The sequence below is a fragment of the Macaca mulatta genome, chromosome 14 (assembly GCF_049350105.2).
Source record: "Macaca mulatta isolate MMU2019108-1 chromosome 14, T2T-MMU8v2.0, whole genome shotgun sequence".
Classification (NCBI taxonomy): domain Eukaryota; kingdom Metazoa; phylum Chordata; class Mammalia; order Primates; family Cercopithecidae; genus Macaca; species Macaca mulatta.
Genome location: NC_133419.1, coordinates 103,706,546 through 103,850,724, shown reverse-complemented (window position 1 = coordinate 103,850,724; position 144,179 = coordinate 103,706,546). Strand labels below are relative to the sequence as shown.

At 39.1% G+C, this 144,179-nt stretch overlaps 3 protein-coding genes, 1 long non-coding RNA gene and 1 pseudogene across 4 annotated transcripts; 4 read left to right on the top strand and 1 right to left on the bottom strand.

The window, feature by feature from the left end:
- Positions 1-28,624: 28,624 nt before the first annotated feature.
- Positions 28,625-41,049, top strand: MMP13 (matrix metallopeptidase 13). The gene is made up of 10 exons (XM_001098996.5): positions 28,625-28,926; positions 29,019-29,260; positions 29,903-30,051; positions 30,232-30,357; positions 32,356-32,517; positions 34,305-34,422; positions 35,382-35,515; positions 36,490-36,649; positions 38,797-38,900; positions 40,537-41,049. The coding sequence occupies exons 1-10, from the start codon at positions 28,807-28,809 to the stop codon at positions 40,635-40,637; spliced, it is 1,416 nt and encodes a 471-aa protein (XP_001098996.1). The 5' UTR covers positions 28,625-28,806; the 3' UTR covers positions 40,638-41,049.
- An 18,799-nt stretch (positions 41,050-59,848) lies between these two features.
- Positions 59,849-100,491, top strand: LOC144334452 (uncharacterized). The gene is made up of 3 exons (XR_013404269.1): positions 59,849-59,958; positions 98,247-99,062; positions 99,480-100,491. It is a non-coding gene; the product is annotated as an uncharacterized LOC144334452 (long non-coding RNA).
- On the bottom strand, positions 96,427-96,778 carry LOC100425832 (bolA-like protein 3; annotated as a pseudogene).
- A 1,782-nt stretch (positions 100,492-102,273) lies between the features above and the next one.
- On the top strand, positions 102,274-114,537 carry MMP12 (matrix metallopeptidase 12). Its single transcript, XM_001098589.5, has 10 exons — positions 102,274-102,439; positions 104,163-104,410; positions 105,332-105,480; positions 105,565-105,690; positions 109,218-109,379; positions 109,888-110,011; positions 110,831-110,964; positions 111,341-111,500; positions 113,026-113,132; positions 114,073-114,537. The coding sequence occupies exons 1-10, from the start codon at positions 102,338-102,340 to the stop codon at positions 114,171-114,173; spliced, it is 1,413 nt and encodes a 470-aa protein (XP_001098589.2). The 5' UTR covers positions 102,274-102,337; the 3' UTR covers positions 114,174-114,537.
- An 18,807-nt stretch (positions 114,538-133,344) lies between these two features.
- MMP3 (matrix metallopeptidase 3) lies at positions 133,345-141,468 on the top strand. Its single transcript, XM_001098400.5, has 10 exons — positions 133,345-133,554; positions 134,081-134,325; positions 134,418-134,566; positions 134,726-134,851; positions 136,704-136,868; positions 137,031-137,175; positions 138,040-138,173; positions 138,576-138,735; positions 139,882-139,985; positions 141,046-141,468. The coding sequence occupies exons 1-10, from the start codon at positions 133,450-133,452 to the stop codon at positions 141,144-141,146; spliced, it is 1,434 nt and encodes a 477-aa protein (XP_001098400.2). The 5' UTR covers positions 133,345-133,449; the 3' UTR covers positions 141,147-141,468.
- The last annotated feature ends 2,711 nt before the right edge of the window (positions 141,469-144,179 follow it).

The following is a 144,179-nucleotide window of genomic DNA, read 5'->3' as shown; positions in this document are numbered from 1 at the left end:
ACATAACAGTAATAAACAGGGACCCTGAAATTATGTCATAGTTCCTGGTTACAAGGTGGTCATCCAGACAATTTAGGTTATACGTATGTTGTTTACCTTTAGCTGATCATTAAAATGAAAATGTAAAATAAAAAATTATCATGGGAACACTGCAGACCCCTAAGAATACATGCACAAATTACCAAGCATTCAGAAACCTGGATTTGGGAAAAGTACAATCCTAAGAGATCCTTTTATTTGGTGAGGTTTACCCTGGGAACACTCTCTCTACTCTTCTTTTCAATAATCAACTGGATTATTGGGGCAGAGAGATTTCCTGCATGTTCTCACCCTGGTTTGCTTTTCTATGTTATGGTTGATGACTTGAAGTCCCACCTCCCTCTCAGAGAATTCTGAAGATGCTGTCATTGCTTCCTCAAAGCCAGCTTTTTTGCCACCACAAGGCAGTAAACACCTAAGCTGTGAATAGGGTTCAATACAGTGTTCTCATGACCTAATGCAAAGGCCTATTTAAAAATAAATAAATAAATATATTAACTTCAGGTCAGCCAAGAATGTGAGCTGAAAACAAACCAGTCAAAGACCAACAGGAAAAGATGAATTCATATAAGCATTTACTGAAAAAAAATTAAAATCCCGACAATGTAAATCTAGACTGCTGTGGTCTCACTTCCCAAAACACCCAGGGTAGGAACCGGAAAGCCAGCAAACCACTTCTCATGCTCTGTAATTTGGAAGAGGAGAGAACTAGATTTCACAGCATTTGGACACCTTTGCTCAACTGTACTATAAGCACTTTTTTTCCTCTTCAAATTTCTGGGAAAACTAGCATTTCTCTAAAATAAATGCCAGATTTTACCCAAACCTGGGCCAAAAGAAATAATAATAATAAAAAAAAACTTGAAGAATTTATTCAAGGCTTCTTGTAGAAATAAGCATCACAATCATTAAAACATTCTAAGTTAATTTCACCAATGCTGGCTAATGGGATCAGTAGACATGGGATGTGCTGACTTATTCCTTTGCGCGGTGCCACATCCTGGGGCAGGATGAGAGAAGTGATATCTTTAAGCTTGAGAACATTTAGCTGATTGCTTCCCAAGGCAGCTTTGAAGTTGACATGATTCAGCCAATCAAATAGTTTGCATCATGGGGAGACTAGAGAGAGTATGTGGCATGGAAAGGAAATCTAAATTTGAATCCTGGAGGACTTCAGATAGATAAGTTCTTATATTTTCTTAGCTCTTGCTTTTACATGTGTAACTTGAAGAAATTGACCTCCTTTATAGGATATTATAAACATTAATTGAAGTAAAATATGTAAACTACTTTGGTCTCACATACACACATTATATACATGATATACTCAAACACAAATATTAGGTAGAACCATTAGAAATGGATATTAGTCATTGTTGACCTACAAAAATGGCAATTTCATGTGGTTTGACTTAATATGTATGTAAAGAATTATAGGCAATAGCAAAAAAGTAAGGAACATCACCTCTTTGAGTTACACAAGATGTTTAAAATATGAAGCACCCATACTTTAAGACAAAATGGATAGTGCAATAAGACATATAGGTGCTGCAGTGGGAGAAGAGAAAACAAAAGGGCAGAACAGTAGCCATGTGTCCATTCCTAGTGCATGTCGAAGAAAGGGCATAGCAAGAGAACTGAACTAGGCCCTAGGCCCATTTTAGCATATATACGCTGTGCTAACATCAACTCTTCAAAAAAAAGTAATTTATGAGCTGAAAAAATAGAATATGCCGAATACACAAGGCAAATTAAAAATACACTTTGATTTGTCTTGATACTTATTTTTTAATTCAATTAACCCTGCGGCGTTGTTTAATGTTGATGCATGTTGATGCCAGGATGTGAGTCATAATATTTTGCTCATTAGCCCTTATTTGCTATCCTAATGGAATGAGCTAGCCCTGAGACATGCAAGATTACAGTTGTTTTTCAACTTTTCAGACTAGTAATGAACAATGTTCTACCAATTTGCCACCCCCACATTTGGTCTCCTGGAAATAACTTGCCCCTTTCAAGTTTTGTCTCCAGATTAGTGGTTTAGATCTTGACTTTTCAATTAGGTGACTTTCCTACCTGGTGGCCGGATGAACCCTGTGGCTTTTTCCAGTTAGGAGACAGGGTGACCACTAACAGGAACTGGGTCAAAATGGTGAGAGAGAGTATGTGGCATGGAAAGGAAATCTTATTTATGGCAGACAGCAAAACTAAAATGAGGTCAGAAGGTCAGATTAGTAGCTGACTTGGAGTCTTACCTTTGGGGCTTAAGAAAAGTTCAAAAAAATGTAGCTTCATGGGAGCTGGAATAGGGGATGACCTAATAGAGCGAAGAACTCAAGAGTGGTTTACATCCCTATATTCATTAAATTCATGAGTTCTTCTGGAATTATGAGTTCAGGGAAACCCTCCAACAGTTTAGCAAATACAGAGATTTCATCACGTTTCCCACCAGACAAGTACAGACCGATGCATTGCTCAATGTCTGTATGGTAAAATTATATGGTGTGGTGTATGTAAAAGAGGAAAAGCCGTAAGTGGAGGACATCTTATTCCCCATAGAGCGGTGCCAATTTTGGTTGGTAGCACCACTGTGGCTTCCAGGAATCTAAATAAAAATAAAAATATTATTTTAAATGGTTTCCCTAATGTGACACATTTACTTCAGAACAGAAACAGTAAAATGTTTGACTCAATAATGATATTCTAGACCTTATAATGGAATCTTGATGAACCTTTAATTATTATAAAATTATTCTCTAATTATTTTTGCTTATTTTCTCTTCTTTTCTCCTGATTGGCTTATTGTGGGTTTTTGTTTTTTGTTTTTTCAAGACAGAGTCTCACTCTGTTGCCCAGACTGGAGTGCAGTGGCAACCTCTGCCTCCCAGGTTCAAACAATTCTCCTGCCTCAGCCTTTGGAGTAGTTGGGACTATAGGCATGAACCACCACACCCAGCTAATTTTTCGTTTTGCTAGAGACAGGGTTTCACCATGTTGGCAGGCTGGTCTTGAACTCCTGACCTCAGGTGATCTGCCCACCTTGGCCTCCCAAAGTGCTGGGATTACAGGCCTGAGCCACTGCGCCAGCCTTATTGCAAGTTATTTTATGAGAATGAGGTCTGGGTAACAAGCCATCTTTATTTTGACTTGGAATTTTTTTCTGCCCAAGATTTGAGAAACTCTGCCCCAGTAATTATTTAGGATATGTTTAACCAGAGGTTGATTAGAAGTGTTGTGTGGAGATAACATGCCAAATATAAATGAGTATCCACTTTGGTATGTTATTTATTTATTTTATTGATTTTGAGACAGAGACTCATGCTGTTGCCCATGCTGGAATGCAGTGGTGCAATCTCAGTTCACTGCAACCTTTGCCTCCTGGGTTCAAGTGATTGTCCTGCCTCAGCCTCCCGAGTAGCTGGTACTACAGATGCCTGCCACCACGCCTGGCTGATTTTTGTATTTTTAGTAGAGATGAGGTTTCACCATGTTGGGCAGGCTGTTCTTGAACTCCTGACCTCAAATAATCTGCCCACCTCAGCCTCCCAAAATGCTGGGATTACAGGCGTTAGCCACTGCAACTGGCCTGGGATGTTACTTTTTATCTAAACAAATTGGCTACTCCATAAGACAAAATCTGTAGTAGTAGTAGAAGTAGTAGTAGTAGTAGTAGAAGTAGTAGTAGTTAGTAGTAGTAAAGACATGGTCAATTTCAGAAATATGTAATACAATTAAATGCACACTTTATTTTCAAGATGCCTATTGGTGATTATTGTAAAATGTTTTAGTGTGTATCAGTAGGTGAAAAGCATTGGAGTAACACCTTACTTAGGAAGTTGCCTGAGCCCGGGACAACTTCCTTTTTCTTCTAGCTTGGTCCTTGAGATCATTTGTTATTTGCTGGTGAAGGGAAGCAAGGTATGCCACACCGAAATATGCCACTTTGACATAAATATTATTTTTAGCTAAAGGCAATTGGGAAGAAGCAGACACAAGAAAGGTCTCTGCCTTCCTCCTATCTGCTTAAAAGTGGGATATAAATTTGTCAAGGTTTTCCCCATACCTCTCTACCAGGAAAGACAGAAGTTTATCACCAGAGACCACTCTAGACCTTTATCATCCTGAAGACTGCACCCAGAGTAGTCTACATAGCAAACCTTACTAACCAGCCTTTATCTATAATTAATTTCCCTATATATTTGCTCTCCCACAATTTGCCACCCCAGAAACTCAAAGTACTTTTCCTTTGTTTTGTCACTTCTCTACAAATTGTTCTTTTGTTAAGATGTGATCTAACCCCAAGTTGTAATCACCTCTTTGAATTACTCATCACTGACTGCTCCTTTGTGTATACACAATGCACATGCTAGCAAACTTCTGCTTGTTTTTCTCTTGCTAATCCGTCAATTGCTAGTCTAACTTACAGGGCCCCATTCTCCCCTTCATTGGTCTGGGACTCTCTAAGCAAACAACTCCATTGAGTTATCTGTATGAATTGTTAACAACAAGCAGAAAGTGATTTGGCTGACTTTTGTCCCCAGATGGGTTAAGGGCACCAACCAAATGTTATATACAGATCTGAATCTTTCAGTCTTGAGTGTTTACTTCTTGATATTTTCCCCCTTTTGACCTTTAGTTTCACGTTCTTTCTGTGGGATATGCCTCTCTCTCTCTCTTTTTCTCCTCAAACTCTGAATTTCAGTTTCCTTATCTGTAAGAAGGAAATAATAATAAATAATCACACCCATTAAGTATTATTACATAACTAAATGAGGTTATTCAAGTTACAAAATAAGCATTAGCTATTATAACCATTTGTGTATAACCATTCTTCTTATTTAATTTCTATGTCAGTGTGTATAATGCAGAATAGTGGTAGAGGGACAAATTAGCCAAAAAGAAACTTTCTTAAAATAAAAGTGATTGATTTAAGGACTATTCTTCTGGTCAATTTCAGCAAATATGTAATACAATGCACACTTTGTTTTCAAGATGGCTACTGGTGATTATTGTAAAATATTTTAGTGTGGATCAGCAAGTGAAAAGTGTTGGAGTAACACCTTACTTAGGAAATCAACCTAAGTGATTTGGGAATTGTTAACTTTGACTTTCTCCCTCTTTGTTCATCCTGCATTATCTCTTATATTCTTTTTTAATATATTTTAAGTCCTGGGATACATGTGCAGAACGTGCAGGTTTGTTATGTAGGTATACATGGGCCACGGTGGTTTGCTGCACCCATCAACCCATCATCTACATTAGGTATTTCTCCTAATGCTATGCCTCTCATTGCCCCCCCTCCCCCACCAGGCCTCAGTGTGTGATGTTCCCCTCCCTGTATCCATGTGTTCTCATTGTTCAACTCCCACTTACGAGTGAGAACATGTGGTGTTTGGTTTTCTCTTCCTGTGTTAGTTTGCTGAGAATGATGGTTTCCAGCTTCATCCATATCCCCGCAAAGGACATGAACTCATTCTTTTATATGGTTGCATAGTATTCCATGGTATATGTGTGTCACATTTTCCTTATCCAGTCTATCATTGATGGACATTTGGGTTGGTTCCATGTCTTTGCTATTGTGAATAGTGCTGCAATAAACATATGTGTGCATGTGTCTTTACAGTAGAATGATTTATACTCTTTTGGGTATATACCCAGTAATGGGATTGCGGGGTCAAATGGTATTTCTGGTTCTAGATCCTTGAGGAATTGCCACACTGTCTTCCACAATGGATGAACTAATTTACACTCCCATCAACAGTGTAAAAGCGTTCCTATTTCTCCACATCCTCTCCAGCATCTGTTGTTTCCTGATGTTTTAATAATCACCATTCTGACTGGCATGAGATGGTATCTCATTGTGGTTTTGATTTTGCATCTCTAATGACCAGAGATGATGAGCTTTTTTTCATATGTTTGTTGGCCACATAAATGTCTTCTTTTGAGAACTGTCTGTACATGTCCTTTGCCCACTTTTTGATGGGGTTGTTTGTTTTTTTCTTGTAAATTTGTTTAAGTTCCTTGTAGATTCTGGATATTAACCCTTCGTGAGATGGGTAGATGGCAAAAATTTTCTCCCATTCTGTAGGTTGCCTGTTCACTCTAATGATAGTTTCTTTTGCTGTGCAGAAGCTGTTTAGTTTAATTAGATCCCATTTGCCAATTTTAGCTTTTGTTGCAATTGCTGTTGGTGTTTTAGTCATGAAGTTTTTGTCCATGCCTATGTCCTGAATGGCATTGCCTAGGTTTTCTTCTAGGGTTTTTATAATTTTAAGTCTTACATTTAAGTTTTTAATCCATCTTGAATAAATTTTTGTATAAGGTATAAGGAAGGGGTCCAGTTTCAATTTTCTGCATATGGCTAGCCAGTTTTCCCAACACCATTTATTAAATAAGTAATCCTTTCCCCATTGCTTGTTTTTGTTAGGTTTGTCAAAGATCAGACGGTTGTGAGGGAAGAGAGAGACCCTCCCATATTGTTTTATATTGTTTTATACTCAGAAAAGGAAAGAGAAGCGAAACTAAAGGCAGGTAGCCTGGCTTCTAGGAACCAGACCAGAAACGAGTCCTCGGCCTGCCTGACCTAAGCCTGATAGTTAAAATTCCACCCCTGACCTAGCAACTGATGTTATCTATAGATTCCAGACACTGTATGGAAGGACATTGTGAAACCTCCTGTTCTGTTCTGCTTCACTCTGACCACCAGTGCTCGGTGATCGCAGCCCCTGTCACATACCCCCGCCTGGCTTGCTCAATCAATCATGACCCTCTCACGCGGACCCCCTTAAGAGTTGTGAGCCCTTAAAAGGGACAGAAATTGAGCACCTGAAGAGCTCGGCTCTTGAGACAAGAGTCTTGCCCGATGCCCTCGGCCAAATAAACCACTTCCTTCTTTAACTTGGTGTCTGAGGAGTTTTGTCTGCAGCTCGTCCTGCTACATTTCTTGGTTCCCTGACTGGGAAGCAAGGTGATTAATGGACAGTCAAAGCAGCTCCTTAGGCAGCTTTAGCCTGCCCTGTGAAACAACCCTGCGGGAGATTTCAACCAGCGGGAGCGTCGCAGATCCTGACAGCGCTCCCGGGTAGACATTTGCCCCATGGGAAGCCTCGCCAGAGCAGTGTGTGGCAGGCCCCCGTGGAGGATCAACGCAGTGGCTGAACACCGGGAAGGAACTGGCACTTGGAGTCCCGACATCTGAAACTTACTAAGACTAGTCTTTGGAACCTGCCCACTCCATCTGAGTGGAAGCGTGGCCTGATCACCCGTGGTGTGCCTGTACCCGCACTTTGGTTTTTGTTTTTGACTTGACTTGGATTGCTTGATACTTTGGTTTTGGTTTTGACCTGGCTTGGATTTCTTGATACTCTGATTTTGGTTCTGATTCTGGTTTGGCGTAAACTGTAAAAGTGTGTGTGTGCCCTTTTTACGTGTTCTTTCTTTTGTAGTGTGCGTGTGGCGTGAGCGTGGTGTTTTGTCTCGAGGAGACGTGGGTCAAGCACAAAGTAAGCCCATCCCACTAGGAACTATGTTGAAAAATTTCAAGAAAGGATTTAAGGGAGATTATGGTGTTACTATGACACCAGGAAAACTTAGAACTTTGTGTGAAATAGACTGGCCAGCATTAGAGGCAGGTCGGCCACAGGAGGAAGCCTAGACAGGTCCCTTGTTTCAAAGGTATGGCACAAGATAACCTGTAAGCCAAGGCACCCAGACCAGTTTCAGTACATAGACAGTTACAGCTGGTTTTAGACCCCTTCCCCCACCACAGTAGTTAAGAGAGACAGAGAGGAAGCGACAGAGAAACAAAGAAGGAGTCAAGAAAAGAGAGAGAGAGAGAGAGAAAGAGAGAGGCAGAAAGAGAGGAAGAGACAGAGGCAAAAGGAAAGTCAAAGAGAGAGAGACAGAACGTCAAAGAGAGAAAGAAAAAGAGAAGAGAGAATTACAAGTAGTTAAGAAAAAAACAGTATATACCCTATTCCTTTAAAAGCCAAGGTAAATTTAAAACCTGTAATTGATAATTAAAGGTATTCTCAGTAACCCTGTAACACTTTAATACCACTTTGTTGTCATTGTAAACAAGGGCATATGCCGAAAGCACTGAGGCCTTCCTATAAAAAATCCTTAACCCAGTAACCCACGGATGGCCCAGATGCATTCAATCTACAGTGGCAGCTGCTTTGCTAACAGAAAAAAAGAAAAAAAAAAGAAAAAAAAAACAGGGGAGGCAGAATTTATGTAAAAAGAATATTATATGGTAAATTCTTGTCCTGAAATAAATTAACTGGTTGTTTAAGGAAAGAAATGTTTGTAATAATTCAGAAAGTTCAGACATGTCAAAGAATTGTCTGTGAAAGTCGTGAAACAAAAAATGTTACAAAAAAAATTTTATGCCAAAAATGTTGCATAATTTAAAAGTAATAAGGCCTCCTGAGTACTATTGAAGGAACAGTTTATGTGCAAGGTGTATAAGGAAAGTAAAATACACCTTTGGTAAAATAATTATAAGGAGGCATAAGAATGTGGATTTTTACCTACATGAAAATGTTTTTAAAAAGTATTGCTTTGAAAGTTTAAGCAAGTTTTAAAACGTTAATGGTAAAGAAAATTCTGTGTTAGCTAAAGTTAAAAAGGTATGATCCATTTTTTCTGTGAACTGGACATTAAAGTAGAAACGCAACAGGTTTTTCTTAAAGCACTAACCTGCTCTTTAACAAAGATTAAGGGAGCCACAGTGGCTCAGGCCGGTTGTCCTGGCACTCGGGGAGGCGAGGCTACATGTTCACGGCCAACCTGGTCAACACTGATTAAAAAAAAAAAAAAGATTAAAAAAGGTTAGAAAGAGTCTATGAATATCTTACCTTATAGTCCAACATTAAAAATTGAATAAATGTGTATACAAAGTTTTATTAAAACTAACATTAACCTTAATAGCACACTAATATAAAGGTGAAATTTAGTTTATCTGGTATAAAAATCATACAAGAAGCATTATTAAATATAAAATGGTGTTTAGCTTTCTTTGGTCTAAAAATTAATAAAAATAGGTGGTAAAGGAAATATTCATTTTACTAGAGGATCATAGAAGTTAAAGACTTGAAACAAACTTTGGCAATTAAGACAGCATACCAAGATGCAAATGCCTGGTTGGATTGTATCAAATATTCCATCTGCACGTTAAATAAAAGCAATTATTATGCCCATGCACATGGCAGGCCAGAGGCCCAGATTGTCCCCTTTCCACTAAGGTGGTCCTCCAGTCGACCAAGCGTGGGCTCCATGGTAACTCTTTTCCAGGATTCTACAGCCTGGTGTAATAAGTCATGCCAAGCTCTCTCTGCTATATCCCAAAGTCTGGCACCCTGCGGGTCAGCCCCCAAAGGCCATCCAGCCCATTCCATCTCCCAACACTAAGTTCACTTTGTGTCCCTCATGACAGGGAGGAAACTTAGCATTACTTGGAGACCTGAAGGAATGCAATGAGCTTAAGAATTTTCAAGAGTTTATCAATCAGTCAGCCCTTGTTCATCTCTGAGTGGATGTGGTGGTATTGTGGTAGACCTTTACTGGGCACTCTGCTGAATAACTAGAGTGGCACTTGTGCTTTAGTCCATTTAGCTATCCCTTTCACCCTGGCATTTCATCAACCAGAGGGAGAAAAAATAGGACATCGTAGAGCGAGAGAAGCCCCTTATGGGTCTTTCAACTTTCACATCTATTTAGATGCAATTAGAGCCCCGCAAGGAATACCAGATCAAGTTAAAGCTTGAAATCAAATAGTTACAGGATTTAAGTCATTATTTTAGTAGGTGACAGTTAATAAAAATGTAGATTAAATAAACTACATCTATTACAACCAACAGCAACAAACTTACATGAGTTAAAAGAAAAACTCATGTTGGCTCCAGCCCTGGAGCCCACTAATAAAAAGTGACAGTCTCAAAGAGGGGAAATGAAGGAAGAGAGAGACCCTCTCATATTGTTTTATATTGTTTTATACTCAGAAAAGGAAAGAGAAGCGAAACTAAAGGCAGGTAGCCCGGCGCCTAGGAACCAGACCCAAAACCAGGCCTGGGCCTGCCTGACCTAAGTCTGGTAGTTAAAATTCCACGCCTGACCTAGCAACCGATGTTATCTATAGATTCTAGACATTGTATGGAAGGACACTGTGAAACCTCCCGTTCTGTTCTGTTTCACTCTGACCACCAGTGCTTGCAGCCCCTGTCACGTACCCCCTGGCTTGCTCAATCGATCATGACCCTCTCACATGGACCCCCTTAGAGTCATGAGCCCTTAAAAGGGACAGAAGTTGAGCACCTGAAGAGCTCGGCTCTTGAGACCGGAGTCTTGCCTGATGCCCTCGGCTGAATAAACCACTTCCTTCTTTAACTCGGTGTCTGAGGAGTTTTGTCTGTGGCTTGTCCTGCTATAGTTGTAGATGTTTGGTGTTATTTCTGAGGCCTCTGTTTTGTTCCATTGGTCTACATATCTGTTTTGGTACCAGTAACATACTGTTTTTATTACTGTAGACTTGTAGTATAGTTTGAAGTCAGGTAGTGTGATGCCTCCCGCTTTGTTCTTTTTGCTTAGGATTTTCTTGGCTATACGGTCTATTTTTTGGTTCCATATGAAATTTAAAGTAGTTTTTTCTAATTCTGTGAAGAAAGTCAATGGTAGCTTGATGGGAATAGAATTGAATCTATAAATTACTTTCAGCAGTATGGCCATTTTCACGATATTGATTCTTCCTAACCATCAGCATGGAATGTTTTTCCATTGGATTGTGCTCTCTGTTATTTCCTTGAGCTGTGGTTTGTAGTTTTCCTTGAGGTCCTTCACACTCCTTGCAAGTTAATCCAGGAGCTGATATTTTGAAAAGATTAACAAAATACATAGACCGCTAGCCAGACTAATAATGAAAAGAGAGAAGAATCAAATAGACACAACAAAAAATGATAAATGGGAGATCACCACTGATCCCATAGAAATACAAACTACCATCAGAAAATTCTATAAACACCTCTAAGCAAATAAACTAGAAAATCTAGAAGAAATGGATAAATTCCTAGACACATACACCCTCCCAAGTCTAAACCAGGAAGAAGTTGAATCCCTGAATAGACGAATAATAAGTTCTGAAGTTGAGGCTATAATTAATAGCCTACCAACCATAGAAAGCCCAGGACCAGACAGATTCACAGCTGAATTCTACCAGAGGTACAAAGAGGAGTTGGTACCATTCCTTCTGAAACTATTCCAAACAATAGAAAAAGAGGGACTTCTCCCAAACTCATTTTATGAGGCCAGCATCATCCTGATCCCAAAACCTGGCAGAGACACAACAAAAAAAGAAACTTTCAGGTCAATATCCTTGATGAACATCAATGCGAAAATCCTCAGTAAAATACTGGCAAACTGAATCCAGCAGCACATCAAAAAGCTTATCCACCATGATCAAGTTGGCTTCTTCCCTGGGATGCAAGGCTGATTCAACGTTTGCAAATCAATAAACGTAATCCATCACATAAACAGAGCCAATGACAAAAATCACATGATTATCTCAATAGATGCAGAAAAGGGAAAAGGCCTTTGATAAAATGTAGACAACCCCTTCATGCTAAAATCACTCAATAAACTAGGTATTGATATTTCAAAATAATAAGAGTTATTTATGACAAACCCACAGCCAATGTCATACTAAATGGGCAAAAGTTGGAAGCATTCCCTTTGAAAACCGGCATAAGACAAGGATGTCCTCTCACCCCTCCTATTCAATATAGTATTGGAAGTTCTGGCCAGGGCAATTAGGCAAGAGAAAGAAACAAAGTGTATTCAGATAGGAAGAGAGGAAGTCAAATTGTCTCTGTTTACAGATGACATGATTATATATTTAGAAAATCCCATCGTCTCAGCCCAAAATCTCCTCAAGCTGATAAGCAACTTCAGCAAAGTCTCAGGATACAAAATTAATGTGCAAAAATCACAAGCATTCCTATACACCAACAACAGACAAACAGAGAGCCAAATCACGAGTGAACTCCCATTCATAGGTGCTAGAAAGAGAATAAAATACCTAGGAATATCTTTTATATTCTAATTAGCCAACCCTAGTGGAGGCTGTGAAGCAGCTGAGTATTTTGGGGAAGTTAATGATTTGCTCAGCACATACCATGCCTGCAGCCCCCTTTCCAGGAGTGACTCCTTAAACGCTGGTTTTACATGTCTATTGACCACTGTAACGTCATCCTGGCCACCTAATTTAACCAGTACCCCTGACCCAAAGGTAACCATTATAGGCTTGCCAGAAAGCTTTATGCAGGAAGAACAATTCTGTATTGGAGAGCATCTAAATTGAATTAATCAGATTCTTTGTGTTAGAGCACATCTCACACACACATACACACACACACACACACACACACACACGCACCAGAATAGGTAGAAATAGAAAGGCTGAAAAGCATATATCTAAAAAGGTTTTACAAGCAGACACTTTGAAGCAATAGAAAGCATAAATAAACAGAAACCAAGAATGAAGGAAAACTAGGACAGTCAGGGGTCAATTCAGGCAGTAGAGTTAAGCAGGAGCAAAGAAACAGAAGCAAAGAGGCATGAGTGCAGCAGTGACCCTAGGCTAGTCTTGGGCTTTGGTGGGAATATCAACCAGAGCTGATTGGACAATGAGAATTGCCAGGGCATTGGGAAAGAACTTTTAATTCTCCATGAGCACTACCTAGATGGTGTAAATATTTTAAAGGTAATGAGGCCTTCATAACTCCTTTCAAGTATTCCCAGATAGCAGCCACTTGGTCAATCTTTGGGATAAGCTGGCCCTTACAGGCGACCCTACACCTCACATTCTGACTTCTTTCTCTCTCTTTTCTTCCTTTCTTTTCAGCTAGCAGATAACCTGCCAACACTTAGTGGTGTCTGTACCTGAGCATCCCAGCAGCACTCATAGCTTAAACATGTGTCACATCTTCAGGCACCTTTCAGGTTGGCCTTTACCATAAAACCTCAATGCACTGTGTACTCAAAGGTAAAGCCTGGTGAGGAGAAAGGTCAAAGAGAGGACCTATGTCAAAACAAGGAAGAATACGATTTATCAACTGGAAAACAACTTGTTTATCTCTGTATATTTACCATATATGCCATTTTCTCTACTCAGATGTTATTCATCCTTTTTCTGCTAGTCAAAGTCCCTCACCGTTGTTAGTGGCACAATGTCAGATGTAATCAAGTTCATGCACGTTTGTGTGTTTTTACAGGGTCAAGTTTTTATCGATGCTGTTTTCATCATTAAAGTCATGAGCTGCATGAAATTCCCAAGGAGGCAATTTTCCTTAGAGCTGCAGGCACTCAAGCCGATCCACCAAGTCAGTCAATATTGTAAACCATACATAGTAGTGTATTTAATCTATATATAAATATTATGCATTAAATAGTTCACATTAAACAAAGTGATATTTAACATAAAGAGAAAAGGGGAAAGGAAAAAGCGTTTAATGAACCAACCCAAGGAGAGTAACATGAACAAGAAGAGTGTCTTGGACTGATCCGAATGGTCCTTAGCATCTTGCAAGGAAGAGTCTCTGATTTGGTGACAGCCTTTGGCGGCACAGGCCGGGTTTTGATCATGAGTGACAGCAAAACAGTGTCTGTTAACATGGCCATCTTGAGTTGGTGAAGTCTTGTTTTTTTCTAAATAGCCCTGGAGTCCTCTGGTGAGGACTAATAGTAAAGAATGTGTGTAGTTATATCCTTCTCTGGTTGGGTGCGGTCTCTATTCATTAGGTGAACATTTGCTCCCTGTTGGCATAATGTCTTTTGAAATGTAAAACTGAGTCTTTTTCTAAGATAGAGTTACTTATATCAAGGGTGCTCTATACACTCGTGAAATCCCTGCAGTAGTAATTAAAATTCACTACCTCCAGGAAGTGTTTCCCAGTTCACTGATTTCTACCTCATCTGCCCTTAGCTCTTGATTATTTCTGTTGCCTTATATTAGAATGTGTAAGAGAAACGCTGCTTGGTAAAAAGGATTCTGATCATTTATTTTCCCTTGTTTTGTGTCTGAAAGATTATGTCTCCTATTTCTTGCATGTCTCCTAAAACTTTAAGTACTCTGTGCATAGTTAATGCTCAGTAAATATTAACTCATCTTCAGTAATAAACAACAGCAGCAAGTACTGACACCAATGAAAATTATTGAGAACCTATTTTGTGTCAGGTGAGGTATTTTTGCTTGATTTATATTATCTCTATTCCTCATATTGATATTAAAGGTAAATATTTTTCATTCCTAGTTTACAGATGAGAAAAACGAAACTCAGAAAAAGGTTAAACAATTTGCCAAAGTCACATAGGTTTTAAGTCATGCCATCAAGATTAAACTCAGTGTTTCTTTCCATTACACCACTGGTTAACATTTTCAGGTATTCTCTTCTACTTAAGGGGACTCAGTGTCTCAAGGACTAGTATTGCCTATAGCCTAAAACATGAGTTTTCACATTAGTCTACTTTATTTTGAAAATATTTTGTATATCTGAATTTTTTCTTCCTTAAATGACTTTTGAGGAAACAAGTCACTTATTTATTTGTTATCTATAGTTTTTTTTCTTTCTTTCTTTTGTGGTTGTGGAAAATCCAGTGGTGATTCATGAACACAAAATAAATTTCAAAGGTTTTATTAAAGGTATGCAGCACCCTTCGCCCTGCCTCGAGGGCATGACTCACAAACTCTCCTTATCATTTATATTTTAATTTAATGTAGGCCACAAATATTGTCTAGAGTCGAAGCCAGAGAACATGACTCACATTATTCGGTGACTCTTTGTACCTTAAAATCTTTTCAATGTAAAAAATATTGTAAACAGCTCCTTGAAATTGTATGTGTTAACATTAATGGTATAATAATATTTAGCTTACTAATATTTTAATTGAATGAGGTTTCTTACTGTTTAAACTGGATTTGGGTCTAGGTGACTTTTCTGTTTAATCCATCCACCAATCAAGTAATCTTTGAGCATTGACTTCATAAATTCAAGAGTTAAAAAAATAATTGTAAGTAACACGTGGCTCACAGTAAAAACAGTTATGAGGAGGTTAGGTTCACAGAGAACTCTCTTCAGACAGACAATTAAAAATAAATCTTTAGAGCCTCCTCTATATATGTTCTCCTCTCTATATATTCTGATTAGAGAGTTGCTTGTGCCATACTGCTGTACTTGTTTCCCTGGGACTGAAATATGTGTGTACTAAAAAAGGTAATTACATTTATATTATGAGGCAAAGAGCAGATAAAAGCATGTTGTAACAGGTAATCAGGGTTAGTCTGGTCTAGGATGGCAGAGAAGTTACATAGCTGAACTAGGTTAGCACCATTTGTCCTCTTATATCTCTACCACTCTAATATCCTTTACCCTAAATATCATCTTTAGATCATGGCAATTCAATATAGACCAGAGCTATTTATAAGAAACTGACAAATCAGTGTTCCAATGGTCATTTGGATTGAAAAACACACTGCTAGGCAAAAATATGATTATTAAAGAATCATATCCAATAATATATCTATTCTTTGCCATTGAAAGAAATGTATTAAATATATGATAATCAAGAGCAGGACTTCTCTTAGTTTATTTGAAGGCAGAATGAAGTGCTATGGGTGATTTTAAAGGATGGTTCTCTTAGGCCTGCTGTGTTACTCTTTCCTCCCTTACAGGTCAGATATTCCAGGGAGAGCATGCTAGATATTGCTGCAGACAAATCTGTCTGTATGTCAATCCTTAGTCTGCTTAAATTATAGAAAACAAATAAAAATTGTAAAACCCTGCAAAAAACAAGAGAATGAGAGAGTTCATTATTACTTGAGAGATTCCAATACTTTTCTGAAACAAAATGATAATATTGATGTTTCAGAGTTGATTTCATAAAAATCTGTGTTTAGTACTGATTTTATTTATTTATTTATTTATTTATTTATTTATTTATTTATTAAGACAGAGTCTCGCTCTGTCGCTCAGGCTGGAGGGCAGTGGCATGATCTCGGCTTATTGAAACCTCCACCTACCGGGTTCAAGTGATTCTCCTGCCTCCATCTCCCAAGTAGCTGGGACTACAGGCATCCTCTACATCCTTCAAAAAAAACACCCAGCTAATTTTTGAAGTTTTACTAGAGATGGGATTTCTCGATGTGGAAAGGCTGGTCTTGAATGCCTGGCCTCAAGTGATCTGCCCACCTCGGCCTCCCAAAGTGCTAGGATTACAGGCATGAGCCACCGCGCCCGGCCCTGGTCTTTTATTTTTAAAAACACTTTCAGGGTTTATAACATTAAAAAAAAATCATTGAAATTCAGTAGTTAATACATTGCAAATAAAGAATATGAATGCATTATAGAATATCAAATTTATGAACATTTGTTAAATATGTATTATCTTTCTCAATAATTTGTTAAATGTGTATCATCTCTTCTACATTTGTTAAATATGTATATTTTTCTTAAAATTAGTCATTAAAAGGTATTATTAAAATAAGAAAAATATAACATGAAGAAAATGGAATTAATTATAAAAAATTAAAATAAAATAATATTGTTAGATTATTTTTAAAGGCTATTTAAAAAAATCAATTCAAAGGTTTTATGCCTGAGTCATGAAAACTGATAAACTTTCCAGTGCTGAAATAGCTCTTTCAGATTCTACACCAGTTTGGGAACAATTGAGGCGATAGCTATAAGCTGACTCCAGATATTTTCCTCTGATACTCTGAGCTTAAAAAAACACCACTATTTATTTCATAACTTTGAAGATATCTCTATTTATTTTAGTTGAGACTGGGTCTTGCTATGTTGCTGAAGCTGGTCTCAAATTGCTATCTGTGATTACAGGCATAAACCACCATGCCTGGCACAGGTATCTTTTAAATTAACCTACCCCAGCTGAGATTGCAATTTTTTCACTGTAGTTTTGCTTTCAAAGAAAGTACTTTATGTTCACTTTCATAGTCTTTGATTCATCTACAGATGAAGATTTAGTATATCAAGTTTTCTGTATTAATTTCAATACTACCATGTTCATGCTTTACATTTTTGGAAAATTTTCTACTTTGCTATCATAATTCAATAAAGTATCTCCACTAATTGTGTAAGATCAGTTATGAGGAATAATAATAAAGTGCTGACTTTATCTTAGTAATTTACATTTTAACATTTATTTCAAATTCTAGTTTTTTGTTTTTTGTTTTTTTTTTAAATAAAGTCAGTCTCACTCCTTTCTAGTATGTTTTCTTAGAGAGAAAGAGGTAGAATGACAGCTGGTGCCCTGTGCAGTTCAAAGACGTGCACACATGTCCCACCACCTGGGACAGCAGAAAATAGGTTGAAAATGAATGAGCTTACTTAGATCTCATTGGAAAACTATCTTTGGTCACCAGCGGTTTCTGGGACCCATTTCTTGAGTTAATGCTTAAGTTTTGAGGGGCTTCATTTTAGTTTTTGGATTGTGATGTGCCTCAAACCCCATCAAGTGACTGGATTTTCTAGAAAATGAGTAATGGTAGAGCAAACAGATTCAAAGTCATTAATTCAATTTGGATATGACAAAATACCCTGAGAGCAAATGAAAATTAACATAAATGTCTCAATTTCTAACAGTTATGCAATATTCTTACATCTTCAAGCTGAAAGCACTCTGAAGTCAGCACAAACTGACAGGTGTAGGACTTTCCAAAATGTGTAAAGCATTTCCTCCTGGGGGAAGAATGGATCAAATTCTACCCCTTGCTTGATCAGATTCATCAATTTGCATATTTGTACAAGAGGGGATCCAATCTGCCTAATCATTTCTGTTTGCCGATGTTTTGGAAAGTTGGGAAATAATTTTGGTTTTGAAAAAATGTAACACAAATCCTCAGTGATGATTTACCAGGCAATGACTGAATTCCTACATCTGGATTATATTATCCCACTTGGGATTAGACTAATGATTAAAATCATCCTGGCAGCAAGGTAAATAGACGAGTTCCCACACTGAGGCAAACTCATAGCAAAGGCCCTTGGGTCATGACTTTTTTGGGGAAAATTCTTCCTAGTCTTATAGCCCTGTCTAGTTCTGTACATATTCACATCTAGGTGTCTGGGACAGACTCACTGTAGTAAATAAGAGCGAAAACACAAGGACAGTGTCTGGCCCATCAGTGACTTGATAATAAATGCCACTTCCCTTCTAAACCATCTCCCTTCCTCCCTTCCTCCCTTCCTTTCCTTCCTCTTTCTTTTTCTATTCTTTCCTCCCCTCCCTCCTTTGCTCTCTCCCTCCCTCCTTTGCTCTCTCCCTCCCTCCTTTGCTCTCTCCCTTCCTCCTTTCCTCTCTCCCTCCCTCCTCCCTTCTCTTTCTCTCTGTCTTTCTTCCTTCCATGTCAAGGGACAAATTACAAGCTGCCTACTGCTAGCTAGTTTTAGAGATGAAATCCTCAAAAAGGCAAAACTTACATTCTACATTTAAGGACATTAACCAAGGAATGAAGCCTTTGTTTTTAACCTATAAAAACTTTTACTTTGGACAAAAAAGTGTGCTGCACATGCTCTGTACTTGAACAAAAATTAGTGCAAATAAAGTAAGGATAAGAAATGAATCTTGTGCCAACCCCTTTGACCCTATAAAAGCATCTCAGTGAGGCAGATGCCCATGTTATCACCCTTCAAGCACTCACCTCCAAATGAAGGTATCTGCTGACCACTAAGTGGCAGAGAAAATTGCCTCTGTGCTCTGGAATCTCATTGTCTGCTGGCTGCTACCAGTTCCCTTATGTACTTCTAGAGAATGAGATATCCTAACCCATGTGGAGTGGAATTGCATCTTGCAGAGGTAACAGGTCCTTCCTATTGGTGTTTCCCTAATTGAGCATGTAGTTTTTTCATTTAATGGCCATGATCGTGTGCTTTCTTTCTAGCATTATTTGAAAGCCTTTTATCAACTTCCTTTGAGATCAACACACAGGCAGAGGAGAAACTCCAAGCTCCTGCAGAACAGACCCCAGCCTATGGCAGGCCTTCTTTGGTCTAGAATCAAATGGCCAACTGGATGATGAAACTTTAGCCCTGGTGATGAAGCCAAAGTGTGAAACTCCTGATGCAGTGGAGTATAATTTTTTTTCCCTCAGAAAATGAAGCAGCTAACTGGTATCTTGACCTACAGGTGAACGTGTTACTCATAATTTTTTCTCTATACAATGTGTCATGTTGCTATAGCTGCCAGGGTTCGCTTTTGCAGATCGCATCTTCATGTGTTAAGAAGTAGTTTGGGGTAATACAGAGCATTCTGGGCTATCCTAGCCAAGTGTCTGTGATTTTAATTCCTGCACCAAGTTTATCACTTTGTGTAATTTTAAGGAAGTTTCTCAATGTCTTTTAACTGTTTTTCAATGTAATATAAAGGAATTAAGCTAGATGATCTCTGGGGGTATTTTGAGGATCTACAAGTCTATATCATCCACTAATCACTTCTGTGTATTCCATATCAGGCTATATCTCTGCTACTTGAATCCTGAGTTACTAAGTCATTTCTAGGTGGCTTAAAATACCTTTAAAATAAAAATTTTAAATTACAAAATATGACAGAGTACTAATGGTTTTATTTTTTTTCTTGTGTAATAATTATCAATGAGAATTGAACCTTAGGAAAAAGCTAAAATTAGTTGTCTCTTTACTGTAGTAGCTAGGTACAACAAATCATCTTCCAAATTTAGAAAGTTCAGAATCAACAAATATTAGCCCATATCATTGAGTGGAGCTGATGCTTTCTCAAGTGAGATTCTATAACAACTCAAATGAAGTGAAGGATTAAGACATGAGCTAATTCTAGCAAAAAAAAAAAAAATCTGTAGATAATCTTCTTGAGCCTTTCCTTTGTCTCCATTTATTTTTTCATTTGTTCATCCATTCAGCACATTTTAATATAGTGCCTAATATGCAATAGGCCTAGGGCTAATCTCTAGGGATATAAAGATGAACAAGAAACATTTTTGCACTCAACTTCAAGTACATCTGAAAGATATTTCTCTACTAGTGAATGTCTTTTAAAGAAAAATCTCATTGATTTAAAGGCTGCTAATAGAGTTGAATATTTTATATACTATGCATAAAACTCATTTAGCAAAATGTTGGAGAAAGGAAACACTTTAAAGTCTTTCTGTGTTGATGCTTAATTTTACTCAAAAAGCAAATCAAAGAGAGTGAAAGCTAATTCTTTCTAAGGGTTTATGAACTTAATGATTCTTTTACCTTTTTTACAACAATTTTTTTTAATGTTGTGTCTAAGAACTCGGAATACCAATTCAACCTTTTAGTATATCACTAGTTGGTCTGTAGTACAGACTGAATGTTAATTTATTAGTTGTACTCAATTATTTCTTGCCTTGTACTTCAATATAAAATACATTCAAACATTTTATAATAAATGGAATTGTACAACCTTTTTTAAAATTACTAATGACTTATTAAGTTTTTCAACCTTGGGTGATTATAGAACAGTTTAGATTTTCTTAAGCCAAGGACAATCTTGAACACATAAAAAATAAGGCTGTCTCTTAAGAAACTTTAATATATCATGGTGTACCTTAGATTTCTGATTCCCTAAGGAACAAAAATAATCACCAAAGAATTTATTTTTAAAAATGCAACAATATTTAAAATGTCATATTTGAGGCTTACTGAAATGCCTCTCATGTGTATGTATGTCAGTCAGAATAGGGAATTACATGCCAGATTTACCCTCTGAAACTGTGGACCACACCGTCCAAGCAGCATTCAAGGTTTGGAGTGATGAGACCTTACTTTCAATAGACTTTTCTGGGACACTGCTGACATCATGATCTTCTTCGGAAGCAGAGATAAAAATGAAGAAACGATTTTCTTTATTGAAGATATCCCGAATACCCTCTATGTGAAGTGATAGGCTTTGTTATTGTCTTGATGATTTTCCCACAGTTATTTTCTGAGTTCTTTCCCTTTTAGAACATGGTGATCTCTCCCCATTTGATGGACCATTTTAGACAGCCAGCTCATGCCTTTTCTCCTGGTAAGGGTCTGAAGGTGATGTTTACTTAGATAATGATGAAATCTGGACAAATGATTCCAAAGGTAAAGATGAATATTCTTCAGTTGGGATTTAATGTGGTCATTGAACTTGAAGAGTGGTTAAAGTTACAGAAATCTCCCTTTTCAGAGAAAACTGCTTTGTCCATTTTATGTACATAAGTGGTCAAAATATTGGGATTTCTAGCTCCTATCCCTAAATGGCAATTAAGGCAACAAAACAGAGTCAAACAAAATGCTTTTTGAGGTCTTGGAGGGTTAAGCTAACACCACGGGAATTGTGTGGTAACACTATAAGGTTTGACTTGACCCGGTTTTTTCCCTCAGTGGTTGAAGAAAGTGTAACAGAGTTTACCAATTGTCAATCATTTAAATTGCAGTGTGGTGAAACTATTTACAGTGATTCACAAACAAAACATATTGTCATACATTCAGATATAAGACAATAGTCTTTATTTCATGCTTGACTGTTTTATTTTATATTCCTATTCTTAACTGACATTTTGACTAAGTGTTATATGAAGAGGTAGGCAACACAGACATTAAATATCTATCTACAATGTCTCTACTTTTTTATTAGGGACAAAAGTGTCATTCTGATTATGAGCTGGCATACAAAATGTTTCTCATAGTAACCTAATGAGCAGTAGAAAAGCTTTCTGTAAAAATTCCCCAAAGTTGGGCAAATGTGAAATTAAGAAGGTGTGTGTGTGTGTATGTGTGTGTGTGTGTCTGTATCAATTACATACAATACTTATGTTTGCCAAGTACTTTCTGCCTGATGGCTTGCTGACTCAATAAGAATTATTGTAATTGACATTTTTATTGTCTTTATGTGAATATTGCTAAATACTTTGAAACAACCTAAAGCCTCAGATTTGAATTTCTCTTGTATGTCTATCTATTATTGCTGGAGAATCAGCAACTGTTTTCACAGTGCCAAAATAAACATCGAATAAACTCCATTATCATTAATTCAGAATTTAATCTTTTTAGCTACCACACATTGAGCATTTCCCATTTTCCAGGTGCTTTGATATGAACAATGTAAACAACAACAAAAGCTCATTACCACTGCAGTTATTGAGCTCTTATCATGTGCCAAGTGCTTTACACTAACCCTGTAAGACTAGTTTTATTATCCTCACTTCACCTTGCGAAAGGAGGGCTCCTGTCAGGATGTATGCAGGCTTTTCCACATCTATCGGGGCATACTGGTCCTGCTAGTCTCAGTTTGCTGGATACATGGAAGCCGGACAGCCCCAATTATGTTCCCCATCACAGTTAGGGTGCCTTTCATCATGTCTGGAATTCCATTATTAGACATTTGATTCTTTGAAGCTTGGAGGCTTGTTATCCTTTCAACAATTACAAATACAGCAGGTGCAGTGGCTCATGTCTGTAATCCCAGCACTTTGGGAGGTCAAGGCAGGCAGATTGCTTCAGCTCAGGAGTTTGAGGCCAGCCTCAGCAACATGGAGAAACTCCATCTCTACAAGATGTAAAAAAAAAATTAGCTGGGTGTAGTGGCATGCACCTGTGGTCCCAGATCCTCAGGGGGCTGAGGTGGGAGGATCGCTTAAACCCAGGAGGCAAAGGTTCTAGGGAGCCAAGATCGTGCCACTGCACTCCAGCCTGGGTGAAAGAGTGAGACCTTGTCTCATAATAATAATAATAATAACTACAAATATTTGCAAGAAGAACAAGGCCTATTTTAAAGTTTCCATCATTGGTTGGTGGTAGTGTAGGGAGGTTAAGACAGCTAAGGCTAATGTTCTGAGACAACAGAGGGCAGGACAGGAGATAGTGACGATGTAGAGATGAATTACTGAGGTGAGGGGAGAAATGAAAATTGATTGAAAGATACTGAAGAAGAATATGTCATCCCTTGCACTAGAATGTCGGCTTTGCAAGAGCAGGAATTTTTGTCTGTTTTGGTTACAAACACTTATCTCTAGAACCAAGAACAGTTTCTGACAGTGAATGAGTGAGCTAATGAATGAACAAATAAATGAATGAATATAATAACCCTCTTCACAGGAGCCATGTAGTGAGTTTAGTTCTTTACCTGTATCATCTCATGAGAGCCTTCATGTGACCCTTCCTTGACAGAGGAGGAAGGGAAGGTTTGTGAAAATGAAATGAACTGGCCAAAGTGAGGGAGCTCATAAAGGGCAGAGTTGGAATTTTGGCTGGTGCATCTGACTGCAAGGCCTGGCCTGTGCTCTTAATCCCTACATGGCTCCATTGGTTTAGTTGAGGGCTGGATCACTGGAGAGGTAAAAGAAACGAGCATCCATCCACACTTCAAAATATTTCTTTTAATTTAGAGTTAGTTTATGATGTTTCTTGCCTTACATATGTTAAGATAGACTATAGGCTAAATATATCAATAAATCAACTTTAAGGAGAGAGGTGTGTGTATGTGTGTATGTGTGTGTGTGTGAGAGAGAGAGAGAGAGAGAAAGACGGTCCTGACATATTATAGATGAGTACTCCATTTTTAAGAGAAAAAATGAATTTGTTTTCTTTCCCCTCTACCTTTTTCTTTCTTTCTTTCTTTCTTTTTTTTTTTTTTCAGATGGAGTGTCGCTCTGTCACCCAGGCTGGAGTGTACTAGTGCGATCTCGGCTCACTGCAACCTCCATCTCCTGGGTTCAAGCAATTCTACCTCAGCCTCCCGAGTAGCTGGATTACAGGCAACTGCCACCATGCCCGGCTAATTTCTGCATTTTTAGTACAGACGGGGTTTCACCACGTTGGTCAGGATGGTCTAGAACTCCTGACCTCAGGTGATCTGCCTACCTCGGCCTCCCAAAATGCTGAGAAAACAGCTATGAGCCACCGCACCCTTATCCCTTTTACTTAGTTTTTAAACAATGCAATTATAACCTTTACTTTCTCTCTACCAGGCACAGCAAGGTTATCTAACTATGTGTTTACTTAGAAGTTCCACAGATGGAACCTTGAAGCAAATCAGGTCTCTGGAACTCTCTTCCACCAGGAGATTGCTTCAATTTACAGCTTACCTCTGCCTGCGATGGCTCCAGCCAGACCACCCAATAGATAAAACATTCGAAGCAAGTCCCGTAGACCCCACACCTCATTGTTTCCTCCCCTACATGCCATTCATGCCAAGCCCTCCTTTTAAAAGCCCCTGTCTTCTGCCTGAAGACTGAGGTGGTGCCCTCAAGGCAGGAGCCTGTACTGACTCCCCTCAGCTAGCTCTGAAATAGGGTCACCTTCTACCAGGACTTACTCCTTTTAACTGGACTCTGCAAGCAGTGAGCGACTGGACTTGCACTTCATTACAATATGATGGTTCAGCTTATGATTTTTTGACTTTATAATGGTGCAAAAGATATATGCATTTAGTAGAAACTGTACTTCAAATTTTGAATTTTGATTCAAAATTCTATATTATAAAATGGGCTTTGTGTTAGAAGATCTCACCCAATTTTAGGCTAATGTAAGTGTTCCACGCACTTTTAAGGTAGTCTGGGCTAAGCAATGATATTTGGTAGGTTAGTTGAATCAAATGCATTTTTGACTTATGATATTTTCAATTTATGATGGGTTTATTTGGACTGTAACTCCATTGTAAGTTGAGGAATATGTATACACACACATACTATATGTATGTGTATGTAGTGTGTGTGTGTGTGTGTGTGTGTACGGAGGAAGGTTATCTAAAATATCTTGAGATGTTACAGTAATTTTTTTCTTTTGAGAAAAGTTTTTATTTCCCAAACATTATGTAATAACATTACACTCTGTTTTCATATATTACTTTTTAAATCAGAGAATTTGCTTTTTTAAAAATATGTAATGACTTCCACTTTAGTGAATTAAGGTAACAAGGTGAGACTAAGTTGTTTAAAAATAGATATTTGCTTCATTGTTTAAACATTAGGGATCCTTAAATATAACAAAATTGCTTGTTAAAACCACTAAAGCATTTCTCCACTTTTCTAACTTGTTTTCATTTCTATTATTCACTACCAAACAATCTAGATTTTTCCTTTTTCAAAGACATTTGGGAGGGATTGGGCTGGAATGTGTGTTCTATTCCCGGTTTTTTTCTCTTAGAGTATTTGGTTAATTCTGGCCAAGGTGGACATTCAGTAACCACTCTTTTTTAACCAAACACACAAAAAAATTAAAATTCTTTAGGAGGGGAGCCCAGGAAATTAGGACTTGACTTTCAGATATTATACTCCAATAAGAACCAAAAATAATTTCTTTTACGTCTTGTAAATTCTTTTAGTAACTTGTGTGGATCAACCCAGTATGAGTATAGCATCTCTGAAGAGCATGCGATTCAAATGTTGAAAGTAAATGACCTCCTAAGTTGCCCAACCTTTTCTTTGTAGCTACAGCATCTAAAATGAGCTCTTCTTTTGTTTTGTTTCACACCTGTGGATGATGCCATGACTGTACAAAAGTAGTGCTTAAGTTCAAATTTAGAAGAAATTTAGCTTTCTTTTTTTTCTTTGTTTTAAAATGGGGCCTCCCTATCTGCCCTAGGCTGGCCTTAAACTTCACTCCTGGGCTCACGCAATCCTCCAACCTCAGCCTCCTGAGTAACTGAGACAACAGGCATGCCCTGTGCCCAGCTAGCTCTCCTTTTTAAGACCATTTAAGCCCAGTTCGTGAGGTTATGAAAGAAAAAGAGAAATCAGAAGGTAGAACAAAGCAACCATCAGAGAGTGTCTACAAAAAATTATTACTTCATGCACTTGCAGAGTCAAACCACTTACATTTTAGAAAAATAAACATACCGCTATGTGCCATCAACAATGAGTTTTTACTATACCCTACCCTGAAGCCAACATCTTGATCTTAATGGTTCTTCAACTTCACGATTTTTCATAATTTTAATCCAACTCAGATGACCAGTTGTTCATGTTATTCCTAGTCTGGGACCTCCCTATGCTTTAGTATCTGGCTGTTCATAGACATTTTTGGTTCCCATTTGGGTGGCGTTTTGAACTCAAAAACTGATGATGACCTATGTTGTAAAAAGTCCCATATTGCTAATGTCTGAATCAGCAGTAAATACATAATTTTAATTTAGTCCGGTTTTGTTTGTTCATTTTACAGGTTTTCAAATTTCCCAGTGATTTGGAAGACTTGTTAGAACCGTTTTTAAATACCAGCTCAGCCCAGCCCTGTTGTGTTAAAGATGACATCTGAAACCACAAATCATTTCACTGTGGTAACCAGAAGGCTTGACTTTGAGTTTAACAATTAACAACTGATAGAAGGACTTGTGTTGACAAGCAGTTTGCCAACACATTACGATGTGATGAGCCCTATCACCATCTAAAAACACTTTTCCATGAACAATATTCCATAAACCAGCAGTCTGATTATTTTCTTAATGAATTAATGTTTATTTTAATCTTTGGAGGAATTTTTATTTATTTCTACTTAAGAAAACTACAGAACATGTAATAGTATGTTCTCATTAACCTTTCTGTGTTTTTTTATTTTGTGCTGATTATGTTCTCAAATGGAATGAGAAACTAGTAAAATATTACAGTTGTTTGATAATAAACATTATTTTTAAAGTTGAAAAATAGTGGCATGTATTTATTTTCATTTTGCATTGAAAAGGTTTTTTTTTTTTAATGGGTGTGGTAATATTGTAATGATCCTAAGAGAAAGGCCCTCATCTTACCCTTCATTTCATTTCCATAGAGACTAGCATGGTATCCCATATGGCTGATGCTCAATTAATATATTCATTAAATTGATAGATAAAAAAGCTTCTTCTAGTTTGAAGTGATAACATTTCTACAAATTAGTGAAAATCTGTAAGAACAGTTAGCCTACTCGATTCTTTTTCTCCACTTTCAAATGTTTAATAAAATGTCATTTGTTTTTCAGCTTCTTAAGCACTTCTTATTTATTATCTAATGAGATTTTAATATATTATGAAAATTTATTTGTAAAAACAAATGCTTTCTAATAAACTAACTTTTATAAGTTTAGTAGATGAATCAAACTTTTTTGGATAATTTTTCACTCAGTCTCAAAATTAAATATTATGATACACGGAAGCAACTTAAAATAAATTATTGCTTTGCATTCCTGATTGAGCACAAATCTAATCCTGAACTCACTGGAAACAATCTATTTGAAAGGGTATATTTGGCAGTATTTTGTTTGGATAAAGGCATATAGTAAATTTCCCTCAAATGATCACGTATATGCTGTAGGCTTTTCTGATTTTTTCTAAGGCACTGGCTACTCCAGATTATAGCATTTTACTCATATGTTAGAATACCCATTTCGTATTCACCCTAAAGCTGTATTCATGCTCCTTCTCTTTGTCTTTATATGTTTCTGACCTGAGCATCATTTTCTTTCTGACTCTTAGTCACTCAAATTAACTTGCATTTCCAATCATTTATTTAAAGAAGTCCAATAAATCCAAAGATCATGGCCTATATTGCTCTACCCATTTGCTTCTGCAGGGGACCAAAGATGGCACTTTGATTTCACCATACTGAATGTGTGATGTTCTGAAAGGAATAATAGGGTAGAGGCCCCTACGACTATTTTCCTGAGTGGTTGGACCAAGAGTACTTCTATTATTCAAACTTAAAATTAAAAATTGAGAAACTTGAAATTGGCCTACTGCAGCCCTAGTTTTCTTGGGCACTCCCTGAGGTGTAGGAACCAAACAGCTCAGCTTTTAAGAAAATATCTGAGAATGGAAAGGGTGGAGGTCGTAAGTAGACAGGGATGGTGGTCAAGAACACTGAGTTTCGAGTTATTGGCCTGGGTTCAAATCATGGTATCATTTATAAACTATATGACCATATACAAGTATTTAACTTCTCAGTGTATCAGATTATTCCTATGTAAAATGGAAAACAAGCTTTCTGACAGCACCTATGTGGCTGTTGTAAGGATTAAATGAGATAATGCCTTTTAAACCTAGAATGCAGTAATCCCTGTTTGTGCTAGCCATTACAGTCGTTGTGTTCCAATGTAATTCTTCTACCTCTGTCTGGATCTGTAGGGAATTTATGCAGGACTACATATTCGTTGAGAGGTCTTGCCAGTGTGTTTAAATTCCAACCATGGGGCTCAATTATGTGGTTGTGCTATAGCACCTCCAAGTCTTCTAGCTTGGTTTTGGTCCAATATCGTGGGCTTCACGTAGACACAAGATATCTTTCTGTAGTTACTCTAGAGAAAATGCAGTTTATACTATACCAGGATGTAGTAAACATTCTAGAAGCAGTACTAAGTTTCTCTTTATGGAAGTAAACATGCCATCTTGATACACTTATTATTTGAAGAAGTAAAAGTAGCTAGTTTCTTACAGAAGGAAAAAAAAACATTTTTGCTAAGTGAAGTAAAAAATGTACTACTCTCTGCTTCTTCCCACAGTATCCATAAATATGCGGAGGCCGTTTATTTTGCCAGATGGGTTTTGAGACCCTGCTGAAACAAGAGATGCTGTCATTTATATTTCCCTCAAATTCTACCACAAACCACACTTGGGAGGGAAAAGAAAAAGTCGCCATGTAAGCATGTTTACCTTCAAGTGACTAGGAAGTGGAAACCTATCCATAAGTGATGACTCACCATTGCAGGCCTATAAAAGTAAAGGTATTCTCTGCGGAAGGACAACAGTCACCAGGCATCACCATTCAAGATGCATCCAGGGGTCCTGGCTGCCTTCCTCTTCTTGAGCTGGACTCATTGTCGGGCCCTGCCCCTCCCCAGTGGTGGCGATGAAGATGATTTGTCTGAGGAAGACCTCCAGTTTGCAGAGGTAGAGTATCTTGCCAATCCTGATGATGCGGTTGGTACATCTCAGAAATGTCCTTCTCTTTGAAACGCGGTTCATTTTGGTCTCTTTTCTAGCGCTACTTGAGATCGTACTACTATCCTACAAATCTCGCGGGAATTCTGAAGGAGAATGCAGCAAGCTCCATGACTGACAGGCTCCGAGAAATGCAGTCTTTTTTCGGCTTAGAGGTGACTGGAAAACTTGACGATAACACCTTAGATGTCATGAAAAAACCAAGATGCGGGGTTCCTGATGTGGGTGAATACAACGTTTTCCCTCGAACTCTCAAATGGTCCAAAATGAATTTAACCTACAGGTAATTATAGACTATCTTTCTTTCATATTTGTTAGCCTTTTCTTGTTGTATTAAATGTCTAATATTAAGTAGGCATTACTATTTAATAGGCAGTTAAATTCCAGAATAGCTTTAATGTGGTTGCCGAGATTGCCTCATAACATCTATTATTGTCACAGTAACCCAGCATGATTTTTTAGTGGGCATCTCCAAGTATTTCTTTTAGAAATGAAATCAAAAGAGAAATAAAAGTAGATTAAAGAAAATTTGCAAACGTAGTGCATTAGGTATATTTATCACAATGGTTCTAAAGATGAAGAGTTCCACTCTTTCTAGAAACTTTACAGAGCTATTTCATTTATTTGGGCTTTATCAATGTAATTCAAACTTTTAGCATGCAAAATAAATTACATTAAACTTTGGAAAAATTTTAATTTCAGGTGCCACATGGTCAGATATTCGGAGATACTCAAATGTCTGAATTTTTGACTTTTTATTCTTGTATGGCATCATAATTAATACATTCTTTGAAACAATAAACCTCTAGTAGAACTTTCAAAGAAATTATTGCATTTTGAATTGAAGAGCAATATACCAAGAAAATGTATTCTAAAATAGCTGTCACTTTCCAAAAACTTAATTGAAACTTTCTCTGTTAAATAGAATTGTGAATTACACCCCTGATATGACTCATTCTGAAGTTGAAAAGGCGTTCAAAAAAGCCTTCAAAGTTTGGTCCGATGTAACTCCTCTGAATTTTACCAGACTTCACGATGGCATTGCTGACATCATGATCTCTTTTGGAACTAAGGGTAATGATGCACATTTATTTTTAAAACATTTTTATATTCTAATTCTTAGTTGGTTCCATTTTAAAATTATTTCTTTCAGTCATTCATTACTTTTTAAAGCATTCAACACCAATTTACCAAACACCTGTGCTAAGTACTCCTGGATGTGATAAGACTCCTAACCCTTGCTTTTGTGTGTAGAGCATGGCGACTTCTACCCATTTGATGGGCCCTCTGGCCTGCTGGCTCACGCTTTTCCTCCTGGGCCAAATTATGGAGGAGATGCCCATTTTGATGATGATGAAACCTGGACAAGTAGTTCCAAAGGTAATGTTTCTTATAAAGATATCATTTATGTGTTGTTAGATTAGACAGTGAACACACTGGTATGGAAGTTAAAACACATAAAAGTTAAATATATTTGGTATTTGACTATATTTTCTTAAATAAAGTTTATCTTAGACATATTAGTGTCTCTACAAGTGACATTTCTACAAATTGATATTCAACAATATCAATGTTGATATTCAACATTAAAAAATGAACAAAATCTACTTAATCTGTCACTGTGGCTTGAGGGATACTAATGAACTCTGAAGTAGGACCAAAATGTTTATGTTTGTCAGCCAATATGTTATTACTGCAAATTACCTTTTGGCATGTTGAAGAAGTACAGTTTATTATAAATATATAACTAAAAACTACCAGGGTTGGATCTATGGGTCATACATGAATTAGATGTGAAATGAAATAATTTTTTCCTTGGTAGAAATATGTTCAATCAAATTTCTGTTTCCCATTATATGAGTTGCTTGATTCAGTCTTATCTGTATATGACAAACAACATTCTTAAAAATCTAGACAGAGTCTTACCCCAAACAGCATGAAACAGATAAAGTGGCAGTTGTTTTTACAAGAGCAAAATGAAATTGCATGTTGAATGAAATCAGTTAGTAGTTGAATCTTCAAGTCTCAAAATAATTGGGAATGTTAATTTAGGAAGAAAAGCCATAGATTGTTCTAACTAGGACTTAGTTATGACAAGTAGAGGTTGTCTTCATAGACAGCTGATTTTATTATTCATTTAAACAAGAAAGATTATTTTTCCAAAGAATAAAACTGGGCCTTACATGTTCAGTGTCTCAACTCTAATACCTAGAATCTGTCTGTGGAGGGAAAAGTGAAAATTTACATATTTATGTTCTGGGTATTTCAGAGGTAAGAACGGTTTCAGGAAGAAGGAATAAGATAGAGCATTGTTAAGGCAGAATCACAATAAGCCTCAAATGTAGGTTCCTTTGTAAATTCTGGGTTTGAAATACTTAACTGAAATGAATGAAAACATCCACAAACCAGTCTGGATTCATTTTTCAGTGGAAGGCCAAGAGCAGTACCCATTACTAGTCATTTGATGAAGAATTGGCACTCAGATTATGCGACCTCTAGTTGCTCTCATGGTCTGCAAGATTTGCTAGGTTGGTTCATTTTCTTCATGCACAGGCTGCAATAGCAAAGGAAATTTAAGGTCAAATGGAATCCACTGGCTCTAGTTTTCAGGTAATCTAAGCACAAGTAACAACAATCCTATAGCCTTACACTTCTTGTTTTTCTTTTAGTGTTTTATTCTCTTTTTTCCAGTTTGAAATACCTGTATTAGGAGGCTCAAAATTGGCAGACAGAATGCTTAGAGGGAACAATGTAAATACAGTGACATAGTGGTCTTCTAGAGTAAAGATGGCTAATCATGTCTAGAGTTTCTGTTTCTTCAAATCCCAGAGTCTAGAGATGTTCTAGAAAGAATCATTTGGTTGGAATTCGCTCCCAAGAGTATACACAGAGAATCTATTTAGTGCATCCTCCATCCTTGGTACGGTCCCTTTGGGTGCTGCCTCCTGATTGGAGGATGTTCTGGGCAGAACCCTAGCTAGGTACCACCCTATGTGATTTCCCCACTCCTCGTTTAAGGTAATCTCTGTCCACTTCCCTCACTTGACCTGAGAATACTAAGAGCAAATCAGGAGTCCTAGTGTCTTCATGGTAAATCCTTACTAGTTACTAATTACATGAGAGTAATCTGTTGACATTCTAATTGTGTAGGCAGCTATAATCAAAAGAACACTAAATTATTTATAAGAATTAAATCAATACTTTGAATCTTCCTTCAAGCAACTGAATACTGATATTAAAAAGTAAGAGAGTGAAGAAAGAGAAAAGAAAGAGTATATAGCGAAGAAAGAAACATACCAAATAGATAAAATGATACTCCTTTCATTACCTGGTCACTGGAATTCCTTTTTTTCTCATTGTTTCTTTATTTTCTTACAGGCTACAACTTGTTTCTTGTTGCTGCCCATGAGTTCGGCCACTCCTTAGGTCTTGACCACTCCAAGGATCCTGGAGCACTCATGTTTCCCATCTACACCTACACCGGCAAAAGCCACTTTATGCTTCCTGATGACGATGTACAAGGGATCCAATCTCTCTATGGTAACTCAGTTATAGAAATAGAATATGATTGGTTATAAAAGCAGAAGAAATCCATGCATTTATTTTCTAAATAGCCGTCATGCTGCATAATGATGTTTTGGTACAGTGAAGTTCATGTATGACAAAGGTTTCATAATACTATAATACTGTATTTTTAATGTACCTTTCTTATGTTTAGATACACTTAATACTCACCATTGTGTTACGAGTGCCTGCAGTACTCAGTACAGTAATATGCTGGACAGGTTTGTAGCTTAGGAGCAATAGGCTGTACCATATAGCGTATATGTGTAGTAGGTTATATATCTAGGTTTGTGTAAGTATACACTACGATGTTCACCCAATGACAAAATCTCCTAACAACACATTTTTTAGAATGTATCCTTGTTGTTAAGCGACACATTACTCTACTAACTGAATTCACCACTGCCAATGCTGCTTTCTTGGTGTTGTTACTAAAACCTAGGAAAACACACCCATTTTTTCTTTCCAAATCTAACTACCCAAATAGAAAATACTTCATTCTCCAATTTTTTGCAGACTATAACTCCCTGTATCTGTATTTTATACATTGCAATGTGCATTTGATACCTTCAAAACACCTCTGCAATAAGAAAGAAAAATATTTTATTCCCCATTTAACCAATGAAGAAACAAAGCCATGTAGAGTTTAAGTAGCATACCTATAGTAATATGGTTGGTGGTGAAAGTGAGTTCCTAAAGCTTTTAGAAATTCCAAGTACTCTTTCAACCAGTCCAATTTGGCACAGTAGAAACCTCTCAAGTGGCCTGTGGTAGTTTTTAATCAACATCTACAGTAACCATTGTAAAAAAAAAATTCTTCCTTTTCACTTACCCCCCAAATTTTCAATAATATTTACAAAATAAGTAAACCTCAACCCAAATATTTATTTATAGATGACCTGTTATAAATAGAGTTAAAGCCACAGTGCACAGTCGTCAGTGTAAACATTTCTAGAGCACATAGTTCAGCAAACTTGCTCACATCACCCAAGCCATTCTTTTCCCTTCTAAATTTGAATCTATCACAGTAACTAGCATAGCCATGGGCATGAACTTGAAGATGGCAAAGGGAATTTGCAAATTTATTTTGCAGTTATTATTTCTACATTATTATGACTCAGGGACTTATGAAAGAACTAATATAAACTAGACAGAAAAAAAAAAAACCAGTGTAGGATTATTATTGTGTACTGCACCCCCATCCCGTCTGCACTCATGGGAGCTGGTTGGAAAGTTACCAACATTTGGCAAGTCACATAAGTGCTGAAGGCCTGACTTGTCACAGCTGAGATACAGCTGCACCATGGCAAACTGGTGAAGCAACATTATTTGATGTTGATAGCTGGTAAAATAGTCAAGAGGAGGAGGCAAGATGAGGGCTTTCGCAGGAGAAATACACCATCAAAAATGGCTTTGAGGGGAGTCTAGTTTTCAAGAGCAGTCTATCAATAGATTGTGCAAGGTGTAGGGAAAATTTCTTCAAAGTCTGTTGCTTTTTTCCCCTCATTTTTATCATCAACCTCAGGAAACCTAAGTTTATAGTTCTAAAGAATCTCGAGAGGTCTTGAAGGATGGAAGTAGAGGGGAGGAAGGAAGGAAGATTACGTGGTACTTGCACCATAATGTAGGAGCCCCAGGACCTACAGCTTTTCCTGGAGAAAACCCTCTCCCACTGTCCATCAGCAGATCAGCCTGTTGTGCTGTGACCCAGGTTTTCAGTAATGTCACATTCATAACTTCTCTCTTGCCTTTCACGACTGCAGGTCCAGGAGATGAAGACCCCAACCCTAAACATCCAAAAACGCCAGACAAATGTGACCCCTCCTTATCCCTTGATGCCATTACCAGTCTCCGAGGAGAAACAATGATCTTTAAAGACAGGTACTCTTGAGATTCTTTCATAAAGTTTGTATGCAACAAACATCTGTGAAGCTGTTTCTGCATATCGCCAAAACATCCTGTCAGACTTCCAAAGGCAAAGTTAACAGTAAAAATGGGCAGGCAGCTTACTTCCATATTTCAGACCAAATAAATGACTGATGGATAAATGTTTTACTTTTCAGTGTACAACCTTGGCATTGTGTAGCTTGTTTTTACATCTCTAGTTATAGTCCTTCTTGTAAATATAACCAAGAAAATCTAGAAATCCAATTTATTTTAAAAACAGACAAGCATTGAAAGTAATTGCTGTATTAATAAATGGTTACTCGTTAGGCCCACGCGGATTCGTTTTGGCATGGAAAGACTTTGATTCTGGATACATATGTTGGAATTCGAGAGATAGAATGAAATGAACCTAGAAATGCAATATAAAATTTTAATTTCTACATTGTTCTAGTATGCGTATTTGTTCATTCATTCATTCATTGATCCCTCATCTGTGATCCAATAGCATGTTTACCCCCTCTATTATAACTCTAACTACAATTGTACTCATGGGACGGGGTGTGGTTCTCATGTATCAGTTTTCCCAGGCCATGAGACCGTGGAAGACATAGTTCATGTAACTCATATCTTCTCTCTGGAGCCCAACACAATGCCTGGCAAATTTGTTTGCCCCTAGCAAGATACCCAAAATTGAGCAAGACAATTTCAACCCACAAAGAACTTAGAGACCTCGCAAAGGCTCTGCGAGATTTCAAAGTTGAATACCTTACGCTAGTTAGGATAGCACAACTTGTCACTGGAACTGAAAGGGTAATGGAATTTTTTCCCCTTCACAGGTGGGAGGTATTGGTTGTATTTAACTTATCTGTGTTATTGTGGAGAGAAGTGACTAGCAGGATAGAAATATAGCACTTAAAAATGTGACAGAAAACTCCATTTTACTTTTGTGTTAGATTCTTCTGGCGCCTGCATCCTCAGCAGGTTGATGCAGAGCTGTTTTTAACGAAATCATTTTGGCCAGAACTTCCCAACCGGATTGATGCTGCCTATGAGCATCCTTCTCATGACCTCATCTTCATCTTCAGAGGTAAGCTTTCCACAGAGGAGGCCTCGCACAGGACCAGGGGAGGCAGTGCTGAACTTGATGCCAATAGAGATTCAGTAAAATGATCACCACTGAAAATATACCTAAATTAAAGACCAAGTATTAAAAAAATGAAAGCCAGAAAGTACCTGAAACCATTCTACCATGAATCTCCAAATTGAACATATAAAAGGTCTACATTGTTAGACTTGTCATATCCACTCTTTCTTTCATATGAATCATGTCAGTTTTTTCTCTTAGTTCCTCTTAAAAATTGTTTATTGAGAAAACATTATAACAATATATATTCTGAAAAAGTGGAAAAAATATTATGAATCATTCTTCCTTCTGAATAGTCAGTTGATTTCATTTGTTCATTTTCATTATGTAATACATATTTTAAAATATTTATTTTCATAGTACAGATACATTTTTATAATCTACTGCTTTCCTTGACATAAAATTATGACCAGTTTCCAAATTGCTACTTTACCTTTATGACCATAATTTAAAATGGCTACATAACTTTCTGCTAACACTGTTTCTATTGTTCAACTATTTATAATATTAATGTTATAATAAACCTACTTTTCAGAGAAGAAAATAACTTTCAAACTGGTATAAAATTTGAGTTTTCAATCTAATTAACCCTTCCTACTGTGTTGTTTATTCATGTAGAAATTTTAATGTGTTTTCTACCTAGCTTTAAACTTAATATTCAGAACCAATAAATTGCTAAGTTAATTGTGATATTTGATTAGCTATATTCATAACTGGGAAATTAAGATCCTAAATTTTATTTTTTTGTTTCAAGAATCCTTATATTTTTATGTTTCATAAACATGATGACTGTAAATACTAAATATTTTATTAATATTTCTAAATGTATAATTGGGCCTGCCCTTAAGCACATGTCTACCTAGGTAAGTCTTAATAGATTTCCCTGGATAATAAAACTGTTATTTCACTCATTCCAGGTAGAAAATTTTGGGCTCTTAATGGTTATGACATTCTGGAAGGTTATCCCAAAAAAATATCTGAACTGGGTTTTCCAAAAGAAGTTAAGAAGATAAGTGCAGCTGTTCACTTTGAGGATACAGGCAAGACTCTCCTCTTCTCTGGAAACCAGGTCTGGAGGTATGGCAGCAGGATGTACTGACACATCTGTGTCATAGCCACAAACTGCCTCAAATATCTGTCACTACTAGAAAATATTCCTACACACTACTGTAAATGTCATACTAGTCATTCACTTTTATTCCATGTCAGCTCTTTCAGGCAGCCCCTCAGATATGCATTTAAAAGTCTCAAGCTCTCTTGAACACACACACACACACACACACACACACACACACATATATAATACTCAAACATTCCTCTTCTCGAACATTCTTTTCTTAGCCATTTGTTATGCCTCTCAACCATCTTTGGCACCCCCTCTTTCTTTCTTTTTTTTTGTTTTTTTTTGTTTTTTGAGACTAAGTCTTGCTCTGTTATCCAGGCTTGAGTCTAGTGGCATGACCTTGGCTCACTGCAACCTCTGCCTCCTGTATTCAAGCAATTCTCGTGTCTCGTGTCTCAGTCTCCCAAGTAGCTGGGATTACAGGCATGTGCCACTACACTCAGCTAATCTTTATATTTTTAGTAGAGACGGGGTTTTGCCACATTGGTCAGGCTTCTGGCCTCCAGCAATCCACCTGCCTCAGCCTCCCAAAATTCTGGGATTACAGTTGTGAGCCACCGCACCCGATTGACACCATCTCTTTCTAATCTTTCTCCTGTATTCTCTTTCTTGTCACTTTCTCTTAATTTACATGTAGCTCCATCTTCCATGGCCAAAGAGGATACCAGCATGAGTACAGGAAAAGATTAGTTGAGAGAGAAAGCCCTCCTCTCTGCGGAGTTAGCTGATCCACTCAAGAGGTTGACCAGGAAGCTGACAGGCCCATCGTTTATAAAGTGAAACTTTCTGAAGGGCAAGTGAAGCTGGGATATTTAAAACATATGTAAAGATTCAGGCAGCGTTGACATCAACAACATTTAGGAGTCCAGATTCAAGTCTATATTTGGAAACGGGAATATCTCATCATTACCCTGCATTCGAAATGTTTAAAATGGAAACTTTCCTCCATCTCTACATACACACAGTTACACACACACATGCATACCCACACACACGCACATACCTCTATATATCATCTTTGCCTTTTGACTTATTTCTGACAATGACATTTACAACATTCTAAAAATCACTGCCAGCTTCTACCAGGTACTGCATTTCATTCCCTACCCTCCATAAGAAGTATGTGGTTCAGTCAGGATTAATTGCTTACTGCAGCTCAGATATGCTGTTCTTTTGTATTCCCTTACGCTTCTCTTATGCAATTTTTTTTTTCTTTGGCGAGGAGATCCTTCCCTGCCTCTCTCCCTCTTGAAATTCTGCCCATTGTTTAAAGTTCATTCAAAATATCATTTCATCTACAAAGTCTTCTTTGATTTCCCCATTCAGGGGTTATTGCCCGGTTTCCTGTACCCCCATGACATTTCATGATTACTCTCTCATGCTTCACTTCTGTTGCCTGGTGTTGCAGTTATGTGTAAACACATGCCTTAGCTTTATTGGTAGTTCAGTGGTTATGTTTTACTTGTTGGAACATACCTTCAGGATATTCAAAAGCTCTCATCAGTAGCCATAGTGGCACCTTATGGGAGCCTGTTTTCCTAGGTTAATTTTAGGATATGTTTGCTTGGTTAGGGTGTGGCTGCGGGCAGGGGAGAAGGAGCTTGAAATATGCAGTTATGGAAGGGGAAAACTATGCTTCCCTTCCCACCTTTATTATTACCATATGCCCCTACAACTTTTTACCACAGAAATTAAACCTTAAATATTTTTGTAGCCATTACTGTGTTTAGCAAGTTGTCTTACACATAGTGGGAAATCAATAGCTAATTGTTCAATGCACAAACATGCATTTATTTCATGCTTAAGAACACGTTCCTAATGACATACTTTTATAACAGATACACCATTTGTGAAATGGAAATGAGCTTGTAACTCTCTTTAAAAAGATGGCCTTCGGGCAAGTCAACAAATACTCGTCAAGCAGCCACTGTACACTCAGTATTCTCATTCCTAATGTTAAAAAGCTACCAGACGTTTTAAATGGACTTAAAATTTTTAAATTCTTGTCAATTTTGAAAGATGCTATTGTATCTATTGTATTATTTCTAAGGTACTTTCTAAGAAATATAACTGACTTAAGAGTATTTTTTTCTTTAAATAGATATGATGATACTAACCATATTATGGATAAAGACTATCCAAGACTAATAGAAGAAGACTTCCCAGGAATTGGTGATAAAGTAGATGCTGTCTACGAGAAAAATGGTAAGTAGTTACATTACATTGACTTTAAAGAGGAGCTTCTGTAGCCCCTGAAAACTCTTTTCTGTACAAATCGTTTTTAGATAGGACCTAGATGTGTTAATAAATGTATGGCAGTTAAGGAATTAATCGTTCCTATGTGACTACCTACAAAGACAGCAAACCAAAAATATAACATGCCGAGAATAAATGAGAATTTTACTTAACGATTGCTAATTCTATAAATACGAGATGCTAAACCTTCAACACTACCGTAAGCTACGCTTAAAGATGCAAAAATGCAAAAGATATTGCCAGAATTCAAACTGGGTGTGGAGTGGGAAGTAATTCATACATAAAGACTCATAACTACCATAACTATGTAGTGACCTTTTACTTTAATTATGTTCTCAGCCTTTTATTTTTATTTGTTTATTTATTTTGACAGAGTCTCACTCTGTCGTCCAGGCTGGAGTTCAGTGGCACAATCTCAGCTCGCTGCAACCTCCACCTCCCAGGTTCAAGAGATTCTCCTGCCTCAGCCTCTGGAGTAGCTGGGATTACAGGTGCCTGACACCATGCCCGGCTGATTTTTGTATTTTTAGTAGAGATGGGGTTTTGCCATGTTGGCCAGGCTGGTCTTGAACTCCTGGCCTCAAGCGATTCACCCGCTTCGGCCTTCCAAAGTGCTCAGATTACAGGCCTGACTTCACTGACCTCCTTTAACTATGAAAAGAGATATTATTGATAACTTATAACAAATATCAGTCTAGGTGCGGTGGCTCATGCCTGTAATATAAGCACTTTGCAAAGCTGAGATGGGCGGATCACTCGAGATCAGGAGTTCAAGACTAGCCTGACCAACATGGCAAAACGCCATCTCTACTAAAAATACAAAAAAAAAAAAAAAAAAAAAATAGCTGGGAATGGTGGCATGCACCTGTAATCCCAGCTAGTCAGGAGGCTGAGGCAGGAGAATCGCTTGAATTTAGGAATCAGAGGTTGCAGTGAGCCAAGATCACTGCCAGTGCACTCTAGCCTGGACTACAGAGTGAGACTCTGTCTCATATACACACACAAAAATCGATAATCGGCCGGGCGCAGTGGCTCACGCCTGTAATCCCAGCACTGTGGGAGACTGAGGCAGGTGGATCACGAGGCCGGGAGATGGAGACCATCCTGGCTTAACACGGTGAAACCTCGTCTCTACTAAAAAAAAATACAAAAAATTAGCTGGGCGTAGGTGGCAGGCGCCTGTAGTCCCAGCTACTGGGGAGGCTGAGGCAGGAGAATGGCGTGAACCCGGGAGGCGGAGCTTGCAGTGAGCGGAGATCGCGCCACTGCACTCCAGCCTGGGCGACAGAGCGAGACTCGGTCTCAAAAAAAAAAAAAAACAAAAAAAAAAAACCCGATAATCCAAGTAGCAAAACTGTCTAGGAAGATTCACACCTTAAAAGAACAACTAAAAAATAAAAATAAAAAGATAAAAAAATTAAAAAGGAACAACTATGAGCAATACATTAAAGCACTAATAGAGTTTAAAAAGAAAAAGGTTGAGATTCCTACAAATGGGATCTAAGAGATTGAACCGTTAATAGTAACTGGATTAAAACCTTATTATTTTCAAACTCTGAAATTGTCTTTATGCTTTTTCCTGTAGGTTATATCTATTTTTTCAACGGGCCCATACAGTTTGAATACAGCATCTGGAGTAACCGTATTGTTCGCGTCATGCCAGCAAATTCCATATTGTGGTGCTAAGTGTCTTTCTAAAAATTGTTATTTAAATCCTGAAGAGCATTTGGGGTAATACTTCCAGAAGTGTGGGGTGGGGGAAGGAGAGCTATCAGGAGAAAGCTTGGTTCTGTGAACAAGCTTCAGTAAGTTATCTTTGAATATGTAGTATCTATATGACTATGGGTGGCTGGAACCACATTGAAGAATGTTAGAATAATGAAATGGAGGATCTCTAAGGAACACCTGATTCTTGTTGCTGTACAAAAGCAATGGCTGATGATATTTCCCACACCACAAATGGGACACATGGTCTGTCAATGAGAGCATAATTAAAAAATATATTTATAAGGAAATTTTACAAGAGCATAAGGTAAATCACATTCATATAATGAATAAATCATTCTTACTAAAAAGCATAAAATAGTATGAAAATGGAATTTTTGGAGAGCCATACATAAAATAAATAAACCAAAGGAAAATGTCTGTAATAAATAGACTGTAACTTCCAAATAAATAATATTCATTTTGCACTGAGGATATTCAGATGTATGTGCCCTTCTTCACACGGACACTAACAAAATATCAAAGTCACTAACGACAGGAGACAAAAGAGCAGCGGTGAGAATAGTAGATGTGGCCTTTGAATTCTGTTTAATTTTCACTTTTGGCAATGACTCAAAGTCTGCTCTCATATAAGGCAAATATTCCTTTACATATTAAAGAGGATAAAGAAGGATGATATCTTTTTGTTAAAATATTTCAGGTTTTTCAGAAATCACACATTACAAAGTTAAAATTGTTATCAAAATAGTCTAAGGCCATGGCATCCCTTTTACATAAATTATTTGATTATTTAAGACTAACAGTTGCATTTTAACCCTATTTTACCTAGCTAATTATTTTAATTGTTCAGTTTGCCTTGGATATATAGGCTATTTTCTAAAGACTTGTATAGCATGAAATAAAATATATCTTGCAAAGTGGAAGTATATATATATTAAAAGAGAGACATCCAAATTAAAAAAAAAAAAAACACAGTCTACTAGATTGTGATCCCTTGAGATATGGAACGATGCCTTTTTTCTCTGCATTTAAAAAGGTCCCCCAGCACTTCCCACAGTGCCTATTGATACTTGGGTAGGGTGCTTGGCACTTATTCAATATATATGATTGGCCATCAAGGGAAGAACTATTGCTCAGAGACACTGTTCATAAAAACTCAGGCAAAGAAAATGAAATGCATATTTGCAAAATGTATTAGGAAGTGTTTATGTTGTTTGTAATAAAAATATATTTTCAACAGACAATTGCTATATGGTACATTTTGTCTTTAGGTATAATTTCATTTTCCTCACCCAAAGAGGGTTCATTGACAATATTTTTATTTTTGGAGACAGAGTCTCGCTCAGTTGCCCAGGCTTGAATGCAGTGGTGTAGATGCAAACTCTACCTCCCGAGTTCAGGCGATTCTCCTGCCTTAGCCTCCCGAGTAGCTGGGATTACAGGTGCGTGCCAACATGCCTGGCTAGTTTTTGTATTTTTAATAGAGACGGGATATCATCATATTGGCCAGCTGGTCTTGAATTCCTGATCCCAGGTGATCTGCCTGCCCTGGCCTCCCAAAATCCTGGGATTACAGGTGTGGGCCACTGCGCTGGACACTTCTTCCTCTCTTTTTTTTCTTTCTAAAAAAAAATATTTAGGCCGATGCAGTGGCTCATGCCTATAATCCCAGCACTTTGGGAGACCAAGGCTAGAGGATTGTTTGAGCCCAGGATTTCGAGATCAGCCTGGGCAACATGGTGAAACCCAGTATCTACAAAAAAAAAAAAAAAAATAGCTGTGGGTGGTGGTATGTGCCTGTAGTCTCAGCTACTAGGGAGGCTAAGGTGGGAAGACTGCATGAGGCAGGGAGAGGTCAAGGCTGCAGTGAAATGTGATCACACCACTGCACTCCAGCCTGGGTGACAGAGCAAGACCCAGTCTCAGACGAAGAAGGAGAAGGAGAAGGAACCAGGTCCCAGCTACTCAGGAGGCTGAGGCAAGAGGATCACCTGAGCCCAGGAGGTTGAGGCTGCAGTAAGCTATGCTTACACCAATGCACTCCAGCCTGGGTGATAGAGTGAGACCCTTTCTCAAAAAATCAAGAAACAAAAATAAAAAGGATGTTTAACTTGATTTCAGAAACATTTTCCCTATGTTTTACCATTTTCTTTCATGATATTTCTCTCTCATGGATAGACAGAAAGACAGACAGATATACATAAAGATATATAGATATAAAGATATACATAAAGGTATATAGAAAAATATATATAGTCGAGATTGTTTCCTGACTTCCATCTTTACTCCAGTCTCAATTCAAAATTCCAAATCTAATTGGTGTTACCTTGATTAGTGTCCCTCCATGGTAACCAAAGCATCAAATTCAAATTATAGCAAATGTCTATTTGGAGTTTACCACTGGGGATAGAGGTAGTATTAAAGAGAGCTGATTATTAACTGAGCAGATGGTCCTAATAGAATCTTCTATGAAATAGGTTACAGGTAAAATACAGATAGCCAGTTTGTATAGATATTCACGAATGGGGTTGAGAAAACCAAATGAATGCTTTATGAGAAGTAATATTATATTCACAAATTAAAGTGAGAGTGCATTTACCTAGAGCTAATGTGCTAGGCAAATGCACGGTCTTCAAATTGAATTGCAGCTAGTAACAGCCTCTTCATTAGATAATAAGGGTAAAAGGCTTGAAAAACTCCTCAAAGTGAACCAACAGCATACTTGTATTTGGAATAGGAGAAACTGACAAGATCTTATATTGCTGTAACAAATTTTGCTCTTGGAATTATCCTGGGAGAACTTTTGTATTAAACCAAAAATATTGTCCTGGATTTCCACATCCTCATGTCAGAATAAAAACACCAAAATATATATAGCTGAAAGATAGCCACCATAAAAGCTACCAAGTTTAACTCACTTCCCATTTAGAAAAAAAAAAAAAAGGTGCAGCTCTCTGCTCACACAGTTTTGTTGGGGCCAACCAGAGTGGATTAAGCCTTGGTCACAGAAAATACTTTGATTTACGGATTCATCACGAGGCTGTGAGATTTACAATACTTCCACTAGGTGGCACCAGCAACACCCTTTTAGAAAAGGTTGAACTGGTCAGAGAATTCAGTTAAGTCACAAAACCAGTGCTTTGTTCTTTAACATAAGGTTGAGGAACTTAGCCACATCGCTGATTGTTTAACTCCTGACTTTACATTACTGACTTTCAAGTAAGATTTAATAGTAAGAACAGCTTGCTCCAGGTTTCCAAGTTTTTGCATATGAGTTCCCCTCGCTGATCTCTCAGAAGTGAGCCGGGATTCTGTTGTTATGCCCAGACCGTTTGTTCCCCAAAGACCACCAGAGTCCAGAGTCAAAGCCAAGCGGCAAGGATCTTTACGACAAGTTCGAACCTGGTCCCTCCATTCCACAGCATACAAGAGGGCCTCGAACAATGCGAGTGCTTGCTTTTTATAGCCCGATGTAAACAGGATATGTAAAGTTACAGGGAACAAGGTAATTCTCTTGGTTACAGCATTACAATTGGTTAACATTATACATTTAGCATTCCTTATCGGAGATCTCCCAGGTGATGTTTTTCTGAAGTTTGAAAGAAATATGGAGGAATGTGTTTGTGCTGGGCTCAGGAAGTTGGGAGATATATGGGGGATGTACCTCATTCCTTTCACTGTCATCCTGATTTGGTGGCTTGATGAAGCCACCAAGACCTGAAGCATGCACCCCTTAGAGCAAGGGCTTGTGAGTCATCACAGGCCCCTGGGTGACAGACTCCAACGTGATCTACAAGATGCACAATGTACACAACCAGTAGAATCAGCACTCCAAAGAGAAAACAAACCAGCACTATTCTGGCACCAAGAGGGAGGAAAATCCAAACTACTAGGCATGATAAATTTTGTTTTCTAAATAAAAAAGTGGGCCAGGTGCGGTGGCTCACACCTGTAATCCCAGCACTTCTGGAGGCTGAGACGGGTGGACACCTGAGGTCAGGAGTTGGAGACCAGCCTGACCAACATGGTGAAACCCCGTCTCTACTAAAAATACAAAAATTAGCCAGGCATGGTGGCAGGTGCCTGTAATCCCAGCTACTTGGGAGGCTGAGGCAGGAGAATTGCTTGAACCCAGGAGGCAAAGATTACCAACCAAAACAGTGAACAATTGCGTATTACCTGAGGGCAATGGCGAGTTTAGAGGAAGAAAAGCTTTACAGTTTCCAAAGTTGCTTTCTCACATGGTTCAGTTTTTCTAATTTTTTGGACTTTTATAACTGCCTGGTATATTGAAGTATGCGAAATGCTGATTTAAGATTCCTTGATTTTGTTCTACCTCACTGCTCACAAGACACTCAAATTGAACTGCAGCTAATAATGATCTCTGGAAAATAAAAAAATGTGCTGAGTTTATAGCAACAGCATGGCCATTTTTGTAAGAATTTATCATGATGTCTTAATTGACCTGAATTGCCAAAACTGCCAGAGGTGTGTGAACCAAAGCAACTCCATCTTAAATAGGAGCTGGGTAAAACAAGGCTGAAATCTACTGGGCTGCATTCCAAGACTGTTAAGGCCTTTTAAGTCACAGGATGAGACAGGAGGTCGGCACAAAATACAGGTCATAAAGACCTTGCTGATAAAACAGGTTGCAGTAAAGGAGCTGGCTAAAACCTACCAAAACAAAAATGGCGAAGAGAGTGACTTTTGGTCATCCTCACTGCTACACTCCCACCAGCGCCATGACAGTTTACAAATGCCATGGCAACGTCAGGAAGTTACCCTATGTGGTCTAAAAAGGGGAGGCATGAATAATCCACCCCTTGTTTAGCATATCGTCAAGAAATAACCATATAAATGGGCAACCAGAAGCCCTCGGGGCTGCTCTATGGAGTAGCCATTCTTTTATTCCTTTACTTTCTTAATAAACTTGCTTTTACTTTGCATTGCAGACTCGCCCTGAATTCTTTCTTGCGTGAGATCCAAGAACCTTCTTTTGGGGTCTGGATCAGGACCCCTTTCCTATAACAAAACTATACCCTAAAATTAGATTCTGTGAGAAGGAAAATTTCTCTTTCATACATGAGCCTGAACAGGTAAAATTCTATTGCATAAATGTTATCTCAGTTGTACACGCATGGAGAAACACGCACAAGTATATGCAAAATTCATTGTAACCCACTCTAGAACTACTCATTCAATAACGTCATCACACATCAACTGGGCAAGGAACAATTGTAAGTACGTGATATCCAGAGAATTCTGTCTGTTAAATTTTGGTTGCAATGAAACTGGACTTACTATCCAAATCCACCTGTTACATCTTACAGTTTTTCATAAGTGAAGATATTGATGCTTTTTTTTTTCATAATTTATGCTGGATTAAAGGACATTGCCCAAGCATCCTTATCTGTGTTCCATCTTTTGTGCTTATCTGTGTCCGATCTTTTGCACCAAAAATATGTAAAATTAGCAACTAAAAAGTTTTATTTATTTATTTTTTGTTTGTTTTTAAATGGTTACATATACCAGTAGCCTTCCTTTTCTGGACGATCTTCTCTTTCCTTTATTAGACTGGGCACTAAAAGCCTGCGCAGGTCACAAGCAAAACCATTCATGTGGCCCTTCCAATTCTATCTAAAAAGAGGTGTTGTATTCTGAGGTTAAGAGCATTTGCCTTTCTGGGTTGTATCCTTTGGCCAGCTCGTGCTTTGGCTTAGTGAGTGCCCAGCGCCTTGTGGCTTTGCTTCCAAAACAACGCAGGGAACAAGAAGCCTGAGCTGTGTTTCAGAGCACATGGGGTACAGTGTGTACGCTAGTGCTGGCTCAGTTTTTGGCCAACTCTAGTTTGGATTATTTTGAGCTGAGCAGAGGGCTGGGACACAGCATCAACTGTGCCTCCAGCCTTATCCTTTTCCAAACCCACTTGCAAGGCTTTATCCCTTAATAAATAAGATATCTCCTAAATACTTGCATTCCTAATTTCATAGGAAACATCTAACTTGTTTTATGGTTTGAATAACAGCGAGATAAGATAAAGGTTAAGGAAGCAGAATCCTAAGGAAGCGAAACAGTGGGCAATATTGTGCAGTCGTGGTAATGGAAGTCAGATACTTGGCAACAAAAGTTACCCAGGTATTATGTGGGATTAACTGGAATATGAATTAAGGGCTCAGAGCTATTTCATGAGAATGTCACTGTACACCCGGTATATGTAATATGCTTCTACTTGGTATTTACTTTTAAAACATTTCCTGAAATCTTTCAATGGGGCAGCTTTGGGGACTAGAGGAATATGGAAATATTGTGTGTGCTGTGTTTACATAAGATACTAAAATTTACAGAAACTTATTAGATTATCTGATTTCAATTCCTTCAGTTTACAAATAAGAATCTGGGGCCAAGAGAGAGGAAATGGTCTTTTCAAGAGCATAGAGTAATGTTGAAGACTAGGCCATACACATCATTCACTTTTCTCCTTCTAGCTTGTTAACTCCTCTACTCTCCTCTAATCTAGGCCAGGGCATAGATTGTCTATCAGGGGCATGAAATGTAATTCTACTGTAATGATACCACTAGCCTGATGGCATCCATGTCCCAGAGTCAAGGGAAGCTGAGCTGATGTCTCTATATTATCTTGGATGCTCAGCCTTTGCTGACCATGTTCTCCCCACTGCTGAGGCTGCTTGACCATGACTGACCTTAGTCAAAAGAGATTGAGGGAGTTGAAACTCAGTTGTCTGGGGTTCAATGAAAAATCTTTGCTAGAACAACTTTGACTTTGTATCTACTTTTGAAAACTGGGTTTCTGTGTTTTCCCCAAGATTGAATCCCCACTTTTGCTACAGCATAGCATACTGGATCTCTCCATTATCCTCTATGCCAGAGTCTCTGCTTTCTATTTTTATTTTATTTTTAACTCTTATTTTAGATTCAAGGGTACATGTGCAGGTTTGTTGTATAGGTAAACTTGCCCCCTGGGGGTTTGTTACAGATTATTTAGTCACCTGGGTACTAAGCTTAGTACCCAATAGTTACTTTTTCTGCTCCTCTCCCTCCTCCCACCCTCTTCCCTCAAGTAGGCCCCAGTGTCTGTTGTTCCCCTTTTTGTGTCCATGTGTTCTTATCATTTAGCTCCCACTTATAAGTGAGAACATGTGGTACTTGTTTTTGGTTCCTGCGTTCGTTCATTTGCTAAGGATAAAGGCCTCCAGCTCCATCTATATTCCTGCAAAGGACATGATTTTGTTCTTTTTATGGCTGCATAGTATTTCATGGTGTATGTACCACATTTTCTTTATCCAGTCTACCACTGCTGGGCATCTCGGTTGATTGCATGTCTTTGCAATAGTGACTGGTGCTGCAATGAACATAGTGTGTGCCTTTGTCTTTGTGGTAGAATGATCTATATTCATTCCGGTATATACCCAGTAATGAGATTTCGGAGTCAAACGGTAGTTCTGGTTTTAATTCTTTGAGAATTGCCATACTGCTTTCCACAGTGGTTGAACGAATTCGCACACCCACCAATAGTGTATAAGTGTTTCTCTTTCCCCACAACCTTGCCGGCATCTGTTATTTTCTGACATTTTACTGATAGCCATTCTTACTGATGTGAGATGGTATCTCATTGTGGTTTGATTTGCATTTCTCTAATGATTAGTGATATTGAGCTATTTTCACATACTTCTTGTCTGCACACATGTCTTTTTTCCAAAAGTGTTCATGTTCTTTGCTTACTTTTTGATGGGGTTGTTTGGTTTTTGCTTGTAAATTTATTTATGTCCCTTATAGATGCAGGATATTAGAGTCTCTGCTTTTTAAATATTCTTTGTCCAGTGGATACTTTTTTGCAGACAGGAATCTTGCTATGTTGCTCAGGCTAGAGTGTCATGGCTATTCACAGATGCAATCATGCACTACAGCCTCCAACTCCTGGGCTCAAGAGAACCTCCTGCCCTCAGTCTCTTAAGTAGCTGGGACTACAGGCACCTGCTATTGTGCCCAGCTTCTTTCTTTTTGGTTGACTTGAGGGGCTTAAGTTCTGGTTCCCACCAGAGGTTGGGTCCCACTATTTATTGATGAGAGGCTGGTCTCTGCCTTTAGTGAAGACATAAATATTGAGACAAATACATACAACAATCTTACATTTTACTCTATTTCAGACATTTTATATTTTTCCTCTCCCTTTTGCCTTTAGCCATAAGGTTGACTTGTTTCTTCAGAAAGAAAATAGCTGTCAGCCAGGCGTGGTGGCTCACGCCTATAATCCCAGACCTTTGAAAGGCTGAGGCAGGTGGATTGCCTGCAGGAGTTTGAGACCAGCCTGGCCAACATGGATTTAGTAGAAACTCTATCTCTACTAAAAATACAAAAAATAAGCTGGGAATGGTGGTGGGCGCCTGTAATCCCAGCTGCTCAGGAGGCTGAGGCCAGAGAATCACTTGAACCCAGGAGGCAGAGGTTGCAGTGAGCTGAGATCGTGTCATTGTACTCCAGCATGGCTGACAAGAGCGAGACTCCATCCCCTTCTCCCCCTGGCCAAAAAATAGCTTTCAACTGCAGAGGCCTGCACCCCCACTCGCATGAGTGCACACCCCATAGCCTTGCTTGAGGCATTGTCAGCATAAACACCAATCCCAACCTTTATTCTTCCAGCTCCCTCACTGTCATCTCCTGCAACAATACATGTTCTTTGACCTCCTCAAGACCACTTTTACCAAAGCCCAGGCCTGTCCCTGACACTTATGAGGCCCCTCCTCTGGACTGGTTCTTCTCTTCTGATCCCTGGCTTTGCTCTGCATTGCAAGCGACCTTAAGTGCAAGGTTATGGACACACCACCTATAGGTCCTTCCACATCTGCTGACCCGGTAGCCCATTGGCCACCACTAGGAGTGTGCACATCATTGAGGGGATCCACCCTTGAGAGAATGAGCCTGTGGAAGATGCCCTCTGAGGCCTTGGAAGCAGGAAATTCAGGGGACCTGTGGTCTAGAGCAGCGCTGTCTGAGAGAAATATAGCACAAGTCACATGCAGAATTCCACATTTTCTAGTGACCACATTAAAAGCAGTAAAAAGAAATAGGTAAAATGAACTTAAATGATATATTTTATCTTTTTTTTTTTTTTTTTTTGAGACAGAGTCTCATTCTATCACTCAGGCTGGAGTACAGTGGCGTGATCTCGGCTCATTGCAACTTCTGCCTCCTGGGTTCAAGCGATTCTCCTGCCTCAGCCTCCCAAGTAGCTGGGATTACAGGTGTGCACCACTACACCCAGCTAATTTTTGTATTTTTAGTACAGACGGGGTTTCATCATGTTGGCCAAGCAGGTCTCGAACTCCTGACCTCAGGTGATCCACCTGCCTTGGCCTCCCAAAGTGCTGGGATTACAAGAGTGAGCCACCGCGCCCAGCCAATGAAGATTTTTTAAAAAGACGGTTTTACATCCTGTTTCTCATATAAAGTCTTCAAAATCTGGTGTGTGTTTCATACTTAACAGCACATCTCAATTCTGACCGGCCACATTTCCAGTGCTCAGTTGCTACCTGTAGCTACAGAAGGGGACAGTGCAGGAAATGGGTGGGTACAGGTACCCGAAGGCATATCCTTGTACCTGCAGAGAACTGCAGCCTGGGGAGAGCAAAGCGGGCCCTGATACAGGGTGGCGCTCTCACCTTTTCAAATCTATTAGCCTCCTTTTGTCTCACTGTATTCTGAATCTACCCCAGATCTCTAGACACCACTCCTGCTCCTTTGCCCTTTTCACCACTCCAGCCTACCAACACTTGTATTTGCTTTCAAGATGAGGAACATGGAGGAATTGCTGGAGGAAAACACAAAGTTGTCGGAATATGAATTCTCCACCTTCACGAGTATTGGATTTTATTTTTTTATTCTTTATTCTTTATTTTTATTTTTTGGAGGTGGGGATGGAGTCTCTCGCTCTGTCACCCAGGCTGGAGTGTAGCGGCGCGATCTTGACTCACTGCAACTTCCGCCTTCCGGGTTCAAGCATTCTCCTGCCTCAGCCTCTCGAGTAGCTGGGACTACAGGTGCCTGCCACTGTGACCAGCTAATTCTTGTCTTTGTAGTAGAAATAGGGTTTCACCATTTTGGTCAGGCTTGTCTCAAACTCCTGAGCTCAAGTGATCCACCCGCCTCAGTCTCCCAAAGTGCTGAGATTACAGGTGTGAGCCACGGCGCCCAGTCAGGAGTATTGGTTTGACGATGGGGATGCTGCTCTGTGGCTGCAGTGAAGAAATTGGAACCAATGTGATAATACAGACAAGAAATTGTCTATAAAACATTGTGTAAATCAGCCTCAAGGCAGTTCTTTACCTGCTCCCAGAAGAATGATGTGAAACTCTGAAGAAATTATATAGCCCTCCTGAGTCTCAGTTTCTAAAATATGGTTGATAATAGTAACGAACATGTATATTTTCTATGTGCCAGGGATGTTTACGTGCTTTACATGTATTAATTAACTTATTGTCACAAAAGTTCTATTTTTGTTCTTATTTTATGAGTGAGGAGGAAAGCACAAAGAGGTGAAGTGACGTGTCCTAGGTCACACAACCAGTATGTGGAAGAACTGGAATTTGAACCCAGCCATTCTATCTCTAGAACTATGCACTAAACTGCTACTTCCTCAGTCCTGAAGATGGCGGTAAGGGTGGGTTATGGGTGGTGGAGGTGTGGGTGAGAGGTCTAACAAAATCACACACAAACCACACCCTCAACACCAGTATCTGAAGTCATTCTTTCAGGTTTGCAGCTGTGGTCCTCAAGTACTTCCTCTGTCTGTACAACCTCAGGACCACTTCTCAGTTTAGTGAAATAAGTGTTTGTATATCTACTGTGTATTTTTGAGGGCATAAAGTTCTGTTTTAAAAATTCAAAAAAAAATCTATCTAGAATTAAAACTAAAAACATGAATCATGGTTTTTTTATTTGCAACTAATAAGTCTTGCCTGCCTTCATTTGGTTCTGGACAAACAGAGGGTCTTTCCTTGATGGGTGGTGGAATCAGAAGACCCTTCTGCCTTTTGTGAAGACCATTCGACCATTTAGCCAACTACTGAACTATCCATACTAATGGTGATTATTGGCATGGGAATGTGGTGGCTTAGGAAATAGGAACAAATGCCCAAGAAAAGATGCATTATTATTGGTCCACAGAATAAAGTTTAAGCTTTGTTTGAGGAAACAGTTTTTCTTTTACTAGATATCTTAGTTAGGCTAGTTTTAAAATTTGTCTATATTTCCTGAGCATATACAAAGCCAAGGGAGAATGGCCCAGTGGTTTCTAAAATACAAAGAATATTAGCCAGCCATCAGGAATTTCTCTCAGGGAAATGTGAAGACCAGATGGGATGATGGAAGCACTGTACTTGGGATATAAAACATCTGAGACTAAAATCTTGCTGGATGCGCAAGTGGGCATGGACAAAAAGTGTTGACATCCAACACTTCCCTGAACCTATTTGTTCCCATACTTACACAACTTGGCCATGCCATATGACCCAGTCAGATGAAGTACAAGATAGTCATTTTTTCCAAACATATGCCTGACTTTATTTCTACATCAGTAACTGAATCAACTCTGAGGATTCATAGAGTTGCTGAAAACACCAAATCCTCTTGAGCCTTAACCCATTGTTTTAAAACCACATGAAGTGGATGCAGTCATTCCACAGACAGCACATCGACATGGCCACACCCTTAGATCACCGGAACGTGTCTCACGCTACCTGGAGGATATGTTAATCTCTCTCTGCCAACTCCAGTAGTAACTGACGGTTGATGCTATCAACTCCCAATTCCTCCTCCTTGACAAAAGGAAGAAGATAGTTTAAGGTGTTCCCTTCAGTTGTATAATCATTGATGATTCTTTACTTAGTGAAGAAGGATTAAGACTTTGGACCTGGGGGTAAAAACACACCCTGTAGAAGCATAGTTTTATACCAGCTGGATGCATGTTACTGAATATGAAATCACAATCATCAGAATTGAGTCAAGTTTGAAAAGACTCTCTGTATATCCCCTTGAGGCTAATTCCCATAGTTGGAGCTCTCAGGAGGTGGGCAAGCTACCATTAATAAGACTGTCGTCCAAATTTCTTAAAATAAAATTTAACGCTGAGTTTTTGTTCATTGCTTCCTAATTCACTAGGGATAGTAATACTGTGTATACAGCAAATCAATTCTGATTACTGAGGTTGTTGGTATATTTTTCAGGGAGGAACTAAAATTAGGTTTAGTTTCAAAATGGAGCCAAGCCACTCATGTGAGAAGTTTAAGTAAAAAGTGCCAGAATAGCATACAAAAGACACTCAAAAAGAAAAAAAAAATTAAAAGTAGCAGGACATATTTAGTTCATCATATAAATTGACTGGCAGGTTAGAGTTGCAAGATATCAGATTATTTGGTCTATATAATTCTACAATCTAGGGGTAAACAACATTCCCATGGCAAAGTAGGTACATTCTCATGGTTGCTGACCACTGGGGACATACTTGGTGACCAAGAGTAGAGTAGTTTGGGGAATAACAGGTCCCTGAAATTAATGGTGTCTCCCTTCTTACTCTCAACGAAAGTGCAAAAACTTCCAGTATTCCAGTGACTCCCCATGTAGCTCCTCTCTGAGGTAGTATAGTTCTGCTGCAATCCCTAGACAAACAATCTGTTAAGAAAAGTAAAGACAGACTCATTTTATCTGTGTGGCACCGAGTAGTTTCATCGTTTACCTGTGACAAAGGATAGTGACTTCAGCATGCCCTCTCAGGCTGGCAGTCCCCATTGTGATGGTTCCTGTACCGGAGCTATGGTGATGAGGTGACTATGATGATCACCCGCAGGCCAGGGCCGGTTGTAGAACCTTGAATGAATCCAGCAGGCTTTCTGCTTTGGTGAGAGTCATGTTGGCTACAAAGCTTCCCAGGTTCACGGCTTTATTCTGACTCAGAAACACCCCTGTGTATGAAATGCTGGTCACTGGCTTAGAGGAGGGTTTAGACGACAGGAGCTGATTACAGTGTGCAAGGAGAAATGGAAGAGAAATGGGAGGAAATAAGGGGCCTTGGATTGGAATAAGAGAAAGAAAAGACTGCATACTCTGCAGCTATTCACCTGGCTACAAACTGCTTTGTCCAAAGGGCACTTGGGAGACGTGCCTCCCACCCCAAATGGGCACACATTAAACAGTGCCAAAGTGGAATATGCTGTCTGGAGTGTGTGTGTATGTGTGTGCTCATCAGGGGAGCTATTACATCCACCTAGTCCTATTTTCCTGCAGCACGGGCCACAATAAGAGCACATGAGTCCTAGAGCACAGTGACTGGAAGATCGACAGCCAAGACTAGAAGTGGTCCCACAGCCTCTGCAGACCCAAAGATACACATTTAAATTCCCTCTTTGGAGATACCCAGAATTTCTTTTGGTGTTTTGGCCACAGCAGCACCGCAGCCAAATGTGATAATGCAGCACAGTAATGCCAAAAAAAAAAAAAAATCAAGGTTTGAATTTGAGCTCTAGCACTTTCAAGCGTCTCTGTATTTTGCATTCTTGTGCATTAAAATGAAGATAGAAATACTTGCCTTGCCTACTTCACAGGGTTGCTCTAAGGATCATATAAAATAGCATCTTTGAAATACGTAAATGATAAAGTATGTATTAACATGAAGTATTGTTGGTTATTTCTAGATCCCGGCTCCCTCTCCCTCCTTCCTTTTTTCTTTCCTTCCTTCCTTCCTTCCTTCCTTCCTTCCTTCCTTCCTTCCTTCCTTCCTTCCTCCCTCCCTCCCTCCCTCCTTACACTCCTACCATATTCTAAGATCTCCAAAGGCTAAGTGCTAAGCAATGGGGAGTTTGGCTTGCATCACTGGAAGTTATTATTTAAATCATCTCTGAATGAATTCACTTATACCTCCTCACATTTAAACCAAAGGAATCATCCAGTAACAAACACTAACAGGAAGGAATAGAGGCACAGCAAGTTCATACAGCATATTTAGAGCTCATTTATTATATAGAAAACCATCTTTCAGATTTTCTAGACTAATAAATATTTTGTCCCTTCCTTTAGTTTTTGGTATTTCTTTAAAATCCATTTCTTCAAAACCTTTTGGCTTTGGAATTAGGATCTCTAAGGTGTTGAACCAATAAATTTAGAAAGAGACTTCTGTCATTACATGATGTCGAAGCCAGTACAAACTAGACAGGGAAAATACAGCCCTGGAACAAGCTGAATCTTGTAGTCCATTTGTGGTTTTAAAATCATTAACTTGTGGGAAAGGAAACCCAATTATACTGTAATAAATCTTATTACAGAGAAGAGGTTTAAAGCAAGCACATGTTTAATTAATAACCTAGACATTATTACTCACTCACAGCCTTCCTTGCCTTTCATGTGGTAACATACTTAATTTATTCACCATTTTGGAAAATCTGTTTTGCCATCAAGCTCTAGTTCCAGTAAATGTAATACAATCCAGAGGATTGAGAGCGAGAGGATGATGAGGCTTATAGACCCCTAGTCTAGACTCTAAGACACTGCTCCTATTTCAGTGGGCAAACATTTGAATATCCCCTAGGTTGTCCTTAAGCCGAGTTGAATGAGCAAGGTAGGTGGGGACCCCTCTATTGTGTTACCAATTATAAAGTTGTGTTCTATCAATTTTACTGACTGGAGAAGAGTGCTTAGTAAAGGCCTAGCCAACCTTACACGTGCAATTGAAATGCCACTTCTCCATTAATTCAGATAGAATTCTCTTATCTTCCTCTTCTACAAAGCACATTGCTTTTACTTTTCTTCCAGCATTTGTATCTCCCATTAGCTGGCAGAAGCACTGTGGGATTACATCTTGTGCCTACAGCTCTGCCTTTGATATAGAACATTCTGAACCAAATTGGATTGAAGCCTGACCCTGATATGGAACTATGAGGCTCCACATAACACAAAACTTCTACAACACAATGATGGTGCCAATGTTTCTAAATGAGTCAAAGCCGCAATCGAAATGGTAACCTGAACAGGTTCATCATTGCCACATTAAACAGTAAACTTCTGGGGGCATGAGTAGTGAATGCATTTGATTCTGACAGACTCTCACACTGTCCTCAGCTTTCCTCTCCCTGTCTCTTCTAGATAATACGTTACTTGAAGGTGGAGGCACTAATTGTCTCTTATTGTTGATGATCTTTTCCTATCTCTCTGCCCAAATGTCAAATGCTGCTATAGCATATGTCAATGCTCGGTTCATAGTTTATGAACTGCACTGAGTCTACTTCTGACACATAATTAATTCATCCAATCCTTGTTACGTAGCTTCAACCCAAAGTTCTACCATCCTTCTGAGACTGTGCTTTCAAAGGTTTTCTGAATAGCTGTGTTTCCTTAATTGTCAAGCATAAGAGTCTTTATTCCTCATGTCTTTGCTATTTTTGGACATCAGGGAATGGTTAGGGGTGTACGCTTTTGACGCTGCTGACATCTGCCCGCTTTTCAAAGGTCCTGGCATCCATGGCTTCTGTAAGGTCACACTTGATTGGTGTTTCACTTAGTTCTCTTAGTTCTGAGGTTTTTTGCTTCTGCTTTCCCATAAATGTTCTCTAAGTTTCTCTCTTCAGGCCTTTGTCCTTGTCATCCTGCCTTTTCCTGCTTAATGAACTTCTGGCATTTCCAATGGCTCTTTCCTGAGAAGACACCGCCTCTTCAGGCTGTATCTCTAGCCCAATCTTGATCTGAATTTTGAGTGGCTGTTGCAACTCTCCATTTGAAGGTCTTGGTGGTGACACTGAACTTCGAAAAGCAAGACAGTGCCTGATTGGTCCCAGTTTGCGTCACCAATGTCATTCACCTCTTGTCGCTTATCTCCTGATTTCTTCCCGTTCTTTGACCACATTAGTGCTTTTCTGTTCTTCCCACCTATCAAACTTATTCCTGCCCCAGGGTCTTTGCAATTGCTCTTCCCCTTCGGGGCCCACCTCCCCTGGTTCTCCACATCGCTGACTCCTTACTCTTCGGCAGCCTTGAGGCAGCTACCCTCTTTCAGGGCACTCTGTTCTACTTCCTCCATGGGGTTTATCACTCTCTCAGTGTGGATCTGATACCTGTTTGTTTAAATGCAAGTTCTATGAGACTGAGTCTCGGTCACATTGTAGCCTTAGCACCTAGCCCCCATTAGACATTCCATTACCGAATTCCGCATTAGGAAAACCTGGGTTTTAGTCCTAGATCTATTATTGACCAGCTGTGTACCCTTGGGCAATTCACTTTGCCTCTTCAGACAACCGTTTTCTCTTCTGTAAAAAGATGGAGTGCTGATTTTTAAACCACTTTCCATGCGTCATCTAAGAGGCCCGCCTAGGTGTGTGTTGGGGTTGGGGAAGTAACGAGAGGAGGCCTGAGTAGGAAGTACCTGGGACCCTCCCACCCAATTTTACCCCAACAAGAATCGTTTTCCTTTTATTTTGCTACACATTCTGGACTCCCATTTAAAATTTCACGTGCAGAAAGATGCCTACATTAAAATTAAACATATAAATTTTAAAATCACTAATTCCGATCATTATTAGGCTTTTTTCATCTTGAAAAAGACCTTTCCTGTCCTCCTAAAAGTCAGTTTGAATTTCCTGGTACTATTTTTGGTTTTGCCACACAAATCCAAAACTTCAGAATTGTTTTTGACAGATTCCTGTTTCTCCCCTCCTCCACCCAGCTAGTTGCCCCATTCTGCTAAATGCCTTCCTTATCAGTTTCTCATTTTTATTTCCACTGCCTAAGCCCTGGGTCAGAACCTGATAACCTCTTAACCAGACCATTGCAATAGCCTGCATTCTGTCCTCCCTGCCTCCTATGATGGTCATCCTTTTCCACACAGTTACTAATTTATCTGTCTAAACAATATTCTAGTAGTTTTTGTGAATCTAAATGACTTATCCAGGATCCTGCCCTAGACAAAGCACAATTTATGCCTACCATGTCCACAGCCCTCTCCTCACAGTACCATATACAGGTGTTGCCATGCTCTCTGCCACAGGATCCCACTGTCCTGGCCAAAGCATCTGGCTAGACATATACAGTCTGGGCAATGACCTCTAAGGTAACCCGGCAAAAGAACTTTGCCTAACAGGTGTTCTATATTGGATGGCAGTCGACTGACTAATCAGATAGTCTCTCACAGAAAATTTAAATACAAGATTTGAGAGAATCCACAGATATTAGGGTACAATAGAGTGAAGAGATACAGAAAGAAGATGTGTCGAGCAGAAGCTATGAGTCAGGAGAAGTCATGAGTGGGTGAGAAACCATCTCACAGTGAGGGGAGCAGAAGGAGTTCTTTGCCAGCAAGAACAGAAGCGGAAATGGAGAGAGAGTTGCTGACCCGTAACGCATGTTGTATACGCTACTTTCTCCATGAAGCCACCCTTTCTCACACTAGACCAATGTCATCTGCCTTCTGAACACAGCACTTAATTCCTCTATTTTGGGTTTAATTCCATTTTGTATCTTTTAGGGCTCTTTGAATGCAAGTAGTAGAACTGAATTCTAGCTAAGGATGCTGGGGAGTTCACAGAATTGAAAGAAAAGCTCAACTCCTAGGTATCAGGAAGGACAGGATCCAACAGAGTCCTGTTAGATATTGGATATTGGAGCAGGAACCCAGACTTCCTCTGGCACTCCACTGAGATGATTCTGCTCTCCCGCTTCCATCTTACACTAGTCCACCCAAGACTGAAACTCCAGAAAGAGAGAGCTGCGTTCTCTCGGCTTAAGGCCATCAGCCACTCTTGGTGGGGCAGTGTAGGGATGACTAGACTTAAAGCCCATAGCACAATGACCCTGGGGGACAAGGAAGGGAAAGGTCCTCAGAACAGAAGTTGGATATTTTGCAAGCAAACAAAACAAAACAGATTTGCAGTACATACTCTTCGTATTTTATGATTATTTGCAGAATTGTCTTTTTCTTCACCTTAATGGAGGTAAGTAATACATTTTCCCCTTGAGGGAAGTACCCATTCTTTTCTTTGATTCCTCAATACGTACACTCTTATTACTAATGGCTAATATTTGTGGAACACACACAATGCACCATGCACTGTGCTGACTGTGTTATGTCTGTATCATCTGATCTTCTCGGCAGACAAATATAGTAATTCTATTATTAAGCTCACTTTATAGGAGAAAAAATCATGGCTTGAAGAGGTTAAGAATTTTCTTAGAAACACAGCTAGTAAGAAACAGAATCAGGATGTGGACTTTTGTGTGACCCCAAAGTCCATGTTCTTAACCACTCTGATGCAGTGACTCCACAGTATATGAGATGATTGATATAGATTTCTAATAAAAGTGATAAAAGTGTTTTCCTTGCTTGTTCAAAAAATCTTTTAAAACTTCATGTAGTCCTGTACATATCTACAACTTAACAGATCTGGTGAAGACTCAGAGAAAAGCTAAGGAGAGGTAGCGAAATGCAGAGAAATCACTGAGGAAAGAAAGCCTGAAAACAAATTATGATCGTCAGTGTGAAAAACCCCAAAGTACATGGTCAAGTGAACCCCAGTGTCCATGGATGAAGAGACATCCAGGTTGTTGAAAATAAATGAGACTGGTCGGGTGCAGTGGCTCACGTCTGTAATCCCAGCACTTTGGGAGACCAAGGCGGGCAGGTTACCTGAGGCCAAGAGTTCAAGACCAACCTGGGCAACAGGGTGAAACTCTGTCTCTACTGAAAATACAAAATTTAGCCAGGTGTAGTTGCACGTGCCTGTAATCTCAGCTATTCAGGAGGCTGAGGCACGAGAATCACTTGAACCTGGGAGGCGGAGGGTGCAGTGAGTGGAGATGGGGCCGCTGCACTCCAGCCTGGGAAACAGAGAGACACTCTGTCTCGAATAAATAAATAAATATAAAATAAAATAAAAGAGACTGCCTATGAGGACCTTTTGTAGACTGAGAGAACATGAATATTTTTACTGTAACACATAGATCAAAATGTAAGTAAAACCATCAAATTTTAAATAAAGTTTCAGTTCACATGAAGGTTAAGGCTCTCTGGGGCTGCCACTACTTTTGCCAGTTGAAGTTAATGGAGCTTTCCACCACCCAGCTCCTGCTGAGGGGCCTGGAGGCAATTTGAGCTTGCTTCACTTCCTCGATCTTCATGTTCTTAGAATGTGACTTCCCCCTCTAACCCCGAGAGAAGTAAAACTGTCAGGATTTTCAGGCTACTGCTGGAAGTGGGCGCTGAAAGGACGAATTTGCTTCAAGGAGATCTCATGTGAGTCATTTGTGTTCCTAGAATGCAGGCCTCAGCAGGGACAAAAGACAGCATGGGCAAAACTGAGCTGAAATGAATGGTATCCGAAGGCTTTTGTGGCTCAGGTGACCGTGTTCTGTGCACTGACTTTACAACAAAGAATCATGGTTGTACCCCTTTCTGGGTCCCATCCCGGGGATCTCAGCTGAAGGTGTACCCCATGGCAGGGTTCCCATGTTTGGAAAAGACGACAATTGAGGGTAGGGAGTGGGTTACATGGAAGTTGGTGGCTTCCTCCACACTGTGACTCATTTAACCCATGTTCTGACCATCACTTCCATCTGCCTTCAGGCTCTTTGGATAATAGGGAAATAAAATCTTGATTCCTTTCTTTTCATTTTCTGCAGCACTTTTTAGCAGTTTTTGCTGATGAACACACACTGAGATGTGCTAATTCCAACTCCCGGGTTGTTTGAGATGTTATTTCACATCTGCTTCAAAGCTGCTTCGTTAACCTTTTGAGCGTCTCTGTCTTTTTATCTCCTCTGCCTCTGATCTAATTAGATTATAAGTCTTTGAGACCAGGATGGATCTTTTCATTCTCCTGTATCCCTGAAGGTACATCTCACATGTTTACAAGAAACGTAGGAGTTCATGATTGACCAATAGCAAACAGAAACTGTTTCTTCATCCCTATGCAGTGTGCGAGTGTCTGGGCTGGGTTTGAACAAGAAAGAATCACCTTCCAGGTAGAAAGAACCGATCAATCAGATAAGAAAAGTATAAAGTTTTTCAGTACGAATTTATGTAGATGACTCAAAACACATGGAAAATAAAGGAAATATGGAATGTTAAAATATTTTTGTTTTCAAGAAGGTGTTTTTCATCAGTTCATTTTATTTAGAACATTATCTACATGGGGTCAAAATATCATTTCCTCTTACCCTATACTTAGGACAGATCTATTGTTTTCCTTTATTATTAATCAAAAATAATTCCAAATTAGTTCCGCATTAGACAGAAGTGAAAACATACACCAGAGGCCAAAGTCACCCAGTAGTCTTCATCATTTTTTCAGAGAAAAGAAAAAAGGATCTGGTAACTTCCTCCTTATTTAACAATATGTCACTCCCTTGTTTAAAACCCATCAGTGGCTGGGTTCAGTGGCTCATGCCTGTAATCCCAGCACTTTGGGAGGCCAAGGTGCATGGATCACCAGGAGTTCAAGACCAGCCTGGCCAACATGGTGAAACTACGTCTCTACTAAAAACACAAAATTAGCCGGACATGGTGACGCACACCTGTAGTGCCAGTTGCTTGGGAGGCCGAGACAGGAGAATTGCTTGAACCTGACAGGCAGAGGTTGCAGTGAGCAAAGATCGCACCACTGCACTCCAGCCTGGGCAGGACAGACTCCATCTCAAAATAAATAAATAAATTAATTAAATTAAACCCATCAATGGTTCTAATTGGCTTCCAGAATTCAATTGAGACTCTTCAGAATGGCTTATAAACATCCACCTGTCCTGATGCCGTGCACCCCATCTGCCTCTCGCTCTGTGGCCCCACATTCTCCTCTCCCCCACCTCCATACCTCCCCACCCCATTGCAGCCTAGGCTTCAGTCATTCTTTTAGTTCCTTGAAGATGTCATGCTCTATCCTTTCTGGCCTTAGTATATGACATTTTTCCCATCCCAGCTAACTCCCTCTTCAACCTTTAAGTTTCATTTTAAATGTCACTTTATCTCAGAAGTATTCCCTGGCTCCAGGTTTGAGTTAGGGGCATGGCCTCCCCCAACTTTTTTGGCCTTACAGTTGCCTGTCATCTTTTCTGTATTCTCCTTAAGACTGGAAACTCAGGGTACGGCAGGGATCATGCAAAGTATATTCATATATGTGTATTTGTACATATCTGTGTAAGCTTAATGTACACATACATGTATATATAATAAAACAAGTAGGAGAGAGGTAGAAAGATTTGTTTCCCTTCTCATGATCTAGTGTCCTGGAGTTAGGTATTTTCAAGTGCTGGGCACAGGGAAACCCCGGGTTACCCAGAAATTGGGAGTTCATGGTGAGGATGCTCGTAGACATGAGGAAGATAGGTGGAAGCTCTGCGGGCTCACAGCCATGGCATCCTTGGAGCAGGGCAAGAAGGACCCTGAGACGCAGCCCCATACTTTAGAGTGTCTTACATATTTAAAAAACGTTGAAATATAAAGACTTTTTGAATTTGGTATCATAAGAAGGTTTTTGAAATTTTGCTCCCCCTTTGAGTGAATGGCATTATGAGAGAAGGAGGCACAAGCTGCTTTGGCCCACAGAGTCAGTACAGACAAGGCTGAGAGTGCGGCAATATGTGCACACGGATAGCAGGGTCGGGGGCGGGGGTCACGTTTAAAATTGTCTGCCTTAAATCACATGAAGTGGGCATCTATGCAGATGAGGTTACGCAGATATCATTGCTCCCTTGCTCCTCCCTGCTGGGGTCGTGTAGTTTGCGCAGGTGTTTAGAACCACCTGAAAATCTTACGTCAGAAAAGTGAGGTATTGGGGAAGGTCATCTATGCATTATAGGGCACTTGAACTAGTCAATTCGCATTCTAGGCTTGGGCAGGTCTAGTCATGCCATGGTGTCAGAGCCCAGCTTCCAGCCTGTCTTGCCCTCAGGGAGCCACACTCACACTCAGGCTGACAGGCTGCTGGCCTGGAGGTTGGGGGGCTGGGGGTGGGAGGTAGTGAAGGGATGGGATAAAGTGGAAGTGGGGACGGGAGTTCACATAACTTTGGCCTCCAGTCTGTGAGGGCCACATCTGAGGAATAAGCTGCAGGCTGTGGGTTGGGAATAAGAGCTGAGCCATGGGCATGGGTTGATGTATAACTTCTAAATATTTAGACATATACTCAGTAGGTTTCCACTTGCATTCTTATCATTTACTCCCCTCCAGTATTCGGAGTAGTCCTCCACCCAGCCTTGCTTCGTAATCAAAAGCTCCTGTGCTAATTGACTTCTTATAAGTGAACCTCATTACTTTCTACTTTAACTTTCTATTCAAGGAGTGATTTAACGTTTTTTCCATAAAAGGTATAGTTAACAAGTAGGAATTGTATATATTTAAGGTGTACAACTTGATGTTTCCTACGTGTATATATTGAAAAATGATCACCACAATCAAGCTAATTAGCTTGATTTATCACGTCCTATAGTTACTATTTCCCTCCTTCCTTCCTTTTCTTCTGTGGTGAGAAGACTTTAGACCTACCCTCCTAGCAAATTTCAAGTAGACAATTCAGCATCATTAACTGTAATCACGATGCTATACATTAGATTTCAAAAACTCATTCATCTTGCATAACTAAAGGTTTGTACCCTTTGCCCCACATCTCCCCAATTCCCCATTCCCTCAGTTCCTGGCAGCCTCCATTCTACTCTCTGCTTCCCTGAACTTGATTTTTTAGATTCCACATTTAAGTGAGAGCACGCAATATTTGTCTTTCTGTGTCTGACTTATTTCACTTAGCATAATGTCCTCCAGGTTTATTCATGTTGTTGCAAGCTTTTTTATGTATGAGTACTATTCTGTTGTGTCTCTTTCTTTGTGCATATATATAAATATATATATATTTTACATATATAAAGTATATATATATGAAACTCCATCTCAAAAAAAATGTGAGATATATATATATCTCTCTCTCTCACATTGCCCAGGCTGGAGTGCGATGGCATGATCTTGGCTCACTGCAACCTCTGCCTCCCAGATTCAAGTGATTCTCCTGCCTTAGCGTCCCAAGTAGCTGGGATTACAGGCATGCACCGTCATGCCCAACTAATTTTGTAATTTTAGTAGAGATGGTGTTTCTCCATGTTGGTCAGACTGGTCTCGAACTCCCGACCTCAGATGATCCACCTGCCTCAGCCTCCCAAAGTGCTGGGATTACAGGCGTGAGCCACCGTGCCCTGCCTAGCACATTTTCTTTATCCATTTATTCATTGTTGGACATTTAGGTTGTTTCTATATCTTGGTAATTGTGAATAACACTACAAAGAACATGGGAGTGGAGATACTTCTTCAAAATCCAAATTTCATTTCCTTTGGACATATACCTAGTGGGAGTGACTAAACTTTTTTTGTGTGTGTGTGATAGGGTCTTGCTCTGTTGCCCAGGCTGGAGTGCAGTGGTGCCATCTCAGCTCACTACAACCTCTGCCTTCTGGGTTCAAGTGGTTCTCGTGCCTCAGTCTCCCAAGTAGCTGGGATCACAGGTGCCCACCACTACAACTGGCTAATTTTTGTATTTTCAGTAGAGTTGGGGTTTTACCATGTTGGTCAGGCTGGTCTCAAACTACTGACCTCAAGCGATCTGCCTGCCTTGGCCTCCCAAAGTGCTGGTATTACAGGCATGAGCCACGGCGTCTGGCCAGGAGTAACCAAACTTTTAAGGTGCACTTGTACTGATCCTATTTCTGTCTCTACTGATTTACCAATATGCCCATGTTCTTTCTCTGAGAGAGAATCCAATTGGTTGACCAGTCATTATTCAGTATGGAGCCTCTCTGTTGGGCAGACCTTTTATGACTATGTTCCAGAGACTATTTTCCCACCACAAGAGCCTGGGTAAGGGATCACTCTTTGAGCTAATCATCTGTGGTGGCGTTGGCAGGTGACACGTCCGTATCAGCATGGTGACTTTTGCTCGGGAAAACACTTTGGGCAGCAGCTCTGAAGAGGCTGCAAGCAGAGGAGGTGCTCAGTCCCATGCCCTGTACGTGCTCTTTCCCCCATCCCATACCCCTATCTTGGCCACTGAATGCAACTTTTGCACTAATTTTTTTTGAACAGTCGTTTGAGCAATTTTCGTCGTTCCCACTTAAAATTCACCAGCTGTGAAAATGTGTGAGAATGTAATCTAAACCATTCTGACTCTTCTGCAGAAGAGGAAGAAAAAAATAAGAACTCTTCCTACTTCAGTGTATGACTTAGAGCCTTTCACATTATTTAGGAAGATGTGGTCAGCTTATTTTACTGTGAATTGACTAGGGTTACAGTCATACATTATGTGTCTGGGTTTCATTTCCTCTGCAATGATCAAAATTCGTCTTAATAAAATTAAGACAGTGGAAAAATAAACTCTGTCTATTTGTAGACAACACATAAACTTCTTTTCATCGCACAAGAGTTCAGACAAGTTTAGTGACTATTTTTTTGTATAATCTATAGAGAAACAGAGAAGGTTAGTTATAGAGCTATATCATCATGTTCTTAAGCTGACCTAAATACTGAATTGGTCATTTTTTAGTCCAGCAGTTTGGTCATACAGCCCTAGTTATCTTTCATAATGTTATGTGGTACCTACCACTCTGAATGGTGTGCTATGCTCAAAAGTAAACCAGGCTGGGCTCAGTGGCTCGTGTGTGTAACCCCAGCACTTTGGGAGGCAGAGGCAGCTGGATTACGTGAGGTCAGGAGTTCAAGACCACCCTGGTCAACATGGCAAAATCCTGTCTCTACTAAAAATACAAAAATTAGTCGGGTGCAGTGGTGTGTACCTATAATCCCAGCAACTTGGGAGGTTGAGACATGAGAATCGCTTGAACCTGGGAGCTGAAGGTTGCAGTGAGTTGAGATTTTTCCACTTCACTCCAGCCTGTATGATGGAGTGAGACTCTGTCTCAAAAAAAAAAAAAAAAAAAAAAAAAGGACCAGTAGGTTGACCTCACTCTTTCATGCCTACTATTGGCTCCTTACTCACCTTTCCTCTGAAAGTATGCAGCAGAATTGGATAATGGGCTTTCCCGGGACGCTTTTGAGTTATGAGTCTCACCTTCCTGAACCTAGTTCTACAAAATGTGGATGTGGTGTCAAAGGTTTCTGTAAAATGACATATCTCAGTCTTTGTTCCACCTTGGGAGAAGAGCAGAAAAGAGATGAGAAAAATTGAAGCTTGAATTTGTTTTAACTAGAGAATTCAAGTTGTCAGAATCAAGAAAACTTCAAATATTGGATTTTTCAACTTTGATTATTCATTGGAACCAATCACCAGAGGGCTATGTTTTCTTTTTTTATTTTTATTTATATATATATTTAGAGACAGAGTCTTTCTGTGTTGCCTAGGCTGGAATGTGGTGGATATTCACAGGCCTGATCATGGTACACTACAGCCTTGAACTCCTGGGCTCAAGTGATCCTCCTGCCTCGGCATCCTGAGTAGCTGGGACTACATGTGAGTGTCACCATGCTCGGCCAGAACTACGTTTCAAACACTCACACTTTAGTGCCAACCTGAGGATTCCAATGTCAAAGTCAAGGGTGGAGATTGGCATGTGTTTATATTTTAAGTTTCTAATGGTAAATTGATACTTAGGCAGGTTTGAGAACCAGTAACTTGGATGACAGGTTTATAATTTGCTTTTTTCCCTCCTCCGTTAGTAAGCAAGAGTTTTATTTCACTAAATGATAGACAGCACACATTGGTGCTATCCCTGCCTTAGGAGGAGAAAAGTTGGTTTTCAAGAGTAACCTACTCAATCCACCACAGCCCTTGAAAGAAAAGTGTGCGGAATCAACAAAACAGAATCATCCAACAACAAAGCGGCCTGACTTTGGATATTTACTTCCCTCAGAAATTCTTGTGTTTCCATATCACTTCTGTTTCTTATTGTGTTTATTTCGGGGAAACATCAATTACAGATGTTTGGTATAGTATTACATATGGGACTTCAATTGAATTCTTGAGAAAGTCAAAACAAATGGAAATACTACTCAGTAATTAAAAGAAACAAACCATGTACATACAACAGTAGGAAAGAATCTTAAAAATATACTACAAGTAAGAATTCAGACATAACATGTTATATATTGCCTAAATTACTCATGTGACATTCTAGAAAGTACAAATGTACAGATCAATGGTCTCCAGGGGCTGGGAGTGGGAGAGAGGGACTGACGCAAAAAGGCGAAAGGAATTTTCTGAGGTAATGGAAATGGCTATGTCTTCCTTTAATCTAGTACATGATGTTTACTGGAGGACAATATGGCCTAGGTTGTTGAAGCAATGCTTGAGTGTCACGTGAAGTTTCAATGCTGGGTTAAACTGTATTCTTTCTTCTGTTTGATCAAGTCTACTGTTGAACCCCTTATCTTAATTTTTTAGGCTACTATAACAAAATATCTCAGACGGGGTGGTTTATAAACAATAGAAATGCATTTCTGACAGTTCTTGAGGCTGGGAAGTTCAAGATCATGGTGCTGACAGATTTGGTGTTTGGTGAGGGTCCAGTTTCTGGTTCATGGATAACATCTTCTTGATATGTCCTCACAGAGTGGAAGAGATAACCTAGCTGTCTGGGGTCTCTCATATAAGGGCACTAACCCCAATCTTGAGGAGCCTGCTTTGAAGACCTAATAACCTCCTAATCCCCAATATTATCATCTTGGGGATTAGAATTTCAATAAAGAAATTTTGGGGGTGGGACACAAACATTCAGACCATGGCACACTGAAATGCAACTTTGCATTTTTTCCTTCCTTTGAGACCCTGGCAAACAACCATTGTTATATTTTCTACTTCTATGAGTTTAACTGTTTTAGATATCTCATCTGAGTGGAATCATGTGGTATTTAATATTTGTCCGGCTAATACTGGTTTATTTTATTTAGTATAATCTCCTGAAGGTGCCTCAAGGTTCCTTTTGTATAGCATGATTTCCTCAAGGTTAGGATTTATAACAGGATTTCCTTCTTTTTTAAGGCTGACTAATATATCTTTGTATATATATATACACAAATGTGTATACACACACACACACACCCCCCTATATACTACGTTTTCATTTTTTTGAGACAGGGTCTCACTCTGTTGCCCAGGCTGGAGTGCAGCAGCACCATCTCTGCTCACTCTTACTACAACCTCTGCCTCCCTGGGTCAAGCGATTCTCCTGCCTCAGCCTCCCAAGTAACTTAGATTACAGGCGCCTGCTGCCATGCCCAGCTAATTTTCATATTTTTAGCAGAGATGGGGTTTCACCATATTGGTCAGGCTGGTCTTGAACCCCTGACCTCAGGTAATGTGCCTGTCTCAGCCTCCCAAAGTGCTGGGATTACAGGTGTGAGCCATCACACCTGCCCTATAATATCTTTTCTTCTTTTCTTTTCTTTCTTTTCTTTTCCCTTCTTCCCTTCCTCCCTCCCTCCCCCTCTTTCTTTGTTTCTTCCTTTCTTTCTTTTTTCTTTCTTTCTTGTCTTTCTGCCTTCCTTCCTTTCTTTCTTTTCTTTCTTTCTTTTCTTTCTTTCTTTTCTTTCTTTCTTTTCTTTCTTTCTTCCTTGTCTTTCTTCTTTTCTTTCTTTCTTTTCTTTTCTTTCCTTTCTTTCTTTCCTTTCTTTTCTTTTCTTTCCTTACTTCCTTCTTTCCTTCCTTCTTTCTTTTTTTTCAGAGTCTTGTTCTGTCACCCAAGCTGGAGTGCAGTGGTGCGATCTCAATCTCAGCTCACTGTAACCTCTGCCTCCCAGGATCGAGCAATTCTCATACCTCAGCCTCCTGAGTAGCTGGGATTACAGGCACGTCCCACCATGCCTGGCTCTCTCTCTCTCTCTCTCTCTCTCTATATATATATATATATATCTATATATATTTTTTTTTAGTAGGGATGGGATCTCGCCATATTGGCCAGGCTGGTCTCAAACTCCTGACCTCAAGTGATCTGTCCACTTCAGCCTCCCAAAGTGCTGGGATTACAGGCGTGAGTCACCACACCTTGCTACTACATATTCTTTAACCATCCATCTGTCGAAGGACATTTAGGATGTTTCTACCTCTTGGCTGTTATGAATAATGCTTCATTGAACATGGGAGTGCAGATACATCCTATTTTCAGTTGTTTTGAATAAACATTCAAAAGTGGTATTGCTGGATCACATGGTAGTTCTATTTTTAATTTTTGAGGAACCTTCAAACTGTTCTCCACAGTAGCTGCACCATTTTACCTCCCCACAAACAGTATATTAAAGTTCTAACTTCTTCACATCCTTGTCAACACTTGTTATTTTCTGTTTTATTTAATGGTACTATCCTAACAGGTGTGTAGTAATATCTCATTGTAGATTTGATTTGCATTCCTCCCATAATTAGTGATGTTGAACATGTTTTCATAAATCTGTTGGCCATTTGTATGTCTTCTTTGGAGAAAGGTTTATTCAATCCTTTGCCCAATTAAAAAAATGGGTTGTCAGTTATTTTTGCTATTGAGTGGTAAGAGTCTCTTATATATTTTGAATATTAATCCCTTATCAGATATATGGTTTGCAAATATTTTCTCCCATTCCATAGGCTGACTCTATTGATAGCTTCTTTTGCTACACAGAAGCATTTTAGTTTGATGGTGTCTCACTTGTCTATTTTTGCTTTTGTTGCCTGTGGTTTTAGGGTCACATCTGAGAAATCAATGTCAAGACCAATGTTATCAAGGTTTTTCCCTATGTCTTCTTATAGAGTTTCTATAGTTTCAGGACATATATATATAAGTCTTTAATCGATTTTGAGTTGATTTTTGTGTATGGTGTAAGATAAGGGTCCAATTACATTTTTTGCATGTGAACAATGTTTTCTCATTTTTAAAAGTTGAGCATTGAAATCTCCCACTGTTATTGTATTGCTATTTCCCTATTCAGTTCTATCAATGTTTGCTTCGTATAATTAGGTCCTTGGATGTTGGGTGCATGTATGTTTATAACTGTTTATCTTGGTGGTGAATTGACCTTTTTATCATTAAATAATGTCCTTCTTTGTCTTTTGTAATGATTTTTGACTTAAAGTCTATTTTATCTGTCTTTGAGTCCACTGATTCTTTCTTCCGCTTGACTAAGTCTGCTGTTAAAACCCTTATCTTAATTTGTTGGGCTACTATAACAAAACACCTTAAACTGTGTTGCTCATAAACAACAGAAATTTGTTTCTCAAAATTCTGGAAATTGGGAAGTCCAACATCAAGGTGCCAGCAGATTTGGTGTCTGGTGACTTCCTTCGTAGAGGAACATCTCTCCACTGTAACTTCACATTGTATTCTGCAGCTCCAGAATTTTTGCTTGATTCTTTTTTGTATTTTCTGTCTCTTTGTTGACATTCTCATTTTGTTCATGTATCATTTTCTTGAGCTCTTTAAGCATCTTTGTAACATTATCTTGACTTTTTTCAGTCAATTCATATACCTCTGTTTCTTTAGAATCATTTTTTGGAGGTTTATTTTGTTCTTTTTGATTGGGCCAGGCTTTCTGTTTCTTTGTATGCCTTGTAATTGTGTTGGGATCCACACATTTGAAAAAACAGCCACCGCTTCCAGTCTTTATGGTCTGACTTTGAACAGGAAAATACCCTCACCAATTATCCCAACTAGAGATTCTGGGGATCTCTCAAACTTTTTCTGGGGGTGCATTATCTCTGTATTTGAGCACGTAAATTCTGAATTAAAGGGATTTGCCAGTTCATTTTTGCAGGTGCTCATAATCTCTTGCTCCCTCTGGTGTCTGTCTGCAACACTGAAGGTTTTCTGGAGCTGCTTCAAGCTGCCCCATTCTCTTTTGGTTTTAGCAACCTCCAGGCTTCTAGCATATTCCAGGTCCTGTCAGTGCTCTGAGTCTAGTGATACAGAAACCAGTGCCTTGGACAGCCCCCAGAATCGTTGAAACATGGACATACATGGAATTCTTCTCTTTCTACCTCAAGGAGGAGGCTGTGGAGCTGTGTTGGCCTCTATCTGCTATACCACAGTTCCTCCTGAGCAGTATCAAGCTACCCAATTCTTTTGTTTTCAGTGGTCCCTATACCTCTGTATTGTCAGGTCCCGTCAGTGCTCTGAGACAGGTGAGAAAGAAACCAGTCCCTTGGCAGCTCCCCGCAAAACCAGAACATTGAACACATGCTCCAACACTTTTCCTCCCCAGGGAAAAGCCAGGAGGTGGTGGTTTTCTCCTACTTATTTTGCACTGAGCCAGGAAGACTGAGTACATCAAGTGAGTGCTGCAAATCTTCACCTTTGTTCTCAGCAGCCTTCAACCTGACACTCTTTCCTGTCTGCACTTAGATTCAGGCAAGACAGAAACCAGTCCCTTAGGGTCTGAATGTTGGATGTACTGTCTAGCCTTCTCTTTCCCTCCCCAAGCAGAAGCCAGGAGCTGGAAGTTTTCTCCTAATCATTCACTCTGAAATGGGAGAAAGGACTATGGTGAGTGAGTGAGTGCCATGAGTTTTTCTACTGTCTTCAGTGAGGCTGGTTTTTCCTTCCCTTGAAGTGCAGGAACCTCCTAACTGGTTTCTGGTTTTCTTATAAAGCGAATTGATTTATGTTTTCTTGTTGATTCAGTGTCTCCCTGCGGGGAAGCGGAGTCTGGCGCTTCCTACTCTGCTATCTTGCTGACATAACTCCTTAGACGTTTTGTATCTTGTGGTTTGCATCTTAATTTGCCAACACTCAGCAAAGTGTAACTTTTACTGTATGAAAATTATACATAATTATGTATGTAAATTATACTTCAATGAATATGACTTAAAATAAACTAATAAAAAGATTAATGTAACAAAAAGTTTTTAAAAATCCAAACAACGATATAACCTAAACTCTCCTGGATATTCTCCCTCGATACTCAGCAATTTATATATCATTAAGTTCCATTTAGAACATGGCTTTGGTATGGATAAAATTTTCTTTATATTTTTTGGTAGAGATATGATCTTTGCCATGTTAGTCAAGCTGGTCTTGTACTCCTGGGCTCAAGCAATCTGTTCACCTCAGCCTCCCAAAGTGTTGGGATTACAGGCGTGAGCCACTGAAATAGGCCAAAATTTTCTGATGTAAGGTCTGTGCTTACCTCTGATTTAAATTTTTTTCTTTCTATTCTCAAGTACAATTTTAACCAAATTCTAAAATTTTCAATACCACGGAGAAGTTATCATAGAGGGTTCATCATTTCTAAATAAAAAGTAAATTTCATTCTACATTCATCACTGCATTCTCAATGCCTAAAAAAATGTCTGTTACATAATAACATTCAGTAATTAAAAAAATATATAAATGAATAGAATGTCCTTTGACAATTCACTGTCAAAATGGTTCAGAAAATTAGGCTTCAGAGTTAGCTCCTGTTTTTGAACCTTGACTTTGCCAGTTAGAAGCTGTGTGACCTTGGATAGTCTGAGGCTCATTACCTCTGTTTGCAAAAGGGGATAATAATAATGCTTATGTCACATGCAATGTGCTTGGCTTAATGAAAGGTTAAGAAATGACACATTTCCCTTGTCTAAGTGTAGCTATTCAAATAATAATTTCTCATCAATTCTTTTCTACACATTTCCTTAATTGGTTGATTACTAGCAATCTGTGTTCATTCCAATCAATTTTGAGGAGACTTGAAATGCGAACTAAACTGTTTCTTTACAGCATTTTACTTTTACTCTCAAATATAATTACATTACTCATTTCCACTTTTAGTAGTTGATAGAATCTAGCAAATGACTAACCTAAACTAGGCCTTCAATAAATGTCGTGTTCCTTATTCACACATTTATACCCACTGTCGTTCATGTTCTCAAAGCTCTTCACTTGGCACAAGAACTACTTAGAGTGGAGCCATCTCATCTCATCTATTCCTATCTCATTCCACTTGCTTTCCTGTTCACAAGCCTGACCCTAGCAGGCTTCTTGTCTGATTTCCTCTTGTTTCTCCAGTTCTAGTTTCCAGGAGGCTCCAGCCTCTGGCTCTGTTATCTTGGGCTCCTCACCTTAGCTCTCCTTACAACCACTATTACTGTTGAATCATAGGACATCTTTCTTCTCCATGCCTCACCCACCATCCACTGTCATAAAAGAAAAGCAACAATTGATATCCTGCAGGCCCAGGCGTTGAATGTGTTTATTCTATTTGCTTCAAGATGTTGTTTTATTTCTATTAAAAATAATTTATTATATTTGTATGTATAGTATATTATTAAATGTATTTATGTTGTAGGAAATACTGGGTTCTTGTCACACGACCAGGAAAGATTGTTACACGCGTCTGTGTGAAAAGACCACCAAACAGGCTTTGTGTGAGCAAGAAAGCTTTTATAATCACCTGGGTACAGGCAGACTGAGTCCAAAAAAGGAGTCAGCAAAGGGAGATAGGTGTGGGGCAGTTTTATAGGATTTGAGTAGGTAGTGGAAAACTACAGTTAAAGGGGGTTGTTCTCTTGCAGGCAGGGGTGGGGGTCACAAGGTGCTGGGTGGGGAGCTCAGGAGCTGTCAGGAGAAGGAATGTCACAAGGTCAATTGATTAGTTAGGGTGGGGCAAGAACAAATCGTGATGGTGGAATGTCATCAGTTAGGGCAGGAACTGGCTGTTTTCACTTCTTTTGTGGTTTTTCAGTTGCTTCAGGCCATCTGGATGTATTCATGCAAGTCACAGGGGATATGATGGCTTAGCTTGGGCTCAGAGGCCTGACAAAGATTAGGCTTGCAGACACTTTAAAGGGTGAGGAGGAACAGAATGTATTGGCTAAAAAGGAAAAACAACAGCGAAATGTGATGAAGCCCTGCTTACAGGCTCTCCACCTCACCAATTGAATTCCAGGTTTCCACACAGGAACAGGAGGGGCCAGGCTCCTCCCGACTGCAAATGGCCTAAGCTTCCGTGGCTCCACCCCATTCTCCCAGTGCGCAGGCTGGTTGGAGATGCTCTGGTGGCCCCTTTATACTTGGCTGTCTCCTTCATATATAGTAATTTATAATATTTAGCATTTCTATAATAATTTAATGTATTTCTCTGGCAAATAGTTAATATACTTATCACAGAAAGACAATATTACAGATATTGTTGAAGCTCCCCCTTCTCTGTGAATCTAAAAGTTTTCTTTTGGAACTAAAACTTTGCTCATTGTTCCAGAGTGATGCATGTGTGACTGAAAATTACTTGGTAAAATTTAAGAGCTCCTAAAAAGTGTGGTGCTGAGATCAGCTTAGGAGTCCTTCTCTTCTCTCTGTCTTTGAAGCATGTCTACCAGAAGCTTCTGGTAGGGGGACACACTATGAGAATTACTTACAGTTTTACTCCTATTCTAATTATCCTCACTTAACGCAACTCAAAATTTGCATAAATCAACAAAGCTTCAGAATGCATTTCTGCTGCTCTACAATAAGACCTGGAGACTGACACTCACTTCTGTACGATAAAAGCAGGCAGATGATTTAGCTTTATTGAACCATAAACTTTTGTGAGAGAACCGATTTCCTTTGTTTTCATTCTTCCCCTTTTAGGAAAGGCAGGTTTTTATTTGTTTGTTTTATAGCAAAATATTACATCAGTTTTTCTTGAGATGAAGGCAAAATTAGCAACAAAGTTTTCTTGATCTTGTAAACCCTCCATCTGAATAGGAACCTAATGCTGGAGACACCTGACACTTCATTTCCAGTAGAGTTAGGGCTAAGCAGGAATTGATATGGGCAGGAGGGGATGGAAAAAAAGATCCTAAGAAATGCAAGGGGTCTGAGGCTATCCCTTCTGAAGCACATTCCATTCCAGACAGAAAGGTGATAGGAAAATGGAAGGACTATTTTAAAGGAATGGCTCTCAAGCTTTAATCTATATCAGAAAATATAGATTGCTGAGTCCCATCATCAGAGTTTCTGAAGCCTTAGGCCTGGGGCCACTGGAGAATTAAAATTTCTAACACATTTTCAGGGGACACTGGTGTTACTGGTCTGGAGACCACATTATGAGAACCACTGTTTTATAGCAATCCCAATACTCCATGTCTATGCATAAATGCATAACATAAGATTCTCTTTGTGTAAAAAACTGAACCTCTGTACGCTTCCGGATATTATTGTCATAACTATGGGTTACACATTGCAGTGGGATCATTTTAATTCCCTTAAAATATTTTAACCTGTGTTCAAAAACAAAACTCTTGGCATGAAACTTAAGCCATCAAAGCCTCAGCTTCCACAGTCAAGGCTCTTTTAGAATTTGTCTGGTGAAAACTAGACTGCCCCCAAAAAGCCAGGCTCCCTTTTATCACTGACCTTTGCTTGAGTCACTTTCTAGACATTATTAGATGGCAACAAAGAATGGAAAAGCACAAATTAAACTGATATCCCATGTGCTGACTGATCCAGATTCAAGCGGTAACAGAGATGACTAAAGAATGAAAATAAAATGGTTTCCTGTTGATAGCATCCTGGTCTTGCTGCATACTTGCTACTTTTGTGTTCTCATTATTAATACAGAAATTTCGGCCTCTTTAAAAAAGTATTGCATGTGAGTAGGGATCAATTGCTATAAAGTTGAATTTGCATAAGAAGCATGCTGTGTAACCCATGAAGCACATTCATCCTCACTGTAGTAATAATGCCTTTCTTATGTGCCAAGTGCCGTACGTTTTACAGGTGTTAATTCGTGTACTTCTCAGAATAACCCTGTGAAGGGGATACTACATTTATACAGGAGGAAACAGGCACAGAGAGGTTGAGGTATGTACTGAAGGTCACACGGTAAGTGGCGCAGCCAGGATGTTAGCTCAAATAGTCTGCATCCTGTCTGAGCTCTTAACCCCGAAGATATACGAGCCCTCATGGTCCCATAGACTCAGTTACTTTTATCTCTGGCTTCATGCCTTCAATTTCCCTTTTTTAAATTTTATTTTATTTTATTTTTGATACAGAGTCTTGCTCTGTCACCCAGGCTGGAGTGCAGTGGTGCAATCATGGTTCACTGCAGTCTCAACCTCCTAGGCTCAAACCATCTTTCCACTGCAGCTTTCTGAGTAGCTGGGACTACAGGCATGCCACCACGCAGGGCTTTTTTTTTTTTTTTTTTTTTTTTTTTTTTTGAGACAAGGTCTCGCCATGTTGCCCAGGCTGGTCTCTAACTCCTGGACTCAAGTGATCCTCCTGTCTCTGCCTCACCTCCTAAAATACAGGCGGGAGCCACCACTTCTGACCCCAGGAGTCTTGCTCTGTCACCCAGGCTGGAGTACAGTGGCGTGATCTTGGCTCACTGCAACCTCTGCCTCCCGCGTTCTAGTGATTCCCCTGCTTCAGCCTCCTGAGTAGCTGGGATTACAGGCGCCCACTACCACATCCAGCTACTTTTTGTATTTTTAGTAGAGACATGGTTAACCATGTTGCCCAGGCTGGTTTCGAACCTGTGACCTCAAGTGATCTGCCTGACTTGGCCTCCCAAAGTGCTGGGATTTCAGGTGTGAGCCACTGTCCCTGGCCCCAATTTCCCTTCTTGAAGCTCTGCCATCTTCCTATCTTCCTCATGTGCTCCACTGCTCAGTTTCAGAGTTGAGATGGACTGACCCAGTCATAATTTTTCAGTCCTTCCTAGTGTCTTCTCATAGCATGCGCCTAGTAGAGACAAGAGCACTCATCTTATGATACCACAATTAGTTGGTTACATACCCATCTTTTTGGGGGCACTCTTTAAGGGGAGACATCTTATCTTATTCCTCTTTTATATCCTCTACTACTTACACTAGACCTGGCATGCAGCAAAATGCCAATTAACTGAAGGTATATCACAACCATGTCTCCACACTCTTTATTTTCCTTCATTGCTTATTTTTCACAGGACTTAAACCTCTAATATACTATTTGCTTTTTAATTTAAAAAATTTTGTTTACTACTTGGCTGTAAGGCATGCTTATTTTGGCTTTAATAGATAGGACAATTTTCCAAAATGGTTGTGCCAATTTACAATCCTACCAGCAATGTATGAGATTCCAAACTGCTCCAAATCATTGTCAACCCTTGAAATTGACAAGTCATTTTTAATTTTAGCCATTCTGGTGTTGTGAGGTAGTGGTATTCAACTGTGGTTTTAATGTGCACTTTTCAATTAGCACCTTTTCATGTGCTTTGTGGCCATTTGTATGCCTGTACTGTGAAGAAGCTATTGTGCTCAAGCGCTTTGCCTACGTTTTAAAAAGTTGTGTTGTCTATCATTTTCTTATTGATCTATAGAAGTTCTTTATGTATTTTCTATATGAATTCTTTCTACACAAAATAATGTATATGTATATTTAAAATTGACTCAGCCAATTCACTCTTAATTTCTAATCAAAAAGTTAATTTTCTCTATAAAAAATAAATAATTGACTCAACCAATTCACTCCTGAGTTCAGAGAAATTAGTAATGTGATCAGTTATGTTAGAATATGTAAGAATGTTCATAGCAACTTTATTCCCAATATCCCCAAACTGGAAATAATAAAATGTCCAGGAGAACAATAAAAAATTATGGCATATTTATAATACAAAATATAATACAACAAAGAATAAATTTCAGTTATGTGCAGCTACATGGTAAATCTCAGATAAAATTTTGAGTGAAAGAAGCCAACACAAAACAGTACCTCCCATATAATTCCATTACTGTTTTTCTTATATATAATTTCATTAATTTTACGGAATGTAGTGTTTTGTGTCTGGCTCTTTCACTCAAAAAACTAATATATACTGATACAAATCAACGTAATAGTTATCTTTGGAGGGTTATTACTTTTAGAAGGGAAACAAGGAAACCTTCTGAAAGGCTGAAAATATCCTTTCTCTATCTTGATATGGGTATTGGTTACAAATATGTAAAAGTTAATTAAACTGATCTTAAGTTGGTATTTGTTATATCCCAGTTAAAAATAAAGTTTTTAAGGAATGTTTATATGTGTGTGTGTGTGTGTGTGTGTGTGTGTGTGTATGTATATGTGTATATATATATGTCCAGCACTGTGGCTCACGCCTATAATCCCACCACTTAGAGATCACCAATCTGGCGAGGCAGGTGGATCTCTTGAGCCCAGGAGTTTAAGACCAGCCTGGCCAACATGGTGAAATCCCATCTCTACAAAAAACACAAAAATTTGCTGGGTGTGGTGGTGCATGCCTGTAGTCCCAGCTACTCAGGACTGGGACTGAGGTCCCAAGAATCACTTGAGCCTGGGAGGTCAAGGCTGCAGTGAGCTGTGATTACACCACTGTACTCCAGCCTGGGTGAAAAAGTGAGACTGTCTCAAAAAAGAAAGTAATGTATTTATTTTCTGTCTCCTCCTTCTTGCCTCATGAGGGCCAGGACTTCTGACTATGATTGCATACCCAGTGTCTAGGGTAGTACCTGTTATATAGTAGGTGCTCAGTATTGAATGAATTGGCATGTTAATGCATGTATGCCTGCTCAATATCCTTATTGAAATAGCTCCCATTGTTAGACACAACCAGACTTTTACGTTTTCTCTACTTTCCTTCAAACATCTTCCTGGTTAATTAAATCACATTTAGAAAGGATTAGTCTGTAGAAAGAGCCCACAGAGAGGTTTATGTGAGACGGAAAACCACACTGGCATTGTTCTGAGAGGAGCTGCACAGGGATGTGCAGTTCTCAGGGCTTCAGGGAACCACAGCACATTTTCAGTGAACACGTCTAGACAGTTGAGTAGCTGAATCATATGCACAGTTACAGGAACCTGAAGAATCTTTGGCCTGTAATCAAAACCAGGAATTTAACAAGAGTTCAGCAATTAATCTATAAAAAGAAAGTGAAGAGGAAGAGTGAAATGTATACAAAAACTTGATATAAGACAAATGTGGTATTTTAAATTCTGTTGGGAACTTGACGGTTAGTTTGAAAAATAATACCGGCATAATTGGTTATGCAGAAAATAAGTTAGCTCCTTATTCACGCCTTGTATAAAATTAAATTCTGTATAGATTAAATATCCAAATGTAAGAAAGAAAATATTTAAAATATTTAAAAAATATTTAGGAGAACATACTTATATCTTTAAGTGTATGGGAGACACATGCTTTAAGCATTATAGGAAATCTAAAAGCCAGAAGAGAGAAGATGAACAGGTATTTTATATATATATATATTAGGAGTGAATATAAAAACGAGTCAATTTTCCTTGTAAATATAAAAGCTTTTAAAGATTGATAAGAAAGAAAATAATCTAAGAGAAAAATGTGCTAAATATTAACAGAAAATTCAAAGAAAAGCATGTAAGTAAAAATGTTAAATCTCCTTAGCAGTCATAAAAATACAAATTAAAACAAGATGACATTATTTTATCCATAATTGGCAACAATAATTTGTTTTTTCATTTTCTTGGTTCTATAGGGCTTTTTGAACATACCCATTAAATGCCTTTGGAAGAGGCCAGGCATGGTGGCTCACACCTGTAATCCCAGCACTTTGGGAGGCCGAGGCAGGCTGATTAGTTGAATTCAGGAGTTCTAGACCAGCCTGGCCAACATGGTGAAACCCTGTCTCTACTAAAAATACAAAAATTAGCTGAGCATGGTGGTGCCCACCTGTGGTCCCAGCTACTCAGGAGGCTAAGGTGGGAGCATCGCTTGAACCCAGGAGGTGGAGGCTGCAATGAGCTGAGATTGTGCTGCTGCACTCCAGCCTGGGAGACAGAGTGAAACTCTATCCTCAAATAATAAAAAATAAAATAATAATAATAATACATGTCTTTGGAGGAGTAAACTGGAATTTAATGTTTCCTCTGAGAATTGGAGGACTAATGTTGAAAACTTCAAATAAGTAGTTCAGGCTAGAAACGTGACAAAGAAGAAAGGCAGCTGCTTAAAAATATAAATGCAATGCCTCAGCCTCTCTCCTACTGCTAGCTTACCGGATGAAACCCACTTTGAGATTCTGCTTTTAAATGCCCTGCCTCCACAACCTCCATACATTCTTGCCTCCCAATATTTACTAGGAACAAAATCTTAAAGGAATGTTTTTTATTTACCACTTATTAAGTAAAAGTAGACAAAACTTGGAACTAAGGCAAAGAGAAGATAGCATGTCCTCTTTTTAACGTTTATGTTTTTATTATTTTTTATTTGAGACAGGGTCTCACTTTGTTACAGCCCAGGCTGGAGTGCAGTGGCACAATCTCCACTCACTGTAACCTCCACCTCCTGCAGTGAAGCTATGCTCCCTCCCTCCTCACCTTCCCAAGTAGCTGGGATTACAGGAGCCCACCACCATGTCCAGCTAATTTTTGTACTTTTAGTGGAGACAGGGTTTCGCCATGTTAACCAGGCTGGTCTTGAGCCCCTGGCCTCAAGTAATCTGCCTGCCTCGGCCTCTCAAAATGCTGGGATTGCAGGTGTGAACCACTACACTTGGCCAGCATGTCCTTTTGATTGTGTTACTGAGCTTTGCATAACTGGTCGACCCAAGGATTGATCCTTTAGGGGAAAGTATTATTATTTGACTTGCTATTCATTACTTATTAAAAGTCTAAACTTTGTGAAGTTACATATTAACTTATAAGTTTTTGCCTGTTAGCAAAATGAATGATTTCTGTTCAATAGAAAAGATAACCGTAATGATTATGGTTTTATTGTCCTGTAGGATATTAACCAATTTTTAAACCTAACCTAAACTTATTCTAACATTCTTTTTCAAATTCCTATACATACTGAGTTTCTCAAATATTCTTTGGACCAGCTTTATCATCATGCTAATTCTCTCATTAATGAATTGAACAAATCCTCATATAAGCCATGTTTTGAATTTTTTGAAAATATCCTTTGGCCAGGCATGATGACTCATGCCTGTAATAACGACACTTTGAGAGGCTGAGGAAGGAGGATCACTTGAATTCAGGAGTTGGAGACCAGCCTGGCCAACATGGCAAAACCCTGTCTCTACCAAAAATAAGAAAATTAGCCAGGCATGTTAGTATGCCCTTGTAGTCCCAGCTACTTAGGAGTCTGAGGTAGGAGGATGGTTTGAGTACGGGAGACAGTTAAAATAACTTTTATCAAAAGCGCAGGTAATAACGATTGCTGGTGAGGATGTGGGGAGAGGGAAACTCTTGTACACTGCTAGAAAGACCAGCATAGAGTACAGACACTAGGAAGAACAGTATGGAGATTCCTCAAAAAATTAAAAACAGAGGTACCATATGATGCAGCAATTCCACCACTGGGTATATATTCAAAAGAAAGAAAATCAACATATCAAAAAGACATCTACACTCTCATTCTATTAGTCCATTTTTATGCTGCTGATAAAGACATACCCAAGACTGGGCAATTTACAAAAGAGAGAGGTTTACTGGGCTTGCAGTTCCAGATCACTAGGTAGGCCTCACAATCATGGCTGAAGGCAAGGAGGAGCAAATCACATCTTACGTGGATGGCAGCAGGCAAAGAGAGAACTTGTGCAGTGCAACTCCCATTTTTTAAAACCATCAGACCTCATGAGACCCATTCACTATCATGAGAACAGCATGAGAAAGACCTGCCCCCATAATTCAATCATTTCCTACCAGGTCCCTCCCACAACACATGGGAATTATAGGAGCTACATGATGAGATTTGGGTGGGGACACAGAGTCAAACCATATCACCCATGTTTACTGTGGCACTATTTACAATAGTGACAATATGGAATTGACTTAAGTGTCCATCAATAGATGAATAGATAAATAAAATGTGGTATATATACAGAATGGAATCTTATTCAGCCAAAAAAATTAAATCCTTTGACCATGTTTGATTATGGTAAAAAAAAAAAAAAAAAAGAAATCCTGTCATTTGCAGAAATATGGATGAAACTGGAGGTCATTATGTTAACTGAAATATTGCATGTTCTCACTCACATATGGGACCTTAGAAAGTAGATCTCTAGCAAAGACCTAAATGCCCATCAATGGTAGACTGGATAAAGAAAATGTGGTACCTATACACTATGGAATACTGATATGGCTTAGCTGTGTCCCCACCCAAATCTCACACTGAATTGTAATAATCCCTAAATGTCAAGGGTGGGGCCAGTTGGAGAAAATTGAATCATTGGGATGGTATCCCACATACTGTTCTTGTAGTAGTGAATAAATCTCACAAGATCTGATGATTTTATAAATGGGAGTTCCCTTGCACAAACTCTCCTGCCTGCCACCATGTAAGATGTGACTTTGCTCCTCATTTGCCTTCCACCATGATTGTGAGGCCTCCCCAGACATGTGGAACTGTGAGTCAATTAAACCTCTTTCGTTTATAAATTACCCTGTCTCTGCTATGTCTTTTTAATATTGGGATGGAGTCTTGCTCTGTCACCCAGGCCGAAGTGCAGTGGCATAATCTTGGCTCACTGCACACTCCACCTCCTGGGCTCAAGTGATTCTCCTGCCCCAGCCACGCAAGTAGCTGTGATTACAGCACCTACCACCATGCCCAGCTGATTTTTCTGTATTTTTAGTAGAGATAGGGTTTCACCATGTTGGCCAGGCTGGTCTCAAACTCCTGACCTCAAGTGATCCACCTGCCTTCGCCTCCCAAAGTGCTGGGATTATGGGCATGAGCCATTGCACCCAGCTCAGGTACGTCTTTATTAGCAGAATGAGAACAGACTAATATAGTAAATTAGTACTGGTAGAGTGAGGTGCTGCTGTAAAGATACCTGAAAATCTGGAAGCAACTTTGAAATTGGGTAGCAGGCAGAGATTGGAATAGTTTGGAGGGCTCAGAAGAGGACATAAAGATGTGGGAAAGTTTGGAACTTTCCAGAGACTTGTTGAATGGCTTTGATCAAAATGCTGATAGTGATATGGATAATGAAGTCCAGGTTGAGGTGGTCTCAGACGGAGATGAGGAACTTGTGGGAACTGGAATAAAAGTGACTCTTGCTATGTTTTAGCCAGGAGAATGGGAGCATTTTGTCCCAGCCCTGGAGATTTGTGTAACTTTGAACTTGAAAGAGATGATTTAGGGCAACTGGTGGAAGAAATTTCGAAGCAGCCAATCATTCCAGAGGCGACGGGTGCTGTTAAAAGCATTCAGTTTTATGTATTTACAAAGATAGGTTTGTATTTGGAACTTATGTTTAGAAGCAGAGCATCAAAGTCTGGAAAATAGGCTATATGGTCTTTGTTGCAACTACTCAACTCTGCCACTGGGGGCTGGGTGTGATGGCTCACACCTGTAATCTCAGTGCTTTGGGAGGCCAAGGCAAGAGGATCACTTGAGGTCAAGAGTTCAAGGCCAGCCTCATCAACATAGTGAAACCCCCACTCTACTAAAAAAAAATACACAAATTAGCCAGGTATGGTGGTGTGCACCTGTAGTCCCAGCTACTCAAAGACTGAGGCAGGAGAATCTCTTGAACTTGGAGGTGGAGGCTGCAGTGACCAAGAGCATGCCACTGCACTCCAGTTGGGGCAACAGAGTGTATTAGTCCATTTTCACACTGCTGATAAAAAAGTGGACTTACAGTTCCACTTGGCTGGTGAGGCCTCACAATCATGGTGGAAGGTGAAATGCAAGTCTCATATGACAGCAGGCAAGAAAAGAAGAACTTGTGCAGGGAAACTCCCCCTTTTAAAGCCATCAGATCTTGTGAGACACATTCACCATCAGGAGACCAGTGCAGGAAAGACTCACCCATAATTCAATCACCTCCCACTGGGTTCCTCCCACGACACATGGGAATTGTGAGAGTTACAATTCAAGATGAGATTTGTGTGGGGACATAGTCAAACCATATCACACAGCAAGACTCTGTCTCAAAAAAGAAAAGAAAGATCAACTCTGCCCTTGGAGAAAGAAAGCAGCCACAGACGATATATAATTGAATGAGTATGACTGTGTTTCAATAAAACTTTATTTGTAGATACTGATATTTGAATTTCATATAGTTTTCATGTGTCTCTGTGTATTATTTTTATTTTTCAACCATTTAAAAATGGAACCTGGGTCAGTGACATGTGCTGTCATCCCAGTACTCAAGAAACTGAGGCATGAGGATCACTTGAACCCAATCGTTTGAGACCAGCTTAGGCAATGTGGTAAGACCCTGTCTCAAAAAAAAAAAAAAAAAAAAAAAAAGAAAAGAAAAGAAAAGGAAGGAAAAACCCAACAACAATAAAATAAAATAAAATAAAACTGTAAGGACCATTCTTAGCTTGCAGGTTGGATTTGGTCTGTGGCCCATAACTTGTCAAGCCATGTCTTTCTATGGGGTTTACAGTTCATATAATTCTTTACTAAGTCATTTTCAGTCCAAATTGTTACTTTTTTATGTCAAGGTCTTGTATCTTTAATTGGGTTGTGAGTTTTCTGAGGGAAAGCATCTCATACTTATTTGTAAATGCTCTAAAGACCAAGTTCATTGGTTAAAAGCAAGTGTGATAAATGTTGATTAGAAGAATCTATTTTGCCCATGATGATCTTGATCATGGGGAGCTGTGGATGGTGGGAGAAGATTGGTGCTTCTAGTATGTGGAAGGTCTAGGCAGAAACAGTGGGAACAGAAGCCTCAGGAAAATCCTTGAAAGACAGCAAGAAAATGGAGTTGGATGCAATATTGAACTTTAAGATGGAGAGAAACTAGGAAGTAGATGTCTCATTTTCATCCAAGCCATGAAATCAAAGTGAAGTCAGGCAGTAAAACCAAACTCCTGTGCAGCTGCATTTCTGCATTGCTCTAGTATGTCTTTCTGGATCAAAAGAGTCACAAGGGAATTACTGAGCATTTCTAGAACTGGTCCTTTGGCTAAAGTGCACCTTTGACCTGGTGCTCCAATGGACTCTTCAAAGCGCAATTTGGGATTCATCATTTCCAAAAAGCCTTTCCCACTTTCCACTTCATCCCCATTCCCAACACAGATACAAACACACACACACATACTGCCTTGACAGGCCTCCTCTAGCGCAGGGGGTTTCTCTCTTTCTGTTTATTGTTCCTCAGACAGTGGCTGGTGCGCTGCAGGTATTCAATGAAGTTTTTTTGTTTGTCGGTTTTTTGGGATTTTTTTTTTTAAATTTTATTCGAGGTGGGGTCTCACTCTGTCACCCAGGCTGGAGTGCAGTGGTGTAATCTCAGCTCACAGCAACCTCCACCTCCCGGGCTCAAGTGATTCTCCCACCTCAGCCTCCTGAGTAGCTGGGACTACAGGGACATGCCACCACACCCAGCTTTTTGTAGAGATGGAGTTTCACTATGTTGCTCAGGCTGGTCTTGAACTCCTGGGCTCAAGTGATCCACCAGCCTCAGCCTCCCAAAGTGTTAGGATTACAGGTGTGAACCACCTGGCCCCTATTTTTTTAATGTAGTTTTAAAACAGAACTTCTTCAAATCCAGCCATTCAGAGAAGCACCTAGTTTTTAATGTGTTTTTATCTTGGTTGCCTAGGAGCAGGGAAGCAGGGAAAAAGGGAAAAAAACACTAAAGGCAGATTGTAGTGCAAATCCTCTGTAGATCCTTCTTTTAAACGCTAGAGCAGTGGTCCTCAAACTGCCATTGCTGGACTCCACCTCTAGAGTTTCTGATTCAGGAAGTCTGGGAAAGAAACCAACACTTTGCATTCCTAACACATTCCCAGGAAAGGCTGATGCTGCTGGTCTGGGACCACACTTTAAGAAACAGTGCTCTAGAACCTGAGCCCTACTACTGCCCTATACCATGAAGAAGTTTGGGAAGCTTGTCTTCTGACTTGGTGGCTTTCATTCCTATCATCTACATTCTCACTCCAACCTCAGATTTCTGAGGTTTCCTCTCAACCCCACATTATCATTGTTCTCTAGCTAGGTTGCTTTCAAACACCAAAAAGAAAAAGCACATGAGAAGGTTTCATATTGAAGTAAAAATAAATGGTAAAGCTTTTTTTCACATCAAAAAATTAACTTTTAAAAGGGAGTACAGACCAGGCACGGTAGCTTGCACCTGTAATCCCAACACTTCGGGAGCCCAAGACTGGAGGATCGCTTGAGCCTGGGAGTTTGAGACCAGCCTGGGCAATATAGTGAGACTCCACCTCTATAAAAAATAAAATGTAAAACTAAAATATTTTTTAAACACCGGGAGTACACTTGTGTAAGCTAATAAAATGAAACTCTAGGAAGAGAGCTTCAGAGTTTACGTAGGTGAAAAAGAAGCTTTGCCCACAGGAAATTACACAATCCAAGACACACCCACCACTTGGGGATACATCCATCTCAGGGCAGGTATTAAGGTATTAAAACCTTGCCTGGGTCATAATTTTAAGTCACTATCATTTGAAATAGCACATCTTGGGTTTTGCTTTTTGTAGGTATGTGGTGATAACTGGGACCACAAGCAGATATAAAGCAAAGTCACAATTCCCAGGAACATGAAAAGCAGGGAGATGGGACTGTGGCTGGGAGATGGCGCTATGGTTGGGAGTATCTGAGAGGCAGAGGGAGGTTAAGATCTGGAGAGATCAAAGGGCACAGGGGAAGAGAAAGTTCTTTGTCAGGAAGAAGTAACTGCAACAGTAAAGGAAGAGGGATAGGGATAGAAGGCTGGCAGTGTTGGCGGCAGGGAACCGTGGGAGAATAAGCAAGAAAAGGAGGAAGGGGTCAGATGGCAAGGACTTTGACAAGTGAAGAAATTTGACCTTGATAAACTGGGTTCTGACTGTATCTTATACAGTCTCCACAAGGTGACCAGAATGACGTTTCTAAATGTAAATTTGATCATGCCTTGCGTCTACTTAAATTCTTCAGTGGTGATTCTTCAGTGGTTCCCAGTGCTGTCAGGACTGAATTAGCACTCCTTAGCAGAATCTGGGCTCCTGCATTCCTCTGTAGTTCCCACTCCTGAAACATCCCTGACCCATCTCTCTCTCTCTCTCTCTCTCACACACACACACACACACCCCTCTGTGCTTCAGCTGTGTCAGTTGAATCCTCTTGGGCTTTGCACACTCTCTCTTGGCTTTGCACACTCTCTCACTTCTGTGGGTTTCGACTTCCTCACCCTCTGCCTTCCCTCACACTCTCACCTGGTTTAAGATTCTCTTTGACTTATTCTAGGACTCAGAAGAAGGGTGTAGCCAGGTGTGGTGGGACTCGCCTGTGGTCCCAGCTACTCAGGAGGCTGAGGCGGGAAGATCGCGTGAGCCCAGAAAGTTGAGGCTGTATGAGCTGTGGTCGCACCACTGCACTCCAGCCTAGGCAACAGAGTGAGCCCTGTCTCGAAAGAAAGAAAGAAAGAAAGAAAGAAAGAAAGAAAGAAAGAAAGAAAGAAAGAAAGAGAGAGAGAGAGAGAGAGAGAGAGAGAGAGAGAGAAAGAAAGAAAGAAAGAAAGAAAGAAAGAAAGAAAGAAAGAAAGAAAGAGAAAGAAAGAAAGAAGAAAAAAAGAAAAGGGTGTGTGCCCCACCTGTGTCCCTTCTAGGATCCATAACTCTCCATGGTTATTCCTGTAAAGCCCCTTGTGCAGCAAACAGAGGATACATCTTTATCGGTTGATTGTCATTATCTGTTTCCTTCTCGGTCTCCCCTATTACACTATGAGCCCCCCGAAAACGAGAACTGCATCCCTAGCACCTAAAACAATGCCTGACACACAGGCTGGAAATATTTGCGGAATTAACTTTGAAACAGTGATATTATTATTATTTTTTTATTTTATTTATTATTATTATTATACTTTAAGTTCTATGGTACATGTGCATAACGTGCAGTTTTGTTACATATGTATACTTGTGCCATGTTGCTGTGCTGCACCCATCAACTCGTCAGCACCCATCAACTCGTCATTTACATCAGGTATAACTCCCAATGCAATCCCTCTCCCCTCCCCCCTCCCCACTCCCCATGATAGTCCCTGGTGTGTGATGTTCCCCTTCCCGAGTCCAAGTGATCTCATTGTTCAGTTCCCACCTATGAGTGTGAACATGCAGCGTTTGGTTTTCTGTTCTTGTGATAGTTTGCTAAGAATGATGGTTTCCAGCTGCATCCATGTCACTACAAAGGACACAAACTCATCCTTTTTTATGGCTGCATAGTATTCCATGGTGTATATGTGCCACATTTTCTTAATCCAGTCTGTCACTGATGGACATATTTTTTTTAACGTATTGGAATTTTGAATTAAAATTAATCTATAAATTCAGAAAATACAGAAAAATACAAAGGAGGAAGTAAAAATTACTTGTAATTGTTCTGCTCTGAGATAACCTCTTTCAGTTTATTTTGAGAATATTTGAGAATTTTTGAGAAAAGGAACACTATGTAAAAAATTGAATGTATGAAAAAAATTCTGAAAACTGTGCGTCTCACAGAGAATGGAATTAAAAGACTGATTAGAACATTTAGGACTCAAGGTATGAGATGTTAAACTTATGGACTAGAAGGGACTAGACAAAGAACTAAGATGAATGTGATAAGTAATACATGAAACAACTGGACTTGAAAATTGATTAGAAGTGGTGGTGGGAGGGGAATAGAGTAAAGGAAGAGTATCGAGTGACCCTACAAGTTAACAAAATGTTTGTTAAGTAAATGAAAGAGTTGGAGATTGGATGAGTAGAGGTATTCTTCACTCTCTCTCTTTATCAAACATCTACTGGGCACATACTGCATCCCAGGCACTGGTCTAGGTACTGGCGATACATCAATGAACAAAACAGCACAACCTATAACCCTTCTGGAGCTTCAGGTATGGTGGTGAAAATTATGTTACCAGTTAGAGAAACAGGCAGAGTTAGAGTGGGAGATAAATTTCAACAGTTCTTTAAAGCATTTTGAAAGAGCCTGTATCTTCCTTTAATTCCCTGAACATATATGTAGACTGACAGGGGTAAAGCATATTCAGAGCTGCCACACCATAGTGAGATGGGGTCTTTCTGTCCAGCAAAGAGAGAAGACAGGTTGCTGGAGAGAGGGGAGTAGAAACCCGTAATTATGCAATGGCTGTTGTTAGGTTCGTGCCAGATGTGGATATGGGTGGAATTCCTTCTTGACAAAAACTGGAATTAGTTTATCTCTGAAAAGAAATCCCCTAATAAAAAATTTTATTAACAGTCAATAGTTGGAAAAGCCACAAAAAATTTAAGAAACTCCTGAAGAAAAACACTAAATAAGGTCAGGCACAGTGGCTCACTCCTGTAATCCTAGCACTTTGGGAGAACAAGGTGGGAGGATCGCTTCAGCCCAGGAATTTGAGACCAGCCTGGGCAACATAGTGAGATCCTTTGTCTACAGAAATTTAAAAGATCAGCCAGGTGTGGTGTTGCACACCAGTAGTCCCAGCTACTTGGGAGGCTGAGGTGGGAGGATCACTTGAGCCCAGGAGGTAGAGGCTGCAGTGAGCCATAACCACGCCACTGCACTCCAACCTGAGCAACTGAGTGAGACCTTGTGATATAGTTTGGCTGTGTCCCCACCCAAATTTCACTTTGAATTGTAGCTCCCATAATCCCCATGTGTTGTGGGAAGGACCAGTGGGAGATAATTGAATCAAAGATGCAGTTTTCTGATACCATTCTTGAGGTAGTGAATATCTCACGAGATCTGATGGTTTTATAAGTGAGAGGTGCCCTGAACAAGCTCTCTTTGCCTGCCTCCGTGCAAGACGTGACTTTGCTCCTCCTTCACCTTCCACCATAATTGTGGGGCCTCCCCAGCCATGTGGAACTGAAAAATATATATACATTTTTCTATGTATATATAAAATAAATCAATAAAAATTTTACTTAAAAGCATTCCAATTCCTTAACTAGTTGGTTGGCTACGACCAGTTATTAGGATGCTTTGAGCTTTGTGTTCCCTAATACCAACACCTTAGGGTCATTATGAGCTTGAAGAAATAATGTGTATAAAGTGTCTGGCCTACTTCTTGCCATACAAAATGCCCTCATTCGTGTGAGGTCCTCATTTTCTCCAATTTCCTTATTTTACACTTCACTAGGTTTTTGTTTTTGTTTTTAGACTAGGTCTCATTCTGTTGTCCAGGTTGGGGTGCAGTGGCATGATCACAACTCACTGCAGCCTCAGCCTTGACCTCCTGGGCTCAGCTTCTGAGTAGCTGGGACTACAGGCGTGAACCACCACACCTGGCTAATTTTTGTATTTTTTGTAGAGATGAGGTTTTGCCCATTGCCCAGGCTGGTCTCAAACTCTTGGGCTCCAAAAATCTGCCCACCTTGGCCTCCCAACGTCCTAGAACTACAGGTGTGAGCCACCACGCCTGGCCTTTCACTAGCTTTCTAGATATGAGTTCCTAATAAAGTCAAAGGGAGATACTACTGGACCCGATGCACCAAAGGCTGAAGAGCAGAAGACAGAACATCTGCGCCTCCAGGAGGAGCCAATGCCAGCCAGGCCCTGGGACTCCTGAGTAATAGGGAAAATGCGAAAGGATCCCCGTCATAATTGAAATGCGGCCAAACACTGCTGCTGAGGTGCCAATGATAATACAACGATGGGCAGCTGAAATTACAGGATTTGCTCACTGTGCAGATTTTCCCCACAGAAACATAGAGCGGTAAGTCAAACAGACAGCAACATGAAATAGCAAAACAGTGGGTTTTCCCAGGGATGATGATAGCAGGGAATTTGGGTTTACTTTTTGGTACCAGTCTTACAGGAATGTTTGGTTGACTCATTAAAATCCAATCAATGGCTATTTTCATGTGTGCCATCTTCTGACACAGGATTTGGGGAAGTGGACATATTCTCCTGTCAGCAGCGTGTGGTGTTAACTTGCTGTTCTTAACAAATTTTCTATTCTGAGTTTTCTATTTTCCCTAGTTTGATGCCGCCGAAGGTAACCTGGTCAATCAATGCTCACCTAGCAAGAGAATTTGTCTGCTCTAAAACTTCCCCTGGGTTACCCCATCTGAGGCTCAGGAACCCACCTGTTCATTCACCTCTGCCCTTGGGTGCCTGAGGCGGCACTGTGTGGTGCCAGCGTGGTTACCGTGGGGATCCCCTCCACATACACATCATTGGTTCAGTGTACACCCATTAACATCCCATCTTTTTGGGGTAGGAGGTTCTGTTTTCCATGCATACTGTGCCACCTTAGACACATATGGGTTGTATTTTGTTCTTTGCAGATATCTATTTTTCTTTTCTTTTTCTTTTCTGTTTTCTTTTCTTCTTTTTGACACAGGGTCTTGTTCTTTCCCCCAGGCTGCATGTAGTATTTCAATCACGGCTCAATGAAGCCTCAGCCTCCTGGGCTCGTGATCCTCCCACCTTAGTCTCCTTAATAGCTGGGACCTCAGGTGCACACCACCATGCCTGGATAATTTTCTTTCTTTGAGACAGAGTCTTGCTCTGTTGTCCAGGCTGGAATGCTGTGGCACAATTCTGGTTCACTGCAACCTTCGCCTCTCAGGTTTGAATGACTCTCCTGCCTCAGCCTCCCAAGTAGCTGGGATTACAGGCACCTGCCACCATTCCCAGCCAATTTTTGTATTTTTAGTAGAGATGGGGTTTCACCATGTTGGCCAGGCTGTTCTCGAACTCTCAACCTCAAATGATCTGCCCACCTCAGCCTCCCAAATAATTTTGGTATATTTTGTAGAGATAAGATCTTTCTATGTTGCCCAGGCTGGTCTCCCAGGCTCAAGCAATCCCCCTGCCTCAGTCTCCCAAAGTGCTGAGATTTCAGCTGTGAGCCACCAGCTCCCGTTTGTTCTTTGTGAGGTTTCTTAAATGTAAAGTAACAATTCCATCCACCTGTCACTGAAATAAGAGAACCCTTATTGTTTAAAACCACATATTAAACAAAAAGCTACTAGCTCCAAATGTGATAGCATATGTGTGGTTGGGTGACAAGGGTTCCAGCCTTGGTTCAGCAGAACCAAGAAACATAGAGGGGTCCTTGTCTGGTCCTGATGTCTTATGGTCTTGGACTTCCCTCTGACTTTCAGGGGACAGTGACGAATGAGACACAGATGTAGAAGCAGTGACATATGGAGTTCGAGTCCCTAACCTCAGCATCTCCAGCCCATTTCTTTATTATTACTACAGAAACAGGGGTGGCACTTAAAAAGGTTTCTGGTCTCTTGCCCCTCAGTCTGAGCATATGCCATAACTGCTCTTCCTACCCTATGAAGGTGGGAACAGACAGGTGAAGACTGCCCTTGGCTAGAGTTCGGGACTGATTTCTGCCCTTGAAACATAGGCTCACAGGCAAGCATAAGGGGTGTAGGGAGTCAAGACTGCACATATCATCTATGGAATGATTATGCCCATTATCTCTATGAGAATGAGAACTGGCCAGCCGGGCACCGTGGCTCATGGCTGTAATACCAGCACTTCGAGAGGCTGACGCTGGTGATCACCTGAGGTCAGGAATCTGAGACCAGCCTGGTCAACATGGTAAAACCCCTTCTCTACTAAAAATACAAAACTTAGCCGGATGTGGTGGTGCACGCCTGTAGTACTGGCTTCTCAGGAGGCCAAGGTAGGAGAATAGCTTGAACCCGGGAGGCAGAGGTTCTCAGTGAGCCGAGATCATGTGCCACTGCACTCCAACCTGGACAACAGAGCAAGACTTTGTCTGAAAAAAAAAAAGAGAGAGAGAGAACCATTGCAACATTAACAATGGCAAATGGCAAGCTTATAAGTCAAGTGATGTATGAATGATAAGCACTTGATAATTGTGTGACATGTAGGTTAACAATCATTTCCATAGTGTCCCTCAAACTCACCCAAGTGAGGAGGTAAAGAAGGAATGTGTTCAGTGGCCTGTGAAGTGCCTTGTCCTTTCTACAGAGAAGGGTATGGACAACTGTGGCCTGGCTTCACCTTCTCAGCTGCCTGCCTTTACCGTGCTGAGTCCATAATCTGTTATGGGTCATCATCGGGAGGAAGAGTTTTGGAAATTTGGGAGATGATTGCAACCATAAAAGAATCTTCTTTGTTGTGCAAAATTTTTTTCAAATTCAGGAAGTTGTCACCTAGGTTCAAGGCCACTAAAAGTATATGCAGTTCTTAAAAATGTCAGCACATTTTTGGGGAGAGGTTTGATCACTTTCATGAAATTTTCAAAGGGACTCATGATCTCCAAAAGATTTTGAACCACACTCCAGTCAAGTCACTTGACAGTGGGACAGAGAAGAAACGGAAAATTACCTTAGCAAATCTTCAAAAGTGAGAGAAGAAAATTGCTACAGTAGAGTAGACTTCAGATTTCCTTTCTATTGTGGAGGTAAAAAACTGGAAAGAGTATATGCTCATCAATGTAAAAAGCCTTGAAGATTATGGTATATTCAAACTATGAGATTAATACTAAAGATATTTTATTAGAATGAAGACATTTGTTCTATACCAGTTGATTTGTAGGGTTTTCCTTGCTGTGATCAAAAAGTGAGAAGAGCCAGAATCAGAGAAGTCTTTGTAATGTAATTCCATTTTTATAGAACAAATCATGACAAGCTTCCTTTCCCCTTACATATGTGTATATGTGTGTGTGTATATATATATACACACAATATGAGCAAGGAGAAAAAATCTAGAAGACCAGATATCAGATTGTTAATGAAGAGGAACCAAGAGCAGGTGAGAGTGAGTTATTCAGTTAAGGGAGTAAAGGAGAAGGGGGATGTGTATAAAACAAATGAACAAACAAGCAAACAAATAAATAACAGCAAAAAGACCCACTATACTGAAAAAGGAAGGCCTATAGTAAGAACAGCAGGCATGATATGAACACAGTTATATAAAATTAAATATATGTACATATATGCACAAGGAGAGGCATGGAAGAGTGATGATTCGAATGGTGGTTATCTCAGAAGGAGAACAGCAATTGATATTTTATTCTATTTATCATATTTTCTGAATTTGATTCATTTACTTTTTATAATTTTTTAAAAAATAAATAGAGATGAGGGTCTCACTGTGTTGGCCAGGTTGGTCTTGGACTTCTGGCCTCAAGTGATCCTCCTACCTTGGCCTCCCAAAATGCTGGAATTACACACATGAGTCACCATGCCTGACCCCTGAAGTTGATTCTTTACTCTTTTTCTTCCCTTTTTGTAATTCAAATATGATATAACTGATATGTATTATTTATATAATCAGAGGAAACTTGAAATTTGATGGTGATAAAAAATTTTATTTCAGGTGGCATTTTTCATTCTCTGTGCATAATTCTAGTAGTCATGAAGTTCATTATTTTCAGAAATGAGACATGGAAAGCACATAAGTCATGATTTCTGTATCATGCACCCCAGCTGAGTAGATTTGGCAAGGATGTGGCATGTGGGCAGGTGCCACTGTGAGTGGCACCAATGCAGTAGCCTAGCAGTTGGGAGGAAAGAGAGCCACTAAATTCAGTTCAGTGGATTCAGGCTCTGGGAAAAAGGTCAGAATGTGAATATTCTGTTTAGGGTCATAAACGCTGAGGCAAGAAGCACAGCGCCTACTGGCAACTTGAATGGAGCTTCAAGTGAAGGAGTGGGCCATGAGATAAGGCTTCATGGGAGTTACCACAACAGATCTGGGCCTGGGAAGACAGACTACACTTTGATTAACAAGAAACAGGATCAAAGTCCTTCCAGAAGCTGACACGAACATGGCTAAAGACATGAAAGACTTTCTTGAACTTCTTTAACTATGCCGAAAATACAGTTGTTTAGACATATTTGTCACTCACTATGAGATCTTTTGCATTTACAAAATGAATTCTAAGAATGAGTCACTCTTCTTTGCAGGGCTTATGAATCATCTGATGGACTTGGTATTAGAAACAAGGAAGTTCCTTGCTCTCTCCACAGTGTGGATGTTCTCAGAGCTGACTTGGGTTGGAAAATCCCAGGAGATTTGTTGTTCATAATGAAACTAAGATGTGGAACTTGAGCTCATGAAATGCCCTGGTGCTAAGGAAGGACCTCTCTTTTTCATCTGTATTTGTCTAAGATATGTTAGATGACCACTTTGGGCAAAAAAGAATTCCACTTTGATTTGATAAAGCTATGCTCAAGTGACTTCATTCTGTTCCTCTGTGTATGTGTGTGTGTGTATGTGTGCGCGCGCGCGTGCATACATGTGTGTTTCTTTTACTTTTCTCTTTTCCTTCCCTGAATCACCCTCCTTCTCTTCTTCTGTATGGGCTCATCTGATTCGCCAGCAGAACATGCATGGTTTATTTTTGGTCAAGACACTAGTAAAAGCGGGCAACCTGGGATAATAACAGGGCTTCCAGTGCAAGAGTCCTCGCTCAAAACTCTTTTTTTTTAATCTCCATTCTTTTCTTTCTTTTTTCTTTTTCTTTTTTTTAAGTTAGTGGTTACTTTTTGTTTTTGTTTTTGTTTTTTTGAGATAGGTTCTAGCTCTGTTACCCAGGCTGGAGTGCAGTGGCTCACTGCAACCTCCACCTCCCAGGCTCAAGTGATCCTCCAGCATACTTGGGACTACAAGTGAGTGCCACCACGTCCAGCTAAGTTTTTGTATTTTCTGTAGCGATGGAGTTTTGCCATGTTGCCCAGGCCGATCTTGAACTCCAGAGTACAGGCAATCCACCAACCTTGGCCTCCCAAAGTGCTGGGATTACAGGTGTGAGTCACCGGGCCTGGCATCAAAAACTGTCTCCCTTGAGAGTCCATGTGTGGCTCTCCACATTTTTCCAGTATAGGGTCTTACTTCAATATTTTGAAGTTACGTCTTTCAGAGTTGTCTATGACAATGAAAATGCCCACAATAGGGGTAGCTCTTTAAGGAGCCATTGAACATTACCTTGTGTAAGGATTAACTGAAAGGTACCTGAGGCAGGGCATGGTGGCTCATGCCTATTATCCCAGCATTTTGGGAGGCCAAGGCAGGCGGATCACTTGAGGTCAGGAGTTCAAAACCACTCTGGCCAACATGGTGAAACCCTGTCTCTACTAAAAATACAAAAAATTAGCTGGGTGTGGTGGCAGCTGCGGGTGCCTGTAGTCCCAGGTACTTGGGAGACTGAGGCAGGAGAATCACTTGAATCCCAGAGGTGGAAGTTGCAGTGAGCCGAGATCGCACTACTGCATTCCAGCCTGGGCAACAGAGCAAGACTCTGTTTCAAAAAAAAAAAAAAAAAAAAAGTCAGCTGAGAGCAAAAGAGGCGTCTGAGAACCTGGTTTATTTGGAAAGTGGACTACCTGCTGGAGAAAAGTGAGCAAGTGTCTGTACTAGCCAGTGATAACACCTCCATGCTTTTGTTTCAGTTTATTCAAAGTCTATTGCCTCTTTATTAACTGTCTAGTGGTACGATTTTTTTTTTGTGGTCTTTGAAGGCTACAAAAGGGTCTACAGTCCATGAAGTTTATATACTTTCTTGAAAAATGAGGCAAAACATTTAGAAAACTATGCTTAAAATATATTAATAGTAACAATAATAAGAATAATATTAATGATAATATGGCACAACTACTAGGTAGAAAGTACCATGTTATGTGTCTCTCCTGTGTATGCAGTATGTGTGAATCTCAGTCCAGCTGTGCCGCGTATATTGCATTTTCTTCTCTAAAATTATTTTTATAGTTTTATTTTCATTTTTAATTGTTTTACATTTTTATTTATTTATCCCTTCAAAACTTCAGTTGTTTCCTTTAATTAATATATAAGTGGATTACACATCTTCTATCATTATAACATGGAAATTTATATGAACAAAATATACACATTTTTTGGTGACTGTCTAGGGCAGAATGGTGTCAGTCAGGTTCATCCAAGGTTTAAAGCAGCAGCCTCCATGCAGCCAGGGCATGGTCAGTGTTTGGGGATAGAAGTAAGTATCTGCAATCCATGCATCCCTTGATTTCTTCTTTTAGTGCCTGATTAACCCTGTGATACGGCTGAACAGTTCTCTTCTGCTTAAATTCTTCTGATTCAATTTTAATTTCATTTTAAATTCAATTTAAATGAATTAATTAAATTAAATTTCGACTTAATTTCAACCTCCTAAAATGTCAGTGACTTTGATCACTGTAGCTCAAGGAAACTTTTCTTTGAGAATTCGGGTCACTTTGAGCTCCCTGTCATTCTGGAAGGCAAACATCCTATGGACATAGTGGATCCCACAGAGCAGAGGTGCTGCCACGGCCGGGTTTCATGCCACCATGTCTGACGGACGCCTACATTTTTAAATAGAGACAAGGTCTCATTATGTTGCTCAGGCTGGTGTCAAACCCCTGGCCTCAAGCAGTTCTCTCTCCTTGGCCTCCCAAAGTGCTGGGACTATAGGCATGAGCCACCAAACCTGGCCAAATTTTATTTTCATTTTAAAAAATAAAGATAGGGTCTCACTTTGTTGCCCAGACTGGTCTTGAACTTCTGGCCTCACGCGATCCTCACACCTCTCCCTCCCAAAGTGTTGGGATTACGAGAGTAAGCCACCACGCCCAGCCATTTCCCTAAAATTTAACTTCTATTCTGAGCCTCCATCCCTTTGGACTGGAAGGAAATTCAGCCGTAATCCTCTGGAGTTCCATCTCCTCCCTATTGGTCCACCCAGTCCGCATATCTTCTCAGTTCTGCTCACTGCTGCTTTTGTGGCATGCTTGCTTCAGGGAACTTAGAGGCACCAGGCCCTGCGTCTCACTTCCCTGCAGCATCCTGTGATGATTCCTTCTGTGGTCCCACCACATCCTTGCAGTGCTGCCATGGAGTGGGGCTCAGTTCTTCCTGGCAACCAGAACCCACGGACTCTCCCACCACTCTCAGTATTAACTCACTTCAGGAAAAAATTACTCTCTTCTTAAACTGTATTCATTTTAGTGGATTTAGGCTCTTGGAAAGAAGTAAGAATGTGAATAATGTGCTCAGGGTCATAAATGCCGGGGCAAGAAATGTGGCTTCTCCCCAGCATTTCTCTGAGGCTGGGACTCCGGGAGAATAATTCCCTTCTCAAGTAAAAGAAAAACAGGCCCTCTGCATCGTCCCTGGCATCCACCTGCAAACCCTACCTTTTTTAAGTTTCTGTGATCTGACCTCTAGGACCCGCTGGTATTTCCTTTGAAAATGAGAATAATGGCTGGGTGTGGTGGCTCACACCTGTAATGCCAGCATTGGGAGGCCAAGGCCAGTGGATCACCTCAGAAGTTCAAGACCAGCCTGGTCAACATGGTGAAATCCCATCTCTACTAAAAATACAAAAGTTAGCTGAGTGTGGTGGCACATGCCTATAATCCCAGCTACTCAGGAGGCTGAGGCAGGAGTATTGCTCGAACCCGGGAGGCAGACGTTGCAGTGAGCCGAGATCGCGTCACTGTACTCCAGCCTGGGCAACAGAGGGAAACTCCATCTTAAAAAAAAAAATGGGGATAATAACCTTTGCCTGTGCTGGTGCATGCCTGTAGTTCCCGCTACTTGGAGGCCAAGTTGGGAGGATCACTTGAGCCCAGGAGTCGTAGTGAGCTGTGATCGTGCCACTGTACTCCAGCCTCGGCAATAGAATGAGACCTCATCTCTAAAAAAATAAATAAGTAACTTTGCCTTTTTATGCTTTAGTGATGATTAAATGAGGCAATGTATTATAAATACTAGGACATACTATCGCTGCTCACTAATATTTATTCTCTTCCCCTTAGCCCGAGAGGAGAACATCGTGCATCTAAGTCTGCAGCCGGATGAGACTCTGGTTCTCCACCACTGTATTCCTGGTGCCTAGAACCACCTTGAAGTTAGTAGGTGCTCGGTAAATATGCATGAATGAATCTAGCAGGACAATAGGGCCCAAAGGACATCAGGAGTGAACCTCCCTTGTGGAACAGTCATTACAGGGAGGATGTGTTCCTAAGACTCACTGAAAGCAAGAACTGGCCTTAACCACAGCAGGAAGAAACCTGTTCTTGGAAGATTGGTGGCAAGTCTCTTGAGAGAGTAGGATGTAAGATACAGAAAAAAGCTGCTAAAGATACAAAGAAGTGAAAGAATGTACTCATTGGAAATACAAATAGGATATTACACTCAAATTTTGATTCTCTCTAGGTCTTGACTCACCAAGTGACCCACATAGGTCACGTATGAGGAGATCAAGGCCCCTTGGGCAGCCATGGAACACTGAGGTGGTTACAAACTAAGGTGGCGGAGTCAAGATGACCACTTTGGGCAGAAAAGAATTCCACTTCTATTTGATAGAGCTATGCTCAAGTGACTTGCTTGATAAAGCTATGCTCAAGATGACTTGCCTTGGAATCTTAGCTCTGACATTTTATGACCTTGGACAATCACTTCAAGCTCTTTAACACTTAATTTCTTCATTTGTAAAACTGGAATAATAATGGTAACTACTGGAAAAGAGTTGTTACAATGATTCCATTAAATACTAGGGACAAGTATTTAGTCTACGGCCTGACACGCTTTGAGGGCTCAATGATTGCCATCTTCCTTTACTGCGCTCTTAGGTAAGCCTCTAAAAGAGGTTGGTAAAGGGGATGAGACGGGAGATAACCTATCTGCCCAGGTCTCTCTCCTGGGTAGAAAGGAACTATTAAATGATTCTGACATAGGCCCAGACTGGAAGCTGGGGTTCCCAGCAGAGACATAGCTTCCAGGGGCCACACTGAGGAAAGGAAGAATCAAGGGTCATTGTCCATGCTCTGTGTGAAGAAGAGCACGTTTATGAAAGCGCAGAAAGTAGCTGACTTCAGAGTCTCTCGTGAGAAAGTGCTGAGAGCAATTTCCTTATCATAACGCAGATTTTGTAGCACCAACCTTCCAAAAGCATCTGTTATGTTTTTCCTTCTTTAGCCAGACACCAGGACATTCCAGGGTATATCCCTGATACAATCACCTGAAGTCATTTGTGGTGTCATCCCCAGGAATCCAGAGGCAAATCTAAGTATGTCATCAGCAAGGACCAGAAGGGAAGAATTCTTCCAAGATATACAAAGAAATCCCTTTCACACGCCAAGAGTCTGTTGATGGAGGAAGAAAACTTCGGCTAGTTCACCTTTTCCTTTTATGGATGAAGAAATGGAAGTTCAGAAAAGGGAAGTGAATTGGTTAAGGAGACATCTGGAAGGTCTCCTGACCCTGTCCTAACTTGTTGCTACAACACATTTCATTTTGTCATTTTGATTTTTTTTCAAATTTGAGTCTTCTTATGAATATCTTTTTTTTTTTAAGACAGGGTCTTGCTATGTTGCCCAGGCTGGCCTCAAACTCCAGGCCCAAGGGATCCTCCCACCTCAGCCTCCTGAGTAGCTGGGACTACAGGTGTAAGCCACCCCTCCAAGTTCTATGAGTATCTTATTACTGCAAACACTACAAAAATAATACCGTGATACATACTTTCTTGCTTTTTAGTTAAAGCCATGCTATCCCCTTTGCTCTTGCAGGTGCCAGGAGTAAGCAGACAGTCCTAGGAATATTGTAGGTGGATCTGGGTTCCCCAGGGTGGTAGCAGTTCTCATCTGTTCTCTGGAGGATAAACTTCTGCCATCTCCTCCCCTGTCATGGCCTGAGCAGTGCCCTGCTGCTAAGGTGCCTTCAGCTGCTAGGGCTCCCCAGGGATTGGCCCAGAGCACCTCTGAGGAGCATAATGTTTGGAACCATCTTAGCCAGTTGTGTTGACATAGACAAATTAACTTGTCCTATGTGTATATCATAAGGTAAAGACAATGTGATGACATATACATATGTACTGTTAGTGATTTGCTTCTTTTCCTGTTCTTACTCTCCAAGAACAAGGTAAATATCTGGGGCCAGAGAGAATGACTCAGCCATCTCTGAACTGACTTTGACTTTGCAGCCTGGTTTAATGGAAGCAGAAAGTCTTTGGAAACAGACTTGGCCTCAAACCTCAGCTATGCCACCTACTAGTTGTGTGGCTTTGGGTAAGTTATTTGAGTTCAGTTTCCTCATCCATAAATGACTATTGTGAGGATTAAATAAGACGGTGCATGAAACTGCTGGCAACTGTTAAAGCCTCTCCATAAATGTTAGTTCTCTTTCCTTTGTAATACGTAGATCAGGGTTTCTCAACATTTATCACTACTCCTGAGAAAGAGGCTTTGTAGACATTTTAGAGATTTCCCCCATACAAATTTAATAGCAGAGATAAACTGTATATCTGCTCATGTGCTATATGCATATCTGTCTTTTATACACACAAATATATATTTGTTTGCCCTTGATGACCAATTTTTCACCCAGTTGGGAGTGATATCTTCCCCATTGAGAATGAACATCTTAATGGAGTAGCCTGTACTCTACACTACCAGATCATTAAGTGACCCATGGCACCAGTTTCACCTGTCTGATGTGGCATCTCGCCAGAGGATTGATAACAATTTTCTGGAAAACATTTATAAAACCAAGTGATCTGGATTTAGAGATACTGTTTAGAGCACAGAAGGCAAGTCTGTTAAACTTTGTGTCATTAAAAAGTGACGTTCTCACAGCAGAATGACCAGCTGTATTTGTAGGTTAGATAGACTCAGAGAAAACAAATCAATGGCTAGAGAGAGGAGAACAGGTCAGAAAGAATCTGCATAGTTCTCTGCAAGAGTGAGGCAAGATAATTTTTAAATTGGAAAATTATTTTTTTCCATATTTTTCTCCTTTTCTTTAAGCCTCACTCAAGCAGCCAGTAGACTGTTTCCCAGGCCACCGAGGTGGGTCAGAGCAATTGCTAAATCTTAACACACTCTTATGTGCCCCCTACCCCACCGTCCAGACTGTCCCCATACAGTCAGGAGGCAGGGAACTTGTCATGTGATTTGAAGAGGTGTTGAGTAGAATCCATCCTCACACTGCGGCACAACTGCTTGCAATTCTACCTTTGGAATTTTATTCCCTGACTCGTAAAAGTTTTTCGTGCTTAAATATTCTCTACTGCGTAAGGGACAGATTCTGTGCAATGGGACAATTAGGTCAAGAGGGAAAGAAGCAGAGGTGACAGGCAGATAGATTCCAGAGACAAACTTTTCCCAACTGCTAAAGTTGATAAGAGTTAACCCACATCCTACCAACACTAGACAATCTAGGATGTAAGGAAAGTTTGCCTCTGGAATCTATCCAGGTACCCAGTTGGGACTGAGCTTCAGCTTAGATGTCTGAAGATGTTAAGTTATAGAATCACGATCTGAGCCGGTACAACACGTGGAATAAACAACAAAGTATCACGATATTACGAACTTTTTTTTTTTCTACATATAAAATCTCTGTATCGCATTTCTCTAGGGAGCTAGATTCAGTTTAAAAAGCATTCATTTACTCCAGCAAAAGGATTTTATCTAATCTTTCAACATTTACTTTAAAACTTTTTTTTATCTATAACGAATATAGGGAAAGTATTATAATGAAAATTGAGAATATCAGGCTTTAAGAAAATATATTTTAAGTTCTCTTTCTCTTTTAGTTGCTTGATATTTCTTTTACAAAGGCTTATTTCGTAGGATAGGTGGAAGTAGGGGCTTATTTATCATTTTGAAGGTACATACTCTGAATTGCTTGAGTGATGGACTAGATGCTAATTGATCCATTGTCATCTGAATAAGGTCATGCTTTTGTTTGCATGTTTTTGAGGTAAATCAAGGGATGATATCAACTATGAGTCATTCATGGGATTCATATTCACAGAGCTTGGACTAAGGGCTATATAAAGAGGAACGGTTCAGGAACTTAGACTAGAAAGGAACAGAATAAACTGAGTTGATCCACTTAGAAGTTTACAATGAAGTTTCTTCTAATACTGCTCCTGCAGGCCACTGCTTCTGGAGCTCTTCCCCTGAACAGCTCTACAAGCCTGGAAAAAAATAATGTGCTATTTGGTGAAGTAAGTATGGACTCTATAGTATTTATCTAGCTTGATGTTTGTCTTTAAGATTTATTGCATTAACCAGTTTGTTTGTTTGTTTGTTTGTTTGTTTGCGTTTAAGTATCAGCTGAAAATTGGTCTAGGAGGCTGTCTGCTTTCAGTATTAAGTTTTTCTTGCCAAAGAGGAATATACAAAAGAGGTATTGGTTTTGAAGGAGTGTTATGAAATTGGCAAGCGAACATGTTTCTTCTTCTAAAAACCTTTGGCCAAGAAATTTCCATTCAATATAATTGGCGTTCACTTCTGTTATGGTATTTTACACTAATCATTAAATATCAGTTAATAATCTGAGATCTGAACAATGGCTGGATTAATATAACCACTCCAAGCTGCCATGATAATTTAAGCATATTCCCTTTACCCGCAGTCATCTCAGATATATCTTTATAGCTTTTTTTCCTCTTTTTTATGGTGATGGGGTTCCACTATGTTGCCCAGGCTGGTCTGTAACTTCTGGGCTTAAGCAATCCCCCACCTCAGCCTCCCAAAGTGATAGGATTACAGATGTGAGCCACCATGCTGGGCCCATCTTTATAGCATTTTTTATGGAATTTTTTTTCAATTCTTAATTTCTTTTCCTTAATTAAAAGAGTTTGGTCCCTATTTTTTAAGATGCTTTTAACATTGAATTTATCATAGTTGTCCATTTTGTTTAGCTTTGAGTTTTTAAGCAAGAAATTTGCGTCCCAACTTATATTAATAATGTTAATAATTCATGTATCCTTTTTTTCTTTTCTTTTCTTTCTTTCTTTTTTTCTTTTTTTTGAGATAGGGTTTTACTCTGACACGCAGGCTACAGTGCAGTGGCACGATCTTGGCTCACTGCAACCTCCATCTCCTGGGCTCAGGTGATCTTACCGCCTCGTCTTCCCAAGTAGCTGGGACTACAGGCATGTGCCACCACTCCTGGCTAATTTTTGTATTTTTAGTAGTGACAGGGTTTCACCCTGTTGCCCAGGCTGTTCTCAAACTCTGGGGCTTAAGCTATCCTTCCACCCTAGCCTCTCAAAGTGCTGGGATTACAGGTATGCACCACTGTGGCCAGCCTGGGTGACCAAGAGAGACTCCTGTCTCTTAAAAATGAATAAATGACATTTTTAAAAAGGTATTTCCACTTGGATTCCAGGAATAAATCTAGCTAGTAGTTTATGACATGTCTTTGTTTTTTTGTTTGTTTTTTTTTTCTTTTTCTTTTGAGACAGGGTCTATGTCTGTCATCCAGGCTGGAGTGCAGTGGTACAATCAGGGCTCACCGCAGCTTCTACCTCCCAAGCTCAAGTGATCCTCTCACCTCAGCCTCCTGAGTAGCTGGGATTACAGGCATGCACCAATGCTCTGGGATAATTTTTGTATTTTTTGTACAGCGGAGGTTTCGCCATGTTGTCCAGGCTAGTCTTGAACTCTTGGGCTCAATCAACCCTCCTGCCTCAGCCTCCCAAAATGCTGCAATTACAGACCTGAGCTACTGCTCCTGGCTGACATGTCTGCGATAGTACAAAATTTTAAGATTTTTTTCCTAATTATAATTAATTGTCCAAACAACAATAATGTAACCTGTGAGTAAGATGTGCAAAATTCCTGGTCCAAAACTATCAGTGTGCCATTGAGTCATATATGTGGAGCTCCCAACAGAAACTTTTCTGTGCATAATTATGCGTTGCTGAATGTATTTTTTTCCAGAGATACTTAGAAAGATTTTATGGCCTTGAGATGAACAAATTTCGAGTGACAAAAATGAAATACAGTGGAAACTTAATGAAGGAAAAAATCCAGGAAATGCAGCACTTCTTGGGGCTGAAAGTGACTGGGCAACTGGACACATCTACTCTGGAGATGATGCACGCACCTCGATGTGGAGTCCCCGACGTCCATCATTTCAGGGCAATGCCAAGGGGGCAGATATGGAGGAAACATTATATCACCTACAGGTAATGTTGGTGTATGTCGCCTTGTATTTTTCTACTTTCCCATAGGTCTGACTTCTAACCTGAACCAGTTAGACAGCCCTAAATCTGGAAGTAAATAAAGTAACCTCCCTCAATTTTTAATGCTATCTCTGTTAAGATTCATTTTCTTTAGAAGGAAGAATTGTTCACTCAGGGGAGAATCGTTTGGCTTGCCAGTCCAAAGCAGATTTTAAAAGCTGTAAATAAGCCTGGTGTGGTGGCTCACACCTGTAGTCCCAGCACTTTGGGAGGCCGAGGCGGGCAGATCACGAGGTCAGGAGATTGAGACCATCCTGGCTAACACAGTGAAACCCCGTCTTTACTAAAAACACACAAAAAATTAGCCGGGCGTGGTGGCATGCACCTGTAGTCCCAGCTACCCGGGAGGCTGAGGCAGGAGAATGGTGTGAACCCAGGAGGCGGAGCTTGCAGTGAGCCGAGATTGTGCCACTGCACTCCAGCCTAAGTGACAAAGCGAGACTCCGTCTCAAAAAAAAAAAAAAAAAAAAAAAATCTGCAAATAAAAGGAGAATGAAGCTAAATTTACCATAAATAAGATAATTTACTATAAATAAGAGACAGGGGTAGTTTATAGAGTAGTCAAGATGGATAAATGCAGAACCTGGGAACAGGAGCATAAAGCATAACCATCTATGAAAGCAAATCCTTCACAGTGATGATCTGTGAGTTTTAAATAAGAAGAAATTAAGATAGATTTTGGTTAAGCAGGAAGCTGTCCAAGAAAAAAATATTTCTGTACTTAATGAAGCAAGTTTTAAAATCTGGACTCCTGATTTATGAAATGATCCATCTTCCAGTTGTGCTAGCAAAAATGAAGTATTGTGGTAAGACAAAATTAACATTGCCTTCCATACATTTTTCTCTCTCTTTTTGATGATAAAGAATCAATAATTACACACCTGACATGAACCGTAAGGATGTTGACTATGCAATCCAGAAAGCTTTCCAAGTATGGAGTAATGTTACCCCCTTGAAATTCAGCAGGATTAACACAGGCGTGGCTGACATTTTGGTGGTTTTTGCACGTGGAGGTAGGGAACCTGTACTTCATCTTTGTCATTTGGCATGATCTATAGGATGTATAGATGGACTAATTTTCTTTCCTTTTCCAAAAGCTCATGGAGACTTCCATGCTTTTGATGGCAAAGGTGGAACCATAGCCCATGCTTTTGGACCTGGACCTGGTATTGGAGGGGATGCACATTTTGATGATGATGAATTTTGGACTACACATTCTGAAGGTGGGAAAAAAAGAAAAAAAAAAACTAAGCAAACAGAAAAGGAAAACAACAAAAACCCTGACAAATTCAAAATTCTGGTTTCGAGAGACTACATTCTGACAAATGATTATATGACGGAAAATCTTGTTCTGATTATAATTTTGCCTCTAAATGAAATTTAACACTTTGTATGGGTGTCGATTTCACCCTCTGTAAACTGAGGATATTAAACTAGATCATCTTCAAGGTCAGTTCTAACAATCCATGAGGATGTAATGAACTATGAGCTGGTTCATTAGCATAAACTCAGAGGAACCTTAAGAAGCATATGAAAAGGTAAAAGCTGTTATTTAGGTGGTAAGTTTTTTGTTTTTGTTTTTGTTTTAAACAAGTTCTTGCTCTGTCACTTAGGCTGCCATGACATATCATGATGCTAACTCCCTACAGCCCTGAACTCCTGTGCTCAAGCAAACCTCCCACCTCAATCTCCCTAGTAGCTAGGACCACAGGTGTGCGCTACCCACCTGGCTAATTTTTTTATTTTTTGTAGGGACAGGATCTTGCTATGTTGCCTCAAGAGATCCTCCTGTCCCAGCCTCCCAAAATGTTAGGATTGCAGGTGTGAGCCACTGTGCCCAGCCTAGGTGATAAGTTCTTGACCTAGTGAAATCCATAAACTCAAAAGCAAACACATACTAATTCTGTGTGTGCCAACAATTAGAGGATAAGATGGTCATCTGCATGATTCATGATATGCTGACAATTTCTTAGGTTCATAGTGACCAGGAAAGAAAAAGTTATAGAGAATCTAGATATCCCTATAGAGAAACACAAGGTTATACAGTCATGTACTTTCAAGTGGTCTTGGGATAAAAATTTCAGAATGTCCAACTAAACATTTAATACCTTGGGGGCATTTACAGAAGAACAGTAACTTACTATCCCCTGCAGATAGTTGACATGGGGTTAATTAAACTTCCCTGTTATTTAGGGGAATCACTAGCATGGGAAAATCCTAACCATCATGACAGAAGCCTTTTTAATTTTTCTATTGGAAATTTTAGAGTGTATGACTCCGTCATGTGGAAAGTAAATGGGGAGAAAGTCATCAATAATATTCTCTACTCAGCATCCTCCTCTCCAGCTGATATTGCACAAGTTGGATGGCAATATTTTTATAAATACTATGTCCACCAGAAGGACTGTTTTAATCTAACACATAGCCTGAGGCTTATAAAGTTTTTGATGAGAAGAGGACTTTTGTATTGTCAAAAGACAGATCATGTAGGATTAGGTAGTTGCTGAACTGCAAATCCTCAGCGAGACATGTTATATGTGCCTAAATTTTATCCAAGGTTATTTGGGGGATTGTAATTCCTTCATCTAAAATGGGATACATGTGCCAGTTAGCCTCAAAAAAATGTTTTGGAATTCTAATGGACCTTAGAAGAGTAATTTAACACAGCTTTCTATAGGTAGAGGAAATTAAGACCAAGAGAAGGTTAGTGGCTAGTTTGTGGAAAAGCTGGGCCAGAATATTCATTCCTACCTCTTAGCCCAGTATTTTCTATCTGTCCATGTTGCCTTATTTTTTAATTGGATTGATTAAATGCTTTCAAAAAGTGAAGTTATTAATGACAATTATAACTTAAAATGCTTATTTTCAGCAGTTTGTTGTTGTTGTTGTTGTTGTTGTTGCTGTCACTTGCTTTTTTTGAGATGGAGTCTTGCTCTGTTGCCCAGGTTAGGGTGCAGTGGCACAATCTCAGCTTACTACAATCTTCACCTCCAGGGTTCAAGCAATTCTCCTACTTCAGCCTCCTGACTAGCTGGGATTACATTACAGGTGCTGGCCCCCACACCCTGCTAATTTTTTTTTTCTTGGTAGAGATGGGGTTTTACCGTGTTGGCCAGGCTGCTCTCGAACTCCTGACCTCAGGTGATCCTCCTGCCTTGGCATCCCAAAGTGCTGGGATTACAGGCGTGAGTCACTGCATTCCTCAGACTGTTTTCTTTTACCCAGTAAATCAAATAAACAAATAGGTCAATGCTTGCTGATCTATTCTATTACAGTATTGGGTGATGAGGTTACTTGAGTACAGAGATGAAAAGGACACAATCCAAACCCTGAGCACACAATCTAGTGAGAAACAGAATACAAACATAAACCCATTATTTCCAGATGAGGATCAATGGTGGTGGCTCATAGGCATATTATAGGAACTGAGAATAGTTCAGGTTTAGGACAAATTGTAAAAACTTTGCTTACTGGGAAGGTTACTGGACCCACGATATAGAAAATTCTTGAAGGATTTGTGTCTAGACACTCCCCCAAGAGAGTGTAGGCTCTTTGCACTTGGGTATGGGAGACTGTTCCAAAGCCAGGCTCTGCAGCTAAGTGATGTGTGACTCTGGGCAAGTCAGTTCTTCTGAACTGCAATTTTGTCATAGAAAAAGATAAAAATGAAGGCATTGGACTAAGAAACAAAACTGTTAGTCAGGAATTTTCAAATATTCTGCAAATTGAGAAATTCAAAAGAAGGGACACATTCCTCTCTCTTCTCTTACCTACAAAAGTGTATTCTCTAGGACATACCACGAAAATGAACAAGGATTTCTTATGGGACTCAAAAGAAAAGACAGATATAAAACCAGACTATTTTAATCATAGATAAAAATGGTAAACTCTGAGTGGGGCTCAAAAGAAAAGACAGAAAACACTGTAACTTGGTAGTCCAAATATGTCTAAATTATAAGTATAGACTCTTTTAAGAATTATTTTTTCTCTTTTTTGTTTTTCACATTCTTTCCTTGAGTCATATAGATTCTTTAATTTTATTTAGAATCATGTGTAGTAAAAGCATAAACACTAATCTTGGCTCAAGCACTTAATTTGATTAATCCTATAGATACTGTTTCCTCATCTGTAGTGGAGAGCACAGTGGTTTCCTTTCAGTTGTATGAGAATTAGACGTAATGTATTACACTTCTCAGTGACTCACAGTACCTGAAACTTAATGATAGCCTTATATTTGGGTTTACGAAAAGATGATTGCTAAAGGCATTTTTTTCTATATCCAGTGAAGCTTCATGAAGACTAAAACCAGAACTGAGTCATGAGAGTTGAGAATTATTTAGAAGCAATGAAAACTGTTGAAAGCAACTCTGAGTTATTTTAGGAATTTTTACAACAGAATATATTTCATTTGTCTACTAGTACAGAGGTCCTTAACCCAAGGCAATTTTGTCCCCAAGGAGATATTTGACAATGTCCGGAGACATTTTTTGGTTGTCAAAACTAAAAAGGATTTTCTACTTGCATTTAGGGGTAAAACCAGAGATTTCTAAACATCCATAATGCATAGGACAGCCCAGACTACTGGCCTATAATGTCAGTAGTGCTGAGGTTGAGAAACCTTATTCAAAAGGGTAGAGAAATAAGTAAAAGATTCTCAAATGTTTCTTTTTCAGTGTGTCAGATATCGTGTTACTGTCCAAGATGATAATGCATTTCATAGCGTTCTGTCTTTTGATTGGTTTCTTCTTAGGCACAAACTTGTTCCTCGTTGCTGTTCATGAGCTTGGCCATTCCTTAGGTCTTGGCCATTCCAGTGATCCAAAGGCCATAATGTTCCCCACCTACAAATATGTTGACATCAACACATTTCATCTCTCTGCTGATGACATACGTGGCATTCAGTCCCTCTATGGTGAGTTGAATTTCTTATTTTGCCAAATAAGATACTCACTCTTATGAATAGTCTAACAATACTATTTGGATAAAATGTTAATATCTGTTTTTTTTTGAGCTCCATAAGAACCCTCTCTGGCAGGTGACACAGGCATTAACTTCATTATACAGATGAGGACAAGAGACCTAGTAGGTTAATGTCAGAGCCAGAGGCAGAACCAGAGGCCTCAAGTCTCGTGTTCTTTCTATCCAAGATACCACTGCCTTATTGATGAAGGCCCACACATTAAATAATCCATTATAACTGGAAAAGGAAAGTAAAGATAATCAGATTTTCTTCCTCCATGATATTGCAATCATATGGGAAAAAACACCTTACTTTATGCTTCCTGTGAATGTTATAGAAAGCTTAAAATGATTTTGATGCAATGTTCATTAAGAAAATTGAGTATTTAAAAAATAACAGTTCCTCCTCTGAAATAAAATGCAGATTTTGTTTACTGATGCTTCTTGAAATGTATTTTCAGGAGGCCCAAAAGAGCACCAACCGATGCCACAGCCTGACGATTTAGAACCAGCTCTCTGTGACCCCAATTTGAGTTTTGATGCTGTCACTACAGTGGGAGATAAGATCTTTTTCTTCAAAGACAGGTAGGATCATTTTCATATCTAACCAATATTAAAGTTTCTGCCTTTAAATATTTTTGTCAGAGAACAGTGGGAAATAATTGAAAATGAAGTAGATGAAACTGGTAAGCAGGAACTTGGACTCGATTCTGTAGGCAGTGAGGAGATCTTAAGGGTTTTCAAGCAGGAGACAGGTGTAATCACATTTGCGGTTTAACTAGAAAACTGGTGTGTAAAAAAGGATTTGCAGTAGGAATCTGGGATGGGGAATTAGAAGACAGGAAACAGAAGCCAGACTATTTTAATTATAGATGAAAATGGTGAAGTCTGAAACTAAGACTGTAAAACAGTACCTATGCAAGAAACTTGATTTCCTGGTTATGGAGAAGAGAATTCCAGGATAACTTTTCGTTTCTTTCTTAGAACACAGAATGAAGCAGATATTGGTGGTAAGGAGGGGCAGTTGGGAAGACTAACATTTGTCAAGTAGTACAAATATTTCCCATTTTTGAGATTATAAGACTGAGACACTTGAGGATAGGTGACTTCCTTGAGGTTACAAAACTGGTGAGTGGATTGTAGGGTCAAACTAGAAGCTTAGATCCCTGGATTCCAAGCTCCAGGGTATTTCTGTATATCAGATTGCTTGTTACAGTCATTGTTATTATCAAAGAGTTGATTGATATTCTTTTCTTATGGATCCATGAACATCAGACATCCATGGAACAGAATGTGAAGACAATGGAAAGAAACATTGGGTTTTTTCACAGGTCCTTCCTATTAACATGCCATGGTTCTTGAGTCTACATTGTTTTATAATGTGTTAAATGTCTTTCACGTCAGGTTCTTCTTGCTGAAGCTTTCTGAGAGACCAGGGACCAGTGTTGATTTAATTTCTTCCTTATGGCCAACCTTGCCATCTGGCATTGAAGCCGCTTATGAAATTAAAGCCAGAAATCAAGTTTTTCTTTTTAAAGGTATTTCTAATCTTTAGTTTTGCCATTGAGTTTACGTCAAGGAAGAGAATAAATTAAGAGGAGACTAATACTTTTTAATAGACATAGGCTAAGAAAGCACTCTTGATTTTATTAATAGTGGCTCTGAACTGTAAACTAAAATAGCCTAAATACCTAAGTAATACATACAATTTCTGGGAAAAGTTTGTAAACTATAAAATAGTAATACTTGTGAAAAAAAAACCATAGGAACCAAAGAAAAGAGACTATGTTTAAGATCAATAAGCAATACATTTTATAACTGTGGGAAAGGAATTATGTTGTTTATAGTAAATCAGTATTTTCTTATTACTCTTTCTGTATAATTCAAATTTACCCTATTTCTTTGTCTTCACAGATGACAAATACTGGTTAATTAGCAACTTAAGACCACAGCCAGATTATCCCAAGAGCATACATTCTTTTGGTTTTCCTGACTTTGTGAAAAAAATTGATGCCGCTGTTTTTAACCCACATTTTTATAGGACCTACTTCTTCGTAGACAACCAATATTGGAGGTGAGTTTTAACGGTTGGTCATTTCCCCCCTCAGATTGTGAAACAGGCATGGAATGAGGTTTTCTAGAAGGCACGTTCTCTGTGCAAGTTCCCAAAACTCCTTGACCTTCCAGGGAGAGAGATTAAAAGAATATAGGACTGAAATAGTTATTGTCAACCAAGTTCTTTGTGTTTTTGGTTTCTAATATATGAAATAGTAGATAATGTGTTTTTTTTTTTAAAAAAAACACTTTAAAAAATGTCATCTTATTAATCATAGGGGAAACACATTGGAAAAGAGTGTCATAGATGTACAAGACCAAGTATTTAATCTACAGTCAGTTTGGAGGATTATGGATTTCCAGATTCCTTTCTATAATCACCAGATTCAAAAGACAAAACAAGAAACCATCCTCTAAATGACAGGAGGTCAGGAGGTCCTGCAAAGTCTTCCTTAAGAGAAAGTCATATGGTCAAGTGAGGATAGGAGCTCATTTGAGTGTCTGTCTCTGTTGTCTCAAGTGTCTAAATTTTGAAGGAGGAGAGGATTCTCTATTCCTTCTTCTGGGTAAGCCAGTCACTTCCTAGATTGCTTACCTGGTTGATATGAGACATAACATATATGTTAAGCTTACATTTACAACTATTATTTATTCTTAAACATTTAAAACTCAACATCTAATTCCAATTGAATACCGGGTGCTTATGACTTGAATTTGTCCACCAGCCCTTAGCCCTGTTTGAGAAACAAAACTTGATTTTGGCAAATAACACTTTCCAAAGAGCTCATAAATGGGCGTAGTTTGCTGTAGCCTGTTATTATGAACATTGACATTTCACCTCTGAACAGTGGTTGTGTTTAGTTTTCTGCTTCTACTTGGCCCATGATTTTTCCCTTAAATGCCAATGAGAAAGTGCTAAGCAAGGCATAAACCCTTAGAGAACCAAACTGAATAAAAACAAGACAACGGTTAGATTCAGTTGCCACTTGGAAGTCTAGAGAGACACAAAACTCTTTTCACTTGCTGGTAAAAGAGAATTTAAGAGAGAAACTAGGATATGACCATACAGCCTGTAAACAAAAGGGTTTACTTTCAATTTCTCTCAAACATGTGTGTATAAATCCCTTTGGTTCCCTGGCTCTTAGCCCCTGGACCTGTTTATTATCTTCTTGGGGGGAAATGGGTATTTTTGTCTCAGTGAATAGCTTTGAAAAGAAGGCAATGACAAGCAACTGAAAAATTGGTCACTGGGGCCTATGCTGTAGCCAAATCACCTTCTATGCCAGACTCTATAAAGCAGCAACAAGCACTAGTGGAAGTATTATGGGATAGTGGGAAAAAGACTTAACCAGAGTCAGGAAGCATAGGTTTGAGTCCTACAGGGACTCAGAGGAAATCAGTGAGCTGTTTAGGTCCTTGGTTTTCTTCATCAGAACAACTTAAGCCCTTTGGGGAAGAGCTCTTCAGTAGAGAAGGTAGGTTTGTGGTGCATGTCAGGAAAACCGCTTTCTGACTGAGTTCCTGCTGGTTTCTTCCTTGCTCAGGTATGATGAAAGGAGACAGATGATGGACCCTGGTTATCCCAAACTGATTACCAAGAACTTCCGAGGAATTGGGCCTAAAATTGATGCAGTCTTCTACTCTAAAAATAGTAAGTAGATGAGGAAACCAGGAAGATACTGGAAATCCCATTCAAAACTATAAATCCTCTAAGATTAGAGAATAGGGCTCCAAATTGGAAAGGGACAGGTCTCTGCAGTTCCCCACAGGGCCACAAGGAAAAACTCACACTGTACGTGGCTCTGAATAGGAGAGCTAGAATGAGCAGGGGCTGGTGGCACAAGTGGTGTATTCCCAGGGTTATCTGGCAGGCAGCGGGAATGTGATTGTTCCTATTTCCCATGTACCTGAGTCTCTGGAATTTCCTTTGACCACATCAGCCACACAGTATGTGCAAGAGAGCACATGGCAGCCAAGACTCAGGCAGTCTGGAGTCTCACCCTTTCCTACACCTTGCACTCTTGACCTTTCCTGTAGTCCCTTCTGCCCTCATAGGCCCTCATGGACTGGGGACTGAGGGTGGATTGAGAAAAGCTTGAGTTTGTGTTGTATGTCTTCAAACAAGACCAGCCTAAGCAACTATTCAAGGGACCAATATTTTTTGTTTGTATTCCCTCCCCTCCCCAGTGTTGCTTCTTCCATCAAAGCCCCTGTGTGCCCTAGCTGCGTCTGATATCCTGTCTCATGAGTCCTCCACTTGGAGTATGACTGGCTGTAGGTAGATGTTTGGGGAGCAAGATACCAAGGGTCCCCAACATTTATATTCTCGAATCACATCTCATCTTTTTTTCATTTGTTATTTTTTGATTAAAAAATAGAGATGGGGTCTTGTGATGTTGGCCAGGCTGATCTCAAACTCCTGGCCTCAAGCAATCTTCCCATCTCAGCCTCTCAAAGTATGCAGTAAAGGACATGAACCACAGCCCATAGGTCATCTATTCTAGATAATCTATGAAAACAGATTTGTGTTGTTGTTGTTGTAAAGAAATACAGGGAGGGAATTAAACTATTTAATTTGTTTTCATTTTCAGAATACTACTATTTCTTCCAAGGATCTAATCAATTTGAATATGACTTCCTACTCCAACGTATCACCAAAACACTGAAAAGCAATAGCTGGTTTGAGTGTTAGAAAGAGTGTAATTAATGGTTTTTGTTAGTTCACTTCAGTTTAATAAGTATTTATTGCATATTTGCTATGTCTTCAGTGTACCACTATATAGAGATATGTATCATAAAAATAAAATCTGTAAACCATAGATAATGATTATATAATGTATAATATTTTTCAATTTTGAAAACTCTAATTGTCAATTCTTGCTTGACTCTACTGTTAAGTTTGAAAATAGATACCTTCAAAGGCCAAGAGAATTCTTTTTGGAGCATGCTCTGTAAGTCGGTTCCTAACATCCTTGGACTGAGAAATTATAATTACTTTTGGTATAACTAAAATTAAGTATATATATTTTGGCTCAAATAAAACAATTGAAAAACAATCAGTTGGTTTTTAATATATTTTTCTTGAGAAACAGAATGTGTATTTTGAAAATAACTCTGAACCTACTCCTAAATAAAAACAAGTCTCTCTGACTGTATCAAGGGATGAATAGAAATATGGCAAGTAGAAAAAAAAGCTTAGATTTCTTTTGGTCACTTGGGTAGCACCACCTGTGTCCTTGGTCTCAAGGCAAGAAAGCATTCTCTAGGCTACACATGACCCGAAGGAGTACTCATAGAGTATGGCCACAAGACTGGAGAGAAGGGAGGAAGTGGGAATTACCCATTCTGGTAAAATCCATAGTCAAGTATCACAGTGTAATTGCTGTGTGACCTTAACAAGCAATTAAATCTAAACTTCCTTAAATTTCAGAGGAAGTAGAATTAGGAGGTACCCACCTCATAGGTTTATTGTGAAAAACCACACAATGCATGGTGAGCACATCATTCTGGCAATTTGGCCTGTCCTGTATCCATTTTATCTACTACCCTGACACATAGTTCCCCTATCTTCTGGGTTGTATACATTGTAGAGCTCTCACTTATAGGGGTTTGTGGAATGCTTTTAGTTTTCAATTTATTGGTAAATCATTGCTGATTGATGTACTTAAGTTTGCAGAAATGACCAAGTTCATTTCAAGTTGGATGATCATTTTTGGCTAGTGGAACAAGCTGAGAAATCAGGGGAAATATGAGGCTCAGAAAGTACCTAGAGGCAGATAGAGCTCTTTGTCCCTCGTGTCTCAGATCTTTTTTTTTTTTTTTCTTTTTTTGAAACGGAGTCTCACTCTGCTGCCCAGGCTGGAGTACAGTGGCGCAATCTCGGCTCATTGCAACCACCACCTCCTGGGTTCAAGAGTTTCTCCCACCTCAGTCTCCCGATTAGCTGGGATTACAAGCGCTAGCCACCACGCCCAACTAATTTTTGTAATTTTAGTAGAGACGGGGGTTTCACCATGTTGGCCAGGCTGCTCTCGAACTTCTGACCTCAAGTGATACCCCCAACCTAGGCCTCCCAAAGAGCTGGGTTTACAGGCATGAGCCGCTGTGCTCAGATCCATTCTTAACTCAAGTGTGTGCTCCTTCAGTATTATTAGAGTCGTCTTTGCAAGGAGTAGAATCAATTCACCACTAGAAGAAATGTTATTCCCCACAGGTTACTAAATGCTGGATTTCACTCAAAAGAAGAAAATTCCCTACAGAATCAGCATCAAAAGAAAATTGAATGGTATCTGGGTGAATTGTCTTTGGCCTTAGGTAATTCAGGAGGGAGGCATTTCTCTTAAATGATGGCTGAACAGGAATAAAAGTCGAGTCACTGTCATGAATGTTCATGAAGATGCCTTCAAAGAATTAAATGTGAACCTTTCTTTCTTTTGTTCTATCCGTGTTATACTTTCGAATTTTGTTGAACAAATCCTTATAATGTTAACTATGTGCCAGGCACTGTTCCAAGTGCTGTATACACACAAAATATAAAATGAAAATAGCTCATTTAATCCTGATTACAAACATGAGGTAACTACTGTCATTCTCACTTTTCAGATGAGAGAACTAAAGCATCAAGAGTTTTTACTTCGCTCTAGGTCAGGTAGCCTTGGAGCTGTGATGCACGGTCAGGAAGCCTGACACCAAACTCTGTGTTACCACTAGCTTGTGCCTTTTAGATTTATAAAGTGGAAAAAGTTAAAGCTAAAACTTCTGGCATTTCACTCTACAAAGCTTTGCATTTTTACTTTTCAATTAAAAGTCTTCAAAATGTCTTAAGGGTTGTGTGTGTGTCCCATCTGGGAATATCACTTTTTCTCTGGGAAATGGAGGAGTATTATTTTGTTGATGTCAGGAAAGAAAATGTCCAAGACTTGGATATTACAGATGCCTTTACAATTGAGGGCTGCACATTGTCTAGCTAATATTCTGGAGTAACTGATTTTATGAGGGTATGCATCTTTGACTTTTTATTGGGTAGACTAGTTTATAAATCTGCAAGGGTAGAAATAGTAGAGAACTGACAGTTACATGAAAGGTTCTTTCTGTATCAATGCAAAGAAATCTTACCTCTTAGAGATAAAATTGATTTGTGCCAGATAGAAGACATACTCTCAAACATTACATTTTACTGTCCTATAAAGATATTACCTATTTATATCATTAGGAAATTTATTTCAACATTCCTTCTTGTATATATGTCTGTTCTTCAGGCCCTTCTATGAACTGATTCCCTCATTAGCTAGTGAGTTAAAGAATATCTTTAACAAGTTCATTTCATATTTGCATAAAATCATATTTTTAGCCTTTAAAAATTATACGTTAGCACAAATTAGTCAGCAAGGAAGAGAAGAGGACTGTCTACCTTGTGGACTGCAAGTAGAAAAAATCTTAAACTAGGCAATTTCTGAAGCCTGCCAGAACTTCCTTTTTCTGATTCTGCCTATCCCCTTATCCTGAAATAGGATAGTGAGGAACCCTGTAGCTTTACAGAAGAAAGGAAAGGATGTACCGTGTTTGGGCTGCATAAAGTTTTCCAGATTCACATTTTTGATGTCGATACTAGATTTGAGTCCCTGTGATAGGCATGGGAGATTCAAAGATGACTAGAAATCTATGTCTTTAAAGGCACGAAATATGGTAAAGACAAACAAGACATATAAACAAATTATAATGCAATGTAATAAGTAGATCAATAGAAGCATTTACAAAATAGAGGGGTAATTATATCTCTGCAAAAGGATTTGGGGGCCACAGAACATTTTCCTATGGGAAACAACATTTGCAATGTGTTTTTAAAACATAAGAGGGATTTGTTACCAGGTGGAAACGGAGCTTCTCAAAGACTCACTAAAAGAATATTTTTGTAAAATTGGAGAATAAAATAGAAAGGGAAAAGATGAGAAGGAGATACCAGGTCATGAACAAAATTTATTGTCATGAAACTTTACATTTATCTCATAAATGATATGACTTTATTAAAGGGATTTTAATAGGGATAAATACCAAATTGCATCTTAGAATATCTTTTGAATGGAAATACAGAAGATAGGCCAGAAGGAATTAAGGCAATGTGCAGAGAAGAACAACTACGATAGTATTGCACTAGTCCATGCAAAAAATACTAGAAACCTAAATTATAGAATTGGGGAAGACATGTGAGCAACAGCTGGAAGAGAGAAATAATAAGGCTTGGTGACTACTTTGCATGTGAAGTCTAGCTGAAAAGGAATAATATAGGATGATTTTTTTAAGCATCTGGTTTAAGAAGTGACTTTGAATAGAGAAGGAAAATCCGGTTGCGGAAGAGATAGTGGTGTGATTGATGGAAAGGAAATAACTAGGTCTGTTGAAACTGGAGAGCCGGGAGGAGACGTCTAGCAGGTAATGGGATGGGATCAAGGCCCAATAAAGGTGTCTGAACCAGAAATTAAAATGTTGGAGTGTTTAGTGTGTAGGTGGAAGGTTACAACTTGGAAGTTAATGGGATATCTTAGGAGGACCATAAATAATAGTCTTTCCAATATGTATCATCTCTGGGGAGATTTTCTAGATTATAGCATTGTGGTATGGGAACACCAACATATTTTAAGGAGGTCATAATATGCCATAGAAAAATTATTTGCTGGTTTATGCAAGACAGCTCCCAGTCCATGAGGATTAAAATCTAAGCTCTTGTCTTTTTTTGTGTTAGTATATAAATATAACATCCCAGGATCACTTTTGTTTCTGGTCATATTGTAATAACTAGTACTGGATTTTGCTTATTGTTGTGATTAACTATAAAACTAAACAAAATGTATGAAAGAGATGGTTTCATTCGTTGAGCACTACGTAGTGTAGCAAATAGTCCAAGAGGGAAGAAAATTGATGGTACAAACCCCCAAGTCTTCCCTGCTTTCTACCTATAGGTAATTTCCAGGACACAGCACAGGGGAAAGGAATCAAGTAGAATGCAGTGGTCTCAATGAGTTGAGAAGACAGATACTAAAGTTCAGGGAGGTGAAGGTGGCTATAATTTTCAGGGAAAAGTAAGGAAGAGGAGGAAGTTACATAGAGAATGCACTCCAGAAATTGGGAGAGAAGTCCCCTTGAGGTCTGCTGATGAATACTAAACTGCATATGCACCACCAAGGAACTGTAGACTGAACAATTCCCAGAGATTACATAGGGCTAGGAGAGGTTTGAATTTCATCCAGGTTGAATGGCAAGATATCTTTTAACACCTGGGGAAATCAGTGAAGCCACTTTAATAGTAGAACTCAGTTAGTCCTACAGTTAAAGCAGCACTAGACCCACCCTAAAAAAATCTTAAAAACAAACTTTGAAAAGATCAAACTCATCTGTAAATTACTTGACTAATCCCAGTACTTTGGGAGGCTGAGATTGGAGGATGGCTTGAGCCCAGGAGTTTGACACCAGCCTGAGCAACATAGGGAGACCTTTTCTCTACAAAAATTTAGCTGGTAGCAGTGGCACACACCTGCGGTCCCAGCTACTTGGGAGGCTGAGTTAGGGAGGATTGCTTGAGCCTGGGAGGTCAAGGTGAGCCATGATCATACCACTGCATTCCAGCCTGGGTGACAGAGAAGGACCCTGTCTTATATAGAGAAAAATATATATATTTCTCTCTATATATTTTAGAAACATTTATTGACTTTTTTCTATATATGCAGAGAATATATATATACTTAGAGATTTATTTATATTTACAAAATGTAATCTTATATTATTAAACATTATAAAATTTATGTAAACATTTATATTTACATAAATAAATATCTCTAAATATATATATATATTTACATATTGAGAGAAGACAATGGAGTGATACATTTAATATGTTGAAAGAAATAAGGCATTATTAATTTAGAATTTCATATCTAGTGAAAATAACTTTCAAAAATAATAAATGGTGCAGACTTTTTCAGACAAGCAGTAATTGAGAGAATTGATTGTCAGAAGACAAAGCACTACAGGAAATGTTAAGGGAGGTTCTTCAAGTAAAAGGAAAATGATAACAAATGGTAACATATCAATACAAAGAAATGAAGAGCATCATAATGAGTAAATATATAGGTAAATATAAAAAGTAGTTTTCTATGTTTAATTATTAAAAATAAGTATGTGAAGCAAAGAAATAAAAATGTGTTATGGAGTTGACAGAATATATACAAGCAAAATAAATGTATGACAACAATAGCACAAAGGATGTGAGGAAAAATATAGGTGCGAGATTCTTACAGGTATAATTGAAGTGGTATAATTCTATTTGAAAGTAAACTCTGAAAAGATAGAGATAAAAATTTTAATTCCAAGAATATCCACTAAAAATAGACAAAGAGGTATAACTAATAAGCCAATAATGTTGATACAACGGAATACTGAAAATTATTCTATTAATCCAAAAGAAGATACGAAAAGAGGAAAAAGGAAGAAAGAACAGATGGCACAAATAGGAACAAAGAGCAAGCGAGTAGATCTAAGTCCAATCATATCTATAATTACATTAATTATAAATTGTCCAAACACTCTAATGAAAAGAAAGAGATTGTCAGACTGAAACTATTTCCTGTCTCTAAGAAAATCACTTTAAATATAATGACATTTATGTTAAAAGTAAAAGGATGAAAATAATAAACCATGCAAACACTAATCATAAGAAAGATGGAGTGGGTACATTAATAACAGCTAAATTAGATACGAAACTGGTTTTCCTAATGTGGTTCCTTATGCAGGAGCATCAATAAATCAGGAACTCATTAGAAATGTAAATTTCAGGTCCCATTTTAGACTTACCAAATCAATTTAAAATTGAAGTCCAGAAGTCTGTTTCATCAAGCAAGTCCTTGGAGTGACTTTGATTCATGCTACAGTTGGAGACTCACTGTATACAGAGGAGCATTTCATAATTATAAGTGTATCAATTATTTAAAGAGACCAAAGTATCCAAGATGAATTTGGATACCAGTGCTGCTACTCATCTGACCACATCACTTTGTGAAAGTCACTTAATCTGCTGAATCTTGGTTTACTCATCTGTGAAGTGTGGCTATTAAATGCTTGAGATTTCATATAATGTATGTATGTATCTATACCACTGACACAGAAACAGTGACTGATAAATGTACTGTTAAAATTGTGCAATGATTTGATACGTTCATATTGAATCTCTCCTGTCATACCAATGGCCCCCTCTGCACATTTGCTTCTCATGTCTTTTCTCCTTAACTGCTGCACTCTTGGTCTTATATACAAATCCTAACTACCTTTCTAGTCATAGGCAAGTCCAGCCTTCACTGGTCTTCATCTCCCCAAGATGTACTTTTTATATCTCATATTTTGGTTCTTAAGTACATAACAGTTCCTCCCTTTAAAAAATTCATATATACTTTATTTTTATAACATTTGATAATACTAAGTATAGTTGTAGCATTTTATATGTTTGAATGCTTAATAAAGTTATAAAACATTATATGAATATACTACAATTTATCCACTCTACTGTCCAATGACCATCTGGGTTATTTCTGGTCTTTTACTATTACAGATGAGGCAGTAGATTTCTGTCCAACTCACAAAACACAAATGCAAGAGTTTCTCTATGGTATACTCCTAAATGTGGAATGACTGCATTTTGGAATTATCAAGTGTTTAACTGCTCAGGCAGCTATGATGTTAAACAACTACTGCTGATTGTTTTTGACAAATGACCTGGGAAAATGTTGATTGCACTGGGTGTGTTCTGAGTCAGGTTAAATAAAAACAAGCCTTGTGAGTGGTGTTTTCCAGGAAACCGGCAGACAGGTCAAATAAGGACAATTCTTCAGATAGGGGTTTGAAAGAGCTCTTACCTTATTTGGACTCTAGCGGCTGCTAGATTGCTTGTTTTCACTGTAATTGTGGGTTGGTGGTTTACAAGACCACCACTGAGCAGCTCTCTGAATATTCAACCACTTTTTTTGCTGACAAGATTGTTGTACGCAGTTGATTCATTTTCAGGATTCTGAAAAAGTTGATTTTGACTTTTTTTCTGATAATGTTCTTGTTTTATGGAAAAGGATATTTTGAAGGTCCTTACTCTACCATCCCAGCTGACATCATTTGAAATTAATTTTGATGTACTTAATTTAACCAGCCTATTATTCTACAGTGCCATGTTTAAGAAGTTCTTTTCTGTCACAGGCTGCTGAAAATATGACAAGCTGACTTTCTGGAGAAATTCTGATGATACATACAAGCTCTGCAAGAGGATTTAAAGATTGTATTGTAGTCAAGAATGTACAATGAAATTACTGTATGCAGCAGTGTAGAAAAAAATGCCTTTTTATAAGAATTATAAAACCATAGCTTTATAAATCAGTGGTCAGTGGCTTACAGAGAGAACTATCAGATGTGTTTACATCACATCTTATTCACTTTTTTATTTTTATTTTTTGAGATGGAGTCTCACTGTATCACCAGGCTGGAGTGCAGTGGTGCGATCTTGGCTCACTGCAACCTCCACCTCCCAGGTCAAGCGATTCTCCTGCCTCAGCCTCCTGAGTAGCTGGGACTACAGGTGCCTACCACCACACCTGGCTAATTTTTGCATTTTTAGTAGACATGGGGTTTCACCATGTTGGCCAGCACGGTCTCAATCTCTTGTGGTCTCAATCTCTTGACCTTGTTATTCACTTTTTTCAATGGCTCAAATGCTTTGGCATTTCTATGTTCATATTTGTGTATTCCTTTTCTTTATAGCTCCAATAGCTTTAATTTTCTAAGCAGTCTGTCTGTCAGATATGCACATCTACTGCACTTGAAGTATAGTGGAACTCATCAGTAGTAATGTGTACTAGTTATGACTTGTTGACATTTCCATTATAAACTTTAATTTTGAATTGTTTATGCATAACTGCGGATTTCTATTGTATTGGGCTGAAAGTTGACAGGATTTCAGTCACCACTTGTGAATTTTGATTTAGATTCATTATGTGCATCAGAATCTTGTTGTTTTTTAAATAAGAGCATGGAAAGCATTTCTTGTAATCTGCTCTTTAACAAAGAATAATTTTTAAACAGTTTGTTGGGCAGCTAATAGGGAGAACCAGGTCATTTTTGTATTAAGTAAAAAATAAAACTTTGAGAAACTTGGATTTTGAAAGTAATGACAATGCTTAGGTTAGTATTATTTGTAATTCGAATCATTTACCTCTAATGAGAATGCTAGTTGAAAATGTTTTCTTAAAGTTTTACACCCTGTAAATGAAGGCCCAGGAAAAATAACGTATAAAATGAAACAGCAAACAGGCAAAATTCCTGCTTACTTTTATTAGATAAAAGTAATTTGAGTGCTTATCTAATTAAAAAAAAAGATTGTAGTTGTTTTATGGTGAAATAGTCCTTCAGAATATATCGTCTGCTCTGTTGCAGGAAGTGAAGGTGTGGCTTGTCTCAACCTGTTGCAAATGTCTTGAAAGGCAGAGTTCCGGGCAGTGACTGATTATACAAAGCCCACAATTTTGATAAGTTGGAAAGTCTGCTCTGTGACTCACTGTGTGATCTTAGGCAAGTTATGGACCTCTTTGAATCTCAGGGAAAATAATATCTGTCTTTTAGATTTGTTCTGAAAATTCAATAGATAAAGCCTCTGACATGTAGTAGGCTGAACTAAATAATGAAATAAACTTATTTCTTCACATCTCAACTTCTTCTGGACCCAGAATTTCCCAGTTTTGCTGCTCTCCTCCTCACTAAGTACATTCATCTCCTAATAACCACTCTGACTTGTTGAGAAGGAAGAGAACTCATGTGGTCACTCTTTCGTTTTCCCCATATTACCCTCAGTCCCAACTACTTAAGACCATCAAAAGTTAGACATACCTCATTTTTTTGTGCCCTCACTCTAGCTATCTAATTGCTATGAATAATAATGTTTATTATTTTCCATGAAGTTCTTACATAATTTCTGTTACCTATATCAAGCCCATAAGATAGACATTTTAATTGCCATTTTAAGAGTGAAGAAAAAGGGTCATAGAGAAGATAAGCAATTTGTTTGGTGTCAGAGCTACTGACTACAGAAACTAGGATTCTAACTGGGGGCGGTTTAACCCCAAAACCCATGCTTTTTCTACTACAGAACTTAGACTCTTTTGGCTGATAATCTTGTAGTTAACAAGGAATATGTTTTGATACTATTTGGCCCAATTATTTGGTACAAAATTTAAAAGTTGGTAAATTATCAACATCCTCTGTACTTTTTGGAACAGTCAAGTTACCATGAAAATATTAAGAAAGATGTGAACATAAGTGAGGTTTGAGGAGAGGTTTTTCCACTTATACTCTAAATTCATGATCTTGAACAGCATGTTCCCATCTTATAATTGAATAAAATATGACTTTCAAAACAAAAAAGGATTGTGAAATGTGTATCAAACCACAAAGGTACTGGATTGGATGTGTATGCTCAGAACCTTAGAGCTGGATTTTGTTGACGTTGATGAGTGCTTACAAATTCACAGCCAGTAAGATTTTGTTCTTTTCCCAGGATTTGGAACATTTACCAACCTTCATGAATGAGGAGGCTTTGTATTTTTGAATCATAGTGACACATAGTGACTGCTCATAGACTTGGGTCCTAACTGGGTCACATCTGGGCAGCACCAATGGAAGATGATGGGCAGAAAAGACCAAGCTTAAAGAGAGGGGAAGGAAGTTAGAAAAATGATGAGACATACCCCCAAAATTGATGCTAATTATCCATTAGACACTGAATTAAGAGACATTTCCAGGTTTCAGTTTTCAAGAATATGAAAATTTGAAAGATAAAATTTATAGAAAGGGTTAAGTCCAGTCCAAGAGAGTGTTATAAACAGATAAGAAGCAGGAGTTGACATAAGTCTAAAGACTTCAAACCCTTATTTCTGTTTGTTCTGATTTTGATTGGACAATGTTTGTACATCTCTGCTGCTTACCGACTGTGTGGACTTGAATAAACCTTTTGACTTTTTCTAATCTTCAATTTATTTACCTGTGAAATGGAGATACTAATCTTTACCTTGCAATGTGGGTGTAAAGATAAGAAATAATACATGTAACATGTTGGGTACCTAGTTGATGATCAATATATGGTGGTTTTCCTCTTTCTTAAAGGACAGTTATATATACATATAACTTATAAGATATATGTGTGTGTGTGTATATATATACATATATTTGTTGGGCATGGTGGCTCATGCCTGTGATCTCAGCACTTTGGGAGATTGAGGCGGGCGGCTCACTTGAGGCCAGGAACTCAAGACCAGCCTGGCCAACATAGTGAAACCCTGTCTCTACTAAAAATACAAAAAATTAGGCAGGTGTAGCGGCACATGCCTGTAACCCCAGCTGCTCAGGAGGCTGAGGCATGAGAATCGCTTGAACCCGGGAGGTGCAGGTTGCAGTGAGCTGAGATCATGTGACTGCACTCCCACCTGGGTAACAGAGCGAGACTCTGTTTCAAAACAATAAAATAAAATGAAATAAAAAATAAGTTTTATGTATATATATATTTATGTTCTTAAAGGACAAGTTATATATATACACACACACACACATACACACACACACACATATACGTATGTATATATATGTATATATGTCTTTTTGACCACATTACACACTCTGAGAAGATTCAAAGTCATTAATTACCTAAAACTATAAAGTATAACAAAAGTTTAGAACCTGATTCTCTTCTTTCCGCAGCATGGATTAAATGTGGAAAAAGCTGGCTCACCAACAGCAGCTCTGTGGAGCTGTATGAGCTAGCTCTGCCTTGGTGTACATCAACCTTAATTTTAGCTGTTACTCCACACACTTTCATTCTGTCATTCTTACATAATGTGATCCATCCAAAGGATGTGTCAGCATTCATGAAGTCATGACTCAGAAGATGATGAGCTGTGTCAGAGCTGAGGTAAAGCAGTGCCTAGGACCATTACCACAGATTTGTCAGAGCAATGAGCATTACTGGTTATAACTATCTGAAGAAACCTAACCTCTGGAATGAAGCACTTATGAATTCCGGAGTCTAAGCAAAACTTTTGTGGGTAGCAAAAGAAGAGGTCATTGAGCCAAGGAAATACCCAGGATTCATCCATTACAGAGACACTTAAGCCACAGAGTTAAAAGACAGTTTTCCAGTGAGAGACTGAATGTACAAATGGACAATGGCCAGATCATATATATATAACTTTGACCCACAAACTGTGGCAAACTGCTCAGGAAACCAATCCTCCTGTCTACAATAAATAGCCCAATTTGTTGTCTACAATAAATAGGCCAGCCTGCTGCAAGTCAGATTTGCAGACTGCCAGATTGTTACCTCTAGTGACAATCCAGGAAGATAAGCATAACTTCTATCACAATTGGCCCCAAATGAGTAAGAGTTGGTTAATAACTGACAGCATCCCTAATTTGTGTCCCTGCTTCCAACTTAGAGAAAGATATGCACTCCTAACCAATCACACAGGATGTCTACAGCTAGTTAGCCTGCCTATAGCATCCCCATTCCAAAGCCTCCAGTTTATCCCCTTTTTTTCCACTATAAAGCTTTCCCTCTTCTCCGCCTGCCTCAGAGTCTCTGCCAAAACACAAGCAACAGTGGCTGACACCCTTGCTATGGCAAGCTCTGAATAAACAGCCTTTGCTTTTTCCTATTTAGTTGGTCTTTGTTTATTTCCACACCAGACAAAGATTTGCCAAGTCACAAAGAAAGGACCCCAACCTTAACTACAGACTAGCTCATTCCAGTTCTTCCCAATTCACAAGCCTCAATGCCATGCCTCGCCTTTCTCATCTTGCCTGTACTTTTTCTGTCTGTAACATCACTTTCCTTTCTTAATTCTTTTTACTTAGATCTGCAGTCCTTCGTGTTGCCTTTGTGCCTCACTTGGATGATTATAACAGCCCCTGAACTAGTCAACTTCACTTGTTTCACATTCTAATCCATCTCAGTCACTGCGACCAGATAAATCTCACAGCAGCACAGTTCTGATGTCACTTATCAAGAGTAATACACAGAACATTTTCAGTCTAAAAGGACAATTCCTTAGTAGCCACCGAAGCAGCCTTTCCCAAATTTGCACTAGAGCACATAAAATAAGAGCTTTTTTTTAGAATGATTTTCCAGTTTTTATAAAAACTGCGGAGTTATATTAGAAAAAATATTCAGAAACCTGTCTATGTTTGCCCTGTGAAATCTGAAGAACCTCTTGTCATCTGAAAGATCTAGAAAGATATTTGTTCTTAGGGGCCAGGAAATACATTTTTTATCAACTATAATAGAAAACATTGAAGCTGTATCTCTACTGAACAGGTGTTGATTTTGGAAGAGAGGAAAAATGATTGTGAACTGACTTTCATATTCACCTAAGGTATTTCCTATAGGATATTTTAACAAAAGACATGCTCAGACATGCTGGAATCAGTAAATTTCACTCCTGAACCACCTTTGGAAGAAATTTACATAAAGACATACAATTGCCAAATGGCTAAAAATGAACAATTCCAGAATGCATATGTCAGGCTATGAAAAGCTTAATGGAGCTACCTTTACTGAGCTTGTTTGAAAAAGTCAGTTTTCTGATTGAAAAATGCCTTTTCAGGTGGATTTGACAGCTTTGAGTTAAGCTTTATCCATGTTTTTCATACCTGTTCTCCTGTATCCACTCTAATCCTCATATGAGAAAAATTGTTTATCAAGCATCATTATTTTACCCTACAACCAGATGAAATATACTGCATATTGGAGAACCACTGAAAACTTTATGTTACTCTGTTTTACATAACTGGAATATTTGTGCCAAGAATATTACAAAATGCTCTTTCCCTCCATAAAACCAGAGTTGCCTGGGGCCACATAAAAGCCATTGTCATTCCTAAAGAATTTAAGTGATAGATTTCAACATTTTTACAACTCATGTGGAGTGATCTGAGTCACTATGCTTTTATAAATGAAAAATGACTGAGACATCACGTGCAGAAATTACCTGTGCCTAATTCCTTTTCTTTCTTTTTTTTTTAGATGGCTTTATGTTGCCTAATCCCTTTTCTATTCTAATTCTCCTTCCAACTAGAATGTTTGAAAGTTTCTATTACAAATAGGCATAAAAATCAGAATACATAGTCTGATTTCAACTATAAAAAGCTATGTGATACGAAAAAGTGCTCAACATCATTGATTATCAGAGAAATGCAAATCAAAACTACAATGAGATATCATGTTACCCTAGTAAAAATGACTTTTCTTCCAAAAAAAAAAAAACAGGCAATAACAAATTCTGGCAAGGATGTGGAGAAACAGGAACTCTTGTACTCTCTTGGTGAGGATGTAAATTAGTACAACCACCACGGAGAACAATATGGAAATTTCTTGAAAAACTAAAAATAGACCTACTATATAATCCAGAAATACCACTACTGAATATTTATCTAAAGGAAATGAAATCAACATGTCAAAGAGATATCTACACTTCCATGTTGACTGCAGCACTATTCACAATAGCCAAGAATTGGAAGCAACCTGTGTCCATCAACAGATGAATTGATAAAGAAAATATAGTACATATACACAGTAGAGTTCCATTCGACCATGAAAAAGAATGAGATCTGTCATTTGAAACAACATTGATGGAATTGGAGGACATTACATTAAGTGAAATAAGCAAAGCACAGAAAGACAAACTTCACGTTTTCACTTATTTGTGGGAGCTAAAAATTAAAACAGTTAAACTCATGGAGATAGAGAGTAGAATGATGGTTACCAGTGGCTGGGAAGGGCAGTTGGGGGTGGTGGGAGTGGGTATGGATAATGAACACAAAAATACAGTTAGAATAAGTATTATCTAGTATTTGATAGCACAACAGGGTGACTACAGTCAACAGTAATTATAGTACATTTTAAAATAACTAAAATAATAAATTAGAATGTTTGTAACACAAAGAAATGATCGATGCTGGAGGTGATGAATACCCCCATTTACCCCAATGTGATTGCTACACATTGCATACCAGTATCGAAATATTTTATTGCTAGGCATGGTGGCTCATGTCTGTAATCCTAGCACTTTGGGGGCCAAGGTGGGCAAATCACTCAAGCCCAGGAATTCGAGACCAGTCTGAGCAACATGGCCCTATAATTCAGATGGAATAAGTTGCCTTATTAGTACTTCTGTCCAGCTAGTGAAATTCAAAATTGTGGAAAATGTAGATGAAATTTTATAAGCTCCCATGATCAGCATGATGTGAAAAAGAATACACAGGCATAAAAAAAATTAGAGGAAGTACATAGTTAATAGTGTTAGTAGTGTTTTCTCTTTGGGTCAAGACTATAAATGATTTATTTTCTTCTTTGTACTTTTTATATATTCTAAATTTTATATAATAAACATTTAACATTTTATTTAAGTATGTAAAATGTATTTAAAATGTTTTGTAGAAACTAGTGTATTAGTTTGTTTTCACACTGCTGATAAAGACATCCTAGAGACTGGGAAGAAAAAGAGGTTTAATATGGACTTACAGTTCCATGTGGCTGGGAAAGCCTTGCAATCATGGCAGAAGGTAAGGAAGAGCAAGTCATGTCTTACATGGAAGGCAGCAGGCAAAAAAAGCGCTTGTGCAGGGAAACTACCTTATTTTAAACCATCAGATCTCATGAGACTCATTCACTATCATGGGAACAGCACAGTGAAGACCCACCCCCATAATTCAATCATCCTCCACCAGGTTCTTCCCACAATATATGGGAATTGTTGGAGTTAAAATTCAAGGTGAGATTTGGTTGGGGACACAGCCAGACCATATCACATGGCTTTCCACCAACAGTGGAATAAACTCTAAGCACCTTAGCTACAGACTAATAGTTTTCTATGACTGGACACCAACCTATCTTTTCACAACTTTGTTTTTTATTTTTCATTATTACCCTTCACATACCTTTTATTTCAATAAAAAGTAACTCTTTGACATTTTCCATATAGACTCTTTCTTGACTCTGCATACTTGTATACTCTGTTACTGAATTTTCCTCCATTTCCACACTTGTTCTTAGCCAAAAGGCCAAGAAGCAATTTCTCCTCCATTTCCAGATCATTCCAGGCTCACTTTATCTGCTACTTTATCTATGAGTTTTTTCTAAAGGAAACACCTAAAGTAAGCAAGCACCTTCTGCTTAATTCCTGTACAACTTTTTCCTTTTTTTTTTTTTTTTTTTGAGACAGGGTCTTGCTCTCTTGCCCAGGTTGGAGTGCAGTGGTGCCATCACAGCTCACTTCCAGGGCTCAAGTGAGCCTCCTGCCTCAGTTTCCCAAATAGCTGAGGCTACAGGTGTGCACTACAAGTGGCTATTTTCATTTTTTTGTGCAGCTGAGGTCTCCCTATGTTGTCTAGACGGGTCTTGAACTTCTGGGCTCAAGCAATCCTCCTATCTCAGCCTCCTAAAGTGCTGGTATTATAGGCAGGAGCCACCACACCAGACCTATTTCTTATAGAATTAATTATATAGGGGATTCTCTCCTTGGCTAGGTTATATTCCCTCCCTCCCTCCGTCCTTCCCTCCCTCCATCCCTGCTTCGTTTGCTCCTCCCTCTTTCCTTCCTTCCTTCCTTCCTTCCTTCCTTCCTTCCTTCCTCTCGCTCCTTCCCTTTCTTCCTTTCTTCTTTCTTTCCTGCTTTTAAATAGCTAATTTGGTCAGGTTTTTTTCTGTTTTATTAAAATTTTCTAAATTTTATCTTCAAATCTACACTCTAAGTTTGGGTATTCTGGAGCCCTTGAGACTCACACACTTGATAAATGAATGTATAGTTGAAATAATGTTTATATCAGTTATCAGCTAGAAGTCTCAAGGATCCTGCACAATCATGTCTGATTAGTCATGGAGAAGTGTGACAAATAGGAAGACAAATGTGAAAAGTTATGAGATAGAATGTTACCTGGATTCACTGCCAGTTTTTAAATCCAAGGATTAGATTGAACGTAAATTTAATTCTAAGCCTCTGATCCCTGGGAGTTCAGATTTATAAAACTAGCCATTATCTGACCCTTGTATTTATTTAATCATATAACAAATGATTGTTCTGTGGAACAGTCATTTTCATTTCTTGCTGGAAATGCCCACTTTTTTTCCTCCTGGTATTCAGTTCCTCCCTCTACACCTGGAGTGTTTGCTCTCCTCCTCCCCTCACTTCCTCTTCCTCCCCCCTTCTCTTCTCCCTCCTTCTCCCTCCCTTCCTTCTTACACTCAGTTGCTCTTTAATTTTACCTATTCCTTCTTATTACTCCATTGGTTTTTAAAACGTACTCTACAAAATGCAATTTGACTGTCTCATGCACGGTTAGAAAACTCCTGGTTCTACAAGATTAGTTTGAGTGTTCTGCATACATATGAATGAGGACTTCAATTATATATTAGAGAGACTTTAGATGATAACTTGATCTTTCTTGTGGAAATACAACATTTTAAAAATTTAGTTTTTAGAATATTTAGTATATATGACATGTAGAATCTGCAAATCTAGAAACGTCTGCATGATTTGTGGATTTTCTGACTTTTAATTTACCTGTTTGACATTTGCTGTGAGCCTTTCAGTCATAACTAATATATTATTTAGTTCTCTAAGTAATTTTTGGTTACCTACTACATATCAGATACCATGCTAAGTATTAGGAATACAGAATCAAATGAGGCATGGTCCATACCCTCAAGTAGCTTACATTAGAATGAGAGAGACAGATAAACCATTTCACTACAGTGCAGTGTGGAAAATACAGTAGCAGAGGCAGGTACAAGGTACCATTGAACAATAATTAATGACTCTTCCTGGGACTTGGGAAGTATCTTCCAGGGATGTCACTGAAGCTGTTTTAAAATATGGCAAACTTTTGTATTTAGTTCAGTAACAGCACAGCCCATTTTGCCAATCACATCTTAACAGTTGGAAAAGCAAACATATTATCTATCAGGCTTTCTTCTAAACTTTAAATATGTTTTATGTAAGTTATAACTCCAGAGAAAATTTACAAAGGATACACCTTAATCTAGAAGGAATTAGAGCTGCCACAGCTCCTATGCTTTTAACCTCTCAGTATTTTATCTGTTGGCCTCCACTGTTTCTTCCTGGAATTCACATCACTACCACCACTCTGTTCTCCTTGTCCTTATGTCAGTGTGGCCAAATACTTTCCCTTTATCTCAATCAGGACAAGACACGTTTTTTGTTGTTGTTGTTGTTTTTTCCCCCTCAAAGGAATAGAGAACCATAGAATATTAGTCTTAAAATGTCTTTAGGCCAGGTGCAGTGACCCATGTCTGTAATCCTAGCACTTTGAGAGATTGAGGCAGGAGAATCACTTGAGTCCAGAGTTCAAAACCAGACTGGGCAACATAGTGAGACCTCTGTCTCTATTTTTCAAATAAAATTTGAAAAATCTTTAGACAGAATATAGTCTAAAAATGAAGGCTTAAGTGTGATGTATAGCCCCCTCCCAAGTAGGGTATCACCTGTGTGGGCATCTTCAGACGTAGGGATCTTAATACCACAGAGAAATCCCTTTAAATTTGTTGGGTAAAATCTCTCCAATGTTTATTAAGAAATACACAAAAAATAAAGCAAAGAAGAAAATGCAAAAGAGATGTAAATGAGAGAAAGAAAAAATGGGCACTTATTAAAGGTCTAATAAGTGCACATTTGTATCCATCATTCTACTGAGTTCTTACTCCTAAGATGCTCTTCCCTTTAGCAAACTAATAAGCAAGTCAGCAAAGAAAGAAAGAACAAACAAAATGTAGTGATCAGGGACACGTCGGGGAGATGGATGGTGGCAGGTGGCCAAAGGACCACGAAAGTTTTACAGAATGTCTTCCTCTGAATATGTTGAGTCTTGCATTCAAGCATTTATTATACACCAATAATGTGAGCAACATTTTACTTGACAAAGAAACAGAAAAGAAAGAAAGGAAGAAAACAGAAGAGCACGAGGAAAGAATTTAGAATGGATTCTGTTCTTCAACTTCAAAGCATCTGCTAATTTGAATTTAGGGAGGAGGGGAAAAGATTGAAAGAGAATAAGACACGTGTAGAAGACAAGGACAGAGAGAATTTCAGTCCAGTGAGCAATGTAACTCATTTCAATTCTACAACTATTTATGGAGCAGCTACATGGGCCCATCACCCTTTAATAAATTGAGTACAGAATTAAAACCACCCAAAGGGAATATACTTCCTTCTTTTTCACAGACCCTCTTTGTTCTATTCTGCCCATGAGGTTTTCCTCCTCAAGAACCAGCAAATCCAGTCACAATCAATAACAGCCATTACAAATCAGTTTCAAAAAAATAAATCACCCCTTCTAAATTTCTTCTAGATATTATCTTCTATGTTTTGAGTATAACCGTATATAGTATAGACTATAGCTATATATGTACACTTTCCACTTACATCTTTTCTTTGCTTTTATAATGTCTTTCTTAAAACTCCTTTTAGAAGTTCTGCACAATTCTGACTTTTACCAAGTCAGCCTACTTCTTCTCTCAAAAACACAAACATAAATTGTCTAGAGAACTCCAGTCAATTTTTCCAGAGGGGAAAAAAAAAATGCTTCAGTTTTCTCCTCTACCAAGACAGGAAGCACTTCCTGGAGATTAATCATTATGTTGCCTTGCAAAATTGGGAAGGTTAAGAGAAATTAGTAAAGTAGGTTGTATCATCCTACTTGGAATTTGGAATTTTTGGAAATGGTCCTGCTGCCATTTGGATGAAAGCAAGGATGAGTCAAGCTGCGGATGATCCAAATAAACACTGTCACTCTTTAAAAGCTGGGCTCCCGAGGGTGGACCTGCACAGAGGCAGGCAAGAAAGCAAGGCATAGAGACAACATAGAGCTAAGTAAAGCCAGTGGAAATGAAGAGTCTTCCAATCCTACTGTTGCTGTGTGTGGCAGTTTGCTCAGCCTATCCGTTGGATGGAGCTGCAAGGGATGAGGACACCAGCATGAACTTTGTTCAGGTAATTAACACTAACTGACCTGGCCAGGTGGGGAACTTCCACAGTAAGCTCAAACCATTCTGTGTGTCTTAAAACCCACATAGAATGCTTGAGCGTACTGTGTAGGAACAGGTCAAGAATAGAGAGTTATAGAGTGTTGGAAGTGGAAAGGGTCTCATTATCACACCATTTGGGCTTCTCCTCTTATGTAGGAAGAAACAAAGGCCAGAAAGGTTAAGTGTTTTCTTAAGATCACACAACACCATACGAGTAGCAGCACTGGGGCTTAAGGCACATGAATAACAAGTGGAGAGTGGATGAACCATATCTTACTTTGGAACATCTTCAGTTTTTTTTAAATGCAACGTAATTTTAGCTAAATATTTATGTTGCTAGTATCGTATTTTAAAACTTGGTATTATTTCAGCAAACTAGAGAAATACTCCAAATAGCTTAAGAAAAGTGAGCAACTGCAAAAACTTACTATAAATAGAGAGTTATAGTAAAATTTGTAAGAATGACCTAAAAACTATACTTATTCTGTTAGCAATATCTAGAAAACTACTATGACCTTGAAAAAGATGTGAAACAGTTTGTTAGAAGAAAGGACAGTGGTCCTGTTGTTAAAAAAATCCGAGAAATGCAGAAGTTCCTTGGGTTGGAGGTGACGGGGAAGCTGGACTCTGACACTCTGGAGGTGATGCGCAAGCCCAGGTGTGGAGTTCCTGACGTTGGTCACTTCACAACATTTCCTGGCATCCCGAAGTGGAGGAAAACCCACCTTACATACAGGTAATGGTTTAGAGAGGTTTTCACATGAGATTAGAATTTTATAAACTATGTTATAGGAGAAAATAGTATCCTCTTCAATTTTTCTCCTACAGGATTGTGAATTATACACGAGATTTGCCAAAAGATGCTATTGATTCTGCCATTGAGAAAGCTGTGAAAGTCTGGGAAGAGGTGACTCCACTCACATTCTCCAGGCTGTATGAAGGAGAGGCTGATATAATGATCTCTTTCGCAGTCAGAGGTACAAAAAAAAAAAAAAAAAATCAGAACAAAACAAAACACAAAACAAAGCAAAACCAAACAAAAATGTATCCATTCATCTATCTGTTGTTATTATACTGGAAAAGGCCCAAAAGGGATCCTCATTACCTATCTTTCCAATAATTTTTTTTCCTACTAGAACATGGAGACTTTTACCCCTTTGATGGACCTGGAAATGTTTTGGCTCATGCCTATGCCCCTGGGCCAGGGATTAATGGAGATGCTCACTTTGATGATGATGAACAATGGACAAAAGATACAACAGGTTAGTTACACATCTCTCAGAATGATTTTGGCATTAATTTTTTTATATGTAGAAATCTCTTAATAACCAAGAAAGCTCAAGAAATGAGATGTTCTGGATTTTCCAGTGGATCAGAGATCAGCAGAATATATTTTTGTTTTAATTATTATTGAAAATATTTTCAGATGCTTTAACAGTTTTCCTACATTGGTAAGCACAATATAGGAAATATCATTAAGTATTTCTTTAATGACTGTGGATCTTTGTGATCTAGGGGTAACCATTATTAAGAAAAATTTATCCTATCGAAATGCAAACATTCAAGGGATAGCATATTGCACTGAATCTACACTAAAATGTGCTCTTGATGTTGCTTATGTAATTTCCTCCATTTACTTCTTTACTCTTCAAACCAGAAATCAGAATTAAATTTCAGAAACTGAGATTCTTTTTTTTTTTTTTCCTGGCTGAGGCATTATTTTAGTACTTTTAGGTTAAAAGAATTTTTACGGGCTTGTTCTGAAGGAAAAGACTAACTCCCAAATACAAAGTTCAAACTGTTTAGGTAGAAGAATGTTTCTCAGTTCATAACTGTATATTTTGGGGAATGACATCCAAAGTTTTCAAAAAAACCAGCTAAAACAATTAACACTGCTTCTAAAAACATAGAAAAACAATACTATGTCTGAGGTTTAGCTGGGATTTACAATGAAAATGTAAACCTCTGTAGGACGTACAAATGTGAGTTTAGTCCTGGATAAAATTCTTGATTTGGTTGAGTTAACGAATTCTTGTAAAGAAATCTTCCTGCAAACTCTCAAATGAGATTGTTCCTAGCATTACAAGTTATACAAGTAATACTAGCAAAAGTAATGTAGATTTACTTACCGTATTGATCATAATTACCCAGTGCCTCCCAATTTTAGCATTATGGATGTCTTTAAAAATATGAAGGAAGACTGGGCACGGTGGCTCACACCTGTAATTCCAGCACTTTGGGAGGCCGAGGTGGGTGGATCACGAGGTCAGGAGATGGAGACCATCCTGGCTAACACAGTGAAACCCCATCTCCACTAAAAATACAAAAAATTAGCCGGGCGTGTTGACGGGCGCCTGTAGTCCCACCAACTCAGGAGGCTGAGGCAGAAGAATGGCGTGAACCCGGGAGGCGGAGCTTGCAGTGACCCGAGATGGCGCCCCTGCACTCCAGCCTGGAGTGCAGACTCTGTCTCAAAACAAAAAAAAAAAAAAAAAAAAAAAAAGAAGGAAAAAATTTTGAATAAAACCAGTGTTTATGTATTCTTATGTATTCTAAATCTGTTTTGTGACAAATGTTAGACATGAGTGGGCGTACTGTGTTTTAAACCAATTTTGCAAATTCTATGACATCTATCATTATTCATGTTTTTAGTCTCAATATGTACTTCATGATGATGAGACTGAGACATTATGAATTAAGATGAATATAGTTTCCTTTAACTGAGACTACAAATGGCAAATGTAAATATATTAAAACAGTGTTTAGCTTTGCATTGACAAATGAAGGTAAATATTTGATATGCTAAACAAATGGGTTCATTCCATTCCTGAGTACAAGAAAAGGGACCTGTTTCTTCTGGAGTTAATATGCTTGTGAGGCTGGGGGTGGGTTCCGGGGGATCAATCTCAAAGATTGATTTCAGGTATGAGTTTTAAAATACACTTAGCTTTCCATTAAGTGTGTAATTAGTCAATTGTTTGGTTAACCAACAAACAAGGTGTAAAAAGCCCTGTGTGGTTCCAAGAAGCAAAAACCAGTACAATGCACAGCAGACCTGTGTAATGTACGTGTATTTAAAAAATAAGTAACTATTGTTTTTGATTTCTTAAATAGGGGTCAATTTATTCCTCGTTGCTGCTCATGAACTTGGCCATTCCCTGGGTCTCTTTCACTCAGCCAACACTGAAGCTTTGATGTACCCACTCTACCACTCACTCACAGACCTGACTCGGTTCCGCCTGTCTCAAGATGATATAAATGGCATTCAGTCCCTCTATGGTGAGTGACGCTGGGAAAATTAGCCATTGTGGTTTTGCAACGATGGTCTTCAGAAGAGCTGTCAAATGCTACATTTAGCTGAAAGCACCGTGAGAATGTTTGGAAAGCACACAAACGGGCATATATTGAAACGTATCACATTTCCCCTAATGTTCCCTTTAGGACCTCCCCCTGGATCCCCTGAGACCCCCCTGGTACCCACGGACCCTGTCCCTCCAGCACCTGGGACGCCAGCCGCGTGCGATCCTGCTTTGTCCTTTGATGCCGTCAGCACTTTGAGGGGAGAAATCCTGTTCTTTAAAGACAGGTCAGACTGAAAAATTATATTTTCCTATCATTTTAGTCTACAGTGCTTAGAAAGGAAAACACACAGAAATTTGATAGAGATTTTTAAACATTTAAAACAAAAACGTTTCTTCTGAGCTTGGCATCATTTAGATCTGGTGCTGCCTTTTCCCACATTTTCCTAAAATTGCCAGGTTCGTATTTGAAGGCTCAGGCTGATCTGGTTCCTGTCTTCTAATTGCTATTTCCAAATGTTTTAAGTTGCGGTTACTTTTCAAAAGGCATGAGTAGATCTCTAGAATAATACTTTTATTTTTACTTCCTTTAAAAATGACATCAGGATCAACATTACATTTAATCAAGTAATTTACCTACTGATGGATCAATATGCACATGACAAACATTCAAACAGCACAAATGAGAAGAAAATTAAAAACTTTAGTTCCCAGTTCCCCCTATATTCATCCAGAGTCAAGACTTTTTGTGCATCCTTCTAGAATCTTTCTATACGTATATAAGAATATATTTATACAGCACATACACGTACACACACACTGCCCAGCTTTTGGAACAGGGCATAGCATACGCACTGTTTTGCACACGTTGCAGGTAGTTAAAGCTTATGCTGGGCTAATTCATTTGCATGATAGAATAATTTTTCTTCCATAGAAGACATTCCTCTGGAAACCTATGACAGGAGACTCACTGCAGTCTTCTGAAGAAAAAGGAAAGAAATTTTCTAATGGCAATATACCTGATTTCTATCTGTCATCCAGCCTAGAAGATGAGAGAATGGGGGAAGTTGCGTGAGGCAAGATGGTGAGGAAAATATTCTAAAGGTGAAAGACTGTTTTTCAATTTACATTTCTTTTTACATATATTTTAGGCACTTTTGGCGCAAATCTCTCAGGAAGCTTGAGCCTGACTTGTATTTGATCTCTTCATTTTGGCCGTCTCTTCCTTCAGGCGTGGATGCCACATATGAAGTTACTAGCAAGGATCTTGTTTTCATTTTTAAAGGTAATTATTACATCATCATTTGTTTAACTTGCTAAAATAAACCCTCTCATAAGAAATTGAACGACACTTTCCTTTTCCCTGCTACATCAAGTACTGGCTAGTACAGTAGTCAAAGGTAATGAAGAAATAACCAGGGCTGATATGATTGCATTTATATTTTATAGATGATAAAAATAAAGACAGGAAGATAAATTACCCAGAGTTGTAAATTCTCTCATTTGACCTTGGTTTATTCATTCAGTCTGCAAATTTTTGTGAAAAGCCCACTATGAGCTGGTGACTAAATCTAAAATTTGGGCTACTTCTTTACCATGAAAATCAAAGATGCTAAAGTGTATTTCTAAAGCTAAAGGGCTTAACTGTTATAATTCAATATGACTCTGAATTATTTATATTTAACAGGAAATCAGTTCTGGGCCATCAGAGGAAATGAGGTACAAGCTGGATACCCAAAAGGCATCCACACCCTAGGTTTCCCTCCAACTGTAAGGAAAATCGATGCAGCCCTTTTTGATAAGGAAAAGAAGAAAACATACTTCTTTGTAGAGGACAAATATTGGAGGTGAGATGCAAAAGAAATGACTTTGCGTGGAGCCTAATTAGTGAAATTAGTTTCTTTTTCTAAGGAAATCCCTCACCCCAACCTTAGGCCTGCTTCTCTCTTAGTAGGAAGGATGGGACTTCAGACAACTGTGGGAAAGTTCTTATTTTAAAACAGCAGCACTTTAAGCTCTCCTGCTTTGAGTCCCAAATGCAGTTGGCTGGTGCTTCCCTTAGTGCTGTTGTCCCAACTGCCTGGAGCCCCCTCTTCTCTCCTCAACCTATTCAAATCCTGCCCATCCTTCAAGTCCTGGCTCAAGTCTTATCACCTCCATGCAGCTTTCCCTCATGGACTTTAGACCCGTTGGGAAAATGTTCTGAGAATCCAGACCACCATTTAGCATTTCCTTCCCATTGTCTTATAGTTTGGCTCACTGTCTGTCTGTGTTTGTTACTGTCTCACTGTGCGTTTGTCTTGTCTTCCTAACACTACTATGTGATATCCAAGGGCTACCTCTAACCTCACCCGTTTGTTACCTCTGCCTGATAATGATGGCACTTTTAAGAGATGATGAGCAATAGCAGTCCAGTTTATGGATACAACCCAGCACTCGCAGACAGGTTGATTCCTGGGTCATTTGCCCAGACTTTGAGACATCGAGGCCGACCATCTGATATCCAGCCAGTGGGCTAAAAACACACATACTGAGCTTTGCTTCTAATCTTAATCTCTTTTCCCGGGAGGCCACCATAGAAGACTTAGATGTGCAGGGTGGGGAGGGCAGGTATATATGGGCCAATTGTGGTAGGGAACTAAAATTGCACTTTAGATGTTGATTCAATTCACTTTATATATATGTTCACACTTTCATGTCTTTGTGACAGAAAGATGATTAAGATTCTTTCTGTCCAGGCTTAAGAAATACGATGACAAACAGCAGGTGCTACATGCAGCAGGATGCTGCCCCTGTTCTGGATGGAGATATGGCTTTAAGAACTCTTTGCAGTACGATTAAAGTCACATATTTCTACAGTCCCAAATATGCTTAGCGTTTATTTGCAGTACTTACAAAGTTTAGTAAAATTCCACATTAAACCTACCATGATCTAAGATGTTTGGTAACATGGCCTCTATGCAATGCTGAGCTGTTTCTTTTACTCGGTACAGATTTGATGAGAAGAGAAATTCCATGGAGCCAGGCTTTCCCAAGCAAATAGCTGAAGACTTTCCAGGAATTGACTCAAAGATTGATGCTGTTTTTGAAGAATTTGGTAAGAGGATACTTACTGTGTTGGCCATGGAGCACTTGAAACATCTATGATATCAGAGACAAGAGGAGCATTGAAACTTTTTAATAACAAGTGTTTTTTAAGACCAGTTCCCTCCCCAAAATTTTGATTTGCCTACATTTGTACTCATTATAGAACTACTTCACAAAATAACTTGTTTGGAACCATAAAGATAATTAACAAATCTTGCTACTTTATCTTATACATGCATATAAAACCGTGCATGTAAAATCAAAGTGCTCCAGTGTCACTTACTCACATCTCGAGCTAACATGTGAAGTCAAGCTTGAATTTCAGATTACCATGTTAGTATAAAAATCCCATCAAATGGTGTGGCCAGATTTAATATTGGTTAGCTGGCCTTCTCCTCCACCCCATCTTATTGCTGCTACTAATTCCCAGGGAGATCTTTTTCTGTCTTTCCTGAATTGTCAGTCATTGCCCATGCCGGTCATTTGCAAATACTTACCTTTCCATTGCGCAGAGTTTACTCAAGGTAAGTAAGTGGAGGCTGATGATCTTTATTGAAAGGTAACCTGATCACCATGTTTGCAGAGTGCTAAAGGGTTCTCTGGTGTTTTGAAATAGTTGCTGTGCTTCCTAGGCTGCAATGCAGGAAAAAGGGAGGAGGATTTTTGGGGAAGAAAGAAATAGGTGATTAGAGTTTCCAAGCAAGTGGAGAATTTATCTGATCAGAAGCAGAATAACCTTGTAACCTGGAACCTGGCTTTGTTGTTAGAGTGAGCTGGCATGGAGTGCTGGCTCCATCCTTCCTTGCTGAGTAACCTTGAGCAAGCATCGGAATCTGTCTAAACCTCAACTTGTTCAACCTGTAAATGGAGTTAGACATACAATCTCATAGGGTTGTTGCAGAAATAAATGAAAATAAATTCATGTAACAAGCTTGGCATAGTCCCTGACATAAAGTAAAACTCTATAAACACTTTCTATTTTTAGTTCTCTATGATTCTGAGTTTTGTATATTGTCAAATGTCTTTATTTGGAAAAAATGTCTTACTATTTCCCTTGTCTGTATTTGAAGGATTTTTTTATTTCTTCACTGGATCTTCACAATTGGAGTTTGACCCAAATGCAAAGAAAGTGACACACACTTTGAAGAGTAACAGCTGGCTTAATTGTTGAGAGAGATATGTAGAAGGGACCATATGGGAACTTTAAATGAAGCTGATAATTCTTCACCTAAGTCTCTGTGAATTGAAATGGTTTGTTTTCTCCTGCCTGTGCTGTGACTCAAGTCATACTCAAGGGAACTTGAGCGTGAACTCTGTATCTTGCCGGTCATCTTTACATTATTACAGGGCATTCAAGTGGACTGCTGCTTAGCTTGCACCTTGTCATGTGGAGTGATCTTTCCCAAGAGAAGGGGAAGCAGTCATGTGCAACAGACAAGTGACTGTATCTATGTAGACTATTTGCTTATTTAATAAAGATGATTTGTCAGTTATTTTATCTTATTGTTGTATTTGTTTGTTTCAAGGGCAAGTTGTTCTCACAATTTGGGCACATTATGGGCTGAGCATGATCAGTCAGTAGACTAGAGTCTCCACGGCTTGGGGTTCACAATGGGTTCCAGAACTGCAGAGAATCTACAACTTGCCCTCCTCATGAACCCTGCAAACGGGATGCTTATTTCTACCATCTAGACATTTGATGTGTCCTGACATACTTAAGGCAAAAAATCGAGAGGGATCGTGACATTGTAGAGCAGGCTCTAGGAAAAACTGTGAAGGGAATCCTGTACTCATAGCAAATTGCCTCATTTGCACACCTCATTTTACAGGATGAGGAAATCAAACTTGTTTTTGATCTTTTCCTTTTACTTATAAATTCCCTCAGTACAGGTCCCTCCTCTGACCTAGCAAGCAAACTTCCTCATATCTACCCTATTCACACGTTAAAATATACTTTTGTACTCATTTTGTATCTGCCTGTGCCTGGAGGTAAATGCTCATTGGCAAATGAGGATTCTAACATTCGTTTATCATCCATAACTAATGTCTCTAGCACAATGCCTGGTACATGATAAGAGCTCATTCCCTTTTTAACTTATCCATTCATCTGAAAGTAATTTACAAATCATATTCCATGTGCCAGACATTATGCTAGGTTGCAGGCATAAGAACCTGAAAATAATGGACACCGCCCCCTGCCCTCATTGAGATTATAATCCAGCAGAAGGAATCCATGCAGATAACCACAAATATAAATATGCAATTGTAAATTTCATAAGAGTTACAAAGGGAAAAAATAAAAGGAGGATCTACTTTGAACCAGACAGTTTTAGAAGAACTTTTGAGGGAATGGCATTGAAGAATGTTTTGAAAGGGAGTGTGGAGACTAAGTGGGGAGATGATGGCTTGGACCACATGGGCACACTGGAGAGTTAGGGATGAGAGTAGAATATATAGATATGAGATAGATAACAGGACTCAGTGATGGATTAGATATGCAGTTTGATAGAAAAGGAAATGTTCACAGTAATTCCTAGGTAGCTTGCTTGAGCATAAGAGCTGATGGTGATGGCATTTACTGAGATGGGGAAACACTTGGAGAGAAGAAGGTTTGTGAAAGAAGGGCAAGAGTTGGGATGAATTTTTTATGTTTGCCCATTTTTGAAATGTGTTAGAGAAATTCAAGCACCCATGAGCTAAAGGCATCTGAAATGCAAAAGAGAGGAGATATATATATATATATATGTACACATATATACATATATACACACACATATATATGAAACATATATGTATATAGAAGGTTTCAACATTGAGGTTATTCTTAAAGCCAGAAGTATAGGAAAGATCATATGCAGAGAGTTTAAGATAAAACTAATGAATAGCAACATTTGGTCAAAATTTACAGGATTTCTTTATTTTTAAAATTACCTCATTTTATTTATTTCTAATAGGTAATACCTTAGCCACAACACGAAATCCAAAAGTTAAAAGACATTATGCAATATAAACAATTTTCCTCCCACCCCTGTTTCCATGATCTAACTCCTTTTCTCAGAGGTAACCAAGCAGATCTTTCTTGAATCCTTCCAGAGCTATCTTATGCATACCAAGCATTAATATAATCTTTCAAAATAAAAATGCTACCATGCAAAGTTACACTGTCTTGCTCTTTGATTTCTTTCACTTAACAGACCTTGGCAGCTATTCCACATTAGTACACGTAGAATTGCTTTATTCAATCTTTTTTTTTTTTTTAGGTGCACCCAATACCAAGAATACAATACAAAAGGCCCAAATACAATGAAAAAACACATTTGTCCATTGTCACCAATGATAATGCTCTTTTAGCACATGCCTGCTGAATGGAATGGGGATTTAATAAAGTTCACTGCTGAAAAAAATAACCCAGTGAGTCTCACCACAGCCAACATCATTAAGCAATCTGGTTGTGAAATGAACGTTTATAATGCTTCAAACAGCTTAAACCTGAAGTTTGATACCACATCTTCATGTTTGCTCAGTTCTCCATAAGATTATCTACAGTATTTACAACCATTCAAAGGCAAACATTAAAACCACATTCATTTAAGACTCAACAATTCCCATAAATATGTACAGTTATTATGCATCAATAAAAAACAATCAAGTAATATAGCACCTCAAACTAAATGGTTAAATATATGAACTACTTATACTGACAACTAATATTTGATTTTGTGTGACTATTTAAGGTTGGTTTTTAGCAAATAATCCCTTTAAAGGCAATATTCGCCTCATTTGAGTTTTGACCCAGCAGTTCAACAATGATGAAGTCCACAGTCTTTTTTTTTTTTTTTTTTTTTTTGAGAGGGAGTCTAGCTGTGTTGCCCAGGCTGGAGTGCAGTGGCCGGATCTCAGCTCACTGCAAGTTCCGCCTCCCAGGTTCACACCATTCTCCTGCCTCAGCCTCCCGAGTAGCTGGGACTACAGGCGCCCGCCACCTCACCCGGTTAGATTTTGTATTTTTTTAGTAGAGACGGGGTTTCACCTGACCTCGTGATCCGCCCGTCTCGGCCTCCCAAAGTGCTGGGATTACAGGCCCGGCCGGAAGTCCACAGTCTTACTGGCAAAACCAGTATGTTGAAAAGTCCTCATTTAACGTCTGGATAAGTTCTTGGAAACTATGATTTTAAGCAAAGGGATGCATAAGGAAACCATTTTT

Bases quoted from the DNA above. Each gene is read 5' to 3' on its own strand.
- MMP3 (XM_001098400.5), top strand. From the start codon at position 133,450: ATGAAGAGTCTTCCAATCCTACTGTTGCTGTGTGTGGCAGTTTGCTCA. The intron at 134,326-134,417 runs GTAATGGTTTAG...TTTCTCCTACAG, and splicing joins AAAACCCACCTTACATACAG to GATTGTGAATTATACACGAG. The intron at 137,176-138,039 runs GTCAGACTGAAA...CATATATTTTAG, and splicing joins ATCCTGTTCTTTAAAGACAG to GCACTTTTGGCGCAAATCTC.
- MMP12 (XM_001098589.5), top strand. From the start codon at position 102,338: ATGAAGTTTCTTCTAATACTGCTCCTGCAGGCCACTGCTTCTGGAGCT. The intron at 110,965-111,340 runs GTATTTCTAATC...TTGTCTTCACAG, and splicing joins TCAAGTTTTTCTTTTTAAAG to ATGACAAATACTGGTTAATT. The intron at 113,133-114,072 runs GTAAGTAGATGA...TTTCATTTTCAG, and splicing joins AGTCTTCTACTCTAAAAATA to AATACTACTATTTCTTCCAA.
- MMP13 (XM_001098996.5), top strand. From the start codon at position 28,807: ATGCATCCAGGGGTCCTGGCTGCCTTCCTCTTCTTGAGCTGGACTCAT. The intron at 32,518-34,304 runs GTAACTCAGTTA...TCACGACTGCAG, and splicing joins AGGGATCCAATCTCTCTATG to GTCCAGGAGATGAAGACCCC. The intron at 34,423-35,381 runs GTACTCTTGAGA...CTTTTGTGTTAG, and splicing joins ACAATGATCTTTAAAGACAG to ATTCTTCTGGCGCCTGCATC.